The sequence below is a fragment of the Staurois parvus genome, unplaced genomic scaffold (assembly GCF_062004578.1).
Source record: "Staurois parvus isolate SC_StPar_1 unplaced genomic scaffold, SC_StPar_1.0 ptg001215l, whole genome shotgun sequence".
NCBI classification, from domain to species: Eukaryota; Metazoa; Chordata; class Amphibia; order Anura; family Ranidae; genus Staurois; species Staurois parvus.
The window spans coordinates 575,478-719,656 of NW_028319011.1; the positions used below are offsets into that span (position 1 = coordinate 575,478).

General features: G+C 45.1%; 1 protein-coding gene and 1 pseudogene across 1 annotated transcript; both read right to left on the reverse strand.

Moving 5' to 3' along the window:
- Nucleotides 1-63,627: 63,627 nt before the first annotated feature.
- On the reverse strand, nt 63,628-93,934 carry LOC149438125 (forkhead activin signal transducer 3-like). The gene is made up of 4 exons (XM_089660220.1): nt 93,858-93,934; nt 93,666-93,757; nt 93,145-93,272; nt 63,628-64,364 (listed from the first exon to the last, which is right to left on the reverse strand). Exons 1-4 carry the CDS (start codon nt 93,932-93,934, stop codon nt 63,717-63,719), a joined length of 945 nt encoding a protein of 314 aa, XP_089516346.1. The 3' UTR covers nt 63,628-63,716.
- Nucleotides 93,935-118,373: 24,439 nt separating this feature from the next.
- On the reverse strand, nt 118,374-118,489 carry LOC149438126 (U2 spliceosomal RNA; annotated as a pseudogene).
- Nucleotides 118,490-144,179: the final 25,690 nt, after the last annotated feature.

Genomic DNA, 144,179 nt, shown 5'->3' on the forward strand with positions numbered 1-144,179 from the left:
CGGACCCTGCATTCACTATATCCGCTCTCCCCGGACCCTGCACTTACTATATCCGCTCTCCCCAGACCCTGCATTCACTATATCTGGTCTCCCCGGACCCTGCATCCACTATATCCGGTCTCCCCGGACCCTGCAATCACTATATCCGCTCTCCCACAGTACACACAGCATGGAAATACAATTATTTTAGTAAATATAAACTGCTAAATACCTTTTCTCATCAGCAATATATAGCAGTCTTATGACTTCTCTCAGTGTCTAACCCAGCAGTGGTTAAAGCTTGTAGGAGGAGTTTTCATTCTCCTCTGACTGTCCTATGAGACTACAGGACCCCTGACCCTCTGTCTGGACAATGCTGATCACATGCACTCTCCTAACAAAAAAAAACAAAAAACCTCTCTATCAATACACACCAAACTGAGCATCGGCTGCTGGTCGCCACCATCTTGGATGTTGACTTCAAGCTGTAAATCAAGTGACACACTATAGTATTCCCTGTCTCCTCCATAAAAGGTTATATAGTGAGGGGAGGGGCAGAGGAGCTGGGCCAGCACACATAGCAATTAGACACTCGCAGTAGAGGGGAGGGCTATGGCATACAAGAAGGGAGGGGGCTGTGCTAATCACATTTTTTAGCTTCAAAGACACATTGCAGGTGAATAAAAACTAATTCACAGAAAGTAAAAACACCAGAAGTAGGCATATAAAATACTGTGTGTGCTCTGACCTGTCATTTGTTTAAGGTGGTGACAGGGTCTCTTTAACCGCTTCAATACGGATGCATGTATATATACACAGCCTGGTACTGAAGTGGTTATACCGGGACAATGGCTGAGGCGACAACCATGATCACGTATCATTTTTCAGTGCCAACGATTCTCTTTTATGTAAAAGTAATCTGAGCGACTATGCGCCGTTGGATTACTTTTCAGGTGGAAGAAGGGGGTCTCATCCCCTCCCCCCGCCACCTTTCCCGTGTATCTTGTGCAATCGGGAAGCCCGGCAAAGATGCGACCGGTGGCATCGGCTCCCCCACACACAATGGGAGGAACTGATGTTGTTCTTCCCACTATGTGAAATGAGAAACTGGAAGCAACAAGGATTCTGTCACTTCCAGCTCTGGGTTTACTCTCCGCCTGCCAGCCGGGGAAGCAGCCAATCAGACCAATCTGTGGAGAAATCTGGGGTCTGATAGAAGAGGACCTGTCATGGCCCATGTGATCATAAAGCAAGTTGTTCATCCCTTCTGATAGCAATGAAAGTGAAAAAAAGAAATAATAAAAATAAAACAACCCCCATCCCCCTCGTGCTTACATGCAAAGGTGAACACACGTGTCGGCCCTGCATGCACATGTACACAGCGATCGCACGACACATGCGAGGTATCACCGCCAACGTCACACCAATAATTCCAGCACCAAATCTCCTCTGGAACTCTCATTTGGTAACCTGTAAAGACTTGTAAACCGTTGGGTAGCTGGATGTAATCATTCACTTTTCCCTCAGGGGGTCTCTTAGGCTTGCTGATCCCTGTCTGTAATATGGATGGATGGATTTCTCCCTCTATCCTCCAGGGGGCTTTCCACTTCCTCCACCTCTCCTCTTTATTCCTCCATATTGTTGGTGACCATGAAAAAAAGAATACATATAGTGCCTTATCTTTCTGTAAAAGGTTTATTTATACTGCATAAGTACTTCACTCACATATCTATATATTAAATGTGTTTCTGAAATAGTAACCATCCTCTGTGTGTGCTCTGCACACTATCTGTACTCGCCGTGTGATTCCTAATAGCGTCGTGACGTCAGAGCCCCTCCTTTTAAACCGTTGCCTATGGATAAACTAAAGTACCGGTTTGCCGCCATTTCATTGGTGTGCGCAGTTTTAAAGCATGTCTTGTGTGGTATCTATTTACTCGGCATAACATCATCTTTTATATTTTACAAAGAAATTGGGTATTATATTGTGTTTGTGTTCACTAAAATTCATTAAAGTGTTTTTTTTTCCCCAAAAATATGCTTTTGAAAAACCACTGTGCAAATACCACGCGACATAAAATATTGTAACCCCCGTCATTTTATTCTCTAGGGCCTCTGCTTAAAAAAATATAATGTGTGGGGGTTCTAAGTAATTATCTAGCAAAAAAAGAGAATTTTTCCATGTAGGAGAGGAATGTCAGAATTGGCCCAGTAGGCAAGTGGATAAATAATAAACATGTCTATACTTACCTGCGGCTTGCACAGAGCAGCCCGGATCCTCCTCTTCTCGGGTCCCCCCGCAGGCTCTCCTGGCTCATCCTGTCGGGTGCCCTCACAGAAAACAGCTTGCTATGGGGGCACCCACTGCTCCGTGTGTCCATTCACACACGGAGCCACGGCTTAGCCCCACCCTCTCTATCTCCTCATTGGCTGACTGGCTGTGATTGATAGCAGTAGGAGTCAATGGCTCCTGCTTGCTGTCTCAGCCAATGCGGAGGCAGAGACCTGGGACAGCGAGGCTGTCATTCATATTGCTGGATCTCGATAGGGCTCAGCTAAGTATTGGGGGGATGGGGGCACTGCTGCACAAAGAAGGCTTTTTACATTCATCCATAGAATACATAAAGGTAAAAATCCTTCAGACTTTACAGCCACTTTAAGGAGAACTGCAGTGCCATCTGAAGAGCAATCCATATTTTAAGAGGACATTTGAAAGGCATTGAGGAGGCGAGATATCACCTCCTCACTGCCTGATATTACCCTGTAATGCTGCACTCCAGCCCTGCAATTGCATGCACTGAACTCAATGGGTGAGTTTGGCAGAAGTTACCGACTGTCAAAATCTGCTCCATACAGTAAAAATGCCAAAACATTGCAGCCATGCATGCGTACAGCCCCAGCTGGCTGTATTGTGCCATGCTGAGTGGACAGTAAAACTTCAGCTCAACTTTTTGTTTTTAACACCCCCAAACCACCCACCTGAAAGAGACAATAGAAGAAACATACCCAGGTTAATCCCACCCACTGCCATTTCCTTCACTTCTGTGCTGGGAAACAAAGGCAATACTAGGTAGCCCCAGGTATGAAGAAGCATGTGACTTACCCCATGTGACCGTGCTGGGCCAATCAGCAATGTGTCATCTACAATCCCCATGACTTGAAGCTTATACTGGACTTTCCTATCAGCAGCTGAACGGAGCGGCGGAGAGGTACAAGGAAAGTCAGTATGGAGTATGCTGCTGGGGAGAAGTGCATTAAAGGGAACTTGTTGTTGCTTTGCCCTGCATAGTCTGAGCACAGACATCCATGAAGGAAGTGGGCGGTAAAATAAGTACGCGGGAGAGTCAGTCTTCCTATAACCACCTAAAACTACAAGATCCGTTTAGGTGGGCTGACCCCCAGAAGTGTCTCCTATGTCTCGGGGACGGCGCTCTCTTTCCCGGCGTAGTGTGTGGCACTTATACCGTGGAGGTAATCATGGCTGCATTTGTAATGACCTCCACCTACTTATCACAGCAGAGACTCCGGAGAGGGAAGCAGCATGAGTTACATGAACATTGCTGAAATCTTCAGCTCCCTCTGTGCGGCCGGGTCGTTCTAATATTAAATCGCATCCGTCCCACTGAGGCCATTCTGATTGACTTCGCATTCTTTCTCCACTGATATTTTAATGCGAGTGGCTGGAACCGGCAGAAATGATGTTATAGGACAGAGGACGATGGCTGGGGGACCTCACGGCGGGAATATCACATTTGTGTATTTATAAAGGACATCAAATACAATCTATCAATGACGAGGGTTACATTAGATCCAAACCCAACCTCTAAAACCTGATAACCCCTCCCCCCCCCTCCTGGCAGCCCTTTAGCTGGGTCTTAACAGCGGGAGGTGATCACTAAAAATGTGATCACGGTGATTGGCTACCACTGTGGTCACATGATAGGGATCCCATCCCTCCGTCTCCTGAACATAAACAGAGATTGGGAGTTGTTTGTGACAACTGAGAGTTGCTGGGCTGGGAGTGAGCCGGCTCTCCGACCCCTCCGCTGTCACAATACAATACGGCAGCAGGGAGGATTCCCCAATCCACCTCCAATGTGTGGATGGGGGAAGCCCTTCTTTCTTTTCCGCTGCTCACCCACTACTTTTAACTGCCTCATACTCAGAATCTGAGTCTGATAGAGAGAGATCCCCGCTACTCTCGTCCGTCATACTAAGCATCTGGAAAGCCTCCTCGCTGGTGTATCATTGTTTACACAAGTTTATGCTGCATTGCTGATGTTCACTGGTGCAGATGTCTATCACTGGTACAGATGTCTATCACTGGTACAGATGTCTATCACTGGTACAGATGTCTAGCACTGGTACAGATGTGTAGCACTGGTACAGATGTGTAGCACTGGTACAGATGTTCATCACTGGTACAGATGTGTATCACTGGTACAGATGTCTATCACTGGTACAGATGTGTATCTCTGGTACAGATGTCTATCACTGGTACAGATGTATATCACTGGTACAGATGTATATCACTGGTACAGATGTCTATCTCTGGTACAGATGTGTATCTCTGGTTCAGATGTGGATTTAACACTGATAATCTGTGACAGATATTGATCACTGGTACAGATGTGGATTTTACACTAGTGCTGTGTGACAGATATTGAGCACTGCTAAACTGACAGATGTGGATTTGACACTGGTACGCTGTGACAGATGTGGATCACTGGTGCAGATGTGGATTTTACGCTGGTACACCGTGAAAGATGTTATTCACTGGTACTGACAGATGTGGATTTGACACTGGCAGGCCATGAGCGATGTTGATCACTGGTACAGAAATGGATGACCACTGGTACAGATGTGGCTTTTACGCTGGTAAGCTGTGACAGATGTGGATCACTGGTACAGATGTGTATGACCACTGGTACTGTGACAGATGTGGATCACTGGTGCACTGACAGCTGTGTGGGGGACACTATGGGGTGATGTGTGTGTTTTACACAGATCGACTTCGCTTCTCACTAGCGGGCTCTGTGTGAGGAGAGGCAGAGCAAATCAACAGACTGGTGGCTTTGTGGACATCACATGATGGCTGTGATTGGACACAGACATCATGTGATCAGAAGGGCCAATCAGAGAGCTTTTCTGACATGTGGCGTTGTGCTGTGTCCATTGGACACAGGCACACGGAGAGCGCACAGCTGCGTGGCCACGTTCTGAGTGACGTTCAGGAACGTCCAATCAGAAAAGCGATGATCCCACCTGGCCGATTATGTGCAGTGGTCGGGGGGGGGAAGCAGTTGAAGAATTTTGATGCACAAACACTATATAATACCCACATTTTTGGTAAAATATAAAATCTGGTGTTGCACCAAGTAAATAGATAAAAACCCGTCACGCTTTATAATTGCGCACGATTATGGAATGGCGCCAAACTACGTGATTTACAAATCTTTATAGGTGACACTTTATAAGCCGTTCCAGGTTACCAGTTTAGAGTTACAGAGGAGGTCAGGTGATAGAATTATTGCTCTCGCTCCGACATTCACGGCGATACCTCACATGTGTGATGTGATCACCGGTCATGTATGTGTATGACACCAATGCCTGCATTCACCTTTGCACTTCAGCGAGGGGGGATGGGGGCACTTTACATTGTTTTTAATTCTTTGTTTTGTGCCCTGTACACTGTGACAGGTGATGACACGTTTGTGGGACACTGACAGGTGATGACATGTTTGTGGGACACTGACAGGTGATGACATGTTTGTGAGACACTGACAGGTGATGACATGTTTGTGAGATACTGACAGGTGATGACATGTGTGTGGGACACTGACAGGTGATGACATGTATGTGGGACACTGACAGGTGATGACATGTTTGTGGGACACTGACAGGTGATGACATGTATGTGGGACACTGACAGACGCTGATATGTGGACAGGGACAGATGCTGCTTGGTGTCCTGGTGTGGGGGGGCTGCAGAGCTGTGTAATGGAGGAATAAAATCATCAGCTACACACATCAATTGTCACAATTTGCAGCATCCCCCCCTCCCCCCCTCACTGAGCTCTCACAGACCACAGCTGAGGGGAACAGCTACAGAGACACGTGTCTGCTGACATTCAGAGATGGCTGTGATTGGTCACTGCCATCACCATTGGAAGGTCCAATCAGAGAGCCCATATCCCAACCCGTAATGGGCTGAGTCCGACAGGCGCAGCCATCACAGATCCGTGCTGTTGCGTGGCCCCGGGGCCGCACACAAGCGCATGTTCTGAGGGGCGTACAGGAACGTCCAATCAAAACGGGGAAGCTCCCAGCCGGCCGTTTATGTACATTGGTCAGGTGGGAGGGGTTAAAGCCCCTTAAAGGTCATCAGTGTAGTATATGGAGGAGGTCTGGTGCTGGAATTATTGCCTCATCCTGGCGTGTGCGGTGATATGTAACGTGTATCGCAATCCACATCTTCATGTGTACGGGCCCCACTGTGTGCTTTGACGTTTCAACATGCATATATGTGGGGAGTCTCAATTTTTATTTTTTGGAGGGGGGAGGAGATGTGCTTGGGTGTAACTTTCATTTATTACTTTTATTTTTTTTTACTTTTTTCTGTGTGACAGGTTCTCTTTATTGAGACATCAAAAGTCTAAAATCCCCCGGGAGTGTCCCCTGTACTACACTGACAGGAATACAGTGCACTGCATTACATTCTATCCTGGCCTCCATGGTCAGGAGTCTGTCAATGGGGCCCCAGAAGTCATATCATCACGTCACTTCCGGGTCAGGACACCCAGGAGCCACACACAGCCCGATACCCAGGAGCAACACACAGCCCGATACACAGGAGCAACACACAGCCCGATACACAGGAGCAACACACAGCCCGATACACAGGAGCCACACACAGCCCGATACCCAGGAGCAACACACAGCCCGATACACAGGAGCCACACACAGCCCGATACCCAGGAGCCACACACACAGCCCGATACACAGGAGCAACACACAGCCCGATACACAGGAGCAACACACAGCCCGATACACAGGAGCCACACACAGCCCGATACCCAGGAGCCACACACACAGCCCGATACCCAGGAGCCACACACAGCCTGATACCAAGGAGCCACACACAGCCCCATACCCAGGAGCCACACACACAGCCTGATACCATGGAGCCACACACAGCCCGATACCCAGGAGCCACACACACAGCCCCATACCCAGGAGCCACACACACAGCCCCATACCCAGGAGCCACACACACAGCCCCATACCCAGGAGCCACACACACAGCCCCATACCCAGGAGCCACACACAGCCCGATACCCAGGAGCCACACACACAGCCCCATAACCGGGAGCCACACGGCACCATACCCGGCACCATACCCAGAACCACACAGCACCATACCCAGAACCACACGGCACCATACCCAGAACCACACGGCACCATACCCAGAACCACACAGCACCATACCCAGAACCAAACGGCACCATACCCAGAACCACACAGCCCCATACCCATAACCACACAGCCCCATACCCAGAACCACACAGCACCATACCCAGAACCACACAGCACCATACCCAGAACCACACAGCACCATACCCAGAACCACACAGAACCATACCCAGAACCACAGTGGTCATGAACAGTTTGCAACAAGAGAGACAACAGAGTTGATCCTGGCTGACCAGATGAACTGCAACACCCTGTGGTACAGACATAGAGGCACCTCTCTGGGATAAGACCTGGAAATGAACACATTATCATTTGTGAGTTTATTGCCTTCTTCACACCCGGCTATCACAGGCTATAACCTTTCATCAGTCACTGTTCAAACATCGCAGACCTGCCTGTTATCAGGGGCAGAGAGTGGAAGAGATGGAGTCCTTCATCTGTTTACTCACTACCTCCAGCAGAGGGCGCTGTAGCCGGGTACACACTACAAGGTTTGTTTTCATTCAACCCAGCGGACTTATTTTTGTAAAGAGTAGCGTGGATTGTCAGCTCCTGGGGCAAGGCGACTTTTGGGGGACAAGCTTCACACTATGTGACTTACCGCACGACAATCACGGCAAAACTGAAACGTTTTCAGGGCTCATGTACACTGCAGCTGCTACACTGACGTTCAGGAACTGTGGAGCAGATTTTTCAGCAGCCCCTGAACTCTCCTTTATGTCTTCCTGTGTCCATGTACACACAGGCGTTTACAGACGTTTACAGGCAGATCAGTTTAGTCGGCTTTTTTTATAACGCCCCAAAATTGCATTCAGGAGTAGATTTTACCGTCATTTCAAACGCCAAACGCTTATGAACGCTGTTAACCGCCTTTACAAGTGTTTGCGTTTAGACACTTTTTTTGACAGATCCATATCCAGATGCTGTCCAGAGCCGAATGCAAAGCATTTTCCATGTATTCCAATGGACCCGGTACACCAGCGCAGTCAGGTCCAGGTTTCGCGTGAAGGAAACAATGGTAAAACGCGCCGCATTATGATGGGATCCATAGTGACTACAACCAGAATAGACAGGTCATCTCCACACATACTGCTCTCTCTACTTCTGCTCTCTCTATTCCTCTCAAAATGTCTGAAATAGTTCATGATTTACTATTTTTCAGGGCATTCTGGGTATTTGGGAGGTCTCCTGATGCTATTGTTTAAAAACGCGTCTAAAAGCAAACACGCATAAACGCGGTATGCAAACGCGGCTAAACTGACATTTTATAACCTATGTTTTCTAGCAGTCAGTTTCCAGAGGTCAGAAGAGTTTTCCAAACACCCCGTGTACATGAGCCCTAATAATAAATAATGGCGCCTGAACCTGCGTTTTGCGATCACAGCGATTCTGCCGCAATCCCAAAATGCCCAAATGTGAAAGGAGCAGCCCTGGTTCACACATATGCCATTCTGGATGCATTTTCAAACTCACAGATTGACATGACAGGCTAGATATTATGTGCTCCTATTGAGGAGGTTCACACAGATGCCACCCACACGCATTGTGCTTTGAGTGCCATTATGGAAAGGGTTCTGTGCGAGTTTGTTGCGGTGCGTTCCAGAATCACAAGTGATAGAGCAGAGCCTCAAGAGAACATAAGTGTTCACATAGGATTGCTACTGAAAGGTGTTTTTGCATTAAAGTCTATGGGAGGTGTTTTCACATTGAAGTCTATGGGAGGGGATTTCGCATTAAAGTCTATGGGAGGCGTTTTCGCATTGAAAAAAAAAATTCCATCATTTAGGGAAATAACGATAAAAGACTAAAAAAAAAAAGCAAGACAGAAATGAAAATATTTGTTCGGCAGGAAATCTTTATATTCAGCGATAAGGCTCCAATCACAGAGTTCTCATAGGAATAAAGACCTTTATTTTAAGCCGTGGGACTGTAAGGTTGAAATATCAATCAAAATAACTCACTTAAATTAAAAAAAAAAAGAAAAAACCTCTTCTCCTGGTATATGAGATCTATATACTGAGGCTGCATTCACATAACTGCGGCCCCTTTAGGAAAAATCGTCAGTTGTGTTTGTCTGAGTACCAGGAGATTTGAAAAAAAAAAAAAAACAGTCACATAGAGTTCTTAAAGGGGCCATGTCCTTGTTTTTGAATTAAACCTGCAGGTGGCTGAATTTGAAAAGGACGTGGCCCCTTTAAGAAAACTTTGGAAAAAAAAAAAAAAAAGGCTCTCCAGCACCGTGATGTCATCGCCTGACCCCTCCCCCTTCCCCCCCCCCTTTCTCCCCCCTAAGCCAGCTCTGCCAGAGTCCCTTCAGTCGCTCCTTGTACCCGGTACAGAGCAGACGTGATTGTTCCTTCTCCTGAGTTTGGCTTGCAGTCTCATCGGTTCGGATTTGATCCGATTGGCTGCACTGCCTCTCTCACACAGGTTGAAGCGGGTTTCATTATTTTCCGTAATGAGACAATTAAAGATTAAAACGTTTATTTCTCAGAAAACCACCAAAGAGGAATCGAGGGAAGGAAAACCCCCTATGGAAGGAGGGATCACTGAGCAGTCTGCAGATCCCACCACCAAGAGGCCCACCACCATGAAGAGGACTCGGGCTTTTCTGCGCGGCTGCTTCAGAGCCGTTGCTGGATGTTTACGCGCCGGCAGTAAAGTCAATGGGCGCCACCACAAGGCAGAACACCAAAATGGTATGTATTGTGGATCTAGAGAGAGACGAGGGAACTCACCTCCTCTCACTGGACCCTTTTTTCCCCCTTTTTCCCGGCTGACATTCCCATATGGACACATGTACAGGGATCCCCATAGACACTGAGGAGAGCTGACATTCCAGCAGGGATGGGGAATTCATATGGCCGGGCATGTCCGGACACGTCCCGGGGGTGGGGCAGGTAGTTTCCTCTCCCCTTCATCCCTGCTGCGGGGCTCACCTGTCAGGTGGAAGCATTGGAGGGGCAGCGCAGCCGCTTCCACACAGTGCCGCCCCCCCCCGCCCCGTGTGACCCTCCCCTCGCCCACTATCTCCCTCACCTGCGGGCCCCGGGGCCAGCTCACCGCCCTCAGCAGGAGAGGAAGGAAGAGAGCGCCCGTCCCCGTCTGGTCCTGACCAGGAAGTGATGGTGTGATGTCACTTCCTGGTTACCGGTCAGAGATCCCCGCCCACTGAGGGCGGGACATATGGAATCCGATCCGATGTGCATTGCAGTCCATCCAGTGTAGTACAGGGGAGACATCCGGGGTCTATTACACCTCAGATGTCTCCATAAAGAGAACCTGTCACCAAAATACATCACAGACGGGACATTGTTCCCTATGTCATGAAAACAAATTGAGAAAAAAAAATATATATTTTTTTTTTAATTGAAAAAATTAAAATTCCACCCAATCACATAACCCCCCCTCCCCCCCAGACATATACACACGTACAAATGTAAAGGCACACGCTGGGGCGCCTACACATGAAAACGTCGGTTGCAATACACGTTACATATCGCCGCACACGCCAGAATGAGCGCAATAATTCTAGCAGCAGACCCCCTCCATACACTATACTGATCACCTAGAAGGGGCTGTAACAGTCCGACATTTTCTGTAGTTGACGCTTTTACAGCCCCTTCTAGGTGATCAGTATAGTGTATGGAGGGGGTCTGCTGCTAGAATTATTGCGCTCATTCTGGCGTGAGCGGCGATATGTAACGTGTATCGCAACCGACGTTTTCATGTGTAGGCGCCCCAGCGTGTGCTTTTACGTTTGTACGTGTGTATATGTCTGGGGGGGAGGGGGGGGGATTGGATGATATGTACTTGGGTGTACCTTTCATTTTTTACAACTAAAAAAATTAGCAATTTTTTTTTTAATTTTGCCCGCAGCAGGTGTAGGGAGATAGGAATTCATCATCCCTGGGCCTTAGACACTGATGACGGCTGACATTCCCATATGTATCCATGTACAGGGAACGCCATAGACACTGATGACGGCTGACATTCCCATATGTATCCATGTACAGGGATGGCCATAGACACTGATGACGGCTGACATTCCCATATGTATCCATGTATAGGGATGGTCATAGACACTGATGACGGCTAACATTCCCATATGCACACATGTATAGGGATGGCCATAGACACTGATGACGGCTGACATTCCCATATGCACACATGTATAGGGATCGCCATAGACACTGATGACGGCTGACATTCCCATATGCACACATGTATAGGGATGGTCATAGACACTGATGACGGCTGACATTCCCATATGCACACATGTATAGGGATGGTCATAGACACTGATGACGGCTAACATTCCCATATGCACACATGTATAGGGATGGTCATAGACACTAATGACGGCTGACATTCCCATATGCACACATGTATATGGATGTTCATGAATACATGTGACGCTCACATTGCAACTCCACCAGCAAAAGTATGAATATCCATATAACATTGATAAAAACATATGACTAGACATAAATATTCCTACTACATTAGTCACATGTTTACTCTCCGTGCCAATGCAAACAATCAGCTGTTGTCAGGCTGGTGTATGACCCCCCCATAGTGGGTGACCCGTATCCTGTCTGACCTCAGGGCTGATAAATGACACACTTTCTGGGTAAAACTGCTAGTAAAAAAAGGCTGTGCTTAGCTGGCTCAATGATTCACAAACCCCAGCCACAATGCAGAGCCAGGCAGGTGACACCACTACTACCTACTGCCACTTCCCTTGTGACCCGCCCACTCATTTAACTTCCCGGTTTCTTCAGTCATTTAATTGTAGAGGCTTGGCATAACTGCCACCCAACTAGCATTTTTATATGAAGGCCACTATAGTCATCCCTGTGTCCCTATCATGTCAGGTTTCCTTGCTGTCCCTGGCACAGGTGATTCTAACTTTATTCTCTGTAATTTAATTTTCTATAAAGAAAAATATATAAAATGTATATTAAAGGTGCTAAATTCAATTCTTTTTTATTGCAGATGTAAACAATATTTACTGCAAACACAGCTCACCCGGCAGGCTTGCCACAGTGAGCGAGAAGAGATATGATATCGACATGGAGACTCCGTCAGCATGTGCCGAGCACGTAAAGGCTCAGATAGCATGTGACATTCACGTGGAGGCTCCGACAGAATGTGCCCAGCACGTGGAGGCTCCGACAGCATGTGCCCAGCACGTGGAGGCTCCGACAGCATGTGCCCAGCACGTGGAGGCTCCGACAGCATGTGCCCAGCACGTGGAGGCTCCGACAGCATGTGCCCAGCACGTGGAGGCTCCGACAGCATGTGCCCAGCACGTGGAGGCTCCGACAGCATGTGCCCAGCACGTGGAGGCTCCGACAGCATGTGCCCAGCACGTGGAGGCTCCGACAGCATGTGCCCAGCACGTGGAGGCTCCGACAGAATGTGCCCAGCACGTGGAGGCTCCGACAGAATGTGCCCAGCACGTGGAGGCTCCGACAGAATGTGCCCAGCACGTGGAGGCTCCGACAGAATGTGCCCAGCACGTGGAGGCTCCGACAGCATGTGCCGAGCACGTGGAGGCTCCGACAGAATGTGCCCAGCACGTGGAGGCTCCGACAGAATGTGCCCAGCACGTGGAGGCTCCGACAGAATGTGCCGAGCACGTGGAGGCTCCGACAGCATGTGCCGAGCACGTGGAGGCTCCGACAGAATGTGCCGAGCACGTGGAGGCTCCGACAGAATGTGCCGAGCACGTGGAGGCTCCGACAGAATGTGCCGAGCACGTGGAGGCTAAGACAGAATGTGCCGAGCACGTGGAGGCTCCGACAGAATGTGCCGAGCACGTGGAGGCTCCGACAGAATGTGCCGAGCACGTGGAGGCTCCGACAGAATGTGCCGAGCACGTGGAGGCTCCGACAGAATGTGCCCAGCACGTGGAGGCTCCGACAGCATGTGCCCAGCACGTGGAGGCTCCGACAGCATGTGCCCAGCACGTGGAGACTCCGACAGAACGCGACGTTAATTTCAATACCCTACCAAAATGCCAGGGGAACATCTCCTCCAGTGAAGATGGGGGCAAGGATACAATTAAGGATAGACATATACTGGTGGTAGGGGACTCCATTCTTAGAGGTACAGAGAAAGCAATCTGTCACAAAGACCGTCATTGCCGAACAGTCTGTAGTTTACCAGGCGCTCGGGTTCGGGACATTGCAGATCGTATGGACAGATTGCTGAAAGGGGCTGGGGAGGACCCAGCTGTCATCGTACATGTCGGTACCAACGACAAAGTCAGAGGAAGATGGAACGCCCTACAAAAAGATTTCAGAGACTTGGGAGCTATATTGAAGAAAAGAACCTCCAAGGCAGTATTTTCAGAAATACTGCCTGTACCTCGAGCCACACCAGTGAGGCAGAATGAGATTAGAGAGCTTAACAAGTGGCTGAAGAACTGGTGCAGAGAGGAGGGGTTTGAGTTCATGGAGAACTGGGCAGACTTTTTGTTCAGTTACCAGCTCTACAGCAGGGACGGACTGCACTTAAATGGCCAGGGTGCGACTGTTCTGGGAGTTAAGATGGCCAAGAAGTTGGAAGAAATTTTACACTAGGAGGTGAAGAAGAGGAGGACCTTCATCATCAGAAAGTCCCCTATGTCATCGCTCTATTGAAGGATTGTCATCAGCACCTGCCTCCAAGAAAGCAATTACACCAGCTCTCTTCACCCACAAGAGAGCTACAATATTTTTTTATCCAGGTGTGTGTTGGACCGGCTATAAGGGGAGGTTGGAGGCCGGTAGCTAAATGGTTGGAGGCAGCACAGTGGCTAAATGGTTAGCACTTCCGCCTGGCAGGCTCCGACAGCAAGGGCCGAGCACGTGGAGGCTCCGACGGCTTGTGCCGAGCCCGTGGAGGCTCTGACGGCATGTGCCGAGCCCTTGGAGGGTCCGACGGCTTGTGCCGAGCCCGTGGAGACTCCGACGGCTTGTGCCGAGCACGAGGAGGCTCCGACGGCTTGTGCCGAGCACGTGGAGGCTCCGACGGCTTGTGCCGAGCACGTGGAGGCTCCGACGGCTTGTGCCGAGCACGTGGAGGCTCCGACGGCTTGTGCCGAGCACGTGGAGGCTCCGACGGCTTGTGCCGAGCTCGTGGAGGCTCCGACGGCTTGTGCCGAGCACGTGGAGGCTCCGACGGCTTGTGCCGAGCTCGTGGAGGCTCCGACGGCTTGTGCCGAGCCCGTGGAGGCTCCGACGGCTTGTGCCGAGCCCGTGGAAACTCCGACGGCTTGTGCCGAGCCCGTGGGGGCTCCGACGGCTTGTGCCGAGCACGTGGGGGCTCCGACGGCTTGTGCCGAGCACGTGGAGGCTCCGACGGCTTGTGCCGAGCACGTGGAGGCTCCGACGGCTTGTGCCGAGCCCGTGGAGGCTCCGACGGCTTGTGCCGAGCCCGTGGAGGCTCCGACGGCTTGTGCCGAGCACGTGGAGGCTCCGACGGCTTGTGCCGAGCCCGTGGAGGCTCCGACGGCTTGTGCCGAGCCCGTGGAGGCTCCGACGGCTTGTGCCGAGCCCGTGGAGGCTCCGACGGCTTGTGCCGAGCACGTGGAGGCTCCGACGGCTTGTGCCGAGCACGTGGAGGCTCCGACGGCTTGTGCCGAGCACGTGGAGGCTCCGACGGCTTGTGCCGAGCCCGTGGAGGCTCCGGCGGCTTGTGCCGAGCCCGTGGAGGCTCCGACGGCTTGTGCCGAGCCCGTGGAGGCTCCGACGGCTTGTGCCGAGCATGTGGAGGCTCCGACGGCTTGTGCCGAGCCCGTGGAGGCTCCGACGGCTTGTGCCAAGCCCGTGGAGGCTCCGACGGCTTGTGCCGAGCATGTGGGGGCTCAGACGGCTTGTGCCGAGCACCTGGGGGCTCCGACAGCATGTGCCGAGCACGTGGAGGCTCTGTCAGAATGTGCCAAGCACGTGGAGGCTCTGTCAGCATGTGACATTCACGTGGAGGCTCCGTCAGCATGTGACATTCACGTGGAGGCTCCGTCATCGCTCTATTGAAGGATTGTCATCAGCACCTGCCTCCAAGAAAGCAATTACACCAGCTCTCTTCACCCACAAGAGAGCTACAATATTTTTTTTCCAGGTGTGTGTTGGACCGGCTATAAGGGGAGGTTGGAGGCCGGTATTCTTTTTTAAAGGCGTGTGTTGGACTGGCTATAAGGGGAGGTTGGAGGCCAGCATTTTTTTTTCACTCATGTTTTAGACGTCTATAGATGGTAGTTTCGTATATGATTGCAAATATATGCAACCAAAACCTCTGTTTTTGATTTAATTTTTGTTGAACTAGTTTACATTCTGAATGTATTTCTTGCTCTGTATGTCACAATTTGGAAATGACATTAGAGTGGAGTTAGGGACCGCACTGTACAGAGGAGCCTTGACGTGGCAGTGCGGCTTTACATATATTTGCAAATGTATCCAACAAACTGAACACAAATTGCTGAAACATTTTAGGCTTTTTCCAATTTTGCTGGCTGGCTGGTAAGTATGCTGGAGGACTCTGTGTATTGTAACGTTCTGTGAATTGCCCTGCCTATGCGCACCTTACATGAAGCATCCAATCACACTTTTGTGTTGCGGTAAGATGCATTCCTGCAACATAGGTCGACACGTGGTCCATGCATTAGTGTGTTGCAGTGCCATCCATTGTCAATAGGAACCGAACGCACATCTGACAAACATGCATTGCAGCGCACCACACTGCACATCCAGTCAGAAGAAACGATGCGTGTCCGATATTTGGTCTATTCTGGCGTGTGTCGGCAGCCCGTTCAATGGAACACAATAAATTGATCAGAGGAGGGGCAACTTCAGGCAACAGAAAAACTTTAATGCACAACTTGGGCAGCACAGTGGCTAAATGGTTAGCACTTCCACCTGGCAGTACTTGGGTCGTTGGTTCAAATCCCAACCACGGCACCACATGCCTGGAGTTTGCATAATCTCCCTGTGCCTGTGTGGGTTTCCTCCCACACTCCAAAGACATGCTGGTAGGTGAATTGGCTCCTGTCTAAATTGTCCTAGTTTCATCCCTGGCCATGTGGGATCTCCTGCATGGTGGGGGTTGGAGAAAGACCTGGCAACCTACCCTGTAAATAACTTTTAAGAGAATTCATGGCAAAAGTCGCTTACGAGTGACGGTCCATAAAATCGCCAAGGGTCGGATACAACTGGATAGATAGATAGATAGATAGATAGATAGATAGATAGATAGATAGATAGATAGATAGATAGACAGACAGTGTATGTATGAATGTGAGTTAGGGACCTTAGACTGTACGCCCCTTGAGGGTTAGGGACTGAGGTGAATGTACAATATATATGTAAAGTGCTGTGTAAATTGACGGCGATATATAAGTACCTGAAATAAATAATAAATAAAATAAACTTCAATCTCAATAAACATGAGCTATTTTTGATCCTTCTGCTGCTATCCTTAGCAAATACACGGCTCAAAAAATAAAGGAACACTTTGAGAACACATCAGATCTCAATGGGGAAAAATCTCATGTTGGATCTCTATACTGACATGGACGGGGTAATGTGTTAGGAATGTAAGGACGCCCCATCATTTCATGAAAATTATCAACCAACAGAGGACTGAATTCAAAGACACCCCGAAAATCAAAGTGAAAAAAAAATGCAGCAGACGAGTCCATTTTGCTAAAATTGTATTGCAGCAACTCAGAATGGTCCTCAGTAGTTTGTATGGCCCCCACGTGATTGTATGTATGTCTGACAACGTCAGGGCATGCTTCTAATTAGACGACGGATGGTGTCCTGGGGGATCTCCTCCCAGATCTGGATCAGGTCACCACTGAGCTCCTGGACAGTCTGAGGTGCAACGTGGCAGCATCAGATGGACTGAAACATGGTATCCCAGAGGATGCTGGGATATCTTTTTAACCACTTCCCAAGTGCGCTATAGCCGAATAACAGCTAGAGCGCGGTTGTCCAGTTCTGGGAGGGCGTCATATGATACAAAACTAGTGAAAAACAGTCAGAAAAGATGAGTAGGGAAAAAAATGTCAGTGGCCTCCACCTGTAAAACCATTCCTGTGTTGGGGGTTGTCTCATTGTTGCCCATCTAATGCAACTGTTCATTTCATTAATACCAAAGCAGCTGAAACAGATTAACAACCCCCTCTGATTCTTAACTGACCAGATAAATATCCCAGAAGTTTAATTGACTTGACACTATACTCTGATTAAAAAGCGTTCCTTTAATTTTTTTGAGCAGTGTATTTAGGAACGTAGGTCATATCTACTTGTTTTAAACATATTCTTTTTTATTAACAATTCCTCAGTTACTTCCTGGTTTCTAGCCTAGGCAAATAAACTCATACATCCCAAGAGTATTCAGGAGTGGAGCAGGGGCTTTCTCACCAAAGCACACCCGCGTGCCTGAGCTAAGGGCAGATGGATTCCAGGAAGTAAATGCTACATCAGTCATCTGCCCTTACTCAAGGTGGCCACAGCCAGAAATGCTAGACAAGAGTTTTTCAAAGTGATTTCTCAGTAAAATAAAGCATGGAAACATGGATGGATGGGGGAGTTTTCTTTGATTACTACAAATGAATAAATTATCATTTTGGCTTTGTGGTGCTCAGATACAGTGTAATTCCAAGTCTGTGGTGACTGGCATTTCTATCATTCCGTGTGTCCCGTACTCCTTTCATTTGTGTACCACCACCATATCCTGTACAGTTAAAGGGTCAGTCCACCCAAAAGTGATATTTTAGTTACCAGTGGAGTCTACGGGGCTTAGTCACCCTCTGGCCTCTTCTGTCTCTCATAGTATCATCTGTTCCCACTAATTCTGCTGCATGGACCATCCAATAAAATGAATCCCACATCTAGAAGAGTTGAACCCTCTAGTCATGGCTGCACTGGATGTGAAGATCTGGGATCCCGATTCCAGACATCTCACCACAACATATAAGAGACTACTAGGTAGTAGAACTCTGTTCCATGAATTAACCAGCTGCCAACAGGCCCATGCAAATATACAGCAGCCTGGGGTCTCTTCTGCACCAGATCATGTACATGTATGTGATCTTTCATTTCTAGGTAGGGGGCATGTGTGCCCGTTACCCCCATCTGTGCTGCCATTCGCTACAGCCCAAGCCAATCAGCAGGTTCAGCCAAATGATTTATGGCTGAGATCTGCTGAACGGCTGAGCGAATGACTTAGCAGAGCTCTGTGTTGACAAGCAACACAGACCTCTGTACAAACAGCAGCAATGTGTCTTATTTTTTTCTCCCTGCAAAGCAGAGAGTAAAATCAGCCAAATGGATTAGTAAAAGCAGCCCATACTACACACAGTACACACCGCTAACCCTTTGATTGCCCCTAGATGTTACCCCTTCCCAGTCAGTTTAATTTATACAGTGACAGTGTATAGTATTAACACTGATCTCTGTATCATTGTCACTGGAGATGTCAGTGTCAGTTGCGACAAAGTGTCAGATCGCTCGGCGCACTATCACAGCCCCACTCATCATCAACATTAATAGTATGAACATAAATAAATAAATGAAAAAGATAAAGAAAACTTCCAGTATTTATTATTTATCCCATTGTTTGTAGACGCTACAACTTTCACACAAACCAATTAATACACATTTACTGATTTGCTTTTTTTTTTTTGACCTAAAACATGTAACGGAATATATGTTGGCCTAAATTTATGAAGAAATTTGATTTTTGTTTACATTTTTATTGGATATGTTTTATAACAAAAGTTAAAAATATTTTTTTTTTTGTTTCAAAATGTTCATTTATATAATAAATACCTAGTGGTGTTCATATATCACCTAAAGAAAGCTCTATTTTTGTGGGGAAAAAAAATGAAAAATATAATTCGTGTACAGCGTTGCATGACCGTGCTATTGCCAGATAAAGCGAAGTGACAGATAGCAAAAAAATGCCCAATGCACCCCATAGTCATTCACATGGATGGGGGGGGGGGGTTTGGGTTGGGAGGATCTGGGGGTCTCCCCCTTTACAGGCCAGCCCGGCCACATGCTCGGATAAGGGGTTTTTTTTTTGGCATGGGATTACCCTCAAAATCCATACCAAACCAGGACAAGAAGCCAGCTACCTGGCCCCCCCCCCCCCTTACCCTCTTCCCGTCCGCCCATTCTACATAGACGGCAGACGGGAAGCAGCGCCGATGCGGGCTAATGTTCCTGTACGTTAGGCTGCATCGTGTGCAGCTCACAGAGCGATCACCACGAAACCCGGTGATCGGGGTGTCGCCCAGACACAGTGGATCACATTACCGCTGTGTTAGGGCGATCACGTGGTGTATCACATGTGACTGCTGTGACCAATCGCTTCTCTCTGCTCTCAGTGTGAACGATCCTGCAGTGTGTGAGTTTACACTGAATGTCAGGCTGCTTGTACCCTCACACACTGCACTGCCAGCCTCCCCAGGGCCCCAGTTTAGTTTCCTTGTGTCCCTGATCACAACCACACCCCATACCAGCATCCTGATCACCGCCAAACCCCATACCAGCATCCTGATCGCAGCCACACCCCATACCAGCATCCTGATCGCAGCCACACCCTATACCAGCATCCTGATCGCAGCCACACCCTATACCAGCATCCTGATCGCAGCCATACCCCATACCAGCATCCTGATCATAGCCACACCCCATACCAGCATCCTGATCACAGTCATACCCCATACCAGCATCCTGATCACAGCCACACCCAATACCAGCATCCTGATCACAGCCATACCCCATACCAGCATCCTGATCACAGCCACACCCAATACCAGCATCCTGATCACAGCCATACCCCATACCAGCATCCTGATCACAGCCATACCCCATACCAGCATCCTGATCGCAGCCACACCCTATACCAGCATCCTGATCGCAGCCACACCCCATACCAGAATCCTGATCACAGCCACACCCCATACCAGAATCCTGATCACAGCCAAACCACATACCAGCATCCTGATCATAGCCACACCCCATACCAGCATCCTGATCACAGCCACACCCAATACCAGCATCCTGATCACAGCCACACCCCATACCAGCATCCTGATCACAGCCACACCCCATACCAGCATCCTGATCACAGCCAAACCCCATACCAGCATCCCGATCACAGCCACACCAAATACCAGCATCCCGATCACAGCCACACCCCATACCAGCATCCCGATCACAGCCACACCCCATACCAGCATCCCGATCACAGCCACACCCCATACCAGCATCCCGATCACAGCCATATGCCATATATTTCAAACATATATCCCATAGTTTATAGACTCTATAGCTTTCACACAGACTAAATATTATAAACTGTTTTGGGTTATTTTTATCCCAAAAATGTAGCAGAATACATTTTGGCCTAAATTTATGAAGAAAAATTATCTACTTGCAAAATTATATAACAAAAACTAAGCAAAAGATGTTTTGTTTTTTTCAAACTTTCCAATATTTTTTCGTTTATATAGCAAAAAATAAAAAAGCCTGTGGTGATCAAATACCACCAAAAGAAAGTTCTGTCACAATAAAAAGACAAAAATGTAATATGGGTATAGTGTTGCATGACTGAGTAATTGTCACTCAAAGTGTGATAGTGCTGAAAGCTGAAAATTGTCCTAGACTGGAAGGCGGTGCAAGTGTCTGGACCTGAAGTGGACCAGGTATTGTTAAAGACGCCAGTGGCAACCAGCGCCATAAATCTGCATCTGAACCATATTTGAAAACCGCAGCTGAACCGCTGAATAGCTGCATTGGAAATTGGCAGTGAAAATGACCAGGAAATTCACACCAGACATGTGTGAACTTTGCCTTAGGAAAATTATGCTGCCGCAAAGCCCCTGTGAGGGTGAGGTTTTAAGCGACCGCCTAATTAGCCGCTTCTTGAGTTTTGGGAATCCCTGCCCTTTCACAATTTCAAATGTGCGTTGAGCATGAGAAAGGGGTGGGAAGGCCAGAAACGGTCATTCCTTTGGCTATTAATATACATACATCCATACGCTATAGTGAATAACTTTTTAGAGAAAAAGCATAGAGAGGGTGTGAACCTAGCCTTGCATAGATGGAGAAAGGGGGAGGTGTTCTGTAGTCCCAAAACCCCACAATGTGCCGTTCTTCAATTCAAAAATAATATGTGTATCCAATCACTAATATTTCTAATGCATATCAAAATATATAAATGAATATAAATATATGTAATTGTGCATCCAGTTACTATTAGTTATATATCAAAATAAATGAAAAAGTGAATAAACCAATGATGATTTTCAACAACAGTGTCCATATGATTGTTATAAGCAGTCAAAAGAAAAATCCATATATGAGTTCCCTCAAACGTGCAAACTTTGCTTTACCGTATACTATCCCGTGCTTCTTAAAAAGTATTTGGTGCGAATAACTTGCATAAATGTGCCCCCCCACCGGTTGTGCTCTCACCTCAAATAATGAACAAACCGTTAAGTAAGGTCATATAGCGCTTGTGTCCCTTTAAATGGACCAAAGTGTGGATGGGACGGTATCCTGCTGTTTGGGGTCCTTCTCCACTCAAACGATAAACTCCCCTTCCACAATGGTTATAGAGGAATACATCAAATCATAGTGTATTACCCTTTAAAAATCATTTTCATTAATAAAAGTAATGCACTCACATTTACTCTATGTTAAAACTGCTTTGTGCACAAAATGTGTCCTCCAGAACTTTTTCCCAGGTGAAAATCCTAAAATTGCCAGCTGGTGTCAGTATGGTACCATCCAGCGTCCTGAGGGGCTTTGATGTCATGATGCTCGGTGGTACCATAGTGACACCAGTTGGCAATTTTTAGGCTTTTCACCTGGGAAAAATTTCTGAAAAATAGCCAGAACACTGATTATGCAGGTGGGTTCTGGGCTTTTTGTAGAGATAGAACCAGGGTTCTGGGCTCTATCCTCCTGAGGAATCCAGGTATGTGCAAGGGAGAATCCAGAGGAGTGCATATGTGCATTGGAAAGGACAGAGTCCAGAGCCTGAGGATCAGGGCAGCAAGGGGCTGCCAGCTGTGTGGACAGTGTTGGCGAGGAAGTGGTCTATGGGGGACTGACGAGGGTCTATAGTGGAAGGCCTGAGCAGAACTGCTGTACATAAGCCAGGAGGCTGAACAACTAGTTTGTTACAAGTGCAAGCCAGGAGGCTGGATTGGTTGTTTTCTGTTGATGTGGCAAACATACATTGTATGGACTTTTTTTTTTTCTTTAATAAAAATTGGGCCAAGAAACTCTAAAACAACAATTTCTGGTGTGGATTCTACTTGATGGTGAGCGCTACCCTGAGCTAAAAACCCCCCAAACATTACAATAGATATAGTACATTGAGTGTTGTCACCCTAGGACAGGAAGTGAACATGATTACCAGCTTAACATAAAAACTAGATAATCCTAATAAAAATGAAACAATGGCAGCCACCAAATCTAAAGATTGGTAAACTGGAAAAGATTTTGTTCTCGGGTTCAGATACGCTTCAACTTCTGTGGAAACATAACAAAAAAGGAGCAGAGAAATCGCTCAGGGACTGTTATAAATGGGCAAAACTTTTGGAAATTACGTGTTCATAAAAAGCAAATAAGAATAACTGTACAAAGTAAATACATAAACGATGTCTATCAACACCTAGACTGTCCATCTTCCATATTCACAGGAAGCATTCACTGGATGCATCTGTCTTTACAGACATCCAGCCAATCCAACCGCCAACGCTAGGAAGTGTGATGCTCATTAAATTTGCATTGGCTCAGCTGAACAAGTCGTCTCACCATCTACACTTACTACTGTACCTCCCCAGAGAACGATGTACACGGCGTGACCCAAATCAGAGCCCAGAGTACCTTTACCTTTACACGTGCTCCCAATATCGGAACGGACACCTTCTTGTAAGCACCGTGCATGGCCCCTTAAGACATTAACCCCTTGCCTACCGAGCACTTATACCCCCTTATTTACCAGGCCAATTTTCAGCTTTCAGTGCTGTCGCACTTTGATTGACGATTGCGCGGTAATGCAAGATTGTACCCATATGAAATTTTTATCATTTTTTTCTCACAAATAGAGCTTTCTTTTGGTGGTATTTAATCACCGCTGGGCACTTTACTTTTTGTGCTATAAGCAAAAAAAGTGCAAACAAATTTGAAGAAAAAAAAAAAAGTTTCTTTGTTTCTATTATAACAATTTTCAAACAGGTAATTTTTCTCCTTCACTGATGTGCGTTGATGAGGCAGCACCGATAGGCACTGATAGGCGGCACTGATGGGCAGCACTGAAGGGCACTGATAGGCAGCACTGATAGGCAGCACTAATGAGGTGTCACGGATAGGTGGCACTGATTGGTGGCACTGATAGGCGACACTGATAATGGGTACTGTTAGACAACACTGATAGGTGGCACTGACTGACATCACTGCTGGGCACTGACTGGCGGCACTGCTGGGCACTGACTGACAACCGCTGGCCACTGACTGGCAGCACTGCTGGGCTGCACTGATGGGCACTGGTGGGTGGCACTGGTGGGTGGCACAGGTGGGCGCACTGTTGGGCACAGGCGTGTGCATTGCTGGGCACAGGTGGGCGCACTGCTGGGCGGAACTTGTGTGTGGCACTGCTGAGCACCGATTATCAGGGCACTGATGATTAGTGACCCCCGATGATCGGTGCCGACCCCCGCTCTGACAAATGCCAGTTTTCGGCAGTACTTTCCTCACGATCTGACAGCGTGAGGAAAGTGCAGCCGAGAACCGGCATTTGCATTTCCCGGTGATCAGCGTGTCATTGGACACGGCTGATCACGTGGTAAAAGGCCGCTGTGATTGGCCTTTTACCACGTCACGTGATCAGCTGTGTCCACAGTGCAGCCGTCATTCGGCTATCTGCGGTCGGCAGGTAGTTAAAGGCCCGCTTTAGGGAAAAATATTGTATTTTGGAAAATGTAAGGTCAGTGACTGTAGAGATAGTATTCTCGGTACACAATAACCGACTAAAAAGTGTTTCCAGTGTTGGGCCTTAAAAAATTAACTCCTGAAGGAATTAAAAACATAAATACAGATCCATCCTTGCATGTCTAAATGCCTGTATTCACTTCTCCAATGAAACAGTATTGAAATGTGAAGTAAATCTCTTTTTGGTTCCTTAATTTCCAGCTTCTCTGCTCCTCCCCGACGAATGCCCAATTAGTGGGCGTCACTAACATTGATCTCAGACACAGCATAGCTGCCACAATCCCCTGTTCACGAAGTGTGACTGGCAAAGGGGGCTTGTCAGCTACAGTGGCCCTATCCTCAGCCTCCCCCGATTCCTAAGTGTAACAGTAAAACCCCAAATTCAAACAAACCGACTAATTACACTTCCCAGGAGACTGTGGCATATTTGATGTGTTCAGTGCTTGCTGTTAAGTGGCAACATTCAATGAAAGCTGCATACGGAGTCCCCTCTTTAATCGCATACATTGCACAGAAATGACAATTTCCAGTAGGTGGCAGAGAAAGGTCTCCGCTTAAGTAACTGATCATAGTTTAAAGTGGACCCAAATAACAAGCAGACAATCAGCACATTAAACAGATATAGAGCAAGAACACGATGAAGTCAAACTACTAAGATTTTAATACGAACCTTCAGTCCCAGTTACAGGGGTTGGACAAAATTATGGAAACACTAGGTAAAAGAACAAAATCATTAGCTCCTATAGTGTTGGACTGCCTTTAGCATCCAAGACGGTCTGAATTCTCCTGGGAATTGACAAATATAAGTCTTGGGTGGTGGATAATGGAATCTGATACTACTCTTCATACAAAAATCGTTCCAGTTCTCGCAGAGATGCAAGAGGAGGAAAACAAGCCCAAATCTCGTTGACCATAATGGCTCTATGATATGGAGGTCTGGCGACTGTGGCGCCCAGGAAAGGTGTGAAACCTTGTCTGCATCCTCGTCAAACCATGATTTGACAACGCCAGCTGTGTGAATTCAGAGCATTGTCAGCTTGGTAAATGGCGCGGTCTTCGGGAAACAATGTCTGCACCATGGGGTGCACATAGTCTGCCAAAATTTGTACATAGTCACTGGCAGTGACTCTATATTTCAAGGTGACAATGGGACCTGCAGAATACCAAGATATGGCTGCCCAGACATTGTTTTCCCACAAACTGTATATGCCGCCATAACCTTTGATATTGTACCTCGTGACACGGCAAATAAATTGGCAACTTCAGTCACAGAGGCACCAGCTAAATGGCACCAACAATTTGCCCTCTTTGAAGCTCAGTAAGCTCTGACATGACTCCATATTACTAGCTGCGCACGCAGTAAATGACAGACGTGAGGCTTTCCACCTGTTAGCTAGGTGTCTCATCACACAGCGGAAGCAAAAGAATGTTACGTCACTTCCGCTTTCAACGCAAACCATGTCGTTACTTTCACACCTGCAAATCATGTAGTGTTTCCATATTTTTATCCAACTCCTGTACTTCTTTCTTTTTTTTTTCAGGCAAACACACCCCATGCTTCTGCCTTCCTCGCTTAGGCAAGAATGACATCCTCCCCACCCCACCTGAAGCCCCCTAGGATACCAACATCATGTATCCCAGGTGGCTTTGAGGCTATGTACAATACGCTGCGCATGTGCAGTGGAGTGTAAAGTGAGGTGCAGCTCTAATAACTAAACTATATGTAAATCCCAATGTGAATAAGTGGAGATCAGTAAATAAATGAGTGAACAATACTATAATACCCAGTGACTATATTAACAGCATAAGTGACATCAACCCCAAACTAAACATCTACACCACCTCTCCTAAATGGGTGAAATCAACATAAAAAAATCTATAAATACAATAATTAAATACACATACATATAATGAATGCCGTGGTACTGGATATGAGCCTATTACACAACACCAGTAAATACATATCATGTGGTGACATAAACGCATGTATGCATTACATTCCCAAAACCAACTGATGTGAAAGAAATGGCAGTGATCCCACTAAGGGATAAGAAACAAAGTGAATCAGTGAAAACACTCCTTGTGGTAAACGTACAAAAAGGGAAGAGGAATCAGATTATAAACGCATGTATACCTACATGCTCAAGGATAACTGGTGAATAAGAACAATAGCAGTGATCCCACTAAGGGACAAACAAAGTGAATCCGTGAAACCACAAATTGTGGTACTTGTGAAAAAAGAAAGAAGTCAGGCTCACCGCCTGTAAATCACTAACAATCACTAAATGTACACAATTGTGACCCCCCTACTGGAGATAAGTGAACAGAAAACATAGGCTATAGTGCCTATAAATAATGAAGGGATTTGTAACCCCAAATGGGGGGTTCTGAATAAGCAGAGAAATAAGTGACGGCAAACAGTGCCTCACACTCTCCGTGTATCCACAAACATAAATAAACATGGATAATCCAGCAATCAACATGAACAGAAAAAAACAAAACACAAAATTATTAACGTGTCCTAAAAGGTGAAATAAATGTCCAATCTACAGAAGGTGTCCAAAACCATGCAAATGGTGGAGGTGTTCTGTAGTCCTGTGATCACCATAAATCTGCAACAGGATACTATAAATCCCACTCTAGGTGCAATGGCCCCTCACCTCCATGCGGTGACCCTGCAGGGTTAAAACACCTTATGATAATCAAACACCACCGGTCTGGAACCCGGACTCTCTCCAACGGATGTCAGGTACAACGCTGTGTCAGTTCCCTCTCTGGTGGGCAAGGTCCTGCATGCAGCCTCCTCTCAGTGGTCCTAGAAGTGATGGCTCAGTTGTGATGAGATAGCGATAACTTCAATCTTAGTTGGATACCAGTCAGTGACTCAATCGATAAGACATCTTGTAGATCTTGTGAAGTTTATTCAGTTGTGTTCAAAATATTAGCAGTCAGACATCACTAACCGGATCAATCACTGTTTTTGGTAGAAATGATATTTCTACATGGTTTTTGGTAGAAATGATATTTCTACATGGCAAATAATTTCCTAGCAGGTGTAGTAGAGTAATAGAAATCCAACAGACCTAACAGTCATGACATGCATGCTGCTGATTCTGTGTCATTGAATCACTCATTGAAAGGGGCATGTTCAAAATAATAGCCGTGTGGAGTTCTATTAGTGAGGTCATTCATTCTTTGAAAAACAGGTGGCAATTATTGCCCTTATTTAAGGAAGGAAGGCAGCAAATGTTGGACATGCTGGTTACAGTGCATTTCTCTCTGAAATTCTGAGGAAAATGGGTCGTTCCAGACATTGTTCAGAAGAACAGAGTACCTTGATTAAAAAGTTGATTGGAGAGGGGAAAACATATAAAGAAGTGCAGAAAATGATCGGCTGCTCAGCTAAAATGATCGCAAATGCTTTAAAATGGCAACCAAAACCTGAAAGACGTGGAAGAAAGCGAATAACTAGCATTCGAATGGATAGAAGAATAGCCAAAATGGCAAGGACTCAGCCAACAATCAGCTCCAGGAAGATGAAAGAAGGTGTGACGTTCCCTGTGAGGACAGTTACAATTAGAAGACGCCTATGTGAAGCCAAGCTATCTGCAAGAAGCCCCCGCAAAGTCCCACTGTTGGAACAAAGACATGTGCTGAAGAGGTTACATTTGGGGTTACAAATCCCTTCATTATTTATAGGTTTTCTGTTCACTTATCCCCAGTAGGGGGGTCACAATTGTGTACATTTAGTGATTGTTAGTGATTTACAGGCGGTGAGCCTGACTTCTTTCTTTTTTCACAAGTACCACAATTTGTGGTTTCACGGATTCACTTTCTTTGTCCCTTAGTGGGATCACTGCTATTGTTCTTATTCACCAGTTATCCTTGAGCATGTAGGTATACATGCGTTTATAATCTGATTCCTCTTCCCTTTTTCATACGTTTACCACAAGGAGTGGTTTCACTGATTCACTTTGTTTGTTATCCCTTAGTGGGATCACTGCCATTTCTTTCACATCAGTTGGTTTTGGGAATGTAATGCATACATGCGTTTATGTCACCACATGATATGTATTTACTGGTGTTGTGTAATAGGCGCATATCCAGTACCACGGCATTCATTATATGTATGTGTATTTAATTATTGTATTTATAGATTTTTTTATGTTGATTTCACCCATTTAGGAGAGGCGATGTAGATGTTTAGTTTGGGGTTGATGTCACTTATGCTGTTAATATAGTCACTGGGTATTATAGTATTGTTCACTCATTTATTTACTGTTCATCACTTATTCACATTTGGATTTACATATAGTTTAGTTATTAGAGCAGCACCTCACTTTACACTTTGGAATGACCATTTCTGGTATATGGTTAGGTACTAGCAGCTTTAGCCGCAGGTTCACCTAAGCCCAGGAGGACTACGAATATTGTCTATGCTCAGTGGAGTGTCATCGGGAGCTGCTTGCTAGGACTTGGAAGAGAAAGCTGGCTCCAATGATGGCGGCACAAGGCCCTGTGGGTTCCGCTTTCAGCAGATTACTGCAGGGCAATGCTGCAGTTGATGGCTGGGTATGTTATTTAAGTTCACCCCAGCACACAAGGTAGGAGGGGGTTTACAGTAAAATTAAACCTGGGGGGGTTAAGTTCCACTTTAACCTGTTGTCACCCAAATAACACATATTTGCAGCCGCAAGGGTGGGCTTTAACACCCACACATGTGCGTTGTTGGGCAGCCAATGTTTCTGTGCTGAGAACAAGCTCACTGCAAGCTCCCAGCACAGACACTGGGCTGTCAAAGACAGCTCTCGGCCCTCACTAATAATCCATAGCCAGTGGAACGACTCCTGATCATGTGACCACTATGACAGCCAAACACAGTAGTCACATGATCGAAAATCTTCCCGCCCCCCAGGCACTCAGAACTTTGTACAAGGACACCGGAGTAGGCGGAAAAGGGTTAAAGGGACTTCAGATGAGACATTTTTGTGGTCATTTAGCTCGTGAGATAAACAATATAAAGCCAAAGACACAACAAACTGACCTTTTCTGCTAGCCAGCCCATGTGCCGAATTTCATGACTTCCAGAGATTCCGTTTTTTCTCAGCTGAGTTTGGACTTCGGCCATCACCTTGGGAAGAAGTTCCGTCACCGCCCCATGAATTGCGTTGAACCAGGTCTGGGCCGCCGCAGGATCTTTTGCTCGCAGCACCGCAGTATGCTTGGCATCAGGTGAATGCAGTTCTAGATGTCTGCAATACAGAACACATGCGTTTACAGCGGGAAATCCCAGGATCTTCTTATAATCCCCTGTTCATAGCTCTGGATTTTTAGGATATTTTGCCACACACAGTTGAATAAAAACTGTACATCTTTGGACTAATCTCCAGACAGATATAATAGACACAAATGAATGCAACTCTGTATTCATTAACCCCTTCTTCCCAGCCTTTTAAGAGATAGTAACACCGGAGCATCGTCACCTGCTTGCTCAGCTTCCGCACCATGTGATCACTGTGATTGGATGTCAAAGTGATTAGATAATTGGAAGCCCATCCTACCAGCTTCCAATTGTCAGTGACGGTACTGTCAGAGTGCTGGGGGCATGCTGCCAACATAAAACAGGTATGCGTATACGAGGAGGCACAGAATACGGCCAATCTCTGTGCTGCCACATATATACATACATCCGACAGGAAGGGCTTAATAAATTTTGAAATGTGTGTTTTTTAATGCCACTAGTGGAAGTGCCTGAAATTGATTTGGTATCAGCCTCTTACTATGCAGCAGCACTGGAAGAAGGAGGGGCAGAACCGAGAGCCAATCAGGTGTGCTGCATGCACATGTACCAACATAGAACATACTGATAGGAGAAGAGAGTAAAGAGATGACCTAATCAGTCTGCTGCTGTTGTTTCACCATCCAATCAGACGGTTGGGGGTGAACAGAGGACACCACTGTATTTCCTAACTCTGGATCTTCTGGTAACCCGCTCTGGCATCCAAGACCTGGCTTCTGTTTTGAATACCTTCCCGATCTATTTTATTAATGGATTACTTTACAGATTCGCAGGACTCGCAGTAGGATTTCCATATACCTGGTGAGCTGACCTGTCCATCCCTTACAGGGACCCCGGTTACCTTTCCATCACACACCAGAGGCTACAAGATCCAGGCACACTCAGTGATGGATTCTACTCCATTCCTGATTAGACCTTGATAACATTCGGTGACATCAGGATATTTACATATAAATGCGCATTTTATCATGCGCTCTGGTGAGTGCGCATTCTTATCATTTTTGACTGCACAAGCACCAACTTCCAGTTGAATACAGGATTCACGTTTTATGACACCACCTATCATATGAACTATTTTATACAGTGATTGCATTTTATTGGTCATTTTTGTCTATATATTTTAGCGCTGCACTATAATATAATTTGTCTGTTTGAGGTTTTATTGGTTACCTGAGTGCTTAGCAGCTTTTAGTGCACTTGCAACTATATATTATTTATCGGCATGAAGCCTCCTCAAGTCCCATTGTTGGAAAAACGACTGGTGCTGAAGAGCTTACAATTTACCAAAGAACATATTGACTGGCAAAAGAGAAATGGAGCAACATTTTGTAGACTGATGAAAGCAAGATTGTTCTTTTTGGATCTGCTGCAGACAGTTTGTCAGACGACCCCCAAACACTGAATTCAAGCCACAGTACACTGTGAAGACAGTGAAGCATGGTGGTGCAAGCATCATGATATGGGGATATGTCTCATACTATGGTCTTGGGCTTATTTATCGCATACCAGGGATCATGGATCAGATTGAACACATCCAAATACTTCAACAAGTCATGTTTTACAGCCAAATATTCCTTTTTCTTCACTTTTTGGAAAGTAATAACAAATTTGAAACATTTTTCTTTTTGTTTTGATTTGGAATAGACTGTGCAGTACACTCGTGGAACATCTACAAACTACGGTACCTAAAAATCTCCACAGGTGACACTTTAAAAGCCTCTACAGGTTACTAGTTTAGAGTGATGCAGGAGGTCTGGTGCTGGAATTAATGTTCTTGTTCTGACGTTCGTGGTGATACCTCACATGTATGGTGTGATCACCATTTACATATGGCTGCTGGATTTACATATGTGTATGCATTTGCACATGAGCACGGGGGTAGGGCCACTTTAAAATGTGTTTTTAATTATTTATTTATTTTAAACTTTTTTTTAACTCTCCCTTTTTTTTTTATAAATTAACTTTATTGCTATCACAAGGGATGTACAACATCCCTTGTGACAGCATGGGCTATGACAGGTCCTCTTTATGGAGACATCTGGCTCTATCAGACCCCAGATCTCTCCTCTGGCCTCCAATGCAGCTGATCAGACACATATTGGTCTGCACAGTAGCTGGTCGGCAACTGCCCAGTAAACACAGAACCAGAACCAAAATTGACAAAATCCTTGTCGCTTCCATTTCATGATCCCACAGAGAGGGAGGAACTACATCAGCTCCTTTCTCTGTGTGTATTGAAGTCGGTGCTGCCAGTTGGAGCGGTCCCAGGATCCCCAATGGAATGAGAGAGCCCAGGAAAGGAATTGGTGGCGGGGGAGGGGGGCAGTCATCCCTCCTCCTGTAGAAGAGATCGCAGTCATAACTGAAGGCAATTTTTTTTTTATATATATATTTGGAAATGGTGGTCCAGGCATCCTGCGGCGACATGATAGCCAGCGTGGTGGGAAGAACCATTGTTTGAGATGAGGAAGAAGGCAGTCAACCCATCCAACCTGGTTGGCTGGAGAGCAGTAAAGCTGGCTATACACTAGTAGATTTTCAAACGTTCATCTGCAAATCCTTTGTACATGTGTTGACCGTGCGAACATCCGACTTCAAAATTTCTCTTCCTTTTAACACTCAGTTTTGGAATGAAATGTAATTTCCTGAACAAAATACACATTCTCTGTTAGAAGTTCATTTATTTAAAGCAATCTTCCATCCTGCTCCTTCGAATTTTCTCATCACTACATTTGAAAACAAACATTGATTTGAACCCACTACTCTTTGGAAATTCAAATCAACACCCAAAGAGAACATTTTCAAACGAACATCCTGGTGTATGGCCAGATGCATTCACCATCTCGTTTACGATGGTTTGCTTGGTGGTGAGCTCCACCAATAGCTATCGGTATTCCAAAGCAATGGATCATAGCACACATGGATGGAGCAATGTGCAATCCTACCAGACTGATTGCTGCTACAGGCTCCTTAAAGGGTTGGTTCACCTTTCCAGAAAAAATGAACAGAATGAGAAGGTGAACAAACACTTGAAGTAGTTACTCCATGCGGACCCATTTATTCCGGTGGTGGTCAACTTGCTTAATACGAAGAGCCTCAAGTGCAGTCCTTCACATTTTAAAAGGGTCGCACTTAAAGAAGAACTCCGGGATAGGCATAAAAATCACCCATTAGTACACCACCCTACACAAAACACTAAACAGATAATAAAATGTTGAGAAGCTTTACCATTTAGGAGAAAAGTCTAATTGAATTTTCATGACCTCATCTCTGTAATTCAAAAGATAACAGTATCTTCTGTACCAAGGAGGAGGAGTAACAGCCGGGATTACATCATATCCTCTCCTCTCTCTGCAGTAAAAGGAAACTACAGTTCCCATCAACCACAGGGAATTGTAGTGAATGTGGGCGGGTACACTAGGCCTGTACATGTTGAATGTATCTGAGAGTCTCGGTCTGCCCACCACTGCAAGTGGGGCTGAATTACATCACTGCTTCCTGGAGAAAGAACTACAGAAGGGATGTGCCAAGACCAGTGGCATAGCAGCCACCGCTCTTACAAACAGGAAACCAAGGAACATTAACGGTTTGAATTGAAAATGAAAAGATTATTTCACAGCAACTACTGAATGAACCAGAAGATGGAAGACATATTCAGTGAAGGTAGGAAATCAGCAAGGACATGTAATGAAGGTTTTGCCCAGAGTTCTTCTTTAAGTAAAAGTGGGCTATGGATTTTAGCTGTAAGCTCCAAGGTCCTGTCTCAGGAATAGGCAAGGCCGCCATTTATTAATATGTGACAGGACTATGGAGGTCAAGCTGGTAAAATGACAATAAAGATTTTGTAAAGACCTCTTGTTTTGTTGTCAGGGGGTGGCTGTGAGATGGTCAGAGTGTGCGGACATGATACAAAAGATGGTCAGAGACTGCAGACATGATGCAAGAGATGGTCAGAGACTGCGGACAGGATACAAGAGATGGTCAGAGACTGCGGACAGGATACAAGAGATGGTCAGAGACTGCGGACATGATACAAGAGATGATCAGAGACTGCGGACATGATACAAGAGATGATCAGAGACTGCGGACATGATACAAGAGATGATCAGAGACTGCGGACATGATACAAGAGATGATCAGAGACTGCGGACATGATACAAGAGATGGTCAGAGACTGCGGACATGATACAAGAGATGGTCAGAGACTGCGGACATGATGCAAGAGATGGTCAGAGACTGCAGACATGATGCAAGAGATGGTCAGAGACTGCGGACATGATACAAGAGATGATCAGAGACTGCGGACAGGATACAAGAGATGGTCAAAGACTGCGGACATGATACAAGAGATGCAGACTGCATTTTTACAAATAAAACTTTAGCCCAAAATTAAAGCGAAGCTAAACTCTCTCTCTTAATCAACATTACCTATTTTTAATCCTTTTACTGCTAGATAGATAGATAAAATATACCTTCCTATTTACTTGTTTTAAACTTTTTTGTTTACATTTCTTGAGTTGCTTCCGGTTTCTGGGCCATTGTGATGTCATAGATCCCAGGAGTCTTCATGGGCATTTTTTTCCTTTCATCTGGAGGCGAGGAGTGGGGACTTTCTCAGTCAAGCACATCCTCCTGTTTGCATGCCTGAGCTAATGGCAGATGGATTCCAGGAAGTAGAAGCTACATGAATCTTCTGCACTTACTCAAGATGGCCACAGCTGGAAATCTAAAAAGGTGTTTCTCAAAAGTGATTTCTCAACAAAATAAAGCACGGAGACATAGATGGATGGGTGGGCTTGCGGTGAATATTAAAAATGGATGAAATCGCGCTCTCAGTTTATGGTGCTCAGATACAGTTTAGTTCCACTTTGAACTTTTATGCAGATCAGGGATTCTAATTTTAGAGTACTGAAGACAACAGATCAGAACAATCAGGTGACTTGCAATTTTAGAGAAACTCCGTACAACTTTCCTTTAATTATCATGAAAGTGAAAAGGATCCAGTCTACAATAAATAGCGTATTTCTCCAAATCCAATAATAGACTATTTCTCACTAATTCCACGTCCCTCTGACCCCTCCCTCCTGCGATCTCTGAATTTCAGCGATATGACTTTCCTGCGTCTTCATATTAAAAAGAAATGGTCCAGGTAATCCCCGAGTTGTATGCATTCCCAGACCTCATCTGCCAGATGTCATTACAGTCTATGGGAGTTTTTACTGTGTCCCAGGTAATAGCTGTGATCCCAGATAGCTGCCGCCGAGCAGCTCCCATCACCAGCCTAGAGAACCGCAGAGAATTTCTCCCAATTGATTGCTAGAGAGCACGAATGGATCGGTATTTCGGGGCTTCAGACATAAGACCTACGGCGTTCTCTGATTAGTATGTTCGCTGCATCTGAGGACAGTTGTTGGTAACGGGGAGACACAAACGGACCGTCTCGTTCTCGGCGTGTCATGCACTTGGCCAGGCAGAAAAAAGCCTGAAATGTTTTCCAAATCCTTCACAGAGGCGCCTCCACATGAGGGCAAGTCAAGGTTGTCCATTTATTTGGGATCGGCGACATGCCTGCTTAACCACCAGGGGACCGCCCACAGTACATTTACTGCGGCAAAGTGGCCCCTGTAGGCACGATGACGTTTATAAACATCATCCTGTTTACATGGTAAGGAGCGTGTGCGACCGCCCTGCCCGCGGCACCGATCGCGGCCGCGGGTGTCAATTACTGGGTCCCGGCCGGTGATTAGCCACCGGATCCCGGCAATTACCGGCAAACACTGACACGAAGCACAGCTGCAGTGTTTTCAATGCAGCTCTGCTCCCTGTCAGTTTTCAGCACACTGTTCCGGAGAGCAGAGCTTAGCTTTCCAGGACAGTGTGTTCCTGTGAAGAACACCCCCCCCCCCCGCCCACTACTAAAACACTCCCTTCACACAGTTAACGCTTTGAATGCCTAAAAATGTTAACCCCTTCCTCCCCAGTGCCATTACTACAGTGTCAGTGCTTTTTTTTTGCACTGATCACTGTATTGGTGTCACTGGGGATGTCAGTGACCCCAAGTCATTTCCCCCCAGTGTCAGAATGTCCGCCGCAGTCCCGCCATAGGTCACTGATTGCCGCCATAAGTTACTGATTGCCACTATTATTAGTATACAAAAAAAAAATTCAGTTCTGTACCGCCATTTGTAAACGCTATAACTTTCACGTAAACCAATTAATTTACACGTATTGGAATTTTGTTTTAGCAAAGACATGTCGCAGAATACATTTTGGCATAAATGTATGATGAAATTTGATTTTAATTTTTTTACTAGACATGTTTTATAGCAAAGAGTCCAAAATATTGTTTTTTTTTCTCAAAATTGTTGTTTTTTTTTTATAACGCAAAACACAAAAAATGCACAGGCGATCAATACTACCGAAAGAAAGCCCAATTCATGGGGGGAAAAAGGATGTAAATTTCATTTTGGTGCAGCGTTGCATGACCGTGCAATTGTCAGTTAAAGTGATGTAGCACCATAACACAAACCGCTTATGTAGCCGCTTCCTGACCGCCCTATAGCAGAAATACTGCTACAGGGCGGCACAGGTGTGCAAAATCACATATATATACACACACGTGATTTGTACTCCTGTGGTTTTCACGCCCCTCCCAGATAGCATCAGATTGCCCATCAGTACACCAGTCATCACATTTAACCCCTTGATTGCCAGGAACACGCTCATACACAAACCTCCATTGTTAGTATAGTGTCTGAACGGATCAACATCTTTGATCAGATCAGCACTTAACCAGCATTCACATTAGTAAAGCATCCCCAAAAAATGCAGCGTTAACGGGATTAGCCCGGGATTTGCACACAGGCCCGTAGAGCCCCTAGTATCCTTCCAGACGTGCTTGCAAATCCAGATTGGCAGCCCACAAATTCTGCAGCACCCGTACTTCCCCCATTCCCTACCCAACCTGGAATTCAGGTGGAAATTGCAAATTTAACTACTCCCCTTTATTTTTTGCAGCTGTTTTTCACAGAAGATCTGTATGCATTGACTGTGGAACAAAGCATTTTATATGCACAAACATTTATCGCCGCCAACCCAAATTCAAACCTTGCCAGACCATTCGCAGGGAAACTCATTACGGTTTCCGAATTAAAATTTTTTTGGGACCTAACCCTCAACATGGGCATTACTAAAAAAAATGTTTCCAAAAACCTCTGTGTAAATACTGTGTGACATAAACAATTGCAACAACCACCATTTTATTCTCTAGGGCTTCGGTTTCAAAATATAGAAAATATCTGGTGATTCTAGTTATTTTTCTGGCAAACATTACAGATTTTTAGATGTTGGAGAGAAGTGTCAGAATAGGCTTGGTCTTCAGGTGGTTAAAGGAGAACTACAGCCAAAGCTCTTTTGGCTGCACTTCACCTATGGATCACAGGACTGCAGTTTGTTCTGCACTTTCTAGGTACACCTACGTACTGTAAGTATGATGTAAAAAAAAAGTTTCCAACACTTCTCTTTTAAATAGGATTCCAGGTATTGCTATTTTATACAAAGTTCCAGCTTGGATCAGTGTATCTATGCATACATTACCTGGACAATCCTCCTAGAAGGTGGAAATCACTGAAGTACACACCAGTACCCCACTTTCTTCTGGGTCCCATTCAGGGTATCCAGCCTTATGCATTGTGAACACAGGAGGTAAGTCACTTAGCATGGGCACCATTCAGAGAATGCTTTGCATTTTCTGAATGAATGCAATGTGTTCTATGATTGGACAACTGGAGGGGTGAGGTGGTGACGTCACGATGTACGGCTCTTGTACAGCCATATGTATGAAGCCAAAGTGAACATGTTGCTGTGTCCTGCATGGACAAACACAGGTTCACTTCAAAGAGGCCCAGGCGTACAAGAGCAAATAGCAGAAGTGCCAGGAGGGGGTCTGACGCATATACACTGCTCAAAAAAATGAAAGTTACACTTTGAAAACACGTCAGTTCTCAATGGAGAAAAATATCATGCTGGATATCTATATTGACATGGACTAGGTAATGTGTTAGGAACGTAAGGATGCCCCATCGTTTGATGGAAATGAAAATGATCGACCTACAGAGGACTGAATTCAAAGATACCCTGAAAATTAAAGTGAAAAAATGATGCAGCAGGCTAGTCCATTTTGCTAAAATTTCATTGCAGCAACTCGAAACGGTCCTCAGTAGTTTGTATGGCCCCCACGTGCTCGTATGTATGCCTGACAACGTCAGGGCATGCTTCTAATGAGCCGATGATGGTGTCCAGGTGTATTTCCTCCCAGATCTGGACCAGGGCATTACTGAGCTCCTGGACAGTCTGAGGTGCAACCTGGCGGCGTCAGATGGACCGAAACATGATAACCCAGAAGTTTTATATTGGATTTAGGTCAGGTGAGCATGGGGGCCATTCAATGCCATCAATTCCTTCATCCTCCAGGAACTGCCTGCATACCCTCACCACATGATGCCGGGCATTGTCGTGCACCAGGAGGAAGCCAGGACCCACTGCACCAGCGTAGGGTCTGACAATGGGTCCAAGGATTGCATGCCAATACCAAATGGCAGTCAGGGTGCCATTGTCTAACCTGTAGAGGTCTGTGCGTCCCTCCATGGATATGCTTCCCCAGACCATCACTGACACACCACCAAGATGGTCATGTTGAACGATGTTACAGGCAGCATAATGTTCTCCATGGCTTCTCCAGGCCCTTTCACATCTATCACAGGGTGAACCTGCTCTCATCTGTGAAAAGCACAGGGCGCCAGTGGCAGACCTGCCAATTCTGGTGTTCAATGGCAAATGCCAATCGAGCTCTATGGTGCCTCTATGCTCTTGAGACTGTGCTGGGAGACAAAGCAAACCTTCTGGCAATGGAACGTATTCATGTGCCATCCTGGAGGAACTGGACTGCCTGTGCAACCTCTGTAGGTTCCTGGTATCGCCTCATGCTACCAGTAGTGAAAAACAGTCAGAAAAGATGAGGAGGGAGATGGTGACAGTCTGACAAATTGTCTATTTGGACAGTGATATCAGTTAGCAATCTCAAAGGAGGACTCAGTACTATTTAAAAATATATATTGCTTCTTCATTTGTAAAGTAAAGATCTGGTATACCATTTTTCTTGTTTGGGGTTTGATTGTTTCACGAGTGAATACATCTTTACAGGCTTTTAAACCCATGTTGCCTATTTATGATATACTGTACCAGTGTTTGGCACCCAGGGTGCCATCTGGGCTCCCCAGGATGTCACAAACATTGGACCCACTTTGTCCTGGATCAGTGTCATAAGCTGTCATGGTGCAGATGAACTGGCCACCAGCCCAATAACAACCAATGGCACTCTAGGGCCAGGATGCACGGCACCATTCATTATTATGGTGGTGGCAGCCAGCCTGCCAGCAAACCATGACTCTGACCTATGGCAGGCACCATGCAGGGCCACCCCCAGCTTTCAGGAGAAGATGGAAGTCAGTCTCCTCCACTTTCTGCTCTCGGCTGTGCTACTGGAGCAAAAAGGTAGGGCTCTGAAGTGAAGAGGGGACTGTGTGACTGGGAGGGGTTCTCTGATTGGGAGGGCTGCGTGATGGGGTATTCATGTATAGGGGGTCTTTTATGCACAAGAGTGACAATGCTTTGATGGGGGCTCTTGTGAATAGGGGGCCTCTGATGTATGGGGGGCCCTGACATGACAGGGACCTCTAGCATTAAGGAAGGGGTGACTTTGATGTGATGAGGGGGCATTTGACATGATTGGGGAATTCTGATATATTGGGGGTCTCTGATGTGAAGGGGTGACTATGATGAGATGGGGAGGGGGTCTCAGATGTGAATAAGTGACTATGATGAGATGGAGAGGGTCTCTGATGAGATGGGGGGGGGGTCTCAGGTGTGAAGGGGTGACTTTGATGTGATGAGGGGGCATTTGACATGATTGGGGAATTCTGATATATTGGGATTCTCTGATGTGAAGGGGTGACTCTGATGAGATGAGGGCAGGGGTGTGATAGGGGGGGACATATGACATGATGGGGGCACTCTTATGTGATGGGGGTCTCTGATGAAAAGCGGTGACTCTGATGTGATAGGGGGACTTCTGACATGATGGGGGTCTCTGATGTGAAAAGGTGACTCTGATGTGATGGGATAACTTCTGACTTGATTTGGGAACCCTGATGTGATGGGGGTCTCTGATGTGATGGGGGTCTCTGATGTGATGGGGGAACTGTGAAGTTCATATCATCAAGGTGGTTGTCTGCATCATCCCAGGCATGGATGTCACATTGATAAATAACACTTACAGTACATTTTTACACTGAGATGCCGACATTCTGCATAGTTTTAAAGGGAGCCGCGACTGAAACAACGTCAAGAAATACTGGGATACGCCACTTATCAATGGGACTTTGAGTCTTGAAACCCCCCTACATAAAATTGCTCTCACGGTCCAAAAATAACCTTCAGTGCCCCCAAAAAACTTCTGCTTTTTCCTATTTTATTTCATTTCCTTTTTACTACTTTGAAACATGTTCTGAGAAAACACCCAAATTCATCAAATATTTGCATTATAAGAAAGGATATCAATCACAGCCTGGACAAGTCAGGAAAAGGTAACATTCAACCCAAGTGACTGACATAGACAAGCGGAGGAGGTTGTAGAACCCGGAATGGCCGCAGATGAACTACAGGAGCAAAAAATAACGGTGCCACAACGGGGGGGGGGGGGGGGGGGTTGAGTTTAGCACATACGGTTACAGGATAAAAATAAGTCATTGATCAAATCTTTCAGCAAAAATATATAAAGTTCTCAACCAAAAAAAAAATACAAAAATAACCCTTCAGTGCCCCTAAATAACTTCTGCTTTTTGCTAATTTGCTTAGTTTCTTTTTTTGTTTGAGAAATCGCTGAAATTCATAAAATGGTTCTACTGCCAGAAATGACCACTTCTGAGTTACTTCTGACAGGTGTTCCTGACACCACTACAAAAATGGTGATGGGGAGAGAGCTTCAGCACACAGCCTATGATTGACAGCCTCAGCTCTGTTCTTGTGTTCTGTGTGAAGGGGGGGGGGGGGTCCCTTCCCTTCCCTACAATCAGCTCTCACAGCTCTTCTCACTGAGCTCTGAAGAGTAACTTCAGCTCCATGCCCCCTGTTTTCTGAAATCTCAAACAAGCTTTATTAATTCTGCACTATGAACAGCTGTAGAGAAGAGGGAGCTGCAGATAAACAAATACAACGTATGTAGGAGGATTTGTTTCATCTCTGTGTATCACTGGGTATATGTAAGGGTTTACAACCACTTCAAAAACAGAATCTAAATATGGAATAAAAACAGGGAAGATTGGGTCAATGGTTTGCTTTTTCTTAATTGACCTAAAAAAGGAAAAATAACACACTTTGTTTATTTTACAAAATGAGACTTTCCAATGAACAGCTTATTATCAAACACAAAAGTTCAAACACTATTATGTAGAATTAATGATGTCATTTATCAAAATTGTATTACAATGAGCTTCAAGATGAATTAAAAGAACAGGAAACTAATTGTATAATTATCTGCAGGTGGCACTTACCCCCCCATGTCCCCTACACATACATGGAACCCCCTCATCCCATGCCACAGGTGGTACTTACCCCCCCATGCCCCCTACACATACATGACACCCCCCATCCCATGCCACAGGTCGTACTTATCCCCCCATGTCCCCTACACATACATGCCTCCCATCCAATCGGTGGTACTTACCCCCCCATGTCCCCTACACATACATGCCACCCATCCAATCGGTGGTACTTACCCCCCCCCCATGTCCCCTACACATACATGCCACCCATCCAATCGGTGGTACTTACCCCCCCATGTCCCCTACACATACATGACACCCCCATCCCATGCCACAGGTGGTAGTTACCCCCCCATGTCCCCTACACATACATGCCCCCATCCCATGCCACAGGTGGTACTTACCCCCCCATGTCCCCTACACATACATGCCCCCATCCCACGCCACAGGTGGTACTTACCCCCCATGTCCCCTACACATACATGCCCCCCATCCAATCGGTGGTACTTACCCCCCCATGCCCCCTACACATACATGCCCCCTCCATCCCATGCCACAGGTGGTACTTACCCTCCAGGGTGACCTCCCTGCCCGCCCTCTTCATGTGTGGCATCCCGGAGGTCGGTGCCAGTGACGGAGAGGATGGCGTCCCCGACATAGAGGGAGTGGGTGAGGTCGGCGGCCAGCCCGCGGAAGATCTTGGAGATGAGGACGGGCATCTTGTTCTCCCGGCCCCCCTTCATGGATCCCCAGCCCGGCTCCACCACCCGCACCGTCCGCTTCTGGTTGGCGATGGCCTCGGGCAGGGGGGGCTCGGAGGGGCCCCGGAACGATCCATTGGTCACCCCGTTGTCCCCGGCACCTTCCCCATCCCATGCCACAGGTGGTACTTACCCCCCCCCCCCCCATGTCCCCTACACATACATGGCACCTCTCCCATCCCTTGCCATAGGTGGTACTTACCCCATAAGTCCCCTACACATACATGGCACCTCTCCCATCCCTTGCCATAGGTGGCACTTACCCCCCCATATCCCCTACACATACATGGCACCTCTCCCATCCCATGCCACAGGTGGTACTTACCCCCCCATGCCCCCTACATATACATGCCACCTCCCCCATCCCATGCCACAGGTGGTACTTACCCCCCCATGTCCCCTACACATACATGGCACCTCTCCCATCCCTTGCCACAGGTGGTACTTACCCCCCATGTCCCCTACACATACAAGGAACCCCATCATCCCATGCCACAGGTGGTACTTACCCCCCCATGCCCCCTACACATACATAGCACCTTCCCCATCTAATGCCACAGGTGGTACTTACCCCCCATGTCCCCTACACATACATGCCCCCCATCCAATCGGTGGTACTTACCCCCCATGCCCCATACACATACATGCCCCCCATCCAATCGGTGGTACTTACCCCCCCATGTCCCCTACACATACATTACACCCCCCCATCCCATGCCACAGGTGGTACTTACCCCCCCATGTCCCCTACACATACATGCCCCCCATGCAATCGGTGGCACTTACCCCCCCATGTCCCCTACACATACATGACACCCCCCATCCAAATCGGTGGTACTTACCCCCCATGTCCCCTACACATACATGCCCCCCATCCAATCGGTGGTACTTACCCCCCCATGCCCCCTACACATACATGACACCCCCATCCCATGCCACAGGTGGTAGTTACCCCCCCATGTCCCCTACACATACATGCCACCCATCCAATCGGTGGTACTTACCCCCCCCCCATGTCCCCTACACATACATGCCACCCATCCAATCGGTGGTACTTACCCCCCCATGTCCCCTACACATACATGACACCCCCATCCCATGCCACAGGTGGTAGTTACCCCCCCATGTCCCCTACACATACATGCCCCCATCCCATGCCACAGGTGGTACTTACCCCCCCATGTCCCCTACACATACATGCCCCCATCCCACGCCACAGGTGGTACTTACCCCCCATGTCCCCTACACATACATGCCCCCATCCCACGCCACAGGTGGTACTTACCCCCCATGTCCCCTACACATACATGCCCCCCATCCAATCGGTGGTACTTACCCCCCCATGCCCCCTACACATACATGCCCCCTCCATCCCATGCCACAGGTGGTACTTACCCTCCAGGGTGACCTCCCTGCCCGCCCTCTTCATGTGTGGCATCCCGGAGGTCGGTGCCAGTGACGGAGAGGATGGCGTCCCCGACATAGAGGGAGTGGGTGAGGTCAGCGGCCAGCCCGCGGAAGATCTTGGAGATGAGGACGGGCATCTTGTTCTCCAGGCCCCCCTTCATGGATCCCCAGCCCGGCTCCACCACCCGCACCGTCCGCTTCTGGTTGGCGATGGCCTCGGGCAGGGGGGGCTCGGAGGGGCCCCGGAACGATCCATTGGTCACCCCGTTGTCCCCGGCACCTTCCCCATCCCATGCCACAGGTGGTACTTACCCCCCCCCCATGTCCCCTACACATACATGGCACCTCTCCCATCCCTTGCCATAGGTGGTACTTACCCCATAAGTCCCCTACACATACATGGCACCTCTCCCATCCCTTGCCATAGGTGGCACTTACCCCCCCATATCCCCTACACATACATGGCACCTCTCCCATCCCATGCCACAGGTGGTACTTACCCCCCCATGCCCCCTACATATACATGCCACCTCCCCCATCCCATGCCACAGGTGGTACTTACCCCCCCATGTCCCCTACACATACATGGCACCTCTCCCATCCCTTGCCACAGGTGGTACTTACCCCCCATGTCCCCTACACATACAAGGAACCCCATCATCCCATGCCACAGGTGGTACTTACCCCCCCATGCCCCCTACACATACATAGCACCTTCCCCATCTAATGCCACAGGTGGTACTTACCCCCCATGTCCCCTACACATACATGCCCCCCATCCAATCGGTGGTACTTACCCCCCATGCCCCATACACATACATGCCCCCCATCCAATCGGTGGTACTTACCCCCCCATGTCCCCTACACATACATTACACCCCCCCATCCCATGCCACAGGTGGTACTTACCCCCCCATGTCCCCTACACATACATGCCCCCCATGCAATCGGTGGCACTTACCCCCCCATGTCCCCTACACATACATGACACCCCCCATCCAAATCGGTGGTACTTACCCCCCATGTCCCCTACACATACATGCCCCCCATCCAATCGGTGGTAGTTACCCCCCCATGCCCCCTACACATACATGCCCCCTCCATCCCATGCCACAGGTGGTACTTACCCTCCAGGGTGACCTCCCTGCCCGCCCTCGTCATGTGTGGCATCCCGGAGGTCGGTGCCAGTGACCCCGGACCGGTCCGCGCTCAGCACCAGGGAGACCTCCGACAACTTCCCCGCAACTGTATACCAACCGTCCCGGAGCAGCACCTCCACCCCGCCTTCTACCGCCATCCCTCCATACTGAGCACACCGACGACCAGCACGGAGGAGGAGACACACCGGGGAGGAGGGACGGACACCGACACCCCACCGGCACCCCGCCCGCCTGCCGGACACACAGGGGTTAATGAGGACAGCCGGGGATGGAGAGCCGTCGGAGCGGGGCTGAGCGGGGGAGACCTCTAGTGTGAGAACATGGGTACTGCAGGCGTGCGCTGGAATTACAACTCCCCACTCACAGCACACACCTGTCCTCGTATGGAGGGGGAGGGGATTGTAGTCCTGACCTGCACCAATCCATACACAACACAGGCAACACGAAACTTTTTTTTTTACACTAAAACGTTTTTATTTGTATTTCTTTTAACACTAAAACTTTCTTTTTTACTTAACACTAAACTTTTTTTAAAATTTTTTTTTAACATAATAACGTTTTATTTTTTTTAACACTAAAACTTTTTGTAATTTTTTTTAACACTACAAGTTAAAAAAAAATAACATTAAAACATTTTGTATTTTTTAACACAAAAACATTTTTGTTTTTATTTAGTTTTTAACATTAAAATTGTTTATTTTTAACCCCAACACTTAAAAAAATTATTTTAACACTACACATTTTTTATTTTTTAACACTTTTTTTATTAACAAAAAATATTTTTTCTTTTTTAACAGTAATACATTTTTCATTTTTTAGCACATAAACCATTTTTTGTTTTATTTATTTTTTTAACACAAACTGTTTTGTGTAAAACTAAAACATTTTTAGCAGTAAAACTTTTTTTATTTTTGAAAACTTAACCTTTTTATTCTTTAAACACTAAACAAATTTAATTTTTTTAACAAAAAAAATTGTATTTATTAACATATTTGTTATTTTAATAACAATAAATATTTTTTTATTTTATCTTTTAACAGTAAAACTTTTTTTACACCAAAACAGGTTTTTTATTTTTTAGCACAAAATAATTTTTATCTTTATTTTTTTAGCACTAAAATTTTTCTTAACGATAAAATATTTTTATTTCTTTAATACTAAAACTTTTTTTTATTTTTTAACAAAAATAATTTTATCTAATAACACTAAAATAGTTGTTATTTTCATAACATTAAATATTTTTTATTTTGATCTTTTAACAGTAAAACCTTTTTTATTTTTATTTTTTAATACTAAAACATTATCAGCAGTACTTTCCTTATGCTGTCACAGTGTGAGGAAAGTACTGCCCATAACAGGCAACTGTCAAAGCAGACATCTGCACTGATAGTCAGGGCACTGATTATCAGTGCAGCCCCAAAAGTGCTCATCAGTGCCCAGCAGTGCTGCCAATCTGTGCCTGTCAGTGCCGCCTATCAGTGCCAATCAGTCAGTGCTACCTAATAGAACCCATAATTTCTGCCTATCAGTGCTGCCTATCAGTGCAGCCTATTAGTGCTCAACAATGCTCATCAGTTCCCAACAGTGCTGCCAATCTGTGCCCATCAGAGCCAATCAACCAGTGCTGCCAGTCGGTGCCTTTCAGTGCTACCTAATAGTGCCCAGCGTTACTTCCTAGCAGTGCTGCCTATCAGTGTAGCATCATCAGTGCCTCCTCATCAATGGCCACCAGTGCTGCCTTGTCAGTGCCACCTCATCAGTGCAGCCTATCAGTGCTGCATATCAGTGTAGCATCATCAGTGCCTCCTCATCAATGGCCACCAATGCTGCCTCATCAGTGCCGCCTATCAGTGCTGCCTATCAGTGCACATCAGTGAAGGAGAAAAATTACCTGTTTGCAAAATGTTTATCATAGAAACAAAGAAAACCTTTTTTTCCAGAATTTTCTCTCTTTTTTCGTTTATACTGCAATAAATAAACCCCCCAGTGGGGAATAAATACTTCCAGAAGAAAGCTCTGCTTGTGGGAAAACAATGATACAAATGTCACATGGGTACAGTGTTGCATGACCGCGCAATTGTCATTCAAAGCGCTGAAAGCTGACGATTGTCCTGGGCAGGAAGGAGGTAAAAGTGCCCCCTTCCTGCCCAGGCCAATGGGGGGAGGCAGGTGCTTAGAGGGGGTAAAGGTAGGCAAGTGGTTCAGCAATGGATAGAAAGTAAAGCATGTCTTTGGCCTGCACAGATCTAGATCCCAGATGCAAACACGAAGTGCCGGCAAGGAGGCTGCAGGAGACCAGCAATGATGATATGAAACAAGGAGGAAAAACGGTGCAAAATACATTTTATTTTTTTTAACCACTTGCCCTCCAGAGGATTTACCCCCCTTAAAGCGGAGTTCCATCCAAAAGGGGATGTCCCGCTTTATAGATTGGTCCCCCGCTCCCCATTAAGGATTGGCACCTTTGGGGAGGGGCGGGGGGAACGGGTATTCGAATTTGACAGGTACCCGCTGCCGCTTCCACTGCGATCGCCTAGGCCAGGGGTAGGCAACCTGCGGCCCTCCAACTGTTACAGGACTACAAGTTCCATCATGCCTCTGCAAGTCATAGCTGTAACTGTCAATTTTGCAATGTCTCATGGGAAATGTAGTTCCACAACAGCTAGAGAGCCGCAGGTTGCCTACCCCTAGCCTAGGCGATCGGAAACGGAAGTTGTCCTCCTACCCTCCCTCCCTGAAGTCTTGTGGGACACGTGACAGATCCCAGAAGACGACGGGGCCATTCAGGAAGTGCAGTGGTACTCGCGCATGCACAGTGGGCACGGCTGTGAAGCCGCAAGCTGTCACTGCCGGGTGCCCACACTGAAGATGCCGGCGCCTGGAATAACCGACGGCCGGTGAAACGGGGACAGGGGAGTGGCTGTTTTTGTAGCTGCTGACTTCTTTTTTTTACAGAGTGAGTGGAACTCCACTTTAATGACCACGCCTCTTTTTGCTATTCGGAGCTGCACTATTTCAACTGAGAATTGCGCGGTCATGCAGTGCTGCACCCAAACAAAATTTATGTCCTTTTTTTCACACACACTTTTGGTGGTATTTTATCACCTGTGCAATTTTTATTTTTCGCACTATAGTATAGTATAAACAAAAAAGACCAGAAATTTTGAAGAAAAACAATATTTTTTTACGTTCAGCTAAAAAAATATATAGTAAGCTCAAAGTTAGCCATAAATTTAGGCCAAAATATTTTGTGCTCCATGTTTTTGGTAGAAAAATCCCAATCTGTGTATATTGATTGCTTTGTGTGACAGTAATTGGTGTCAGTAGCTGCAATAATAACCCCCAGCATATGTGTCAGTCGATGCAATAATAAACGCCAACATTGGTGCCAGTAATTGCAATAACAACCCCCAACATTAGTGTCACTGGATGCAATAATAACCCCCAACATTGGTGTCAGTGAGTGCACTAATAACCCCCAACACTGGTGTCAGTAGATGCAGTAATAACTCCCAACACTGGTGTCAGTAGATGCAGTAATAACCCCCAACATTGGTGTCAGTGAGTGCAGTAACAACCCTCAATGTAGGTGCCCATGAGTGTAAAAATAACCCCCATCACTGGTCTCAGTGCGTGCAATGTAGGGGCCTTTGGTAAAACTGGTTCTTCCCTAACAGTACACAGACTGCCCACCACCAAGCACCAGTCCATTGACAGCGGCGCCAATACCACAGTCTAGGGCAGGGGGATTGAATTAAATTCAAGGAGATCTGGTCACTAAAATTATCTTCTGGCCAAGGTCTGAATAGTGTGTGCCCATCAGTGTGCCCCCTTATATTAGGGGTCACCATCAGAGTGCAACTTTACATCATGTATTCCCATCACATCAGGTGTGCCCATCAGAGTGCTCTTTTACATCAGTTGTTCCCATCAGAGTGCCCCTTTACATCAGTTCCCATCAGAGTGCCCCTTTACATCAGGCATCCCCATCACATTGCCACCTTACATAAGGTATTTCCGTCAGAGTGCCCCATTACAAAGTACCCCTTTCTATCATATTTCCCCATCAGAGTGCCCCTTTACATCGTATTCCCCATCAGAGTGCCCCTTTACATCATATTCCCCATCAGAGTGCCCCTTTACATCAGGTATCCCCATCACATTGCCACCTTACATCAGGTATTCCCGTCAGAGTGCCCCTTTACACTCAAAGTACCCCTTCATATCATATTTCCCCATCAGAGTGCTCCTTTACATCACATGTGCCCATCAGAGTTCCCCTTTCCACTGTATGTGCCCATTTGTGCCCCCTTATCATAAAATAAGGGGCACTCTGATGGATACATGTTATGTAGAGGGGCACTCTGATGGGTACATGTTATGTAGAGGGGCACTCTGATGGGTACATGTTATGTAAAGGGGCACTCTGATGGGTACATGTTATGTAAAGGGGCACTCTGATGGGTACATGTTATGTAGAGGGGCACTCTGATGGGTACATGTTATGTAAAGGGGCACTCTGATGGGTACATGTTATGTAAAGGGAAACTCTGATGGGTACATGTTATGTAAAGGGGCACTCTGATGGGTACATGTTATATTAAGGGGCACTCTGCTGGGTAATGAAAAATAAGGGGTAGAGGTTCATATAGATATTTATTGTATCACCCAATAGATGGCTTCTGTTCAGTAGCCAAAAAATATGCATACAAAAGGAGAAGTTGTGAAAAGAGATTCACAAGAAAGCGGCTACATTTTGGACAGAATACGATACTCAGAATAATTTTCAAAAATGATGCTTTATTAAACATTAATAGCAGACAATAGGGTAATTACCCCAGTTCACCATCACCTCAGTATGAGATATTACTCAGACCTAAAACCACATTAAAACCACATCAAGACCGGTCTAAATATGGATGTGCTGCATAGACAATGACAAATACCTGTCTAATGCATTTGCAGCACTGTCACATTGGTTACACTACCAGTAGGAGGTATTTCAAAAAATTGTACCATCAGGGATTATGATAACACGCTAAGCAAAATGGCTAATATAGTCACCATATGGAAGAGATATAACCCTTAGCCCATGAAAGGCAATGTGGGTAAAAAATTATTATTATTATTATTAGATATAGGGAGGATTAGAGCCCCAATGATATCTATATAGACTCATACAATACAACCCCTCTTAGGCACATGTGAGTGGTACACATCCACACTAGGCAAATGCAAATCTGCAAATTATATATGAAGGAGTCCCTGTAGATGTCCTTGATGAAGTAAATGATGTAGGTAGCAAGGCCCTGCTTTACATGGTTTCTTCACTACAACGTGTGGACTATGAACCACTGTAATAGACGTGATGAAGTAAGGCCTGGTGAATTTTCCATTGGTTGTAATATATAATGGATGCCTTGCACCTAGATGATACATCATAATGTCCCCGTCCTGGAATAAAACAAATAATAAATGGACAGTCAATCTGGGTACTCCTGCTTAAATATATGAAGAGAGTAACAAGAAACCTTCTTGGTTAACCTTGTAACAGTCCACTGACCACCTGTGCCATGGGTGATGTATAGTGGAGATATCCTCCGTAATTGCTGCAACGTGTTGATCCAGGGGACACCTGCTTACATCAGCCGATATCTCGCGGGCTCTGCTCTCTCCCTGGCGCCAATACAGCCTTGCATAGCTCGTGGCATGTAGAAATGGCCGCCTCCTTGCTGGTCGGCGTGTGTAACGTCAATGCGCATGACCGGAAGTGACGTATCTGACGTATGACGTCAACACGTTTCGCCTATGGGCGGATCTCACTCAGCTTCGTCAGGACCATATGGTGACTATATTAGCCATTTTGCTTAGCGTGTTATCATAATACCTGATGGTACAATTTTTTTAAATACCTCCTACTGGTAGTGTAACCAATGTGACAGTGCTGCAAATGCATTAGACAGGTATTTGTCATTGTCTTTGCAGCACATCCATATTTATACTGGTCTTGATGTGGTTTTAGGTCTGAGAGTAATATCTCATACTGAGGTGATGGTGAACCGGGGTAATTACCCTATTGTCTACTATTAATGTTTAATAAAGCATCATTTTTGGAAATTATTCTGAGTATCGTATTCTGTCCAAAATGTAGCCGCTTTCTTGTGAATCTCTTTTCACAACTTCTCCTTTTGTATGCACTCTGATGGATAGATGTTATGTAAAGGGGCACTCTGATGGGCACATGTTATGTAAAGGGCCACTCTGATGGGCACATGTTATGTAAAGGGGAACTCTGATGGGCACGTTATGTTAAGGGACACTGATGGGCACATGTTATGTAAAGGGGCACTCTGATGGGCACATGTTATGTAAAGGGGCACTCTGATGGGCACATGCTATGTAAAGGGGCACTCTGATGGGCACATGTTATGTAAAGGGGCACTCTGATGGGCACATGTTATGTAAAGGGGCACTCTGATGGGCACATTATGTTAAGGGGCACTCTGATGGGTACGTGTTATGTAAAGGGGCACTGATGGGCACATGTTATGTAAAGGGAAACTGCTGGGCACATGTTATGTTAAGGGGCACTCTGATGGACATATTCTATGTTGTGCCCATCAGAGTGCCCTTGTAAGACTACACCCTACCTTGAGGGCAGCCAGGGGCTGTACCGGGATCCTTGCTGGACTCTTGTGTACAGGCAGGGAGAGGGAGCCGTAGAGACAGTGTGATGAAAGGTGCGGGGCGCACACGTGATGTCATGTTGCCATGATGACCGCCCTGCTCAGTGGCGGATCTCTCATTGAGGGCTGGTGGTCCGGGGGGCAGCACTGCTGGCGCTGTTCGCAGCTCACCATTTAGTGACCCCTGGTCTAGGGGACGGCTTTTTAAGATTTACTGGGTGAAGAAACTTTAACAGGAGAGGGTTCGGGGGTGGGGGGACTGCAACACGAATGGCGCACAGCAATTACAGGACAGGCTTGGGAGTATTGAACAGTCTAAAGCCTCACAGCTGGGGAACATGCGGCAAGTTTCTTTGGCTTCTGGCTACCTTGTGCCTACATACAACTACTTGTAGCCAATGTGTCATCCAGAACACAGCACAGTCACAGGGATCAATTTTGGGTCTTTACTCATAAGTCCCCAGGACAGCTGCCACCTTCCAGCTAACTCTAAACACAGTCCAGTGAGTGAGACAGTCCTTCTCCAGAGCAGATCCCTTGTGGTGAGGTCCTACAATCACTTCCTAAGAAAATCCAACCAGACCCTCAGCAGCTACACAGTCCATGAACTGGCTGAGGGCAGCAGCCCCTCCGGCTCTAGAATTCACCTGAGAGAGAGACCCAGCTCTCTGGCGCTTCAGACTACTTATCACCTTTCCAGCCCCCTACTGGACACTCCTCTCCAGGGATTGGTTGGAGTATGATAAATATCCAAGCTGGCTATTTGCACCTCCTTCCCTAAGCTCTGGAAGCTTCTTCTAGAGGCAGGGAAAGCGAACCAGCCTGTGAAACCACTAAAGAGACCAAGAGAAATGATCACTGCTATCTTGATAACAGGAGGAGCCAAAAGCTAAATTTACCCAGCATCCTACACTAGGAGGGGCCACATTTGTGACCCTCTATGAATTCCAGGGATGGAGTTCCTGTTGGTGGTGATGTCACCATACCTCCCAAAGCAGGTAAAGAGCTCCACCCCTGCCACGCCCCTAGTCATGCAGACACACTCCTCTCCTGCACATACTTCCCCCTGTCATACCCTCCACACTCCTCTCCTGCACATACTTCCCCCTGTCATACCCTCCACACTCCTCTCCTGCACATACTTCCCCCTGTCATACCCTCCACACTCCTCTCCTGCACATACTTCCCCCTGTCATACCATCCACACTCCTCTCCTGCACATACCGCCCCGTCAAACCCTCCACACTCCTCTCCTGCACATACAGTCCCCTGTCATACCCTCCACACTCCTCTCCTGCACATACAGTCCCCTATTATACCCTCCACACTCCTCTCCTGCACATACTTCCCCCTGTCATACCCTCCACACTCCTCTCCTGCACATACTTCTCCCTGTCAAACCCTACACACTCCTCTCCTGCACATACTGCCCCTGTCAAACCCTCCACACTCCTCTCCTGCACATACTGCCCCCTATCATACCCTCCACGCTCCTCTCCTGCACATACTGCTCAATCATACCCTCCACACTCCTCTTCTGCACAAACTACCCTGTCAAACCCTCCACACTCCTCTCCTGCACATACTGCCCCGTCATACCCTCCATACTCCTCTCCTGCACATACTGCCCAATCATACCCTCCACACTCCTCTTCTGCACAAACTACCCTGTCAAATCCTCCACACTCCTCTCCTGCACCTACTTCCCCCTGTCAAACCCTCCACACTCCTCTCCTGCACATACCGCCCCCTGTCAAACCCTCCACACTCCTCTCCTGCACATACGGTCCCCTGTCATACCCTCCACACTCCTCTCCTGCACATACTTCTCCCTGTCAAACCCTCCACACTCCTCTCCTGCACATACTGCCCCCTGTCAAACCCTCCACACTCCTCTCCTGTACATACTGCCCCATCATACCCTCCACACTCCTCTCCTGTACATACTGCCCCGTCATACCCTCCACACTCCTTTCCTGTACATACTGCCCCGGCATACCCACCACACTCCTCTCCTGTACATACTGCCCCGGCATACCCTCCACACTCACCTCCTGTACATACTGCCCCGGCATACCCTCCACACTCACCTCCTGTACATACTGCCCCGGCATACCCTCCACACTCCTCTCCTGTACATACTGCCCCCTGTCATACCCTCCCCACTCCTCTCCTGCACATACTGCCCCTGTCATACCCTCCACACTCCTCTCCTGCACATACAGTCCCCTGTCAAACCCTCCACACTCCTCTCCTGCACATACTGCCCCCTGTCAAACCCTCCACACTCCTCTCCTGCACATACAGTCCCCTGTCATACCCTCCACACTCCTCTCCTGCACATACTTCTCCTTGTCAAACCCTCCACACTTCTCTCCTGCACATACTTCTCCCTGTCAAACCCTCCACACTCCTCTCCTGCACATACTGCCCCATCATACCCTCCACACTCGCCTCCTGTACATACTGCCCACTGTCAAACCCTCCACACTCCTCTCCTGCACATACTGCCCCGTCATACCCTCCACACTCCTCTCCTGCACATACTGCCCCGTCATACCCTCCACACTCCTCTCCTGCACATACTGCCCCGTCATACCCTCCACACTCCTCTCCTGCACATACTGCCCCGTCATACCCTCCACACTCCTCTCCTGCACATACTGCCTCCTGTCATACCCTCCACACTCCTCTCCTGCACATACTGCCTCCTGTCATACCCTCCACACTCCTCTCCTGCACATACTTCCCCCTGTCAAACCCTCCACACTCCTCTCCTGCACATACTGCCCCCTGTCATACCCTCCACACTCCTCTCCTGCACATACTGCCCCCTGTCATACCCTCCACACTCCTCTCCTGTACATACTGCCCCGTCATACCCTCCACACTCCTCTCCTGCACATACTTCCCCCTCTCATACCCTCCACACTCCTCTCCTGCACATACTTCCCCCTGTCAAACCCTCCACAATTCTCTCCCGCACATACTGCCCCCTGTCATACCCTCCACACTCCTCTCCTGCACATACTGCCCCCTGTCATACCCTCCACACTCCTCTCCTGCACATACTTCCCCCTGTCATACCCTCCACACTCCTCTCCTGCACATACTGCCCTGTCATACCCTCCACACTCCTCTCCTGCACATACTTCCCCCTGTCATACCATCCACACTCCTCTCCTGCACATACTTCCCCCTGTCATACCCTCCACACTCCTCTCCTGCACATAGTTCACCCAACAAACTCTCAGTACGTCTCTCTACTCTCATTTACCCTTGTGTTGCCCTCTGAAAAAGCAATCTGTGGTAGATCACTTTTCAGAGGACTATTGAAAGGCAGTGAGTTGACATTACATCACCTCCCTATTGCCTATTTGAACTCCTAAAATCCCTCACCGCAGCTGCCTTACAAACTCAACAGAGACAATTACTTCCGGCATGCATTTTTGCTAAGCTACCTTTGCAGCTTGGGGAGGTCAGTAAATACAGGTCGACCACCTTTTTTTATCACTCCCCCAACCACGTGTCCCGACTCTTGTGTAAAAAAAATCCCCGGCATTACTGCAATCATATATTTATCTTGACCTCGGAGTACAGGCTTGCTTATAGACTGTCAGAGCCTGGGATCAAACCTGGGCCTTCTGCGGTGAGAGGCAATGTCGCTATTTGCTGAGCAACCTGGAATGCTGGACAGCTCCCTTGACAACTGTTTGGATGATCCTTCCTTGGCCCTGTCTGTCTTGAACCCTTTTCTCCTCCCATGAACTTCCTGATAAAAGCCATGTCTCTGCATTTCCTCTTTGCCAGATTATTGTGCCTTCACCAGCTAATATCCTGCTTGTCTCTCCTACTGCCATCTATACCTTCGCTACCGACCTTTGGCTTGTTCCTGGACTACGATTCTGCCTCATCTACTACCGTTTGTGACCGACCCTTGGCTTGTTGACTGACTCTGCTTCTGCTCGATCCCTAACTTGTTCGATCTGCTACTGGATTCCGGCTTACTCATTCCCTGGTGGGGTGATCCTGAGATCTGTGACCTGGTACCAACACGCAGCCAAATCCATCTCCACCATTAGGAGCTCTGGTGAACACCGGTTGGTACTTAGACTCCACACCTCGGGTGATCCCACTCCTCTGCCACAGTGACCTGCCTGTGTACCTATCCTGCTGGTTTCAGGTAAGCCTTTCCACTGCTATAGCAACTGGTCTCTGAACCTGACCCCTGATCGTGACACATTGCTTACAAAAGAGGATAAATGGTAACAAGCTGATCTGTAATAAATCCATATTAATGCATTCCATACATCATTGGATATACAATTGACGGTATACAATCCAGATGTCAATACAGAATGACATTAAAATTGCATCCAAAAACTCGCCGTGTTTCGTGACTTAGTTCACTTCTTCAGGAGTAGATGCAGATATAATATCTGCACGGTAAATCATCAAGTATATAACAACCTAGTGGGATCTTGTAACATTTGAAGTCGTTCTGATCTCAAGAGTCACAAGAGGGACCCTAATACTTACAGATCAGCTAAAAATATATGACCGTATTTCCAAATGGTGATGGCCAAATCAAGATGAGTGATAAACGACAAAAACAACATGTAATGCTGGCTGCAGTGCAGAAGTGAGTAGGGAGACATAGTGAGCGATTATATGAAAGGTGCAAGACTGCACCTAGTGGTAAAAAAATGGAAAGACATCTAGGTCCCAGTCTAGTTCACAGAAAGGTGTGCCAACACACATGGAAGAAAAATATTCTTCCCAAATATATTGGCATATATTTGAAATACTACAGTTTTGGCCATATTCAATATATTTAAATTAAAAAAAAGGATATTTTACACACACATACCGTATGTTGAAATGTGTTTTTTATATATTACAAAATATATGAAAAATATTTTAAAATATATCCTTCAGATTTTGCTTTACAGAACTCATTTTAGCATATATTTGTAAATGCACTCTAAAAATGTAGATTCAATTTATTTTTAAAGACACAGTATATTTGAAAATGTATTTTTTAAAAAAATGTTCATATATTTGGAAATATATAAAAAGACATATTTCAACATACAGTATATATTATATGTTTTTTATTTATTTTAAATATAGCCAAAGTTATAGTATTTCAAATATGTCAATATATATATGGGAAGAATATTTTTAGAATAAATTTAGCTGAGCCCCATCAAGATCCAGCAATATGAATGACAGCCTCACTGTCCCAGGTCTCTGCCTCCTCATTGGCAGAGACAGCAAGCAGGAGCCATTGACTCCTACTGCTATCAATCACAGCCAGTCAGCCAATGAGGAGATAGAGGAGGTGGGGCCAAGCCATGGCACCATGTGTGAATGGACACTCGTAGCAGTGGGTGCCCCCATAGCAAGCTGTTTTCCGTGAGGGCACCCGACAGACAGGATGAGCCAGGAGAACCTGCGGGGGACCCGAGAAGAGGGTGATCCGGGCCGCTCTGTGCAAAACCACTGCACACCGCAGGTAAGTATAGACATGTTTATTATTTAACCACTTGCATACTGGGCCAATTCTGACATTCCTCTCCTACATGGAAAAATTATATATTTTTTGCTAGATAATTACTTAGAACCCCCAAACATTATATTTTTTAAGCAGAGGCCCTAGAGAATAAAATGATGGGAGTTACAATATTTTATGTCACGTGGTATTTGCGCAGTGGTTTTTCAAAAGCATATTTCTGGGTAAAAAAACACTTTAATGAATTTTAGTGAACAAAAAGACAATATAATCCACTGTGTCCGGGTGACACACCGATCACCGGGTTTCATGGTGAGCGCTCTGTGAGCCGCACACGAGCCATCGATGCAGCCTAACGTACAGGAACATTAGCCCGCATCGGCGCTGCTTCCCGTCTGCCGTCTATGTAGAATGGGCGGACGGGAAGAGGGTAAGGAGGGGGCCATGTAGCTGGCTGCTTGTCCTGGTTTGGTATGGATTTTGAGAGTAACCCCATGCCAAAAAAAACCCTTATCCGAGCATGTGGCCAGGCTGGCCAGTAAAGGGGGGAGACCCCCAGATCCTGCCAACCTAAACCCCCCCCCATCCATGTGAATGAGTATGGGGTACATTGGTCATTTTTTTGCTATTCGCCACTTCTCTTTAACTGGCAATAGCATGGTCATGCAACGCTGTACACAAATGACATTTTTCATTTTTTTTCCCACAAAAATAAAATGTGGGAATAAAGAAAGAAAGACCACCAAGTACCCAGAGCCGAACGAAAACAAAATGTAGGCAGACAAAAGCATAAACCACCATGGATCAGAAGCGGTCATTGTAATACTGGATATTTGAGTAACAATACAACAAAAATGGAATGCAGCCCTGGCTGTAATTTAGCAATAATAAAAGGAAACAAGATCAGTTTATGAAATGTACTGCACCTGGTGGTATGAAAAAAAGAAAAGAGGACCCAAATCACAGAATCCAGTTCAAAGATAAAAGAATATGCCAATGAAAAATAGACCACCAAGGCCATATGCAAAAACATACATAAAAGCAGCCAAACCATGACTCAAGCACTATACATCAAAGTGTTGCTTCTCAGTATCCTCATGGGGCAAACCACCCCCATAAGCTACAACTATTTATCCCGGGGGGATGGGCTAATCAGTTGTCCCTCCCAACATTGCGTGTGCAATCAAAGAGGGGAGGCACTCAACAACAAGTGTGGCTTCTCAGTGTCCTCAAAGGAAAAAAAAAAAAAATCTTCATCTGCTTCCACCATTTGTCCCCAGGGGCTAGGCGCTGGTCCCTCCCAACAGTCTAAAAGGGGAAGCGTTCAACAACGAGGCATCCACCGCCACACAGGCACAACGGCGACGTGAGTACCATACCCCTCAAGGCTGCAGCAAGATGAAACAAAGCGCATTGGTGTGATGATGCCGCAATGACGCTGACATCACACATCAAGCACAGACATGGTGCCGATGCGGCCCAGACCCCACCTGTATAAGCAGGCTTGGGCGGAAAAAAAAAGTCAAAAGTCTCCTCAATGCATCACATCTGGAGGATGAGGCAGACCCTGGCCATCAATCCCAACCAGAAATGTCATACTGGGAAGTTTACATAATCTGTGTAGTAATACAATAAATTCTGGTCAGTATCTCGCAATGTCATTATTGTACATCTGCATGGTGCAAGAGGCCACTATGGACTGGGGTGTCCACCCAAATTAATATAACAAAAATAGAATGTGACCTGATGCACCCAGTGATGTGCCTCCATCCCTTAATATATCCAAACAACCAATATATTTGTCCTGGGACTTTAAAAGAGGCACAACACACACGACCAACGAGCAAACTTCTCATCGCTCACAAAAGGATAAAATGGTAACAAGCTGATTTATAATAAATCCATATTAATGCATCCATACATCATTGGATATACAATTGACTGTATACAATCCAGATGTCAATACAGAATGACATTAAAATTGCATCCAAAAACTCGCCGTGTTTCGTGACTCTTAGTTCACTTCTTCAGGAGTAGATGCAGATATAATATGTGCAAGGTAAATCATCAAGTATATAACAACCTAATAATATCTTGTAATATTTGAAGTAGTTCCAATCTCAAGGGTCACCAGAGGGTCCCTAATACTAACAAATCAGCTAAAAATATATGACCGTATTTCCAAATGGTGATGGCCAGGGGAGTCTCACCTGGGAGCTGTGGAAGGATGACTCCGTGAGAACCCAAGGGGACAAACCAGAAGCGGATTGGGTGCTATCAGAATTGCACACCCATTTTCAAAGTAGTTACTATGGAAAGAAATTTGGATATACATTATATAAATTATCCTCCTTTTGTAAGCAATGAGAAGTTTATTCATTTATTAGATATTTATGTTGGAAACAAGTTATTTGTTAGACGTGTGTTGTGCCTCATTTAAAGTCCCAGGACAAATAAATTGGTTGTATGGTATACTCTGTTGGGGAAGCATACAAAGCTGTTCCATTACCTCATCTTGGCCACTCAGATTATTCCTCTCTCATTCCACTGTACAGCCCAATCAGGCAGAGAATTGTTCCAGAAAGCAAGGAGACAAGGATTTGGTCAGGTGGCTCTCGAGCAGTTACAGGACTGCTTTGAGAGGACCAAATGGGAAATTTTTAAACATGGCCTAAATAGTGTTGGGCTGTATGTTCTAGTTGAACCTAAGTTCGACTTCAACACGGGCCATTTGTGTGTTGGCTGAGCACACAAACAGTACAGGTGTTCGGTAGGCTGTTCGCCTGCCATGCCCCACGATGCACTGCGCCCTGACAGTGCATTGTGATTGGTCAAAGCAATGCACCTGACCATACCAACAGTACCATGTACCACATACTCATTCACATGGGGGGGGAGGGATCTGGGGGCCCCCTTTTTAAAGGGGGTTCAAGATTCTAATAAGCCCCCCACAACCACAGCTAAGAGTTGTGGGAAGGAAATCCTTTTCCCCATCAACATGGGGACAAGGTATTTTGGGGAAGGGGAGCCCCCCCATGCCCCAAAGTACCTCCCCCATGTTGAGGGCATGTATCTGGTATGGTTCAGGCGGGGGTGCTTGCTCGTACACGCCTTTCCTGACCTGCATGTTCATATAAGGGTCTGGTATGGATTTTAGGGGGGACCCCCCATGCCATTTTTTTTTGTTTTTATTTTGGTGTGGGGGTTGCCTTCAAAATCCATAGCAGCACCGAAGGGCTTGGTATGGATGGGAGGGGGAACCCCACGCCGTTTAAAAAAGAAAAAAAGTTTAATTGTTGGGCAATGCCAACAATTCTTTTTACATTCAGCTGTCAGAATCCCACTGACAGCGGAGACATTAATGAATGTCTCACTACTATAATACCGTGTGACTTAATATGACTCATGCCGGATATTTGTAACTGAGCGGGATCCTCCCACATACTCAGGTGGTAAGATACCGCTCAGTAAATTGTGTTTGAAGTTTGCGGTTGAACATTCTGTAGGTTTGGATGTTCAACCACGAACCGAACAGGGGGGTGTTCGGCCCATCACTAGACCTAAATACGTACACTGATACAATACTGAGTTACATCAGCACTTGTGTAGACTTTGTTACAGTTAGGAGCAGTGGTGTATTTAGGTTTAATGCTGCCCTAGGCAACACAAACATTGTCTGCCCCCAGGGACACCGACCAACAGAACCTGTCCCCCTTCCCCCTCCTGCAGAGAGAGCCTGACAACATTGACCAACAACACCTCTGCCCTCAACCCGGAAGAGCCTTCCACTACCCCCCCCCCCCAGTGGTAGAGACACTCATCTTCACAGTTCTGGACATCCCTGCGAACAAAAGTTAGGCTCTACATACACCATCAGTCTATCGGATCCCATCTGGTTCCCACAGTGCGCGTCTCCCTCTCTTTCATCCTTTCTTCAGGGGGAGGGGGTGTAAGAGGAGCTGCCCCCTTGAAAAATGCCACCCTAGGCAAGTGCCTTGTGGTAAATAGGCCCCTGGTTAGGAAGCATATCAAGGTTTTTCCTAATCAGAAGCCCTGGATGACCAAGAGAGTACGTTGTCTTGAAAGAACGGGATGGTGCCTTTAGGGATGGGGATACGGTTAAGTATAGTGTTGCTAGAGCAAACCTAAAATTGAATACTGCAGAGAGATTGATGTACGGGAAGGTTGGAAAGGGATACAGGATATCCTAAACCACAGAGAGAACACTCACCAGGGTGCACATTTTATTATCCAATTGTCAAGGTCCTACCTTTTCCCTGAGGTTATGTTACTCCATGTGCTGGCGTCCATCTTGGATTCTGCTGTGCATGATGGGAATCCTTTTATGCCTTCAGGTCTCTGTGGTCCATCCCCCAGAGGGGTGTGGCTGATGACATATAAGCCTGTGGCCCGCACATGCTCTTTGCACTTGTGTCTTTGTGTTGCTATTACTCTGTTCTGACTCTCCTGGTATCTGATTCGGCTTGTGACTTGACTATTCTTTGTATTCTCCTTTGATCTGACCCTCTGTTGCTGAACCCGGCTCGTGACCTGTGATTCTCGTCTGCTGTCCTGTACTGTTTTGTCCTGTTGCTGAACCCGGCTTGTCTGACTACTCTTTTGCCTCTTCCACCAGCTACACGCCATTGGCGGCGGCCATTACCGCAGCTGAGGTGCCTCAGGGGCCGCGACCTGGTTCCTGGCTGCATCAAGTCCATCCCCACCATCGGGGCCCTGGTGAAGGGCAGCCTGGGACTTAGACTCCGCGCCCTGAGGGACTTCGGTCTGTGGGTGGTGGTTGTCGTCAGCCAGTGCGTTACATTGTTAGGCCTGCCTGTCCGTTCCTCGGCCCCTGCCCTGACACCAACGGGCTGAAGAATTCAACAGCTTTTTCTCACAAGAGGATGCAGTACCCCGGCAAACAATTTCTTGAGCTCGCACATGGGTGATGCCGCACCTGTGATACAGGAACACGAGGTGAGTCAGGCATTTAAATCTGTCAATTTGTGGGTCCAGATGGGGTCCAAGGGAGGGCTGTTAAGACCTGAGCCAACCACCTTGCAGGGGTCTTTACTAATATATTTAACTGATCATTATCATTGGCTGTGGTTCCAACTTGCCTAAAATCTACTATTACTCCCATACCAAAAGTAGCAAACATAGATAGTTTGAAGGATTGTGCTCACCCCGATAATGAAGTGCTTTGAGGGATTAGTGTTAAAACGTATCAAAACAGCCTCACCAGGTAGTTTTGTGACCAGGTGACCATTGTGGTGTGAGGCAAACAATTTGTCTCTAAACATTGGGGAGATCAAGGAGTTAACGGTTTTTAGGAAGACCAAAACTGACATGGTTCTATTCTACACCAGAGGAGACATGGTAGAGCCGGTATATGATTTTAAGTGTTTAGCTATTAAAGTTTTACTAAACCCTGCATTCACTATATCTGGTCCCCCCATTCCCTATATCCGCTCTGCCCGGACCCTGCATTTCCCTATATCCAGTCCCCCCAGACCCTGCATTCCCTATATGCGCTCTCCCCGGACCCTGCATTCCCTATATCCGCTCTCCCCGGACCCTGCATTCACTATATGCGCTCTCCCCGGACCCTGCATTCACTATATGCGCTCTCCCCGGACCCTGCATTCACTATATGCACTCTCCCCGGACCCTGCAACTCTCCCCAGACCCTGCATTCACTATATGCACTCTCCCCAGACCCTGCATTGACTATATGCACTCTCCCCAGACCCTGCATTGACTATATGCACTCTCCCCAGACCCTGCATTGACTATATGCACTCTCCCCAGACCCTGCATTGACTATATGCACTCTCCCCAGACCCTGCATTGACTATATGCACTCTCCCCAGACCCTGCATTCACTATATGCACTCTCCCCAGACCCTGCATTGACTATATGCACTCTCCCCAGACCCTGCATTGACTATATGCACTCTCCCCAGACCCTGCATTGACTATATGCACTCTCCCCAGACCCTGCATTCACTATATGCACTCTCCCCAGACCCTGCATTGACTATATGCACTCTCCCCAGACCCTGCATTGACTATATGCACTCTCCCCAGACCCTGCATTGACTATATGCACTCTCCCCAGACCCTGCATTCACTATATGCACTCTCCCCAGACCCTGCATTCACTATATGCACTCTCCCCAGACCCTGCATTCACTATATGCACTCTCCCCAGACCCTGCATTCACTATATCAGCTCTCCCATAGTACACAACATGGAAATGCAATTATTTTAGTAAATACTAAACCTGGAAACCATCTGGCAGGAGGTTCAGAAAAGAAAAAGGTGAGGACAAAATGACTCAGAGCGGGACTGAGCAGCTGCTCTGTGTCTTATGAATGCACAGAGTGCGGCTCAGGAGTTAGCACGCACCAGTGCCCCCATAGCAAGAGGCTTACTATTGGGGGAACTGGTCAAGAGGGGAGGAGCCATGAGCACCGGCAGGGGACCTGAGAAGAAGAGGATCCGGGTTGCTCTGTGCAAAACCACTGCACAGAGAAGGTAAGTATGACATGTTTTTTTTTTTTTTTCAAATAACAAAGCTTTTACATCACTTGAGATTAAAAAACAAATTCAATTTTATTTGAAGTAAAAAGAAACAGACATGATAGAAAATGACTGATATATACATCTTTGACTAATGCCTTTGGACTGTAGGTCATGTTTGGTGCCACCTCCGCTGGACCATGTGCCACATTGGGTGCCAACATCATTGGGTAAGACTTGAAGTTCAGCTAGTCCTTGAGGCAAAAGTGACTAGCCCAAAACCAGCCTTGTCTCAACAACTGGCCAATCAGTAACCATTGGGTCTGTACCCTGGGTACACCCCACCCTGAGAAAATTTTGGCCCATAGATGTTTTGAGTATGTAGCCCCCCCCCGTGGTGTGGATACACTGGGATGTCAAAGACCGTATTATTGGGAGGGAAATCTGAAGAGGATATTCTGGTTCTGGCTTCAGAGGGTCTGGGCAGGGGAGGCATCAGACTGGGAGTGTAAATATCCCTCCGCTCAGGTGGAGCTTGAGTATGGGGTAGGCATGTAGTCACAGAGGAAGAGGGGAAGTTGGAGTAAAGGAGAGGGTGAATGCTGGGAGGGGACACCACATTAGGGGCCATGCATTTTGAATATGACTTTGGAAGGTTCCATAAGATGTTTGGGAAGGTTGCGGCAGGATCTATATTTGGGGGTTGGGTTTGTACTGAGGGACCAGCCTCTGCATCTGATCCGACCACAGTATTGTCTTTTGAAAGATGGGGGTGGTGAAAGTCTACAGATCTGTAGGGCTGTCCATGCAGGATACAAGGAGCCAGGTCAGGAGGGTAGCCTTCTTGCCGGGTGCCTCCCGTTTTCTGCAGCTTCATGGCATCCTCAGGAATTTGGCTCACATCCACCATCCAGTAGTTGCCCTTAGCCTGCGGCTTTAGTGGATCTTTTAGGACCTGCAAAGAGTGAGAAGACATTGGAGGCGTAGGCCGGCACAGCAAATTCACACAAATCTATTACGGGTCAGGTAACCAATCCTTATGGCCTATTTATAATACAGACAAATAATTTCCCCGGATCTGCCCCTATTATCATAAATGGTTATACTTTACATGGATAATATATGTACAAAATTAAAAAGGTTTGCTTTCTATAGAGTGGAAAACCGTAGGATCCCCCATCAGGTGTGCTAAGATTTTAGCTGGAGTTCTTTTTTTTTTAATCAAAATTGTATATAAATCTAAGTATGCACAAATATACAAAATACAAAAATCAACCTATTGCAGTGTTGTCTCTGCCCCTCCTGTGATGTTTCTGGCAATTTGAAAATTCTGGGAGAATGGTAAGGAATGGTTGCTGCAGGAGGGGCAATTCCCTCCACTGGAAGATAGAGCAATGCCCTGCGCTGGGGGGGGGGGGGGGGACAATACTCTGTGCTGAAAGGAAGAAGAGGGTCAAACCTGCAGTAGAGGTGGTGGCAATGCCCTGGGGTGGTCATATGAAGAATATAATGATGCAATAGGTAGAATCAGTGTGGGGTAATGGGAGGATGAGGGAGGGTAAAAACACAAGGTAGAGTAATGAAGCAGAGTGGACATCTACACATACCGGGGTGTATTTACTAAAGCTAGAGAGTGCAAAATCAAGTTCACTTCTGCATAAATACCTAATCAGTTTCCAGGTTTTACTGACAAATCCTAATTGAGCAAGCAGAGGTAAGAAGCTGATTGACTACCATGCACAGCTGCACCAGATTCTGAGTGCACCAGCATTAGGCTGGCCATACATTATACAATTTTCTTGAGCCAACCACCTTGCAGGGGTCTTAACTAATCATCATCATTGGTTGTGATTCCAACCTGCTTAAAAATCTACTATTACTCCCAAACCAAAAGTAGCAAACAGATAGTTTGAAGGACCATAGGCCAATTGTGCTCACCCCGGTAATAATGAAGTTCTTTGAGGGATTGGTGTTAAAAATGCATCAAAACAGCTTCACCAGGTAGTTTAGATGCTTGTTGTGTGGGGCAAACAATGTGTCCCTAAACATTGGGGAGACCAAGGAGTTAATGGTTTTTAGGAAGACCAAGACTGACATGGTTCCAGTCTACACCAGAGAAGTGGTAGAGTGGGTATCTGCTTTTAAGTTTTTTTGGGGTATTAAAGTGTTACTAAACACTGGACTCCACATTCACTATATCTGGTCTCCCACAGTACACAGAATATGGAAATGCAATTATTTTAGTAAATATAAACTGCTAAATACCTTCTCATCAGCAGTATATAGCAGTCTTGACTTCTATCAGTGTCCAGTAGAGCACTGGCTTAAGCTTGTAGGAGCTTACTTTCTTCTTTAGTGGCATGCAGAACCCCTGACCTCTGGACAATGCTGATTGGCCCTGTGCTAATTTCATGTACTGTCCCAAGAAAAAACCTCTAGCAATACACACCAAACTGAGCATGTGCAGAGTGTCTTCACACGATATGTCTTATCAGGATGTAACAGGGGGAACACTAAGGGGAGAATCAGAAGACAGGATCAAACAGCATTTTTACACACCGCAGAGGATTAACCCCTTAGGTTCCACGGTGAGTATAACAAGCATTCTTTACTGCATATAGTTAGTTAGGCTGAAAAAAAAAGTAATAATCCTATACCCACAGTTGATCCAGAGGAAGGCAAAAAACCCCAGCAAAGCATGATCTAATTTGCACCTGCTGGGGAAAAAATAAATCCTTCCTGATTCCCGAGAGGCAATCGGATATTCCCTGGATCAACTTTACCTATAAATGTTATATCCAGTTATATTCTGTGTATCCAAGAAAGAATCCAGGACTTTCCTACAGCAATCCACTGAGCTGGTCAGAACCAACTCTTGAGGGAGTCTATTCCACATTTTCACAGCTCTCACTGAAGAAACCTTTGTGTTTTGGAGATTAAATTTCTTTTCCTCCAGACATAAAGAGTGCCCCCTTGTCCTCTGATGACCTCAGGGTGAATAACTCTACACCAAGTTCACTATATGAACCACTGATGTATTTATACATTGTGATCATATCCCCCCCCCTTATGTATTATACATGGTGATCATATCCCCCCCTTATTATACATGGTGATCATATCCCCCCCTTATTATACATGATGATCATATCCCCCCCTTGTGTATTATACATGGTGATCATATCCCCCCCTTGTGTATTATACATGGAGATCATATCCCCCCTTATGTATTATACATGGTGATCATATCCCCCCCTTGTGTATTATACATGGTGATCATATCCCCCCCTTGTGTATTATACATGGTGATCATATCCCCCCTTAATCTCCTCTTCAAGAGAATAAACTCAGTTCCTCTAATCTTTCCTCATAGCCGATCTCCTCCATGCCTCATATCAGTTTGGTTGCCCTTCTCTGTACTTTCTCCAGTTCCCCAATGTTCTTTTTGTGAATTGGTGCCCAAAACTGAACTGCATATTCCAAATAAGGTCTTACTAATTATTTGCTCCGGGGTAATATGATCTCTCTGGAGTCTATACCTCTTAATACAAGAGGATTTTGCTAGCTATAGAAGCCTCAGCTTGGCATGGCATGCCATTATTAGGATTGTGATCTACCAGAACCCCCAGATCCTTCACCATTGATTCCCCAGTTGTACTCCCCCTAGTAAAAAAGGGTTCCAACACTGAACCCTGGGGTACACCACTGATGACCCCAGACCATTCATTAACTACTCTGAACACGATCTTTTAGCCAGTTTTCTATCCATTTACATATGGATTTTTCCAAGCCCGTAGACTTTACCTTACAAGTTAGCCGTGTGTGGGGAACTGTGTCAAACACTTTTCCAAAATCCAAGTATACCACGTCCACCGCCACCCCTGTCCAAGGTTTTGCTCACCCCCTCAAAAAGAAATCAGATTTGTTTGACAACTTCTGTTTTTCATGAATCCATGCTGTCTGTTGCTTAAAATATTTGTTTCCAGCAAGAACTCATCTATGTGGTCTTTTATTAAACTCTCCAGTATCTTCCCAACTATAGAAGTTAAACTAACAGGTCTGTAATTACTTGGTAAAGATTTTGACCTTTTTATATATAGGCACCACATTGGCCTTACAGCAATCCAGTGGTACTATGCCAGTCATTAAAGAGCCCCTACAAATTAGAAACAATGGCTTTGAAAAGACAGAGCTCAATTCTTTAAGGACCTGTGGGTGTATGCCATCTGGTCCAGGGGCTTTAGTCACCTTTATTCTGTATAAATATTTTTAGATCATATCAATTGTGAGCCAATGTGGATCATCTGGAGCTGTATCAGTACCATGCCCATTATGAACAAGAGCTCCCACATGCTCCTTTGTATATACAGAGCTGAAGAAGGCAATAAATTTGCCTTCTCTTTGTCCCCAGTCACCCCCTCTAGATTATTTAGTAAAGGGCCTACATGCTCGGACCGGACCTTCTTACTATTAATATATTTGAAGAATTTTTTGGGGTTGGTCCTGCTATCTTTTGCAATCTGTTGTTAGTTTTCAATTTTTGCGGCCTTTATTTCCTTTTTCCATATTCTGTTATATTCTTTGTAATGTTTAAACGATAATAGTGATCCTTCATTTTTTTATTTATTAAAAGTTCTTCTCTTATTATCTATAGCCTTTTTAACTTTGGCTATCAGCCACATAGGTTTGATTTTTAGCCTTTTAAACTTGTTGCCCATGGGATTATATTTTGCAGTGTGAACTCCCATTTCTGTGTTGTGTTCATCAATGCCAATATTCCCTCCCAGTCTAAGTCTTGGAAAATTACCTCTTGAACTTAAGCGGTTTTTATTTTTCCTGTATGTGCTCGCCGTTTACAGTTAATAAATGAAGTCATGTTATGGTCACTGCTGGCCAGATGTTCTTTTATATGCACATTCGTAAAAAGCTCTGCATGGTTTGAGATTACCAGGTCCAGCAGAGCATCATTCCTAGTTGGGGCCTCTATGAATTGTACCATAAAATTGTCCTGTAGTAGGTTTAAAAAGGTTTGCCCTTTAACTGTTCCTGCAGTACCATTACTCCAGTCAATTTCCAGGTAGTTAAAATCTCCCATTATTATCACTGTCCCAGACCTTTAGATCTGTGTAAGGAGCCGAGTCTCCATCTCCTCATTAACACTGGGAGGCCTATAACAAACTTCAATGACTACCTTAGTATGCACCCCCATGTGCAGTTCCACCCATAATACTTCAGCCTCATCACACTCCCCATCAACTAGGTCCTCTTTTACACTCGCTCTGAGATCACTTCTCATATAGAGACAGACACCACCACCTTTCCTATTACTCTGTCTCTCCGAAAGAGAACATAGCCAGGAATATTAATGGTCCAGTCAAGCGAAGAATGAAGCCAAGATTCAGCAATACCAATTAAATCATAGCTCTCCATGCAAAAAAGATTCCAACTCACCTATTTTGCTTGACAGACTTCTGGCATTGTTGAACAAACACTGACACCTTGTTCACACGTATTTTGCATATTTATTGTCATACAAATGGTACCGATTCCACTGGTTGTTTGCATCATGGGAACGGTCTTATCAGCCATAGCCTTCCCCCCATCTTCCCCCATTCCACCCACCAATAAGTACTGACCCGTCTGATCTGTCTACCCAGTTATAATCTAATTCTCCCTCCCCCCTTGATCCTAATTTAAATACTCCTCCAGCCTTCCCTTAAACCTCTCCCCCAGCACAGCAGACCATCTCTAACATATAGGTTGCACCCCAATGAAAAGTCAGCCCAGTGCTTTAGGAACCCAAATCCTTCCCTCTTACACCAGGTCTTCAGCCATGCATTGAGTTCTCTAATCTCCCCATCTTTCCCGAGTTGCGCATGGCACAGGTAATATTTCATAGAATATCACCTTGGAGGTTCTTTCCTGCAACTTGCAGCCTAATTCTTTAAATTGATTTTTAAGCAGCCTCCATCTTCCATGTATTCTGTCATTGGTTCCAACATGAACCAAGACCGCTGGGTCATGCCCAGCCCCTCCCAGTAATTTATTAACCCGGTCCACCACATGCCGAACCCTGGCACCAGGGAGACAGCAAACCATTCGGTTGAGGTGATCCTGGCGACAAATTCTATCAGTCCTTCTGGTCATAGAATCCTACTACTACTACCACCAGCTGTCTAAGCCTTCCTGCACTACCCTCACCACCCCTCCCAGATGGTCTGCCATCCCGGCTGTTAGGGATAGCAGTGACATCCAGGGGTGCCACCCCCACATCTTCAACCAACTTGCCCAGCCTGTTTGGGTGCTCAAACCCAGGGCCAGCCTTCCTTCTCTATGAGCCCCTACCACTCCCTCATTACAGTAACCCATCTTCCTACCTGATAATCCTAATTATCCCCTCTGCCCTCCACATCAGTCCCATTAGCTACCTGCTCAGAGAGCAGAAGACCCCTTTCAAGGTTGATAGCTCTGCCCAGCATTGCAACTTTCTCCTCCAGAACTCTAACACGAGATTCTAGAAAGGCAAGCCGCTCACATCTGTCACAGCGGTATCCATCCCGGAGCTGTTGCTCCATTGTTGCATACATGCGGCACACTGTGCACTGCACAAACCTTCCACCCCGCTAGCACTCATATCCCATCACAATACTAACAGGAAAGATCACTTGTCACTTACAGGTTAGTAGACTCCTCTTATAATCTCCTGTTTCCAACTCCATTTTTTATTTAACTCCACTTATTAAATGTCCACTTAGTTCAGTGGTTCTCAACCTTTCTAACGCCGCGACCCCTTAATACAGTTCCTCATGTTGTGGTGACCCCCAACCATAAAATTATTTTCGTTGCTACTTCATAACTGTAATTTTGCAGTAGGAGGAATAGTGCCACGTCATTGGTGTCAGTGGGAGGAATAGTGCCCCATCATTGGTGTCAGTGGGAGGAATAGTGCCCCGTCATTGGTATCAGTGGGAGGAATAGTGCCCCATCATTGGTATCAGTGGGAGGAATAGTGCCCCATCATTGGTGTCAGTGGGAGGAATAGTGCCCCATCATTGGTATCAGTGGGAGGAATAGTGCCCCGTCATTGGTGTCAGTGGGAGGAATAGTGCCCCCTTCATTGGTGTCAGTGGGAGGAATAGTGCCCCGTCATTGGTGTCAGTGGGAGGAATAGTGCTCCGTCATTGGTGTCAGTGGGAGGAATAGTGCCCCGTCATTGGTGTCAGTGGGAGGAATAGTGCCCCGTCATTGGTGTCAGTGGGAGGAATAGTGCCCCGTCATTGGTGTCAGTGGGAGGAATAGTGTCCCGTCATTGGTGTCAGTGGGAGGAATAGTGTCCCGTCATTGGTGTCAGTGGGAGGAATAGTGCCCCGTCATTGGTATCAGTGGGAGGAATAGTGCCCCATCATTGGTATCAGTGGGAGGAACAGTGCCTCATCATTGGTATCAGTGGGAGGAATAGTGCCCCATCATTGGTATCAGTGGGAGGAATAGTGCCCCATCATTGGTATCAGTGGGAGGAATAGTGCCCCATCATTGGTATCAGTGGGAGGAACAGTGCCCCATCATTGGTATCAGTGGGAGGAATAGTGTCCCATCATTGGTATCAGTGGGAGGAATAGTGTCCCATCATCGGTATCAGTGGGAGGAATAGTGTCCCATCATCGGTATCAGTGGGAGGAATAGTGCCCCATCATCGGTATCAGTGGGAGGAATAGTGTCCCATCATTGGTATCAGTGGGAGGAATAGTGCCCCATCCTTGGTGTCAGTGGGGGGAGGAATACTGCCCCATCCTTGGTGTCAGTGGGGGGAGGAATTCTGCCCCATCCTTGGTGTCAGTGGGGGGAGGAATTGTGCCCCATCGTTGGTGTCAGTGGGGGGAGGAATCGTGCCCCATCCTTGGTGTCAGTGGGGGAGGAATAGTGCCCCATTGTTGGTGTCATTTGGGGGAGGAATCGTGTCTCATCGTTGGTGTCAGTGGGGGGAGGAATAGTGCCCCATCGTTGGTGTCAGTGGGAGGAATAGTGTCCCATCGTTGGTGTCAGTGGGAGGAATAGTGCCCCATCATTGGTATTAGTGACACCAATGATGGGGCACTATTCCCACTGACACCAATGATACTTACCTTGCAGACTCCTGCTCCAGCCTGGGCTCGCTCGCTCCCTCCCTCTCCCATGGTACCGACACTTACCTGTCAGATGTCTTCCTTCTCCGGCCGCTGTCCTCCTCTTCACTCGCTCGATCTTCGCGGTGCCGCTCGGCTCCTCCTCTCCAAGCTCCACCTCCTTGCCGGTGATTGGCCGCCTGTGTGCCTCTCCTGAGCTACAGTACCGGCGGCCAATCACAGGCGAGGATTGATCTCGAGGTGTGTCCAGATGACAGGGGCGGCATGTCATCCCGCCCACACCTGGAGACGGCGGTGGCAGCGGCGGTGGCGAGGAGCGGTGTCTCAGTTCCTAAGACCATCGGAAATATGTGTTTTCCGATGGTCTTAGGCGACCCCTGTGGAAGCGTCGTTCGACCCCCAAAGGGGTCGCGACTCCCAGGTTGAGAACCGCTGACTTAGTTAAAGGTCCAGCAAGCAAAATACAGGCAAGCTCAGAGTGAGCTCCACAGCAAGTTATATAGGACCTGTATCACCTGGGACCAATTAACCCCGCCCCTTAATTAGAAGAGTGAAGGAAGACAAGGAAAGGAAGAAAAAAAAGTGACAGAAAAAGGGATTTAAAAAAGTAAAATCTTTTAGCAAGACCCAAAGAAGAAAATAAAACAACTACAAGCACCAGCAGTCAGCAGCAGTCAGAAGTAAAATGTTTTCACATTTCCCAGTCTTCAGTGATCAGCCAGCATACAATGCCAGACTGATTGTACTGTTGTGGGTTTAGTAACACTTTATGTCACCTGGAACACTCCAGCAACTATGGAAGAATGTTGTTCATTGATTAGAGTTCGGCTTTTAATACCGTTATCCCAGATCTATTGGTGGGGAAGATGCTGAAGCTGAATATGCCCCCATCCCTTTGCTCTTGGACAGTGGTCTCCAAACTACAGCCCTGGGGCCAGATGTGGCCCTCTGATTGCCTTTATCTGGCCTTTGAGGCATTATTCCTGCCAGTCACACCAACAATGGGGCACTATTCTTCCCACTGACACCAACAATGAATCACTATTCCTTCCACTGACACCAACAATGAGGCACTATTCCTTCCACTGACACCAACAATGAGGCACTATTCCTTCCACTGACACCGACAATAAGGCACTATTCCTCCCACTGACACCAACAACGAGGCACTATTCCTTCAACTGACACCAACAACGAGGCACTATTCCTTCCACTGACACCAACAATGAGGCACTATTCCTTCCACTGACACCAACAACGAGGCACTATTCCTTCCACTGACACCGACAATAAGGCACTATTCCTCCCACTGACACCAACAACGAGGCACTATTCCTTCAACTGACACCAACAACGAGGCACTATTCCTTCCACTGACACCGACAACGAGGCACTATTCCTTCCACTGACACCGACAACGAGGCACTATTCCTTCCACTGATACCGACAATGAGGCACTATTCCTCCCACTGACAACGACAATGAGGCACTATTCCTCCCACTGACACCGACAATGAGGCACTATTCCTTCCACTGACACCGACAACGAGGCACTATTCCTTCCACTGACACCGACAACGAGGCACTATTCCTTCCACTGACACCGACAACGAGGCACTATTCCTTCCACTGACACCGACAACGAGGCACTATTCCTTCCACTGACACCGACAACGAGGCACTATTCCTTCCACTGACACCAACAACGAGGCACTATTCCTTCCACTGACACCAACAACGAGGCACTATTCCTTCCACTGACACCAACAACGGGGCACTATTCCTTCCACTGACACCAACAGTGGGGCACTATTCCTTCCACTGACACCAACAAGGGGGGCACTATTCCTTCCACTGGCACCAAGGGGGCACTATTCCTTCCACTGACACCAACAATGGGGCACTATTCCTTTCACTGGCACCAACAATGGGGCACTATTCCTTTCACTGACACCAACAAAGAGGCACTATTCCTGCCACTGACACCAACAATGAGGCACTATTCCTGCCACTGACGCCAACAATGGGGCACTATTCCTTCCACTGACACCAACAGTGGGGCACGATTCCTTCCACTGACACTAACAATGGGGCACTATTCCTGCCACTGACACCAACAATAGGGCACTATTCCTGCCACTGACACCAACAATAGGGCACTATTCCTGCCACTGACACCAACAATAGGGCACTATTCCTTCAACTAACACCAACTATTTCTCCCCATAAAACCAAAGATCGGGCATTGTTTACTCCCATGGCCCCCCTACAGTCTAAAGGACACTAAACTGGCCCTTTCTTTAGAAGGTTTGGAGACCCCTACTCTTGGATAAAGGATTTCCTGGTAGAGCACCCACAGGGGGTCACACTGAGTAAGCATGTGTCATCCCAGGGTGTGGTCAGCATAGGAGTACCACATGGTTGTGTATTGAGTCCCCTTCTCTACTCTCTATACCCTTGTGATTGCACTCCTTGCTTTTCTACAAAACGTAACATCAAAGTTTCAGATGACACCACCATAGTAGGTTGCATCACAAGAGGGGATGAGAAGCATTACAGGGAAGAAGTGGCCAATTCAGTAGAGTGGTGTGAGGGAAACAATTTGTCCCTAAACACTGGGGAGACCAAGGAGTTAAAAGCTGATTTTAGGAAGACCAAGACTGACATGGTTCCATTCTACACCAGAGGAGACGTAGTAGAGCCGGTATCTGCTTTTAAGTTTTTAGGTATTAAAGTGTTACTAAACCACAGACCCTGCATTCACTATATCTGGTCTCCCCGGACCCTGCATTCACTATATTCGGTCTCCCCGGACCTTGTATTCACTATATCTGCTCTCCCTGGACCCTGCATTTACTATATCTGGTCTCCCAGGACCCTGCATTCACTATATCTGGTCTCCCTGGACCCTACATTCACTATATCTGGTCTCCCAGGACCCTGCATTCACTATATCTGGTCTCCCTGGACCCTGCATTCACTATATCTGGTCTCCATGGACCCTGCATTCACTATATCTGGTCTCCATGGACCCTGCATTCACTATATCTGGTCTCCATGGACCCTGCATTCACTATATCTGGTCTCCCTGGACCCTGCATTCACTATATCTGGTCTCCCCGGACCCTGCGTTCACTATATCTGGTCTCCCCAGACCCTGCATTCACTATATCTAGTGTCCCCGGACCCTACATTCACTAAATCTGCTCTCCCCGGACCCTGCATTCACTATATCTGCTCTCCCCGGACCCCGCATTCACTATATCTGCTCTACCCGGACCCTGCATTCACTATATCTGGTCTCCCAGGACCCAGCATTCACTATATCCGCTCTCCCCGGACCCTGAATTCACTATATCCGGTCTCCCCGGACCCTGCATTCACTGTATCTGGTCTCCCCGGACCCTGTATTCACTATATCTGGTCTCCCCGGACCTTGCATTCACTATATCCGGTCTCCCTGGACCCTGCATGCACTATATCTTGTCTCCCTGGACCCTGTATTCACTATATCTGATCTCCCCAGACCCTGCATTCACTATATCTGGTCTCCCCGGACCCTGAATTCACTATATCTGGTCTCCCCGGACCCTGCATTCACTATATCTGGTCTCCCTTTACCCTGCATTCACTATATCTGGTCTCCCCAGACCCTGCATACACTATATCCAGTCTCCCCGGACCCTACATTCACTATATCTGATCTCCCCGGACCCTGCATTCACTATATCCGCTCTCCCCAGACCCTGCATTCACTATATCTGGTCTCCCACAGTACACAGAACATGGAAATGCAATTATTTTAGTAAATATAAATTACTAAACCTGGAAACCATCTGGCAGGAGGTTGGAAAAAGAAAAAAGGTGAGGACAAAACGACTCGAGGAAGGTTTCTTTCTTTCCAATAGCTATCAAGGCCCTAAATGGTCATTTTGAGTATTATTATCTCGCTCCAAGTGACTTGGCTTGATGTTGTGGTCGTCGTTTCTTTTAGGCTTTTATATGGGGGGATGGGGACAATGTTCACATGTGTGCATGTTGAGAATGTTATATGTTCATGTGTGTGTGGAGTTTTTTTTTTTATAGAATTTCATTGTGATTTACGTTGCAATGACAATAAAGTACCTATCTTTTTTTATTTCATAAAAGTTTATTGGTGAATTACAGAATTACAAAGGAACTTGTAAAATACAAGAGGATAAGGCAGTCATCAATAGGTACAACATGAGAAAACAGAGATCATATGCAAGAACATAGACAGCGACAAATAACTAGGCCACAACCGGGTTATGCATGTAATACTCAGGCAGCATGAAAAGGCATAATAGAGGCTGATAACAGAGAACCTCATGTAGATATACCTCAAGGCATAGGCCCGCAATGGGGGGGCGAATGTAGTGCACATACAAAAAATGTGGCGACAGTCGTTATGTAGCAAAGGTATCTGAATACAAATGAAAACTGTCGTAGAGACTCTAATAAGTATAAGATAATATTGATGTAGTTATGCCCAATGATCTCTTGAAGACTACATAAAGTGCAGAAGAGTGTGTGAGAAGAAAAGGAAAAGAGTGTGGGAGATGGGAGAGATGAAAGAGAAGAGAAAGAAAAAGAGAAAAAAAAAAAAAAAAAGGGGGGGAGGGGGTAGAGGAAAGGGGGAGGAAGGACAAAGGGAGAGGGTGGAATAAGGGGAGGAGTAACGTGCGAATTAAGTGTCATCGTCTATACGTTAGGATATAAACAGAAGTAGACAGAACCTGAACCGCCACAGGGGACATGCAAATGGAGGCAGATACACTTAAGGAAACACATTGCCAGCCATTCGGAAAAAGAGAAAGGGGTGTCATAGGAGGGTGAGCTGAATTAGATCAAGTAGATTGGTCCATGAGGGACTGATATGCAGGGGTGGTCTGAAAGTGAGTCCAACAGGCCCAAGTGTGGGAAAATTTGGTCAGGGTATCAAGTGCAGTCGCAATCAGTTTTTCCATCTCCGCCACTTTGCCCAAGCGGATAAGCCAATCTTGTATGGAGGGACGGCGAGTGGAGCCCCAAAATACAGGTAAGCAGAGTCTGGCTGCGTTGACATATGCATAGCTAAGGATTTAAAATACTGTCCCCACGGAAGGGAGGAATAGTGGAGGAGGAACTGAGTCAGAGAAAGAATCAATGGTAAGGTAGTTACAGACACCACAATCCGATAGACCTCTTGCCAGAATGGTTGAATGATTGGGCAAGACCACCAGATGTGGAGAAATGACCCATCTGACGTCCAGCATCTCCAACAGCTGTTGGGCAAGGATTCTCTCTTGTCAGGTATCACTAACACCATTGATCCTGCAGGTTTGTCGGCCACCAACGCCCCCTTGACGTTGGAGGAGCTGCACTCTGCGGCTAAATCCTTCAGGCGGGGCAGGACCCCGGGCTGCGATGGTCTCCCAGCAGAGCTCTATGTAGCGCTGTGGGACCTCGTGGGCCCGGACCTGCTCAAGCTGTACGAGGAGATGGTGGTGGAGGGCAGGATGCCTCCTTCGTTGAGGGAGGGAATGATCACGATCTTGTACAAGCGTAAGGGGGAGAGATGTGACTTGAAAAACTGGCGTCCCATCTCTCTCCTGAACGTGGACTACAAGATCCTCGCCAAAGTCCTGGCTAACAGGCTGAAGGCCGTCATCGGACAGATCATCCACCCGGATCAGACTTGCGGCATTCCTGGCCGCAGGATTGCAGACAGCCTAGCGCTCGTCCGGGACACGGTCCAATACATCAAGGACCGCCGTGTGCACGCGGCCCTGGTCAGTCTTGATCAGGAAAAGGCCTTTGACCGTGTCTCCCATGGGTGTATGTGCAGAGCCCTGCGCAGGTTTGGTCTTGGGGAAATGTTTTGTCGGTATGTTGACCTGATGTATAACGACATTTGTAGTACTGTGCAGGTGAACGGCTGGAAAACTGACCCCTTCCCGGTCCTCTCCGGGGTCAGACAAGGCTGCCTTCTTTCACCTCTGCTTTTTGTTTGCTGTATAGAGCTCTTTGCCGAATGCATCAGACGGAATCCAGAGATCGGGGGAATCACCGCGCCGGGACCAGACAGAAGGGAAGTGAAGTGCTCGCTCTACATGGACGACGTGACGGTGTTCTGTGCCAACCAGCGCTCCATCGACCTGCTCGTCCAGACCTGCGAGGACTTCGGCCAAGCTTCGGGGGCAAAAGTCAACTGCGGGAAGTCAGAAGTCATGCTGTTCGGAAAGTGGTTCCTGCCTTCTTCTGCATCCATGCCCTTTGGCATCAAGACAGACTTCATGAAAATCCTGGGAGTTTGGTTTGGTGCCGAGGGTGCAGCCCTGAAGTCTTGGGAGGAGAGACTGTCAAAGATGCGACAAAAGTTTGGACTTTGGAGCCTCAGAGACCTCACCATCGAAGGGAAGACACTGGTACTCCGCAGCGAGATTCTCCCTGTGTTGCAGTACCTCACCCAGGCCTGGCCCCCACGGGTCAACACCTGTAAGGCCATCACCAGGGTGGTGTTTCACTTCATCTGGGGCTCCAAGATGGACAGAGTGAAGAGGGCAGTCATGTTCAAGGAACCCCTCAAGGGCGGTAAGGGCGTGCCCGACATCGCCACCCAACTGAGGGTGTTCTTTGCCTGCAACTGCATCCGCAGAACTTTGCCAAAAAGGATTATGGACTCTGGCAGGAACGTAATGTCACGCTTCTTCCTGTTGCCTCTCTGGAGGTCCCTCGGATGGGACAATTGGGACAGTTCCATCCCCTACAACTGGGACACTCCTTGGTACTACCTGGATACCTTCAAGTTTATCAAGGAGCAGGGGCTACAGGGAGTCAAGCCTGACTTGTGGAAGCCAAAGATCATTTACAAGCTCATCAGAGCAAGTGACATTTTGGAGTCGGTTCCAGGCCTGCCTTCAGACACCTGCAAGGTGGTCTGGAGGAATGTTTCTTCAAACATCCTCACCAACAGGCACAAGGACCTGGCATGGATGGCAATCCAAGGGGGGTTGCCTCTCAGGACATTTATGCATGCCAGGAACCTGAGCAGATACAGACACTGCCCCTTCTGCATCATCCACGAGGAAACGGTTCATCACGTTTTCTGGGAGTGCTCTTTTGCTCAGGACCTGTTGAGGGCCCTGGAACCTGAACTCAAGCACTTTGTGCCACAGACAACCATCACACACTTTGGAGTGTTGAATGGACTTTTCTGTGGAACGTTTTCTCTGGAGGACATTGACAGCGCCTGGCGGGTGCTGTGTTGTTTTAAGGACGCTTTATGGTGCGCCAGGAAGCACCTCATCCACCAGCGGGAGAGGATGTACATTGAGGACTGCCGCAGACTGATCCTCAGTCTGCTCAGGGACTATACCTTGATGGACTTTAAGGCGGAAGAGGACGTCTGAAGATCTCCCCTTCCCCCTACTCCCCCTTGCGTGTCTTTGTCCCTTCAATAAAGCTTCGGGCCTGTGACCCTTCCCCCCCCCCCCCCACACCCGATGCTTATTGTATATTGTAACTAATCGTATCTTGCATGACTTTGTAATGGTAGGAAATGTTCTTTGTCTTAGGATGCTATGGTCTCGGGGTAAGCGGCGTTATGCATGACGTGTTGGTCTGGGGATTCGTCCGCCACGCACATCACGTCAGGCATCATACCGCTGAGTGAATGTATTATCGAATGTATTTATCGTATGCCTGGAACTATATTGCAATGTGGTGCGCTGCGTCGCAGTATAGGGTGAGCTGTACCCCGATAACGAGTATCATGTTTTTTTATACTTATGTAAAGTATCCTAAAAAAAAAAGCTGTTGGGCAAGGAAGGGTTGTAGCGATGAATTCTTGAAGGAGTTCGGTACCATCTGGAGGCCAGTTTGTAGCTGTTTTCTTGCGTCGAAACATTGAGGGAGCATTTGTGGGAGTAACTAAAAATTAGGTCCAAATCTGAATCCGACAGGTTGGTATCCAGCTCTCTGTTCCATGCACGGCATGAAGGAAGAGAATTGTAGGTCCTACTCCCAACAAGGAGGGGGTACACCTCTGAGATCAAATGCTTTTGGGGTTCGGCTTTAGAGCATGCGGATTCGAAAGGGTAAGAGGACGGGCCCAGTTGTGACGGTCTTTATGCGAAAGCAAGAAGTGTCTCATCTGGAGATAAGCCCAGACAGGGAAATCACAGATACCCAGGCTGTCTAGTAATTCAGCAAATGTTTTTATCCTGCCTTTATGAAGAAAGTGTTTTACTATAATCTGAGGGTGCGGCCAGTGTTTGGACAGGAAGGCTTCATGCATGCCAGGAGGGAAGTCTGGGTTAAGGAGTTGGGCATATCAGAAATGGATACAGACTTACAAGCCAAGCGGAAAATTTTTAAGGTGGGCCCCAGCAGAGGGTGTGTGAGAAGGACTTGAGGGGTATGCCTTGGTAGGAGCCATGGGATCGACGCCAAGGGTGAGGGTGAAAAGGCATTCTCCAAATGGACCCAATCTTTGGTAGCCGAGCGGACGTGCCAATCGATTATGCGGGAAAGGTGACAAGCCCAATAATAGCGGTGAAGGTCAGGGAGCCCAATTCCTCCTCTAAGTTTAGGAAGGATCAGTTGGGAGAATGCAATGCGTGGCCGCTTATGGTCCCAAAGGAATAGGGAGCACAATTTTTTACAGAAGGCAAAAAAAGCGAGTGGCAGAAGAATCGGCAATGTTTGAAAAAGAGAGAGTAGATGGGGGAGTATGTTCATTTTTAGTATCGCCGCCCTTCCGAACCAAGAGAAGCAAGGGCGATGCCATTTAGTGAGATCCTCCTGTATAGAACGAAGGGCGAGAAGGAAATTTTTGGTGTAGAGGTCGTCAAGATTACAGGTAAGTTGCACACTGTTGTGGGCTTTTGAATCATGTCTCAAAAATATGACTTTTATCAAGACATAATATTATATGGCAAACAGCTCAGCATAGCCGAATGCTAAGAGTTAATTTTGTCTTGGTTGAACCATCTAGCTAGAGAAATGTAATGGGTGAAGAGATTGTTTTTCTTTCCTCCTAGAGACAATACTATTTTAAAGTTCTACAGGTGATCAAACACCATTATTCAGACTTCAATAAGCAGGTAAACATATACAAGGTCTGGACATGACAATAGAGGAACCAAACTGATTGTCTGAGAGCTTACCCAAACCTTGTAGAGTGTGATGAACCAACAGACCTCTGAAACTATTACCATATACTATTGTTCACCAAGGGTGAAAGCATTAACAATTGTTTACCATGAGTCCAATACAAGGGCCATGCAAACAGAGAGTTTTTTTTCCCTACACAGAGAAAATGTTGATTCTGAAACAAAGGGGTGAAATTCAGGACATTTAAGTTTAAAAGTTCACTGTATATCATGACAAAAATGTACTACAAAAACAGATTATAAATAAGATGTCATAGACTTTAAACACCACTAAATACTCAGCAATGGGAACTATATATCACTAACTTGAGTATTGAGATGATGGGAAGTAAGATGTATTATAAACTAGCATTAGTTACATGTCTTATCAGGAAACAAACAGGATGATATTTCAAGTAGGAATAACTGAATATACACCTATATTCCATGGTCCCTATTTAGAATATCATAGGTATGATCACTGCTATATCTGGAAAGAGCCGTATATTTTATTCCTGAAATTACCTGAAGATTCCACCCAAGGTATGAGTCATCTCAAATACTCACATTGTTCTGTGATACATGACCGCCACCTGGCGGGCAGGTGAGAAATAGCTTATGTACATACATTTCTCAACTAGCCAATCAGGAAGCCTGGTGGGAAGGTATCTTAGAACAATGGACTAGTGGATATAAAAGCCCATGTGCTTTAAAAAAAAAAGAACCCTCATAAAGACCTCATGGAAAGACCTGACATCTGAAGAAGATCTCTGCTGAAATAATTACTCTTCCATCTTTTCAAACTTCTTAAAACTTTAAACCTCTAATCTTATAACCTCCTACATTCTCCCCTACTGAGAATCTTTCACTTGCCCTATATATCAGTCTAAAGGCGTTCCACTGCCAGCTAAATCCACGGGAGAGTTGCATAGTCTGACGTCCGGGTGTGGTGAGATGTTTATTTGATTTTGTATTAATTACTTTCTCTGTTGTGTAGAATCATAAAATTACCTTAGTGTATTACAACAATATTGGGTAGTTAGATATCTGTAGTCAGATACTGTGTTACTGTTAAAAAAATTGTTTATTGCCATATTATAAATTTTTCCATATTTCATAATTTATTGAATATTAATAACCAGAGTATCACATATCAAGGGCTTACTTCTTGCAATCCTATGGCCACGGCGTGCGAGAATATAACCTTTGAGATATTCGAAATTATTAATTATTAATAAATTTAATAAATAATCATATCATTTAAAATTTGTGATTGATGAAATTAGTTAGAGACCTTATTAGTGTGTCTTACATTGGTAGGTTATATCTTTGATTGTGTGTACCAATATTCATTTATCACCAGTCTTTTGCGTTTTGTGTTAATGTATATATAATTTTTGTACATAAATAAATTTTTATATTTATCTATTATAAGGCAAATTTTGTGTGTATGGTACGAAATCATATTGGCTAAAAGAATTCAAGGTATAATAATAAGTGGTGATCAAGTTATCAAAGTGTCCAAATTATTGGTTTACTAAATATTTGCCGTATTTTAACGGCTGGAGGCACTGTAATATTTCATCTAAGGGAAAGGGACACGCCCTTTATAAATAATATATATCCTTACATAAACCACCACAACATAAATTTGGAGGCACTGCTGAGATCCATAGAAATCGTACCATAACACAAAACGCACTGGTGATTGTATATTTGTACACTTTATCAAACATATATTTTGTATCAAAATGGCATCCAGTAATCACGGATCCACCTCTTCCAAGCATAACGAGGAAAATATGGCGGCTCAAGGCATTGAGCAGGAAGTAATGAAGCCAGCTCGGAAAGCTGCCGGTGCTTGGCAGAAGTATGTTGAAAATGAAGTAATAAATTATCTCCGCAAGAGATTGAATTTGGGGGATAGTAATAATGAATTTGTGGATGAAGAGAAAGAGCAGGCCATGAGTACCTTTGAGGACCTGTTCAACCAAAAGGGCCAGGTTGTTGGGTTTTTAATAGCATTTGCTGGAGCAGAAAGTGATAGAAGCCGTGACAGACTTCTCCTAGAAGCTTGGCCCATGTTATGGTTCATGACCGCTGGAGCTGCCCAGCAGACCATGACTCTAAGGGAAGAGTTGTCAGAGGCCCGCCTCTTGTTAGAAAGCAAAAATCAGGACATTGAGTCTTTGAAAGGGAAGCTTGGTCATGCCGGTGTTCGTTTAGACGAATCCGAGAAACATTATGATAGATTGGTCGGAGACTTTCGAAGTGCTCAGGACCTGTATGAGAGAAACTTTCAGGAATTAAAACAACTTCAAAAGAAGTATCAGGACTTAAAAGATGAGGTGGAGTACTTCAGATCAGAGAGGTTATCTCCTGTCAAAATTAAAGTTCACCCAGGGGATAAGCATGACCAGTCAGAACTTACCTTGATAAAATCTGAGCAGAAAACTCTGGAGGAGCAGATTATAAGGTTGACGGCCCAAATAAATTCTGGGGTCCAAAGACGGACCAACCCAGTCAAGCCAGAGGCTGATGAGCGGAGATACCCGCATCACAGCGAAGTATCTGATAGTGAGTCAGGGTCAGAATATAGGTCACCTCCTAAGCTTTCAAGATACACTCCAGAGCGCTCTGAAGAAAAATATGAGGTTTCATATAGGCAGGAAGGGAAATCCCAGGGGTCATTCAGGAGATATGACACCCCAAAGGTTATTAAGTTCCTGAAGGACACTGTTCCTATGTTTTCTAAGAAAGGGTCCCTTGAGATCACCGAACACATGAGAACATATGAACAGACGTTAGAGATTCTGGGCATTAGAGATGACCACACCAAAATAGAATTGCTGCCATGGGTGTTTGAAGAGAAATACCGGCAATTCTTTGAGACCTTGAGGGCCTATTCCAATCAGTCCTGGAGAGAGGTTAAACATAAGTGCCACATGGAATTTGGGCCTTATAAAACTGTAACCTCTGCCAAGGCTGCGGCCTACAATTTAAAGTGTGGTCCTCACCAAAGCCCTGCAGAATTTCTGGCTGTCCTCAGAAATGCCTATTTCCTGGCTGAAAAGGATCCCAATCCTAACCAGCCAGAATTCAAGACACTATTCTATGAAGCATTACCTGCTTACATAAAATTGGGACTTGCAAAGGATTACAGAAAGGGATGCTCTCTTGATTGGTTGGTGAGAGAGAGTGACTATTTATTCTCGATCCAACAGTCCAGTGAGGGCGGGATAAAAAGAGAACCCAAAAATAGCCCCAAGATAGTAGCAGCCACTACCGTTTCCCCTCCAAATCCAAATTTGCAGGCAGAGAAGAAATCATATGCGGAAGTAGTCCGTGGGGGTAAAACCAATGGTTCCCCTAGATTTGTACCTCAAACCCAGCAAGTGAAGGAGGTCCATAACTTTGCACCCCAAAACCAGTGGGTGAGAAAGGATAGACAAAAGCCAGGGAACTACGGTAGTGGAAGTGAGAAGAATAAAAAGTATGGTAAGGGCCAGTATAGTGATGAGAATCAAAGGAGGCAATGGTATCCTCAGAGGTTCTATTATCCTCGCCAAAACCAACATGGGAATTTTTATGGGAACCCCAATTTCAACAGGCCCCATAATTACAATAAGAATCCCAATTTTAATAAAAACTCCGACTTCCAAAGATTTCCTCCACGCCAAGAACACCCTCAAGCTCAAAGGGGGGATACAGTACCCCAGGCTCCCTTTAATAACAGGGAGACCCCAAAACCTCAGAGAGAACAATGGCGTCGGGATCAGAGCAGTAGTTCTGACTCTGAGTCTCATTACCAGTCTCGTCCAAAATACAAGCGCAAGTATAGGAAAAGGGAGAATCAACAGAATGACTCCTCTGAGCGTATTGGACAAATAGAGGCACAGGTCAGCAAAATGGCTGAACAAATGGACAGGCTTGTCACTCAATTTCCATCCAATCCTTTTTTAGGAGCAGCTCCTGTGACCAACCAAGGGTCACAGAATTAACAGGCAACCAAGCCTTAAACCAACAGGGGAGGACACTGAGTCAAATGACAGGAGATGTGTGCCCCGTCCCTGACACGCCTACTAATGGAGAAGTTAGTCCTCAGGCAAAGGGGGACCATTTGTTGGTTATTAATGATTCTCCTGCTTTTCAGTGTCCATCTATTGCCCCTAATATAGTCGCGGCATCGGAAGTCATCAGGATTGACAAGCCAGACGGAGCACCAACTTCTAGTTGTGCTTCTGTCTTGAGACAGTCCAAGAATCCCACCAGGGAGGATAAGGGTGATGTGTCCACCACATGCGGTGAGATAAGAGCTAGTCATAGGTTATTGAAGGGCCCACAGATCTTCAACCACACTAATTTCATGTGTGAGCTGACTGAATCTGATGGGAGATATTATGCCACGGTGCAGGTGCAGGATGCCAGTGATCTTTCGATTGTCGGCTTAATAGACACTGGATCCCAAGCAACCATCATGTCACAGGAACATTTTGACAAAGTGGCGAATGTCATGCCCACCAAGCCGAGACTTAAAAGTTTTGACAGCTCATTGATTGGTGTAGGTGGAGACCCGTTACAAGTCATGGGTACCGCCTGGCTTAAACTGAAACTGGGTAATAAGGAACTGAGACACCCCATCATCATTGCCAGTATCTCCCAGCACCACATGATAATTGGGATGGACTTCCTAAAAAGGCTGAACACCATAGTTGACTGTGTGAACCAAGTCCTGTGGTCACAGGTAAATACCCCAATTAAATATGGGAAACTTAAAACTCCCCATTCCCGACAACACTGCCACCTGGTGGAAGAAAGGCCTGGATCATTAGAAATCCATTTCAGGAACAGCCAACTTCCTGATGTAACGGTTATCAAACCTGATGACCATAACCCTATCAGAAGAGATGAGGAACACATTTTTAGAATTCCCCAAGATAAAATAAAAGATATCTCCCTCCAAGATGACATCCTTACGATATCTTTTCATCAGGAGGATAAACCAAGAAAAGGGGGAGATCATACCCAATTCTTGACAGGTATTGAAAGGGTTAACAGCGACTTGTTTATCCCCATCCGGATAAATGGTCTTAATAGGTCAAAATATGCCAAACTAGATTTGAGACAGGAACACAGCTTTGTAAGCCATGGGTTGATAAAACACCTGACCGAAATGGAAATGATCCGTTTCTCCACACCTCAACGTCATTGGATTTCAGACTCCCTTGATGACTCTGATGATCACAATTCAATGGCTCGGTGTCTCTTAAACGTCACTGTAGGAAACAAAACAGCCACCCATGTGTTCCTAGTCTTGGATAATCCCCAAACTAAAATTTATTTTGGCAACGATGTATTACATCGCTTTGCAATGCAAGTCGACCTAATTAATGACTGTTTATGGAGTCGACTAAAGGGGGACCCCGAAAAATACCAAAATCTGGACTTAGCTTTAAAATCCCAGCAACAGATGCCTTATGCTGTTGAAGTCCAGGTAGCCCAGAAGATTACAATTCCTAAGGGCATAAATAACTTCATACTCCCCATCCAAGTTAAAAAGGGACATAGACTGAAGGGGTCAGATGCATTGGTATGCCTCTCCCATAAAATGCAGGGGGAGGGACTGAACATTACACACACGCCCCTAGTCAACACACATCAATCCCCGATGTACATTTACATACATAATCTGTCCAATCAGGACATCGTCTTACCCAAAGAGACCCTTATTGGTCTAGCGGTAGAGACTGAATATTATACCTTTGGGGTTACTAACCAGGTGATTGGACTCATCCCCGATGAATATTTGTCGGAGGAACAATTAATTGAACAAACATTCCATTCATTACCAGAGGGTATTTTCACCATAGAGTCCATTTATCCATTCGATTCTAAAGATGGCACCTGTCGAGTCGAAGAGACATCAATTGTCTTTGATCACCCAATCAAAGAACAAGAGTACCCCAAAGAACCTGGATGGCAGGAGAACACACACACACATCACATACCCAATGACCTCACCACGAAACTTGAAGAGGCATATGAGATAGGTCAGCCGGAAAGCTTTCCTGGATTCAAGGAGTTAGTGGAAGAGATGGTGGCCCTCGCCGACGCGTGTGCCAGTGATCTCGACCGACAATTGCTCCGAGAGCTTCTCCTTGAATTCCAGGAGATCTTTGCCAAGGATTCTTACGATTGTGGGACTACTGACCTACACATCGCTAGGATCCAAACAGATCCAGATGCCCCACCAGTATTCGTAAGACAGTATAGGTTACCATTAGCTTCCTATGAATCTCTAGCTGAGATTATCAGGAAGTTACATGAAAGGGGTATAATTAGGCCCATCCACAGCTCCTACAACCACCCGATCCTGGGTATTTTAAAACCCAATGGACAATGGCGTTTGTGCGCTGACCTCCGTCAGCTAAACAAACGTGTGTACATGTCAGGATGGCCTGTCCCATACATAGACCAATGTCTCGCCCAGCTCCAAGGATCCCAGGTTTTTACAGCCTTGGATTGTGCACAAGGGTATTGGACCATAAAGGTGAGTGAGGAAGACCAATACAAACTGGCTTTCAGTTTTGGGAATCGACAATATTGTTGGGTGAGAATGCCTTTCGGATTCATAAATTCCGGACATGAATTTGCTGTGTTCATGCACAAGGCCATGCCAGACGCCTTCGAAAGGGGGACGTTGGCATATGTGGACGATATCCTGATCAAAAGTACAGATATGGCCAAACACATTACAGAACTTCGGCATGTCCTGGGCCAATTAAAAGCAGCAGGAGTTAAACTGTCCTTACAAAAAGCCCAGTGGTGCCGCACAAAGGTAAACTTCCTAGGCCATGAAGTTACTGCTGAAGGTTTGAACCCACAAAAGAAGAAAGTTGAGGCGGTTCTGAACTGTAAAGTCCCTACTAACCTTAAAGAATTGAGATCATTCCTAGGTATGGTAAACTACTCGCGTAAGTTTATTGATAATTACGCCGAGATAAGCAAGCCGTTGCTTCACCTACTGAAGAAGGATGTCGGATGGTCGTGGGGTAAGAAACAGGAGGACGCCATGAAGGAATTAAAGGAACGTCTCACACAAGCCCCGTGTCTCGGATATCCCGAAGGGGGTAAAAATTTCTATCTAGAGACAGGGTTTACGCAGGTAAGTATGAGTTCTGTTCTTTACCAGAAACGTGCTGATGTCAGTAAGGTGATTGCCTATGCCAGTAAAACTTTGTCCCCGGTTGAAGTAAAGTTCAGTGACTGTGAAAAAGCTCTATTGTCCACCGTGTGGGCATTACAGAATTTTCGCAGTTACATTCAGGGAGAGAGAATCATTGTTGAAACGGCACACCAGCCTTTACAGTATTTAAAGAGTGAACGTATCAAGGGAGGAAATGTGTCTAATAGCCGCATCACTGCTTGGACTTTGTCTTTGCAAGGGTGGCCTCTTGAAATTCGGTACAAACAGAACAAGGAAAGTCCAGTAGCCCAGGGCCTAGCCGAGCTCCATGATTGTTCCGCAACTACGCCTACTATGGAGGGCCCGGACACTGACTTTCTGGAAGAACAACTGTTCTCTCCCTACAAGGTTTACGATGAAGAATACTGTAAACAGCTGCCGTGTGTATATGTGGATGGTTGTGCTTTTCATCACAAGGATGGGGAACAGCTCCAACTAGTGGCAGGTATTGGAATCGTTTGGACCCAAGGTGTCACCCCAATTTCTGTGGGATACAAACTTGGACCAAAAAGCAGTCAGGTTGCTGAACTTACTGCAATCCTTAGAGCAGTTGAGATGGCTATAGAGTTCAACATCAAAGAGTGTGCCATCATAACCGATTCCAATTATGTCAGGAATAGTTTTGTAGAGTATTTCCCTAGGTGGAAGCGAAACAACATGAACAAGAGTAATCACAAACCCGTGAAACATGGTAAGCTCTTTTGTCACATCGATGAACTGGTAAGGTCCAATGATCTCACCCTGCACTTCAAGAAGACCAAAGGCCACTCCAAGGTTCTAGGTGCCGAGAAAGAAGGGAACGATCTGGCCGATTCTCTAGCCAAGGAAGGGGCAATCACCGGTGAACTGTTAGACATTGACCAATTTTTAGGTACCGTACAGGTTGAAGCTGTCACCAGGCAACAGGCCAGAACAGCTGGTGATCCAAATGCATTACAGTGGAGTCACGATTCTCCTAGTGAGGATTTAATTACTGCCCAAAAAGAAGACCCAATAATTGGCTTGTTTTATAGTCATATAGAAGATCCCAACCAAAATCCCATAAATAAGGAAGTATGTAGTGGGAAGGAGGATTTACGTATCTTAATGAAATCCAAATCCCAATTCTCTTTATATCAGGGATTGTTGATACGAACCTCAAAGGGTGGCGTACAACAATGGGTCGTCCCACTTAAATTTAGAGGTTTGATGCTACAGCATGCCCATGATGCTCCCACTTCCGGTCATCGTGGAGAGAAGATCACGTATGAGATCCTGCGGGATTATGCCTACTGGCCTCATATGTTACGTGATGTGAAGGAATACTGCCAAGGTTGCCTAATATGTCCCCAATTTCAACCTACCAAGCCAACTCACAGAGCACCTCTCCAGAAGAGGGGGATATGTATGCCTTGGTCAGACCTTCAGATGGATTTTATTGGGCCAGTAACAAAATCTTCACGAGGAAATCGGTATATGTTAACAGTTACATGTTTATTCACCAAGTATGTCGAATGTATACCAGCACCAAATAACAGCTCCGAGACATGTGCTGCATTGCTAATAAATCATGTATTTTCACGTTTTGGTTTACCTCAGAGGATAGAGTCTGATAGAGGATCGCACTTCACTAGCGAAGTGATGGCCAAATTGTGGAAAATTTTGGGGGTTAAAAGGAAATTGCATATCGCCTATCGGCCAGCCTCTAGTGGTGGTGTAGAACGATACAATCAGACCATCGTTAATGTCCTTAAGAAATTTGTTAAGGAAACAGGCAAAGATTGGGATGTCAAGCTCCCGCTGGTCCTGATGGCGTTGAGGGCTACTCCGAATACAGTTACAAAAATGTCATCTTTTGAACTGATGACAGGTAGACGGATGGTACTGCCCCAGCACTTATTGTATCGCACTACAGATCAAAATTTGATCAATGCTACCACCACACACCAGTACATAGAGGATTTACGTAAACATCTGCAATATGCTTTTGCCTTTGCCCAGCGAAATTTGGAAAGAGCTGCAACTAGTGCTAAGACATACTATGATCTCAAAACCTCCAAGAAGGAATATGAGATTGGTGACAAGGTCTATCTATACAACTTTGCAAGAGACCAGATCAAGGAACGGAAATTCCTTCCATCTTGGAAAGGTCCGTTCTCTATCATTGATAAAATCTCTCCGGTCGCATATAAATTGCAGGTCACCCGGTATGGTGAAATCAGTGATAGATGGGTGCACATCAACCAATTACGTGCTTGCCATCCGAAGTCTCAATTGCAGTTGTTGGAAGACTGAACCCACCAATTCCTATCTGGAGATATTGAGATCATTATTAAATTTCCTTTAAACATATAATTCATCTTTTGCCTCACAGGATCCAGTAACATAATTTTATGTATATCCCATACTTAAACTGTTCATTTTAATAATTTAGAAAGGAAGGCCCAGACTATGACCAGACCGGCGATCGGAGGTGTCAATGACCGGACCCTAGAAGGAAGCTGTAATGTCCTGTGGGAAAGACCAGATGCCAGAGATCGATCCGGAGACGATAACCTGATGTCCCAGGCCACCAAGGGCCAGTCCAGAGGAAAAGACCCGCCTAGGAGACCGTCTAAGAGACCTGTCGTGCGGAGGACCCATGGACCCCAAGGTGGATGTGCCAGGCCAGGCCGGCCTCATCACAAGACCAGGATCGTCATCGGAAGTGTCCATCTAAAGACGCCGAGTCAAGTTGAGGACCAACCAGCATCACTGCTGCCATTTTATTATAAAAAAAAAAAAAAAAAATTTTTTTTTTTATTATTTCATTCACTTCACCGGAGAAGACGAACGATCACTCTAACCAAAAGTCCCACTCATGTTTTTCGATACAGACACCCCTCTACGCGTGCCTATACCCCAAAAACAAAGGGGGATTTGTTGTGGGCTTTTGAATCATGTCTCAAAAATATGACTTTTATCAAGACATAATATTATATGGCAAACAGCTCAGCATAGCCGAATGCTAAGAGTTAATTTTGTCTTGGTTGAACCATCTAGCTAGAGAAATGTAATGGGTGAAGAGATTGTTTTTCTTTCCTCCTAGAGACAATACTATTTTAAAGTTCTACAGGTGATCAAACACCATTATTCAGACTTCAATAAGCAGGTAAACATATACAAGGTCTGGACATGACAATAGAGGAACCAAACTGATTGTCTGAGAGCTTACCCAAACCTTGTAGAGTGTGATGAACCAACAGACCTCTGAAACTATTACCATATACTATTGTTCACCAAGGGTGAAAGCATTAACAATTGTTTACCATGAGTCCAATACAAGGGCCATGCAAACAGAGAGTTTTTTTTCCCTACACAGAGAAAATGTTGATTCTGAAACAAAGGGGTGAAATTCAGGACATTTAAGTTTAAAAGTTCACTGTATATCATGACAAAAATGTACTACAAAAACAGATTATAAATAAGATGTCATAGACTTTAAACACCACTAAATACTCAGCAATGGGAACTATATATCACTAACTTGAGTATTGAGATGATGGGAAGTAAGATGTATTATAAACTAGCATTAGTTACATGTCTTATCAGGAAACAAACAGGATGATATTTCAAGTAGGAATAACTGAATATACACCTATATTCCATGGTCCCTATTTAGAATATCATAGGTATGATCACTGCTATATCTGGAAAGAGCCGTATATTTTATTCCTGAAATTACCTGAAGATTCCACCCAAGGTATGAGTCATCTCAAATACTCACATTGTTCTGTGATACATGACCGCCACCTGGCGGGCAGGTGAGAAATAGCTTATGTACATACATTTCTCAACTAGCCAATCAGGAAGCCTGGTGGGAAGGTATCTTAGAACAATGGACTAGTGGATATAAAAGCCCATGTGCTTTAAAAAAAAAAGAACCCTCATAAAGACCTCATGGAAAGACCTGACATCTGAAGAAGATCTCTGCTGAAATAATTACTCTTCCATCTTTTCAAACTTCTTAAAACTTTAAACCTCTAATCTTATAACCTCCTACATTCTCCCCTACTGAGAATCTTTCACTTGCCCTATATATCAGTCTAAAGGCGTTCCACTGCCAGCTAAATCCACGGGAGAGTTGCATAGTCTGACGTCCGGGTGTGGTGAGATGTTTATTTGATTTTGTATTAATTACTTTCTCTGTTGTGTAGAATCATAAAATTACCTTAGTGTATTACAACAATATTGGGTAGTTAGATATCTGTAGTCAGATACTGTGTTACTGTTAAAAAAATTGTTTATTGCCATATTATAAATTTTTCCATATTTCATAATTTATTGAATATTAATAACCAGAGTATCACATATCAAGGGCTTACTTCTTGCAATCCTATGGCCACGGCGTGCGAGAATATAACCTTTGAGATATTCGAAATTATTAATTATTAATAAATTTAATAAATAATCATATCATTTAAAATTTGTGATTGATGAAATTAGTTAGAGACCTTATTAGTGTGTCTTACATTGGTAGGTTATATCTTTGATTGTGTGTACCAATATTCATTTATCACCAGTCTTTTGCGTTTTGTGTTAATGTATATATAATTTTTGTACATAAATAAATTTTTATATTTATCTATTATAAGGCAAATTTTGTGTGTATGGTACGAAATCATATTGGCTAAAAGAATTCAAGGTATAATAATAAGTGGTGATCAAGTTATCAAAGTGTCCAAATTATTGGTTTACTAAATATTTGCCGTATTTTAACGGCTGGAGGCACTGTAATATTTCATCTAAGGGAAAGGGACACGCCCTTTATAAATAATATATATCCTTACATAAACCACCACAACAACACCAAGATAAGAGAGGGCATTCCTTTCCCACTGAAACGGAAAGTGAGACTGACAAAATGAAACCAGGTCAGGGGAAAGAGAGATGTTAAGAGCATAGGACTTAGAGAAGTTGATTTTAAGATTCGACAGAAATTGAAAGAAAGCGAAGTCTTTCAATAGATTCGGCAATGTGGTATGGGGGTCGACAAGAAACAGGAGGATGTCATCCGCATAAGCAGCAAGCTTACAGTATATTCTTTGCTGCCTTGATCCCTTTGATATCAGGATTTGAGCAAATTTTCCTTAACAAAGGCTCAAGGGATAAGACGAACAGGAGCGGGGAGAGGGGGCAACCCTGGCGTGTTCCATTTCTTAGGTGGAAGGGGTTTGATAAGTGTCTCTTTACCCGGACTCGAGCTGTTGGATCAGCATATAGGGCCATTATGAAGTTTAGCATTCTCTCCCCCAAACCCAACGCCATCAAAGACGCCTTCAAGTAGTCCCATGCAATCCTATCAAAGGCCTTTTCAGCATCTAAAGAAAGAAAAAATCCAGGAGTGTTAGATTTACAAAGCCAATGTTGGAGATTAAGGGCCTTAATGGTGTTGTCCCTTGCTTCTCTACCAGGGATAAAACCCACCTGATCTAAATTGATCAGGGCGGGAAGCAAGGGGAGGAGCCGTTTAGCAACAATTTTCACGAACAATTTGATGTCAACATTCAGCAGGGAAATAGGTCTGTAATTGGGAACCAGAGTATCGTCCTTACCGCTTTTGGGGATAACCATAATGTAAGCCTCTAAAAGTCGGGAATGTGACTGGGGAGACTGAGAGAGAGTATTGAAAGCGGAAAGAAAAGGGGCACCTAGGATGTCTAGGAAGGATTTATAATATGCTACTGAAAAACCATCAGGACCCGGGCTCTTACCAGGTTTCATCTGCTTTACAGCGCACTGTTGCTCAATCAGGGTCAGATCTTTTTCCAGAGAGTGAGCCTGTTCCTCAAAGAGAGCAGCTGGGCTATAAAGATGAAGGAATTCAGAGATCAGGGAAGCTCTGGATTTTGTCGGTCTGCAGAGGGGGATGTTCAGGAGGGAGATTATATAAGGATTTATAAAACTGTTCGAAATGGGAGGCAATGTCGGGGTTGGATGTAGCCACCGTGCCATTGGAGCCTCTGATTTTATGTACCGTCATGCTGGACCGTTTCTCGTGAAGAGCACTAGCTAGAAACTTCCTGCTCTTATTTTCGACTTCATAGTACAATTTTTGTGAAAGAATGTATCTTTTTTTGACCACCGTACCCAATTCTGTGAGAAGTTGTATGCGGGTGTTCGTAAGTTCTGACAAGGTCAACGCAGCTAGAGTCTGCTTATGGGCTTTTTCCAAAGATTGAATCCTGTCCGTAAAGAGTTTCAAACGCTTGTCTGTCTCTTTTACGTCTTGTCGCTATAGCTATGAGTGTACCGCGAATGACACACTTATGGGCTTCCCACTGCGTGAGGGGAGAGGTGTCTGAAGAGCAATTCAAGGAGAAATACTCAGTCAGGTTGTAACGGATCTCTTGTTCAATAGCAATGTCAGTAAGAAGGGAAGCGTCCAGGCGCCGGTACTTCGAGCATATGTGTTTTTCGGGAAACCGCAACGTCATGGTTATGGGATGGTGATCGGAGAGGACCATCGGTTCTATGGAGGCAGCATGAAGGAGTGGGAAATCTGACTGTGACAAGAAGAAGTAATCTATCCTAGAGTATTTGTTATGTGGTGTGGAACAGAAAGTGTAGTCCTTAACAGTAGGGTAGAGAGTTCGCCAGGAATCGTGTAGTTGCAAGTGTTGTAATTGTAAGCGTATCTGCTTAAGAGCTTTGTAAGGCAAAAAGGAGCTGCCCGAAGAGGAGTCCAACAATGGGCTTAAAGGGACATTCAGATCTCCCCTCAATATCAGCACACCCGTTTGGAAAGCGGCTAGGGCAGAGCTGAGCGAGCATGTGAACGAAACCTGTTTGGCATTGGGAGCATAAACGTTAGCAAACGTGTTGGGTCGATTGGCGAAGGAGCTCTTTATAAACAGATATCTACCTTTGGGATCCAGAAGAGTATCTGTCATATTAAAGGGGAGATGTCTGGCGAGCAGGATGGCGACCCCTTTCGATTTAGCTAAGGGATTAGTGGCGTGGAAAACTGTAGGAAAGCGGAAGTTAAAAAGCTTGGGAATAGAATCTTGACGGAAGTGCTTCTCCTGGATAAAGACTACATCCGCTTTTTGTTTATGCAAGTAGGAAAGCAGCATGGAGCGCTTTTCTGGCGTGTTCAGGCCCTTAACATTAAGTGAGAGAACTTTCAAGGACAGTTGTCCTGGCAAAGAGTTGGGGGAGGGCATATCTACAGTTCAATGTCGTATAAATCTGATGATGCAACACATGGGGGTCAGGGGAATGAAGAGGGAATGAGAGAAGGAAAGAAAAACAAACAAAAAAAAAAAAAAAAGGGGGGGGGGAGAGGGAAGGAGCAGTCCCAGGGAAGAGAAATAGACAGAGAAGAAAAAGTATTAGAGATAATCGCTCATATCAAATAAATGCATACAATGTGACTCTTCACTGCAAAATACTAAGAGAATAATGAAATTAAAATAAAAGAATGAAAATCGTATAATGTGACTCATCACTCCAATAGTGCAAAAACATGTATAGTGTCAGACCTAAAATAAATATCTGTGCCCCTCACTTCAAACCGTGCTCACACACTAAATTAATACAATATCTAAAATTGTACCTTCCACTTGAAAACAAACGTGCTCATACACTTCATATATTAAATATTAGATCATGTATCAACACACCCCCTAACAAACATGGGGCTAAACATAAAGTGCTGAAGTGCAAGAAACGTGTCCACTCTTCAAAATGATCAAAAAAATGTCCAATCAGTGATGAATAAAATCATGCAATGTGTAATGGTGTTCAACAATTCCGTGATTGTGCCAAAACTTTTCTTCTGTATGTGGCTAGATTGCCTCCTCACCTCCTCCCTGTGACCCCTAGGGGCCAACACGCTTGCAGGATCACCCTGGATCCTTAAATCATATGGTTCAGCAGCCTTCTTCCTCCAGTGGATCTCCTTGTGGGGCTCCTATTGCCCCTAATCAGCCCAGATGTCTCTAGAGAACAGTGGCTCACCCGCCCAGTGAGCCAAAAAAAGAGACCCTCTAAGTGTAGTATTAGTGCAAATATGACTCCTTTATTGCAAAAGAAGGAATAACACTCACATAGTTCGCAGTTCTCCCTCCTCACCGATGTGTGGGTATACTGCATGTGTGTGGGACTTCCTGGGTATACCAAGATGGCGTCGCACGCCGGAGGTGCGTCACCGCGCACCGGAAACTGCGTACTCGCGTACCTACGCGTTACGTCACTGTCTGCTCGTGACTTCCTTGGGGTATCGCATTATGAATGCAGCTCCTCCCTTTATACTGGACCTATTAATTAACGGCAATCACGGCATACCTTGCATGTATTCAGCGGTGACCGCGGCCATTTTCTCGGAGACATACCCCTATTCTAACCGCGGCCACTTTCTTGGTGACCTTCTTTATTTGAAATGCCACATATTACACCTTAGACTATGTGGGGAAAAAAACGTAATCTTTAATCCACATACCCACGCTGATTTCATTATTTACCGGAGTCCCGGAATCCCGGTAAACTAAATAATTAAAATATACATTATTTCAATAATATTAAAATTAATAAGACTTATACAAATTGGACATATATATAAAAATAATACCCATCAATATAAAGATATTGAGGAGCTAAATTGCAACCTACCACTAGGGGATGGATGGAGAGGATGACCTTATGTTCTACCTGACACTCAGAATATAATTAAAATATATAAATATATATATATAAAAATAGAAACATTCTAAAAATCTATCCCTTCATCATGCAATCTACCCACACATTAACATGATTGAATACAACCCTAATAAATACAGTTGATGCATAGAGAATCAATATTTCATACTAAATAATTATAACAGCCATAAAATTAAAAGTAAAAAAATAAAATTAAAATTAAATGAAATTTATAAAAAGAGAAATTGATTATAATAGTAAAACCACATATAAGTACCAATTAGAATATCTATACTAAAATTAGAGAAATATTGGTAACGCAATTTATATCTAATTCAAAAGTCACTGATAAAGCAATTTAAGTCGAATTCGACATTTAACCCTTTGGGAACTAGTGTGTTCATGCAATACATCCACCTGGACTCAGCCTGACTCAGCGATTTTATTTTATTAGTCCCCCTCCAATGCTTCTTAAATTTCTCAATCCCCCAAAATTTCATTTTGCTGGGGTCCTTATTATGATATATGGCAAAGTGTCTCGAGACACTATGTTTTGTAAATCCTTTATTAATATTTTGAACATGCTCCCTGAGCCTTTTCCACAGTGGCCTCTTTGTTCTGCCTATATATTGGAGTCCACAATCACACTCCAAACAATACACAACTCCCTCAGTTTTACAGGATATAAAATCATTAATCAAATATTCATGACAAGTGTTAGGGGGTGTGTTGATACATGATCTAATATTTAATATATGAAGTGTATGAGCACGTTTGTTTTCAAGTGGAAGGCACATTTTTAGATATTGTATTAATTTAGTGTGTGAGCACGGTTTGAAGTGAGGGGCACAGATATTTATTTTAGGTCTGACACTATACATGTTTTTGCACTATTGGAGTGATGAGTCACATTATATGATTTTCATTATTTTATTTTAATTTCATTATTCTCTTAGTATTTTGCAGTGAAGAGTCACACTGTATGCATTTATTTGATATGAGCGCTACACTATTTATATATACAGTTGCAAGAAAAAGTATGTGAACCCCTTGGGATTACGTGGAGTTTTGCATGAATTGGGCATAAAATGTGCTCTGAACGTCATCTAAGTCACAACAATAGAAGAACACAGTCTGCTGAACATAATACTACACAAACATTAGATGTTGCCATGGTTTAATTGCACATAATATGTAAACATTCACAGCGCAGGGAGGAAAAAGTATGTGAACCTTTGGACTTAATAACTGGTTGACCCTCCTTTGGCAGCAATAACCTCAACCAAACGTTTCCTGTAGTTGCAGATCAGACCTGCACAATGATCTGGAGTAATTTTGGACCACTCCTCTTCACAAACCTGTTTCAGTGTAGCAATATTCTTGGGATGTCTGGTGTGAATCGCTCACTTAAGGTCATGCCACAGCATTTCAATCGGGTTGAGGTCAGGACTCTGACTGGGCCACTCCAGAAGGCGTATTCTGTGCTGTTGCAGCCATTGTTTTGTTGAATTACTTGTATGCTTTGGGTCATTGTCCTGTTGCATCACCCATCCTCTGCGGAGCTTCAGTTGGCGGACAGGTGGTCGTACGTTTTCCTGCAAAATGTCTTGATAAACTCTGGAATTCATTTTCCCATCAATGACAACAATCTGTCCAGGCCCTGAGGCAGCAAAGCAGCCCTAAACCATGATGCTCCCTCCGCCATGTTTTACAGTGGGGATGAGGTTTTGATGTTGGTGTGCTGTGCCTTTTTTTCTCCACACATAGTGTTGTGTGTTCTTCCCAAACAACTCAATCTTGGTTTCATCTGTCCACAGTATATTTTGCCAGTAGTCCTGTGGAATATCCAGGTGCTCTTTTGCAAACTTCAAACGTGCTGCAATATTCTTTTTGGACAGCAATGGCTTCCTCTGTGGTGTCCTCCCATGTACTCCATTCTTATTTAATGTTTTCCTTATTATAGATGTGTCAACAAAAATGTTAGCATGTGCCAGAGATTTCTGTAGGTCTTTAGCTGACACTCTGGGGTTCTTCTTTACCTCATGCAGCATTCTGCGCTGTGCTCTTGCAGTCATTTTTACAGGACAACCAAGCCTAGGGAGAGTAGCAACAGTGCTAAACTTTCTCCATTTGTAGACAGTCTGTCTTACTGTGGACACATGAACATCAAGGCTTTTGGAGATACTTTTGTAACCCTTTCCAGCTTCATGCAAGTCAACAATTCTTGATCGTAGGTCTTCTGAGAGCTCTTTTCTGTGAGGCATGGTTCACATCAGACAGTGCTTCTTGAAACCAGTAAACCCAAAACAGGTGTGTGTTTTTTAAGGGCAGGACAGCTGTCAGCAACACATCGATATCATCACACTGAGTGGAGTCAAGGTTGGCTCACTCCTGGCTCCAATTAGCTCTGGGAGAAGTCATTAAGCTAGGGCCTCACATACTTTTTCCTCCCTGCACTGAAAATGTTTACATGTTATGTGCAATTAAACCATGGCAATATCTAATGTTTGTGTAGTATTATGTTCAGCAGACTGTGTTCTTCTTTTGTTGTGACTTAGATGACGTTCAGAGCACATTTTATGCCCAATTCATGCAAAACTCCACGTAATCCCAAGGGGTTCACATACTTTTTCTTGCAACTGTATATGATTAACACTGTTTTTGGTATCAGTTTTTGAGTGTTGGCAGCTTTAGGTTAAATATACTTCCTTTTATAGCGCAGGAGGACTTCCGACCCTTTGATTAGAGATAATCGGCTTGAGGAGAAGACCCGCTTCTCCACGTAAGAGAAGAAGAATCAAGAAGAGAATAAAAGGATCAGAAAGGAAAAAAAAGGAAGACAAAGGGGAAAAGGAGTATGGAAGAAGGATAGTAATAATAATAGTAGCCGAAAAAAAAAGGTTTCAGTAAAAACAGAGCCTACTGTGTGGGGAACGAAGTAGGCGTTGAACCAGGAAGAGAACAACCGCCGGCCGGTGGCTTCTTACAAAGAGTAAAGAAAAAAAATGTAGGGTTCTGTGGGGAAGGGTTTGAGAGGGGAAAATGTAACAATGGGCCCTCGGCGCCAAATATGTAGGGTAAAGTCACGGACAGGGGCGGACTGACAACTCATGGGCCCCCGGGCAATAGGGGATCATGGGGCCCATGTGTCCTTGCCCAAACTCAAAATAGCCTATGAAAAAGGTACCAGGGACATCTCATGGAACCCCCTACTGACCCCGGGCCCTCGGGCAGTGCCCGAGTTTCCAAATGGTCAGTCCGCCCCTGTTTACGGACCGTCTCTGGAAAAACGGCATGTCTTAGAGCATATAGGGATTGCACACGAGGAGGGTGGAAAAAGGGTGCCACAAGGGGGGTAGGGAACCAGCAAAGAAGCACCGCTGCTTGTTGCAAAGGAAAAAATACCATGGTGCAGGTGAAGCAGGTACATAAGTGAAAGTCAAGTGTGCCTAGAAGAGATCAGGTCTGGTATAAGAAATATGTCTATAATGGGTGTTGATAGGGGCCATAGTGAGTAGTACAGGCATACCTGAAAGAGAGGCAAAAGTATAACAATGCAACATATGCAATGCATGTGAAAAACAGTGCAATAACAGGAAAAAATAACATAAGGCCCCACGTCTACATACACTGACCAACTATGCTCCATAGGATCAAAACCTGACAATGTCCATATGCAATTGGGAAAAACTGAGCAGTATATAAGAAAAAGTGGATTGGTTAAGGCCCCTATTGTGGCAGAGGAATCGAGCATCACCTCTCGCATGTCTGAGAAAAGGGAGCAAGGATGCAGGGGATAATTACATGAAAAGTTCAGAAAGGCATGGAAGGCCCCAGGCCACTCTCCCACACAGGATCAGATAATGGTTGCAGGCTGGACGGAGAGGAAAAAAGAAAAAAAAATTCTAAAAGGAGTTATCAGGCGGTGGGCGGAGAGAGGTGATGCTCGTTCACAAAGCCAAAATCATGTTAACTTATTAGCTGCAGCAATCCCCTCGGAGCATCTCTCTGTGCCTTACATACAGTATTCCCGCCTCCCAATCCCTCAATCAGGAAAAGCAAAAGACCTCCATTACATTCACATATGTTATTATACTATACGGAATAGGTAGGGATAGCTTCCAGCCGAACAGGATAGGCAGAGTGACACGAAGCCAGAGCAGGATGGGCCGAGTGCGCCCGGGCGTTCCCATGGATGCAGCAGGGTGCCTTCGGATGCGGCGGAATGACGTTCTAGAGTCTCAGGGAAGATAAGGCAGAGGATGATGGTCATCCAGGAAGCTTTCGTGATGTTGAAATGTGGATGAGCTTAAATAGGGATGCGTAGCGGAAACCAGATGGATGCAAAAGGTCCCGTAGTGGGACCAGGACTGCTCCGGTACTAGCTGCGGAGGTAGAGTTTGGGATTGGTTCTCCGAGGCGGGAGGCAGAGCTTACTGCAGCGTGGTTAATACTTTTCCCCGTGGAAGGGAAAGAAGGAGGAGAAAGGCCCATAGAGTATACAAGGGTCAGTGACTGCGAGTGGACCTTCTGGAGTGTTGGTTACATACTGTGCAAGTGTATAGGATATTTAAGAAATGGAAGTCCAGTGAGCATTGTAAGGGAGGTAGAGAGACAGCAAAAACTCTTGGAGCAAGGCAGTAATGAGACGTGAGAATTAATAGTAAGTGTCTGTCACCTGTTGGAGAGTGCGCAGGAGGATCAGGAGTATGGGCGGATGTAGGGTTGCTAGACTTCATGTTGCGGCTTCCTAAGCGCCGGTGAAGCCATCGGGCTGGAGGTGGCTGCGGAGCCCCCTCCAGGGAGTTTCGGAGGAGTTGATGGGACTGAGCGGCGTCTGCGGGGGAGTTGGCTTTGCCAGTCCATTGCACTAGCTTCATGACTCGTGTCTTGAGCAGACGGCAACCTCATGGACCTATACCAGTCAGGCAGGTCGATCAGTGGGATATCCAAGAAAGTGCAGAAGGTGGGCAAATCTTCGGGGACTCTAAGTTGGAGGTGCGCCCGCTGGCTTGTGCACAGAGGCAGAAGGGAAACCGCCATCTGTAAGGAATATTGCGTGAGCAGAGGGTATCCAGTAAGGGGTGCAATTCTCACCTTTGGCGCAAGGTCATACTGGATAAGTCCTGAAATAGATTTATTTCTGCCCCCTCATAAAAGAGATGTCTTCTGTCCCTGGCACTAAGGATATCCTCTGTGAGAGGAAAACTGACAAGGCAGAAGATGATATCTCTGGGTGGGTCTGTGTCTCCCCACCAGGACGGATCGCCCTGTGCACACGCTCAAGGTCAATCGGGGTTGCTGGGGGGCGACCGAGGAGGTCATTAAAAATGGCTACTACCGCCCTAGGAATATCATTTGATTCCACTGATTCTGGTAGGCCGTGGAGTCTAATATTATGTCTGCGTCCACAGTTGACCAGATCATCAATATGCCTGTAAAATTCACGGATAGTAGAAGTGTGTAGCGCTGACTGTTGCTGTATATCAGCTATGGCGGACGTATTATGTCTGGAAGAGAACTCCACCTGATCCAATCTTGAGCCCAATGACTGGATATCTTGACGTAAGTCATTCAGGGCGATAGTGAAAGTGACCTTTATGTCCGCGGCCACAGTGTGAAGATCCCTTAGTGATAGGGATTGAGTAGCGGAGGAGAGATCGTGCTGGGGAACTGTGTCTGGTGCTGAGTGCGTGGCAGAGCAGAGAGAGCTGGCCATGTCTGCGGCTGCAGGGGGAGCGGAGGAGGGGGATAGAGAGGGAGAGGGAGAAGGCTGCGGCCCTTCCTTCTGTTGGGAGCGGAAGAGCTCCTTTATATGTCTTCCCTGGTGATTTGGTCCCCGTGGGGACCATGACCGGGCATCGGAGGTCATCCGGTCTGATTTCCCCATAGCTGGGAGAGCCTGTCTCACCCGTCCCCGCAGTGCAAGGCTAAAGCACGTTCCGGCCGGCGGGAGTTCCGGGACTAAGCGGCCATCACAGCTTGCGGCAAACCACGCCCCCTAAAGTACCTATCTTATCTTCCAGTACTTTTTACAGAGTATATAACTAGAGAATTACAACACTGATGATAAAGTTAAACTGGTTGTGAAGGCTGAAGGATTTGTACCTTTATGCATTCTATGCTTGAAGGTAAAAAGCCTTCTGTGTGTTGCTCCCCCCTCAGCCCCCCCCCCCCAATACTCACCTGAGCCCCCTCTTGATCCAGCGATGTACACGGGTCCCATGTCTTTCTTCTCATTGACTGAAACACAGCAGCTGGAGCCATTGGCTCCCATTGCTGTCAATCACAGCCAGTGAGCCAATGAGGAGAGAGTGGGGGTGGGACCAAGTCGCAGCTCTATGTATCTTATGAATGCACAGAGTGGGGCTCAGGAGTGAGCACGCACCAGTGCCCCCCTAGCAAAAGGCTTACTATTGGGGGCACTGGTCAAGGGGGAGAAGCCATGAGCACCAGTGGGGGACCTGAGCAGAGGATCCGGGCTGCTCTGTGCAACACCACTGCACAGAGAAGGTAAGTATGACATGTTTGTTATTTAAAAAAAACGAAACAAAGCTTTGATATCACTTGAGATTAAAAAACAAATTCAAATTTATTTTAAGTAAAAATAGACAGACATGATAGAAAATGACTATGATATATACATCTTTGACTAATGCCTTTGGACTGTAGGTCATGTTTGATGCCACCTCCGCTGGGCCATGTGCCATGTTGGGTGCCAACATCATTGGGTAAGACTTGAAGTGCAGCTAGTCCTTGAGGCAAAAGTGACTAGCCCAAGACCAGCCTTGTCTCAGCAACTGGCCAATCAGTAATAATTAGGTCTGTACCCTGGGTACACCCCACCCTGAGAAAATTGTGGCCCATAGACATTTTGAGTATGCATGTAGCCCCCATGTTGTGGGGGATGTCAAAGACTGTATTATGGGGAGGGAAATCTGAAGAGGAAGTTCTGGGCGGGGGAGGCATTGGGGGCATCAGACTGGGAGTGTAAACATCCCTCCGCTCCGCATAGGTGGAGCTTGAGTATGGGGTAGGCATGTAGTTATATCGAGAGGAAAAGGGGAAGTTGGGGTAAAGCAGGAGAGGGAGTATGCTGGGAGGGGCCACCACATTAGGGGGCACATATTGTGAATATAATGTTGGAAGGTTCCAGAAGATGTTTGGGAAGGTTGCGGCGGGATCTATATTTGGGGGTTGGGTTTGTACTGAGGGATCAGCCTCTGCATCTGATCTGACCACAGTATTTCCGTTTGAAAGATGGGGGTGGTGAAAGTTTAACAATCTGTAGGGCTGTCCATGCAGGATATAAGGAGCCAGGTCAGGAGGGTAGGCTTCTTGCCGGGTGCCACTCGTATGCTGCAGCTTCATGGCATCCTCAGGAATTCGGCTCACATCCACCGTCCAGTAGTTGCCCTTAGCCTGCGGCTTTAGTGGATCTTTTAGGACCTGCAAAGAGTGAGAAGACATTAGAGGCGTAGGCCGGCACAGCAAATTCACACAAATCTATTACGGGTCAGGGTAACCGATCCTTACGGCCTATTTATAATACAGACAAATAATTTCCCCGGATCTGCCCCTATTATCATAAATGGTTATATTTTACATGGATAATATATGTACAAAATTAAAAATGTTTGCTTTATATAGAGTGAGAAACGGTAGGATCCCCTATCAGGTGTGCTAAGATTTTAGCTGGAGTTCTTTTTTTATCAAAATTGTGTATAAGTCTAAGTATACATGAATATACAAAATACAAAAATCAACCTATTGGAGTGTTGTCTCTGCCCCTCCTGTGATGTTCTGACAATTTGCAAATTGGTAATTACTTTTATTTTTTAAACTTGGAAAGGTAACTTTCTTGGAGGATCTTTTAATTTAGGGAGTACATTCATTAAATTAGAATTGGCCTTTTTACACAAATTTGCAATTGTTTTCTGTTTGTTTGATTTATTATTTTATAATATTTTAGACTTTTAAACATGGGAGGTGTATTAATAATAACCAAATTAACACGGAATGGGTAACTATGACTAAATAGTTTTTGTTTTTTTTTAATGGTTGAACTGGATGGACTTTTGTCTTTTTTCAACAAGACTAACTATGTAACTATGTACATAATAATTGATTAATAATTCTTATTTAACTACCTGCCGACCGCAGATAGCTGAATGACGGCTGCACTGCGGCCGGCCAGTTCTGGGTGGACGTCATATGACGTCCCCCCAGAACGCTCTCTCCTGCCAGGGGGCGCGCACCCGGCGATCTCCGTGATCGCTGTGTCCTACGGACACAGCTGATCACGAGATGTAGTAAAAGGCCGATCATACCGGCCTTTTACCACGTGATCAGCGGTGTCCAATGACACGCTGATCACAGGGAAATGCAAGTGCCGGTTCTCGGCTGCACTTTCCTCACGCTGTCAGATCGTGAGGAAAGTACTGCCGAGAACCGGCAGTTGTCAGAGCGGGGATCGGCACCGACCATCAGGGCACTGATGATCAGTGCCCTGATGATCGGTGCCCAGCAGTGAGACCCGCAGGTTCCGCCCAGCAGTGCGCCCACTAGCTCCGCCCACCCGTGCCCAGCAGTGCCCCCACCTGTGCCCAGCAGTGCACCCACCTGTGCCACTCTGCAGTGCCACCTACCTGTGCCCAGAAGTGCCACCTACCTGTGCCCAGCAGTGCCACCCACCTGTGCCCACCCTCCTGTGCCCACCAGTGCCACCCACCTGTGCCCACCCACCAGTGCAGCCCAGCAGTGCTGCCAGTCAGTGCCACCAGTCAGTGCCCAGGGATTGTGCCAGTCAGTGCCGCCAGTCAGTGCCCAGCAGTGATGCCAGTCAGTGCCGTCTATCAGTACCCATAATCAGTGTCACCTATCAGTGCCGCCTATCAGTGCTGCATATCAGTGCCGCCTATCCGTGACCCCTAATTAGTGCTGTCTATCAGTGCCGCCTATCCGTGCCACCTCATTAGTACTGCCTATCAGTGCCCTTTAGTGCTGCCTATCAGTGCCCATCAGTGCCGCCTATCAGTGCCCATCAGTGCTGCCTCATCAACGCACATCAGTGAAGGAGAAAAAATACCTGTTTGAAAAATTTTATAAAAGAAACAAATAAACTTTTTTTTTTCAAATTTTTTGCACTTTTTTTTTTATAGCGCAAAAAGTAAAGCGCCCAGTGGCGATTAAATACCACCAAAAGAAAGCTCTATTTGTGAGAAAAAAATGATCAAAATTTCATATGGGTACAATGTTGCATGACCGCGCAATTGTCAATCAAAGTGCGGCAGCGCTGAAAGCTGAAAATTGGCCTGGTAAGGAAGGGGGTATAAGTGCCTGGTAGGCAAGGGGTTAATGGGCATTACATATGTATTATTAATGAGAGTTAAATAAGCTATATTACTTATTGGTTTAGGGGTAATGGGGATCAGTTTTGAAGCTACTTTATTTCTCTTGCTTGTAGCAGAAATGTTTTTAAAACATTTGACACCCCAGTAATAAAATCTCCATTTTAAATCTATGATAGACATACCTTGAATTTACTATCTTATATGTTATAAATAAGGACATGTATTGCAGCTCAATATTTCCCGGAACAATCTGCAATTGGTGAACACAGTGGAGAAAGAACGCGGAGGAGGAGAAAACATCTAGGGAATTATATACCCAGCAATGATAAATATACTGTATCAAGCAAAATGTATATTAAAATACTTTTGTCAGTTTATAAATACGGGGAAATTAATTTTGGAGCTGCTGGCATGGCACAATTGTTACCATTAGGTGCCACATTTCAGATAATATAATCTATTATTAATGGATAGATTCCAAGTGGAGCTCAGCTCCTGAAAATTTACATTTTTTTCAGTAATGCAGCCTTTCTGAACCTTTTCAATGCAGAGGATCCCTTGAGAAAATGCTGTGGTCTCAGGGAACCCTTGCTAATAATTGCTATATATACAACTCATGACACATTGGGGTTTATTTACTAAAGCTGGAGAGTCCAAAATCAGACTCCCTTCTGCATAGAAACCAATCAGCTTCTAACCTCAGCTTGTTCAATGAAGCTTTGGCAATGAAACCTGGAAGCTGATTGGTTTCTATGCAGAAGGGAGTCTGATTTTAGTAAATAAACCCCATTAGGTCAGTCGGAACAATTTTCTCCAAGCTATGGCCCTCCAGCTGTTGAAGTACTACAAGTCCCATCATGCCTCTGCCTCTGGGAGTCTTGCCTGTGGCTGTCAGGGTCTTGCAAGGCCTCATGGGACTCACAGTTCCCATACACCTGGAGGGCCATAGTTTGGAGACCCCCGCTCTATATGCTATCTATGATCATTGGGAAGAATTCCCCCCCTTTACAGATAAATAGATCATTGGTGTCAGAGTGAACTTATCTGAGAGGCAGAAATTGCTCATCGCTCAAGGAACCCTTAGTAACCTCTGGGGGAACCATGGTTGAGGAACCCTGGTGTAATGTGTTGTTTGCTATTATATAAATTAAGGAAAATAACAAAGGCCACATATTAAACTGAATTATATAAAACTGACCATTATTAGGCTATAGTGACTGTGGGGTTGATCTACTAAAGATGGTTCAGCTGGTTGGTGCATCTGTGCATGGCAGCCAATCAGATTCTAACCTCAGCTTGTTCAATTAGGCTTTAGAAATAAAACCTGGAAGCTGATTGGTTTCTATGCAGAAGTGCTGGAGATTCTGAGCGTACCAGCTTTAGTCAATAAACCCCACTGATCCTACTTATTACAAGTTGAAAGGGTAGAAACAAAGGAATGGTGAAAGACAAAGCAACCTAGCAAGTGTGCACCTTTCTATGTTTTGTTTTGGGGTTTTTTTGAGTTTTTGTTTTCCTTTTTTCAAATTGTATAGATCTCTACCTTCGCTGGATGTCTGTTCTGTATTTTTTTTGTACAATAATACTTTCTAAGGTTTACGCGAAACTTTCCTCCTCTAGTTTCAGTCCGTGTCCTCGTGTTCTTGATCTTGCCTTCATATTGAAATTCCTGCCCTCCTGAACCTTATTCACCACCTTCATGGATTTAAAGGTTTCAGTCATGTCCAACCTTTCCATTATTTCCTCCAGGCAGGACATATTAAGTTCCTGAAGTCTCTCCTGATATGCTTGGTCCTTCAGATCTTTCACCATTTTTGTTTCCCATCTCTGGACTCGAACTGTCTTATCTGTATCTTTTTGTAAGTGAGGTCTCCAGAACTGGGTGCAATGGGGGTTGACTTGCTAAAGGCAAACAGGTGGTCACTTTGCAAAGGAATTTTCCTTTAACTTCGTGAATATGGTAAAAATTCACTTTGCAAAAAAAACCCAACCATGTGTAAGAATAATATTTTTTAAAAACTGTATTTTCGCATACACATGATTGAATGATGGAAGTCCAGAGATTCATAGTTACATAGATAGGCTGGCCATACATTATATAATTTTCTGTCCAATTTCTGCCCAATTTTCTTTAGTATTTTTTTCAACTGTGTAGTGCAAGGGCCCACCTACTTGGATACAATTGAAAGTGTTGTTAAGTTTGACCTTCTATTATATTTATTATTTTTGGTAAATCTAAACCAAAAATCTCAAGAAAATTGTAAAATGTATGGCCAGCCTAATATTGTATAGACTTACAATTTCCTTACAATTTCTGCTCAATTTTCTTTAGATTTATCATCAACTATGTGGTGCAAGGGCCTGCCTAATTGGATACAATTGAAAGTGTTTAAGTTTTCTGGTAAATCTAAACCCAAATCCTGAAGAAAATTGTATGATATATGGCCAGCCAAAGGTTGGCCATACATTATACAATTTTCTTGAGAATTTTGCTTCAGACTTACCAAACACTATATAATATGAGGTCAAACCTAAACAACACTTTCAATTGTATCCAATTAAGCAAGCCCTTGCACTACATAGTTGAAGGTAAATATAAAGGAAATTGGGCAGAAATTGAACAGAAAATTGTATAATGTATGGCCAGCCTTAGTCTGGCTGAAAAAGACAAAAGTCCATCCAGTTCACCTCACTCATCACACTTGGAGTATATTATCCTGCAAAGTGAACAGCCTATTTGCCTTTAATAAAGTCAAGTAACTCCGGCCAAAACTGTTTATTGTAAAAGTGGAAAATGAATTTAGTCTGAAGAGGAAGCAGAGTTTTGGATGGAGTGGGATCGGGGTAAAACCTTTTGTCCAGATGTCTTACTGTCTGCCTTCATTAATGGAAGATCTTCCACACTTTGTCCAAAACCTAATATAAAAATGTATAAAAAGTAAAACCTTTTTTAAAAAATTTGGATAGAGTAGAAAATGGTGAAAAGATTTCTTTTCACTTCCTATACTATAGACCAAGGGTCTCCAAACTATGGCCCTCCAGGTGTTGAAGTACTACAAGTTCCATCATGCTTCTGACTCTGGAGGTCTTGGCTGTGGCTGTCAAAGATTTGCAAGGCCTCATGGAACTTGCAGTTCCTCAACACCTGGAGGGTCATAGTCTGGAGACCCCTGATCTAGACAACACAGGACATCTTTCCAAAAGAATGGAAATCTACTCTTAAGCTGGCCATACACTTGTAGAACCTGACCAGAATATTGGGGGTTGTTTACTAAATGTAAAATCTGGTGCAACTCTGCATCATAACCAGTCAGCATCTGGTGCAACTCTGCATCATAACCAGTCAGCATCTGGTGCAACTCTGCATCATAACCAGTCAGCATCTGGTGCAACTCTGCTTCGTAACCAATCCGCTTTCAGGTTTTATTGCCTAAGCTTAAGGCTGCATTCACACTTGAGCATTTTGTAGCTTGAAACTCTAAGCTCCAAAGAAGCTCAAACTTTTCAAAAATCAATTGTTCTCTATGGTGCCTGTTCACACCTGATTGAGCAGACAGGCACCATAGAGAACAATTGATTTTTTTAAGTTTGAGCTTTTTTGGAGCTTGGAACTACAAAACACTCAAGTGTGAATGCAGCCTAATTGAACAAGCTGAAGTTAGAAGCCGATTGGCTACCATGCACAGCTGCACCATATTCGGAGTGCTCCAGTTTTAGCAAATATCCCCCCCCCCCCCATGTGTCCATTTCTGGAGACCTCACTTACAAAAAGATATTGATAAGATAGAACCAGTCCAGAGATGGGTAAAACAAATTGTGAAAGGTCTGGGAGATAAAACATATCAAGAGCAGCTTCAGAAACTTAATATGTACAGTCTGTCTGGAGGAAAGAAGGGAAAGGGGAGACATGATTGAAACCTTTAAACACATGAAAGGGGTGAATAAGGCTCAGGAGGGCAGGATTTTCATTATGAAGCCAAGATCAGGAACACGGGACATGACCTTCAACTGGAGGAGGAAAGTTCAAAACTAACCTTAGACAGTATTATTTTACTGAAAGGGTAGTTGATGTTTGAAAGAAACTCCCAAAAGAGACAGTGAGCAAGTCAACAGTAAATGGCTTAAAAACATGCTTGGGGCAAAAACAAAACAACCCCCCCCTCCCAAAAAACAAACAAAAAAAAACTGGTCAGACCTGATGGACCACTCAGTCCTTTTCTGCCCTCACTTTTCTAGGTAGTGAGTTCCTCTAAAGTAAATGGCTTCAAACATGCTTGGGACAAGCATAGATCTATACTCAGACAAAGAAAGTTAAAAAAAAAAAAGAAAGAAAGAAAGAAGAGGGAAAAAAATACACAACACAAATAAAAAAACAAGTTTAAATAAAAACAAAAAAAACAGGCAGACTCAATGGACCGCTCAGACTTATTTCTGCTGTCATTTTTCTATGTTTCTATGTAGAACCTAATTCGAAAATGTTTGTGTTCTGAATGTTTTTTAGGCTGACCATAAATGAATAGAATTCTGAACAAAAATTTTTAGGCAACTTTTTTATTACTATTATTATTATAATACAGGATTTATATAGCGCCAACAGTTTGCTCAGCACTTTACAATAGAAGGGAGACAATACAATTACAATACATTTCAGTACAGAAGGAATAGGAAGGCTAGGAATAGGAACTTTGTACGAAAATTCTCAGAAAATGTGTTTGTCATTTGAAAGATTTAGTTTGCTTGATTTTATTTTTTTTTCAAATTCTATTTTTACTTAAAACAACGGAACAGCAGAAGACACGTATCATGTATCCATATAAACATACACAAAATACAGAAGAACGGTATCAAAAGCGATACAAGCATGTATAAATTCCAAAGTAGTACAGGGAAAATGCAATCCCAAGGCAGTGTACAGGGCAACTCAGTGCACACACAAATGTCAAAACCCCCCTGTAGTTTAACCCCCCTGGCGGTATTCCCGAGTGTAGCTCGGGGTAAAATTTCAGTACCAAAAGCGGTAACGCCGAGCTACACTCGGGCTTACCATGCGGCGCTGCATAGGGATTCCCTGCAGAGCTTACCTTGTCCTACGCTCCCGCAATGTGTCCCCTGCAGCGTCCCCAGCCATCTCCTCCTGCCGATGCCGGCATCCGGCTTCTGTGTTCCGGTCCCTGTGACGTCGGGAAGTACGGGTGCCGGAACCCGCGGGAAATTTGAAAATTTAAAAAAAAGTCATTTTTTTCCAAACAAATTTTACATAGTAAAACATTGCTGTTTCAACCCATTTCACATACATTTTGTCCCGAGTGCTTTGTCCTGTGCCCTGCCTGTATTTTGTCTGTTCTTTCCGCCTGTAAACTTAGAAAAGTCCATGGCGTCCAAAAAGCGTCCCTTTAGGTCAAAAGCAGGTTTAGATCAGCTAGAGAACAGTGATAGTAAATCAGAACCACTTGCAGAATTGAGTGATAATGATTCGTGGGGGAAATTCGTCATCAGACACTGAAAACGATTTTGCGACTTTGCTCAGCGATGTGCGAACTTGGCGCTCTATTTCAAATATCAGTGTTTTTGGTTTGATTATATTATTGAATTAAATGTATTATTATTATATTATTATTTTTTATGATTATTTATTAAATTATAATTTATGATTTCGTGTTTCAAATTTTATCCTACCCGGGATGTTTAATAGACTCTTGTTCGGACAGATTTCAGTGAGTTATTCCTAAAAATTACAGCCTGCAATAAAAAAACTACATATTTCCATGCAAAATAATGGTACCGCTTTCAGCACCAAAAATCTGAAATCATCATACCGCTAGGGGGGTTAAACAAAAAGAGAGACAAAGAGATAGGAAAGAGCAATAAGTCAGAAAGCACAGGAGAGAAAGAGGAGGAGAGAGAAAGTGAAAGAGAGAAAAAAAAGGCTGGAGCAAATTAGTCTGCTTGATTTTAACCCCTCGCCCTTCAGAGGATTCCCCCCCCCCCCCCCTTCCTGACCAGGCCATTTTTTGCAATACAGCGCTGCGTTACTTTAACTGACAATTGCACGGTCATGCAATGCTGCAACCACATGAAATGTATGTCTTTTTTTTCCCACACAAATGAAGCTTTCTTTTGGGGGTATTTGTTGGGCTCTGCGGGTTTTATTTTTTTGCACTGTAATCAAAAAAAGACTGACAATTTTAAGAAAAAAACAATATTTTTTACTTTTTGCTATTAAACATGTCCAGTAGAAATTTTTTTAAAAAAAATCACATTTCGTCATAAATTTCGTCATAAATTTCGGCCAAAATGTATTCTGCGACATGGCTTTGCTAAAAAAAAAAATCCCAATACGTGTAAATTAATTGGTTTACATGAAAGTTATAGCATTTACAATGGCGGTATGGATACTGATATTTATTTTTTTTCTTCTAGTAATAGCGGGACTGCAACAGGCATTCCGACACTGGGGGGGACTGACTAACTGCCACTGACATCCCCAGTAACACCAATACAGTGATCAGTGTTAATAAAAAGCACTGACACTGTACTAATAGCACTGGGCAGGAAGGGGTTAACATCTGGGGCGATCAAAGGGTTAACTGTGCACCTTGTGTGTGCGCTTGTGTCAGCACATTGCTTTGTATGGCTCTGCTCTTGCAATACAAAGCAGTGTGCAGGAGCTGACAGGGGAGAGATCTATATTTTTTGCATACAGACCTCTCCCATCAGCGATACTTGGTGATCTCTGGGTGATGGTGGGGGAATCACCGGCCTGGACTCGGTGGTCAACAGCTAAGGCCTGCAATGGTGGTGTGGTTAAGGCGTGCGTGCCCCCTACCCGGAATTGCAAATTCACGTAAGTCCTCAACCAGGCAGATCCATAGAGAGGGAGAAAAGCAGTTATGAGTTATCCCATCAACAACATTTATTACGTCCTGCCAGTATTGCATGACAGCCAGGCAGGACTAGAAGACGTGTGAAAATCTCCCAGTGAGTAGTTGTAGAGCACCCCGGCCAAGAGATTGAGGAAAGCCTCACGTGGAGCGTGTATAAGGTGTCATCAGCTCTAAGTATCTTTTTAAATGCAATAAGTTTATCCTTTATGGAGACTAAATGCATGGAAGGAAGGTCCCACATGTCCCTCCTATCATCAGTGTCTAGGTCTAGAATGTCCATCAGCCACTTTTGCATGATTGAGGACAGGTAAGGAATGGCTAGCAGGGTGAGATGGCTGTAGATAGTCCAGGTGGGTTTCTCAAAGCATGTCGTCCTAAGTGTTCAAGATCGGATGGGATTTGTGTGGAAACTGAGAGCCAAGAGCATGGGGCAACTACAGGAATCAAGAGACATGAAGCTGGGAGGTTAAAATGTGAGGAGAGGTTAAAAAAGAATAAAAGGGTTTGGTTTTTGACAATATGTGACAAGGTTTTAATTTTACACTTGTAGGTTTGTTTGTCCGATTTTCTCATCATATATACTAGGCGTTAGGAATTTGTTTGTTCAAGAAACATTTCCATCCTACTCCTTCGAATTTTCTCATCACTGCGGTCAAAAATGAACAGCAATTTGTCCGCACTAATGATTAGAAAAACAAATGACCTTTAGAACCTTCTTTTCCCAAGAATTGTCATTTAAATTCTACCCATCTATGGCTAGATTTAGTGGAGTGAATCAACATTTGTTTTGACTGCAGTGACTACAAAATTGAAAGGAGCAGGATAGAAAATGTTTAAAATAAAACAAAAACTAATCTCTAACAGTGTATGTGATTTTTTTGTTCAGGAAAATGTATTCATTCCAAAATCAACTGTTAAAAGCAAAAGAAATTTTGAAGTATCTTTGTATGAACATTTGTTTGTTACATTCAATATGTTGAAGAATGCCATTCAAACATTAGTTTGAAAATCTACTAGAGTACGGCCAGCTTTAGACAGTTGTCATTAGAACAGCTTGTCCCACTGGATGATGATTTCCCCTCTGTACCTCTCCAGGTGACAATTTAACATTTTGGATTTTTTTTACCTTCATTCTTGTTTAGAAAGTATTATGACCACATATCTAAAATGAAAATATATAAAAAGAAAAAAAAAATCTTTATTTTGTATTGCAAAAAAGATCATCTTCAATTAAAATCACTTAAGCTTTAAAGAGTTGCATTTAAAACAACCCTTTTTGAAAGCCATGGTAGGCCACAGGTATAGAATATTGTATCAAAAATCTTTTTGAAATAAGGATGTCCCTGGACAGTCACAAGCAGAGAAGTATGATAGAAAAAAAAAAACTTCCTTAGAGAATTTTCGAAAAGCTTTGAACAGTTCCTAATTGTAATATCAAAAGATGTAAGGATACCGTTAATGGAGTTTCGGTGTTATATTTCACACCACATGGTAAGATAATAGTCCACATCCCTTAGATGTAGTATCTCTAAAGCAGTGGTTCTCAACCTTTCTAACGCCGCGACCCCTTAATACAGTTCCTCATGTTGTGGTGACCCCCAACCATAAAATAATTTTCGTTGCTACTTCATAACTGTAATTTTGCAGTAGGAGGAATAGTGCCACGTCATTGGTGTCAGTGGGAGGAATAGTGCCCCGTCATTGGTATCAGTGGGAGGAATAGTGCCCCGTCATTGGTGTCAGTGGGAGGAATAGTGCCACGTCATTGGTGTCAGTGGGAGGAATAGTGCCCCATCATTGGTATCAGTGGGAGGAATAGTGCCCCGTCATTGGTGTCAGTGGGAGGAATAGTGCCCCCTTCATTGGTGTCAGTGGGAGGAATAGTGCCCCGTCATTGGTGTCAGTGGGAGGAATAGTGCCCCGTCATTGGTGTCAGTGGGAGGAATAGTGCCCCGTCATTGGTGTCAGTGGGAGAAATAGTGCCCCGTCATTGGTATCAGTGGGAGGAATAGTGCCCCGTCATTGGTATCAGTGGTAGGAATAGTGCCCCGTCATTGGTGTCAGTGGGAGGAATAGTGCCTCGTCATTGGTGTCAGTGGGAGGAATAGTGCCCCATCATTGGTATCAGTGGGAGGAATAGTGTCCCATCATTGGTGTCAGTGGGAGGAATAGTGCCCCATCATTGGTATCAGTGGGAGGAATAGTGCCCCATCATTGGTATCAGTGGGAGGAATAGTGCCCCATCATTGGTATCAGTGGGAGGAATAGTGCCCCATCATTGGTGTCAGTGGGAGGAATAGTACCCCATCATTGGTGTAAGTGGGAGGAATAGTGCCCCGTCATTGGTATCAGTGGGGGGGAATAGTGTCCCGTCATTGGTGTCAGTGGGAGGAATAGTGCCCCGTCATTGGTGTAAGTAGGAGGAATAGTGCCCCGTCATCGGTATCAGTGGGGGGAATAGTGCCCCGTCATCGGTGTCAGTGGGAGGAATAGTGCCCCGTCATCGGTGTCAGTGGGAGGAATAGTGCCCCGTCATCGGTGTCAGTGGGAGGAATAGTGCCCCATCATCGGTGTCAGTGGGAGGAATAGTGCCTCATCATCGGTATCAGTGGGAGGAATAGTGCCCCATCATCGGTATCAGTGGGAGGAATAGTGCCCCATCATAGGTGTCAGTGGGAGGAGGAATAGTGCCCCATCATAGGTGTCAGTGGGGGGAGGAATAGTGCCCCATCATAGGTGTAAGTGGGGGGAGGAATAGTGCCCCATCATAGGTGTCAGTGGGGGGAGGAATAGTGCCCCATAATAGGTGTCAGTGGGGGGAGGAATACTGCCCCATCCTTGGTGTCAGTGGGGGGAGGAATACTACCCCATCCTTGGTGTCAGTGGGGGGAGGAATACTGCCCCATCCTTGGTGTCAGTGGGGGGAGGAATACTGCCCCATCCTTGGTGTCAGTGGGGGGAGGAATACTGCCCCATCCTTGGTGTCAGTGGGGGGAGGAATAGTGCCCCATCCTTGGTGTAAGTGGGAGGAATAGTGCCCCGTCATTGGTATCAGTGGGGGGGAATAGTGTCCCGTCATTGGTGTCAGTGGGAGGAATAGTGCCCCGTCATTGGTGTCATTTGGGGGAGGAATCGTGCCTCATCGTTGGTGTCATTTGGGGGAGGAATCGTGCCTCATCGTTGGTGTCAGTGGGGGGAGGAATAGTGCCCCATCGTTGGTGTCAGTGGGGGGAGGAATAGTGCCCCATCGTTGGTGTCAGTGGGAGGAATAGTGTCCCATCGTTGGTGTCAGTGGGAGGAATAGTGTCCCATCGTTGGTGTCAGTGGGAGGAATAGTGCCCCATCATTGGTATTAGTGACACCAATGATGGGGCACTATTCCCACTGACACCAATGATACTTACCTTGCAGACCCCTGCTCCAGCCTGGGCTCGCTCGCTCCCTCCCTCTCCCATGGTACCGACACTTACCTGTCAGATGTCTTCCTTCTCCGGCCGCTCTCCTCCTCTTCACTCGCTCGATCTTCGCGGTGCCGCTCGGCTCCTCTTCTCCAAGCTCCACCTCCTTGCCGGTGATTGGCCGCCTGTGTGCCTCTCCTGAGCTACAGTGCCGGTGGCCAATCACAGGCGAGGATTGATCTCGAGGTGTGTCCAGATGACAGGGGCTGCATGTCATCCCGCCCACACCTGGAGGTGGCGGCGGCGGCGAGGAGCGGTGTCTCGGTTCCTAAGACCATCGGAAATATGTGTTTTCCGATGGTCTTAGGCGACCCCTGTGGAAGCGTCGTTCGACCCCCAAAGAGGTCGCGACCCCCAGGTTGAGAACCGCTGCTCTAAAGGATCCTGTCTTGTCTTAGGAGAGTTTTCCTAACCTCTTCGTTTTTCATATGGAGGCTAGAATGCAAAAAAAAACAGACAATCATTCGTCCAATTTTCTCATTGTGTGTTCGGGGCTTTGGAGGTGCTGGGGTCTACAGGGAACAACAGGTTTTTTTTTTTGTTTTTTTTTTTAAGTCCGCAAACGTGCAAACTACAACGAAAAACCCGTAAGCGATCACAAAAAATGTGCAAGTGCGAACACCACACGAAAAAGTGCACTTAGGGGTGTGTTTGTCCTACCCCCGGAGGAGTTGGACCGTTACCCTGATCCCCCGGGGCACGAAGCTCCTGACAGGGACAAGGTTCCCATTTGGTCCTCCTAGCCAAAAGGCCTGGTGGACCACCGTTCCTTATGTCCAGCCGAAGCCGGACATCCAGTACTAGGCCAGGGGGCTCTCCCGGAGAGAAAACCCCCTAGGGATCAGGGGAGGAAGGAACCAAAAGGCCACACATCCTCCCCCTAGACTTCAGGATAGGCCCGAGGACCCACACCCTCCATCCGTGAAAACACACACATAAGCGAAAGAAAAAAGTGACAAACGTGGGAGGTGAAATAAATTAAATAAATAGAAAATAAAAAAGTGGTACCGTGCCAAATTGTGCACAGACCAGGCCCTGAGGCCTGTAGCAAAAATTGCCCTGGTCCTAGCCAAAAGGCCTGGTCCTTAGGGCGCTGTGCAAAAAGAGTGTAAAAACAGTGACCATGTGCCAACTTCACACTGTGGGGTCCCACACCCAGGTGTTACTAATGGCACCCCTGAGAGCGTCTTCCTCAGGGGACACTGAGTTTGCGGACTTTCTGCAAAAGGTTTTTTTTTTTTGTTTTTTTAAGTCCGGAAACGTGCAAACTACAACGAAAAAACCCGTAAGTGATCACAAAAAATGTGCAAGTGCGAACACCACACGAAAAAGTGCACTTAGGGGTGTGTTTGTCCTACCCCCGAAAGGGTTGGACCGTTCACCTTATCCCCCGGGGCACGAAGCTCCTGACGGGGACAAGGTTCCCATTTGGTCCTCCTGGCCAAAAGGCCTGGTGGACCACCGTTCCTTATATCCAGCCGAAGCCGGACATCCAGTACTAGGCAAGGGGGTTCTCCCGAAGAGAAAACCCCCTAGGGATCAGGGGAGGAAGGAACCAAAAGGCCACACATCCTCCCCCTAGACTTCAGGATAGGCCCGAGGACCCACACCCTCCATCCGTGAAAAACACACACATAAGCGAAAGAAAAAAGTGACAAACGTGGGAGGTGAAATAAATTAAATAAATAGAAAATAAAAAAGTGGTACCGTGCCAAATCGTGCACAGACCAGGCCCTGAGGCCCATAGCAAAAATTGCCCTGGACTTGGCCAAAAGGCCTGGTCCTTAGGGCGCTGTGCAAAAAGAAGTGAAAAACAGTGGCCATGTGTCATCTTCACACCGTGGGGTCCCACACCCAAGTGTTACTAGTGACACTCCTGAGAGCGTCTTCCCCAGGGGGCACTGAGTTTGCGGACTTTTTGCGTCCCCAGCCCCTGGCCAGACCAAGGTAGATCCGTCCGAATCAGGAGGTACTGGGTCTTTCCAGCTTTCCCAGAGGAATTACTCCCAAGGCCCCAGAACGAATCATGGCGCTCCCTGGTTTCTGTCCCTCCGGTCCAGCCTTCCGGACCCCCATCATACCAGTGAGGGTACTATACAACAGCCATCCCCGCAAAGCTAGAATGGCCGGGAGCACCCCCACTGGACACTGATAAGAACAGATACTACACTTGATCTTAGCCAAAAGGCCGAGAAGCATCCAATCAGGCAAGCCCCTTGCACTACATGGTTGTTAGTAGATCTAAAGGAGATCCATTACATCTCAACACATTTGTATCTGATTGTAGGAAGTATTCTCAGTTTACCATTTACACAAGAACATGGAATATTTATGGCTAATTTGACAATTCTGACACCATTCCTGTGATCAGTTCCATTACTTTTATGAAAGTGACTTTCCATAATGTGCCTTGAGGAGTCTCACTTCTCAGCCTGAATCTTGATCACAGTAAATAGTACATGTCAGAAGTCTAAAGTAATTCATAAAAACCCCAATGTTCTCCTGATGTATCCCATCAGGGGGGAAACACACACTCCTCCCCCTCCATGAATGATCTCCACTCCCTGTGTGCCTCCAACCTTCATTTATAACTCAACAACCCCAACCATGGTGAGGGAGGCCTGGAGCCTTGTTCATAAACAGTGCCTGTTATGCAGATTGCCATGTATCTCAATGTGTGCAACCATCACAACATCCCATTGTCAGGAGAGGAGATCCCATGAATTCAAAATACAAATAATTCACCAGCAGGAATTATTATAAAGGTGGAAATTGACTGATGGACATAAGAATTCTATGCTGAGCCCCCCAGAAAGGAGTTATTATCTCTAGATGAACATAGAAGGCCCATAAGTTAGTATGGAATTCAGGCTAGATCAGTCCCCACCCCACCTGAACAAGACAAACCATCCTCTCCCCTTCCACTCCCCCTTACTCCCCTCCCCCCCTTTTTTTTTCTTCTTTCCTCTCCCACTAGGTATACCTCTACTAAATGTGTACAATCATCACAACATCTCATTGTCAGGAAAGTAGATCCCAGGTATTCAAAATACAAATAATACACCTGCAGGAATCTTTATAAATGTGGAAATTGATGTTATATTTCATTATTTATTCATTCATTTTTTATTATTTTATGACAAATCTCATGAATTTAAAATGTGCTTTCCCCTTATAGATTGTGAGCATCATAGACTTCAATGTGTGAAGACAACTCGGTAGTATATATACCATACAGGAGAATAATAGTTCATCTCACCGCTAACCAATAGAAATGTCAGGAAATCGTTACTAAGCTATCAATGTCCAAATCATATAAAGGGATCTCTGAACTTTTCAGTACGAGGGCCAATATCTGCGGGCTAAAAAAATATATGAGTTACAAGAGAATGGATCCATTTTCCTTTGAGTTTTTTTTGTAATTGGCACAATATGATTCACAACAGAGAAAGAACTTCACTAAAGCAAAGCAAAGACATTTCAACTAAACCTGAGCCATTAATAAAGGTCAAACAAAAATACACCCATTCTGCACTATTCTCATCAAAGTCCCCTTTGTATCAGGGTCCCCATAAGAGTTTCTTTTAAACCAGAGTCCCAATCATTTTCCTGCAAAATGTCTTGATAAACTCTGGAATTCATTTTCTCATCAATGACAATGGTCTTTAGCTGACACTCTGGGATTCTTCTTTACCTCATGCAGCATTCTGCGCTGTGCTCTTGCAGTCATTTTTACAGGACGACCACGCCTAGGGAGAGTAGCAACAGTGCTAAACTTTCTCCATTTGTAGAGTCTGTCTTACTGTGGACACATGAACATCAAGGCTTTAGGAGATACTTTTGTAACCCTTTCCAGGCTTCACGCAAGTCAACAATTCTTGATCGTAGGTCTTCTGAGAGCTCTTTTCTGCGAGGCATGGTTCACATCAGACATTGCTTCTTGAAACCAGTAAACCCAAAACAGGTGTGTGTTTTTTAAGGGCAGGACAGCTGTCAGCAACACATCCAATATCATCACACTGATTGGAGTCAAGGTTGGCCCACTCCTGTCTCCAATTAGCTCTGGGAGAAGTCATTAAGCTAGGGCCTCACATACTTTTTCCTCCCTGCACTGTGAATGTTTACATATTATGTGCAATTAAACCATGCCAACATCTAATGTTTGTGTAGTATTATGTTCAGCAGACTGTGTTCTTCTATTTTTGTGACTTAGATGACGTTCAGAGCACATTTTATGCCCAATTCATGCAAAACTCCATGTAATCCCAAGGGGTTCACATACTTTTTCTTGCAAATGTACATCAGGGACCTCATCAGAATCCCATCTCACTTCAGGGTCCCTATCAGAGTCCCATCTTACATCAGGGTCCCCATCAGAGTTTTCCCTTACATCAGGGTTCCCATCAGAGCCCCTTCTTACATCACATTTCCAATCAGAGTCCCCCTTACATCAGGGTCTTCATCAGAGTCCCCTCTCACTTTAGGGTTCCCATCAGAGCCCCCTTACATCAAATGTCCCATCAAAGCCCCCTCTTACATCAAATTTCCCATCAGAGTCCCCCCTTACATCAGGGTCCCCATCAGAGCCCCATTATATCAAAGTCCCTATTAGAGCCCCCATCAGATTCCCTCTTAGTCCCCATCAGTGTCCCCTCTTACATCAAAGTCCCCTCTTACATTAGGGCCCCCATCATAGCCACTCTTACATCAGAGCGTCCATCAGAATGGCCCCTCACAGAGCAGTCCCCCCTTACATCAGGGACCCCATCAGAGCAGAGACTGTGCACATCAGCTGTGGGTCAGATAACATCTTGTAGCCAGCAGCATGTGGCCCGCGGGCTGTGGTTTGGAGACCCCTGATATAAAGTAATACCGTGAAGTACATTTTATATCGCTGCAGAATACACTATGTATCCACTACATTAACTTCAATATATAATTAGTAACAATAATCCCAAGAAATAATGTATTATATATGTACAAATAAACTCAAAATTAAGCATAAAATTGCCAACCTATAAAAATTGTGTTTAATTTGCAGAAAATGTAGAAAACTGTTGTAATTCCTACACCGTTCACCTGATTTGGATGTAAAAACCCTCAAATTAAAGCTGCCAGTGTGCATTTAAAGCACATCTTGTTTGTTTCATTTCAAATCCATTGTGGTGGTGTATAGAGCCAAAAATGTTAGAATTGTGTCGATGTCCCAATATTTATTGACCTGACTGTATGTAACATATCTGGAAAGAATTACCTTCCCAGAAGTGTGTGTATTCATGTACAACTCGTGATTGTCAAGGGAAGTCTGGAGCTTCAGCTAGTCACCAAACTAAAGAGATCAGATTTCTCCAGATATCACAGATTATATGAGGTGACTCTATAACCCGGCCTTGTATATTTGATAGCTCTGGAGACTCGTCTCTGTCATCTCACTAATGAGATTGCTTAATGCAATATCCTTCTTCTGGCAGTCTCAACAATGACTTATCTTTTTCTGGGGTGAAGGTAAAAAATTGTATCTCTAGATATGAAACCACCAATGACTGGTGTGTCTCACACTTTGAATGGGAGTGGTAAGCTTGCAAGCTATATACTTGGAGACCTGGTTACCAGTCCATGCACTTGAACAAGATTTCCGTACGATGATGTACTTTTAATGTATTTTAGGCTTGTTATTTACCCGTGTAAGTCTTCATTGTGTCTCTCAAAAGCCCCAAGACTGTTCCTGGGCACCGCCATCTTGTGATGTCAGCAGCTCCAGCAGACCCAGAGCTGTCACTCTAGTGACACTCTATAGCAGCCTTTCTCAACATTTCCAACACAGGGGAACCATTGAAAAAAAAACTTTCCAGTATCAGGGAACCCCTGGTAAAAATGAATGTATGTACAATTCATGATACATTAGTGTGATGGTCAGTGAGAAGAATGCTTCTCAAGCCAGCCATACATGGAAAGAAATTTAGCCGGTTCAGCAGAGACCAGCCGAATTTCAATCCATGTATTCACTAGCTGGTTGTACTCAAGTCGATCTATCGATCGAATTGTGTACAACCAACCTGTTGAGATTTTCCTGAATGATCAGTGCCACTATAGCCAGCAACACTGATCATTGTTTTCTGTTGCCAGTGAAGGCTCCCCACTATCAGAATACAATAGGACGGTGGGAGGATTCCCCCACCCACATTGAATGGGGGAATTAACTCTTTTTTTTTTCCAATTATACATGGCCCTTACACATTGGGAAGAATTACTTCTTTACAGATAGCTAAAAAGATCATTGGTGTCAGTGGGAACTTACAGTTGTGCTCAAAAGTTTACATCCCCTGGCAGAAATTGTGAAATTTTGGCATTGATATTGAAAATAAGACTGATCATGCCAAAAAATGCTCTTTTATTGAAGGATGATGATCATATGAAGCCATTTATTATCAAATAGTTGTTTGGCTCCTTTTTAAATCATAATAACAGAAATCACCCAAATGGCCAGCATCAAACGTTTCCATCCCCTGGAATGTTTGGCCTTGGTACACACACAGTGACACACACACACAGTGACACACACACACACACACACACACACACAGTGACACACACACAGTGACACACACACAGTGACACACACACGGGTTAAAATGCCAGTTAGAGGTTAATGTCCCACATATGTGGCTTTTTAAATTGCAATTAGTGTCAATGTATAAATAGTCAATGAGTTTGTTAGCTCTTACGTGGAAGTACTGACTAGGCTAGATACTAAGCCATGGGGATCAGAAAAGAGCTGTCAAAAGTCCTGCGTAACAAGGTAATGGAACTTTATAAAGATGGAAAAGGACATATAAGGATGTCCAAAGCCTTGAATATGCCAATCAGTTCTGTTAAATCACCTATTAAGAAGTGGAAAGTTCAGGGATCTCGATACCAAGCTATGGTCAGGTAGACCAAGAAAGATTGCAGCCATAACTGACAGAAGAATTGTCTGGGATTCAAAGAAAAACCCACAGACAACCTCAAAAGAAAACCAGGCTGCTCTGGAAAAAGATGGTGTGGTTGTTTTTCAGGAGTACAATACGGTGATACTTGAACAAAAGGAGCTGTTTGGTCGAGGTGCCAGAAATAAGCTTTTACTGCACCAATGCCACACAAAAGCCCGGTTACAATATGGCCGACAACACTTTGACATGCCTAACCGGGCCTTTTTGTGTTATTGATGCAGTAAAGGCTTCTTTCTGGCACCTCGACCATGCAGGTTATTTTTGTTCAAGTGTCATCATATTGTGCTCCCTCAAAACAACCACACTGTCTTTTTCCAGAACAGCCTGTATTTTTCTTGTGGTTACCTATAGGTTTCCCTTTGTATCCTGAACAATTCTTCTAGAAGTTGTGGCTGCAAGCTTCTTGGTCTACCTGACCTTGGCTTGGTGTCAAGAGATCCCCGAACTTTCCACTTCTTAAAAGGTGATTTAACAGTACTGATTGGCATATTGTATTAGGTACACATTGCTAGTGCCAAGAAAATATCCCCCACACCATTACACCACCAGCCTGAACCATTGATACAAGGCAGGATGGATCCATGCTTTCATGTTGTTTACACCAAATTCTAACCCTACCATCTGAATGTAGCAGCAACCTTCCCATTCTCCTCTGATCTCTGACATCAACAAGGCATTTTCGTCCACACAACTTCCACTCACTGGATATTTTCTCTTTTTTGGACCATTCTCTATAAACCCTAGAGATGTTTGTGAGTGAAAATCCCAGTAAGATCAGCAGTTTTTGAAATACTCAGACCAGCCTGTTTGGCACCAACAACCATGCCTCATTCAAAGCTACTGAAATCCTCTTTCTTCCCCATTCTGATACTCAGTTTAAACTTCAGTAAGTTGTCTTCACCATGTCTAGATGCCTAAATGCATTGAGTCGCTGCCATGTGATTGGCTGATCAGAATTTTGTGTTACCAAGCAATTGAACAGGTGTACATAATAAAGTGGTCGGTCAGTGTATACAGTATATGGACAGATAAGAACACAACAGAACAGCCAAAAGAAAATCATACTGTACTATACATATTTTATCAGATTTATTTATATAAAACAACACATCACAAATGTACACGTTAGCTACAACTAGACAGAACATCAAGTTTATTTCTCCACTTTAATTCTAGGTTCACAAATGCAGAAAATCATGTTGCAATTTAAAAAAACTATGATGAGATCTAACCTCAAAGGCATGTCATCTTTTATGTCTGAAGATTAGTTACATCATTTCTATATGAGCAATGACAATGATTTCTTTTATCTGTACATTTACCAACTGCTGCATAGTTGACATCACATGACCACCTGAGGACTGTCACCTGCCCACAGCGGAGCTATCTTCCATTGTGTGGTAGCACGGATTACTAATTTGGCAGTGAAATTTACTGACCTGTAAAAAAAAAGAAAGCCTTTATGGATTTCTGAACATTTATATATAAAAATAAAATGAAATTCACATGAACCGCAATGCCTTCCCATCAATAAAAGTAGTAGATTCGGTCGGAGTAAAAACTGTATTGAGAAATGTATTATCTGCCACTTAATGAACATTGAGGTAAATGTGGTTCACCAAAGAATGCAATAAAGTACAATTTTCAAACAATGGTGGAGTCATAACACAGTCGCTCCGCTAAATCACTGCTGGCACCGGAGTTTCAAGAGACACAGCTGGCCTTGACACAGAGTATCCATATCATTCCAAAGAGAAGACAGTTATGTTCTTAGAGCAGATTTTGTCCAGCCAAAGTGACTTGGCAGACTGGTGCTGGATTTCACTTTCTCAGCCTATACTGAGGATATTCTGCGTGATAAGATGCAGTCATGGCGCCTGTGACATACAGAAAATACCTTTTATCTATATTGACTTCACATAAGGTAAACCTGCCATAGCAAGAATGTAGACAGGTGACAGGGCCTCTTTATGTGGATGTGCCTGACAGGTTTGGAGAGTTTCATTATTCTACAGAAGGGGCTCATGGGATGAGCCTTTGGATGTCAAACCAAATGGGAAACAAGGAATACTTCTGTTATGTAGAAGGGGAGCTGTCCACTCTTCAACCAGTCCCAGGGTAGGGACCTGCCAGAACAGTATTCTATAGAACCCCACAGAAACCATACTACCCTTCCTGCATGTGGCGGCATCTGTAGGGTGACCCGTCCTGGCTTTACCGGTACCTGTTGACAGTCACCTGTACACCTGCTTCAGGCCTTATACCACCAGTTACCAAAGAGATACAGGGAGGGTTAGTGTTAGGGTTACAGGGAGGGTTAGTGGAAGGGTGTGTTGGGGTTACAGGAGGGCTAATGTTAGGGTGTGTTGGGGTTACAGGAGGGTTAGTGTAAGGGTGTGTTGGGGTTACAGGAGGGTTAGTGTAAGGGTGTGTTGGGGTTACAGGAGGGCTAATGTTAGGGTGTGTTGGGGTTACAGGAGGGTTAGTGGAAGGGTGTGTTGGGGTTACAGAGAGGGTTAGTGTTAGGGTTACAGGGAGGGTTAGTGGAAGGGTGTGTTGGGGTTACAGGAGGGCTAATGTTAGGGTGTGTTGGGGTTACAGGAGGGTTAGTGGAAGGGTGTGTTGGGGTTACAGAGAGGGTTAGTGTTAGGGTTATAGGGAGGGTTAGTGTTAAGGTGTGTTGGGGTTACAGGGGGGTTAGTGTTGATCTTAGTGTTACAGGGAGGGTTAGTGTTAGGGTTACAGGGGGGGGGGGTTAGTGTTAGGGTGTGCTTGGGTTACAGGAGGGTTAGTGTTAGGGTGTGGTGGGGTTACAGGGCGGTGTTAGGGTGTGTTGTGGTTACAGAGGGGTTAGGGTGAGGGTGTGTTGGGGTTACAGGGGGGGTTAGTGTTAGGGTGTGTTGGGGTTACAGGGGGGTTAGTATTGATCTTAGTATTACGGGGAGGGTTAGTGTTAGGGTTATAGGGAGGATTAGTGTTAGGGTTATAGGGAGGGTTAGTGTAAGGATGTGTTGGGGTTACAGGAGGGGTAGTGTTGGGGTTACAGGGGGATTAGTGTTGATCTTAGTGTTACAGGGAGGGTTAGTGTTAGGGTGTGCTGGGGTTACAGGAGGGTATTGGGGTGTGTTGTGGTTACAGGGGGGTTAGTGTTAGGGTCTGTTGGGGTTACAAGGGGGTTAGTGTTAGGGTCTGTTGGGGTTACAGGGGGGTTAGTGTTAGGGTGTGTTGGGGTTACAGGAGGGTTAGTGAGTCACATGCCTGATGAAGGGGTCCTGCGAGACTCCGAAACGTTGCCTTGCTGTAACTATGTGATGGTTTATTAAAACCTTTGGACTCACATTGGTGATCCTCGGTGTGCTGGTGACATTTTTTCCTTGTTCACACAGACCGTCTCCAAGTCCAAAATCACAGAGATTTACTCTCATCACAGTATTGTTTGGTTGCTCCCCAGTCTGTCCTGCACAGCAAACTGGTTCCAGGTTGGAGCATTCTCCCTAAGCAGCCTGGGAGTTTTATAGAGCCCAGAGCTCCTAACCTGCTACAGCTGAGCTCATTAAATCATCAGTGAGCTAAACAGGCTCACTACACAGCACAAAGGAGAGACAGTCAGTGTAGAGCATGAATCTGGGACAAATATACCTCCCATCCTGGACACATCCCCTAGTTCTTCCTGGCTTTCTGTCACAAGTATATGTTGTCTTTTTTTCTTCAATTATTAAAGTGTATGTTATTCCAAAAAAAATTGTTAAAAACTGTCCATTTTGGTTTTGGTTTTTGGCCAAGTGCATCCTGAATTTTCGTTTTCGTCACGAGAATTTTCATTTTGGTGCACCACTACATAAATCCCTTTGAAAGTCTGAACTAGCAATTTATTTTCAGACCTTTATTAATCTGCCGTATTGCTATTTACGACAAAGGGAAGTTGCAGGCAGAGTGGAGTGAGTTATGAAGCTTAATAACCTTCTCGGAGCTTTTTGTTTCCCTCATTAACGTATAAGAATAGTTGGAAAACTTCCTGAGTGGAATACTGAGTGGAGAGGCATTAAAAAAATGAAAACTTATTTCCTTGAATTCTGATTAGTGGGAAGATACAGCAAGCTCTTCATCTAACAACTATAACACTGCAAACAATGCTGGTTTTTACATTTATATTTTTTACATTTATATTGCTTATTTAAAAGGGTTAGTCCTTCCAAAATTGATATATTTTTTATTCTTTTACATAAAACCAGAAACCACCAAACTCTGCGCTTTTGGTTTCACCTCCGATATCAATTTATCTGATGAGTACCCTCCAATTACCTTTTGGGGCGATAGTGCAGAAAATCTAACCAAATCCAATGCAATGATCCCCTGAAGACATCATAACAGACAAAGCGTGCTGGGTGGAGCCTCGCTAACTACGGCTGTTTATGTCACCTCTGGTGATGCAGGTTCCAGTGTCATGGAATGCACGGAGCCAATGGAACCCTAAGCTGAATTCTTATTATTTGCATGCTGGTGCGTTGGACTGTTTTTTAAATCTAATAAAAGCGGTATTACACTATTGGGAGTCCTCTTTTTATGATGGAGCTGCCGGGAGCTGGTGGAGAGTCGGGGGAGAGCTAGAAGGAGAAAGCTGTGGAGGCATGACACAAGCGCAAAAGACCTTCTTATGTATGTATGGGGTTCCATGAGATCTGGTGAGTGGCGCCCACTAAGGGGTGCTGGAAGGTGATACACGAGCACTAGAGTGACTGGGGAACAAGTCCCTGGTTCAAGAGGACTTTATTGCAGTCACCATTATATGCATTTCAAGAGCACTTTATTTTAAGAACACTGTATTGCAGTTATGGTTATATGCATTATTTAATGAACTACAACATCTCTGAAAGATACACAAGAGAAGAATTATACCGACATTTTAGTATTGCACTTTATGAGTAATCTACCTCATTACTGTACTTTAGGATAATGCACTTTGTTTTTTTGCATGTTTGTAAAGAATTATATATGTGGAGTATTTTTTGGAGTACATTTATTGTATAAGGTTTGGGGTATTTAATCTAAATGTGCTGCACCATTTTTGGTTATGATATATTTTTTAGATGTTGGGAAGTTATACCTTTCAACAATTTTCTTGTATCTCTTTGGAGACTCTTTAGGTGAGATATCTGCCTTGTGTTCCCAGGTCTGCACAACTGCTGTAGCCATTAAAAGGCTTCCCACCCAGACCAGGATGAGTTAGAACCTGCCAACATGATTAGGAACATTCAAAACTCCAAAATGTGAAGGAACAGAGCCAGGAACTACAAAAGAGACATCCCATGGCTGGAGTCATCAAGAGATATAGGAAGTCAGTGGGCCAGTCCAACCAAAACTGGTATTTATGTTTTTGGTAAATGTTGGGGAGTTATATCCTCCAACATGTTCCTTCTATTTATTTGGATATTCTATTGGTGGACCTTCTGTCTTGTTTTCTCAGGTCTGCATAACTGCTGTAGTGGCTATAAAGCTTCCCACTCAAAACAGGATGAGCTTCATCCTGGTCAGGAACACTCTAAACTCCGAAATGTGAAGGGACAGAATTTGGAAATACACAAGACACCCCATGGGGCAGCACACTGCCTAAATAGTTAGCACTCCCGCCTGGCTGTACTAGGGTTGTTGGTTCAAATCCCAACCATGGCACCACTTGCCTGGAGTTTGCATGTTCTCCCTTGCCTGCGTAGGCTTCCTCCGGGTACTCCGGTATCTTCCCACACTCCAAAGACATGCTGGTAGGTTAGTTGGAATATGTCTAAATTAGCCCTAGTATGTATGAGTGTGAGTTAGGGACCTTAGATTGTACAACCCTTGAAAGTTAGGGATTGATGTGAATGTACAATATATATGTAAAGCGCTGCGTAAATTGACGGCGTTATATAAGTACCTGAAATAAATAAATGTCTTGAGTCATCAAGAGATATGGGAAGCCAATGGTTGAACCCCAGCCTGGAAGATTTCATCCATAATTGAAATATCATTTTTTCCCAAGCTCAGACCAGTTTTGAAAGGGCATACTGTATGCTGGCGACAAGGAGGCGACAATGTGGGAGATTGGGTAACTTACATTGTATGTGAGTGTATAAGTGTATGTAGCTTTTGGAATACAGTGTTTTCTCTTGGATCCAAAGTAGCTGCTATTCTTTCTACCCCATCCTCACACTTCGCTCTACTCACTTTGTCTATGGACACTTGCCCGGTTCAATCTAGAACTGTAGTTTCCCATATTCTGATGTTGGCTTGTCTAACTATGACTTATAACTAGAAATCAATGAACTCCTAATATATTAACTCCTAATAGATCCATAGAGTTCATTTCCATTTTACCTATGAGATGTTCCTTGTGTTTAGTAACCAAGGCCTTAAGGCTTTTAATGCTAAGTGGTCAATTTGGGACCATATGTTTAATGTTATAGGAAAGTAGAGAAAATTGTGGACTCGCTAAAGCTCCTTTATCGGATGTTTCATGACCAATGGTGCTTGTTGAAAGGGTTTTCCTTATTCTTTTCTTTAGGTTGTTTGTGTAAACTGCGCAATTTACTTTTGATATGCTATACTGTACAACTGAGATAGCTGTACATCCCTTAGATAACCTAGTTTACCACAGATATGAGTATTGTCTACAATTTTTGTATCATTCCTTTGGTTTTGAAGATTTTGATGGATAATGCTGTCTGTACCTATGATTTAATAATAAAAACTACTTAAAAGTGTGTGTTGTGTTGGTGGTGCCGAGTGAAGGTTCTTCACCATTCAGACATTGATCATATCATCAATCAGACCCCAGTCAGTGACCCATACTGTATAACCAGTTGCTTCCTGCACAGACCTGCGAACACAGCGTTTGGCAGAGGCAAGTCTTCCAGAACCAACTTTCTTGCAGATCCGAGACCTCCTAGGACCGTATGCCTACAGCCTCAATGGCAGCTGATGCTGGCACACTCACCTTTTACCGTCTCCTGCTTGTAACTATTGGTACTTAACAATATAGTAAAAAATGAAATTTATACAACTGGGACCTAGATTAATCTAAATTCTTAAACCATTGACAACCGCTTGTGGTCCAAAAACACCAGGCTGGCACATCCATCAGGTTTCCGTTATTTTGTCCACCCCGTCTATATGTACACATATTACAGCTGACAATCTCTTATCTGTTGATAATAATAGTGTTCCTGAACACTCAGGCACCATATTTCTTTCTATCTCACTTAAATACTCAGATATCTAATTCTGCCTATACAGAGCCTTGAAAACATACAGATAAACCAAAATTATAGGGAAATGTGTGCCTGGCTCCCTCAGGCTTTTACCTCATTTTCCCATTAGGAAATGTGATCTTGTTAATGCAGCTTTCTATCAGCATTTTCGTGGCACGGGGAAGATGAGTGAGACATCGGCCTCAAGAGCTGGAGAAACATACAATGGATAGGAAGACTCTGCTTCTCCAGCATTATCGCTTCAATTTATCAACCAGAACAGCTCTATTTTCATAAAACTGTATGCAACGGGGAGACCAGAAATCCCAACAAACAAAAGATTGGGTATATAATACTGTGTTGCGTCTAACTCAGCCTTTCCTAAACCAGGGTTTCGGGGGAATCCAGAGGTTCCTTTAGAGCAGTAGTCTCCAAACTGTGGCCCGGAGTGAATGTAGCCCTTTGCTTGCTTTCATCCCGCCCTTGGGGCACTACTCCATCCAGTAACTCAACAATGGGACATCATTTCTGCCACTGACACCAACAATAGGGCGCAATTCCTCTCACTGACACAAATGATAGTCTACAATTCCACCCAATCACACCAATGATGGGGCACTATTCTTCCTAATGACATGAACGACGGGGCGCTATTCCTTCCACTGCAACCTACAGTGGGGCACAAATCCTCCTAAACACACAAAGGATGGGGCACAATTTCTCCCACTGACACCAACAATGGGGCACAATTCCTCCCAAAGACACCAACAGTGGGGCACTATTCCTTCCACTGACACCTACAGTGAGGCACAATTTCTCTCACTGACACCAATGTTAGATACAATTCCTTCCAATGACACCAACCATGAGGCACTATTTCTCCAATTAACATCAATGATGGGGCACTGTTCCTCCCAATGAGACCAACGGCAGGCCACTAGTCCTCCCACTGACACCAATGATGGGGCAAAATTCCTCCTACTGACACCAACATTAGGGCACAATTCCTCCCACTGACACAAATGTTGGGGCACAAGCCGTTCCACTGACACCAATTATGTGGCACTGTTCCTCCCGCTGACACTACTGATGAGACACTATTCCTCCCACTGACACCAAAGATGGGGCATTATTCCTCCCACTGACACCAAAGATGGGTCACTGTTCCTCCCACTGACACCAATGATGGGGTACTATTCCTCCCACCAACACCAATGATGTGGCTTTATTGCTCCCAATGACACCAATGATAGGGCACTATTCCTCCCCTAGTTCCAAAGATTTAGCATTATTTACTCCCAGTGAAGCCAGGACATTTTCTTCTTTGACTTCCTACAGTCTGCCCCCCTTAAGTCTGAAGGACAGTAAACTGGCCCTTTGTTTAGAGAGTTTGGAGACCCCTGCTTTAGAGGTTACTAGGGGGTTCCTTGAGAAGAGAGTAGTGGCAGATTGCGTACACTGACCACCAACGTAAGAAGTGACTTTTACACCGACCACCACCGACAATTACTATTTTTGCTTTAATTTCCTAATTAACCCCTTGCTGACCATGTAATGCGGAGCAAAGAAAGGGGCTCAGCATCCATAGAGGTCTGAGGAGAGCATGCTAACTGCACTTCAAGCACCCTGACCAAGCTGTCAGTGACAGCTCTTGATCAAGGCTGCTAACTAATAGCCATCGGTCTCCCAATCATGTGATCACTGTGGGAGCCAATCACAACATGCCGCCTCCTGGGCATTGAAGCCCAGTTAAAGGGTCACCAGCACAGCTTCTGTATCAGATGACTGCTGTGATTGGCTCCCACACTGGTCACGAGATCAGAAGCCTGTCCTGCTGGCTCCCAGTCAGCAGCTTTGAGTCAGTATGATCAAAGAATGCTGTCAACCTCAGACCGGCGTGGATGCATATGTAAGAGGTATAGAAAATAGGCAGCCCCATAAAATTAAAATCCAAAGCCTAATACCTAATATAACAGTAATCTATCTTTGTCAATAGAAGATACTAGTGATTGCATTTTTATTGTACCATCACAAGAGGGCAGAACTACTTCCTGTGATAATAGGAAGACACAGAAGTAGGAACTAAAAAGCTAACACTTTGTTTCCTGACAAGACAGTGATTACAGTGAACATATCCAGTCACATGTAATTAAGGGTTTTCTGTGTTTGTTACAGGTAAGCAGGAGGCTGTTTAACATGATAAATAGGACAAAATGACTTAACATGTACCCTGGTGATCAGTGAATGCCTCTGTTACTATTATGCAATCAGATTACTTGTAGCATAAATGTGAATATATATTGCAGCTATGTGATTTGGCGCTAAGATACAGGGAATGTGATTTCTCTATTGTAATACGCTATTGTTATGCAGAATAGGTCACTAGCATATCTGCAGAGGTCTAGATATTCAATATTGCGATTAAAGGTGTTTATTAATGTATATGAAAATACTTATTAATGTATATGGAAATATTTAGTAATGTATATGGAAATATTTAGTAATGTATAGAGGACAGTGATTACAGTGAACATATCCAGTCACATGTAATTAAGGATTTTCTGTGTTTGTTACAGCCATTCCTAATAAAACACTTCTGGTTTCACCCGACCCATCCTTCGCACAGTTGAATTATTTACCGTATGTGCAACAAAATTGGCGCCCAACGTGGGGCCGGGTGAAAGGCACGCCGAAAGGTCACGGAAGTGAAAAGGAGTGACTACGCTGTCCGTGGTGAAGTTACAGAAAAACATTAGGAGTATGGATATCGAAAAGTTGCAAGACGAAATCAGTGGACACCTGATTCACATGACAGTCGATGATCTCATGGAGACTTGCCAGTTTATAAAGGCCTCCGAAGCAAGTATGGCAAAAGGAAAAACCCGGCGCCATTACATGCGGATAGTGAATGAGGTGTTAGATGAACTGGTAGAGACTGAAAGTGAAGAAGTGGTGACACAATTTCTGCAGGCAACCAAGAAATTCATTGGTGAGTTAGAGAAGAGAGATAACATGGAAGCACCAAGCGATAGTGGCAAAGACCTTCAGGCAGAACAACAGTTAAAGGATTTAAAACAGCAATACTACAGTATACAGGAAAAACTTCAAGAAACGGCCAAGATGATAGAGGGACAGATGAAAGAACTTAGCACTAAAGACAAAGACTCAAAAGGAAGTTCTGCAAATCAAGACCCTAATCTAGTTGCTCAGAGACTTTCCCATACTAACTTGCCAGAAGTTACAATCAGAAAGGACTTTAAAATTGCTGGTCAGATAGGTGAAAAGGAACAGAAAGATAAGCTGTCCTATACTAACCTCATGTACCAGATTGACATGGGACTGCAAAAGGGGTATCCCGAGTCAGAGCTTGTGGAAGCTGTGGTGAAAGCCATTAGTCCTGGGTCAAGTCTCAGAGGCATGCTAGAGCTGAAGAGTGGACTGACCCTAGTGCCACTCAAGAGAATCCTAAAAAGCCATTCTAAAGAGGAAAATGCTTCCGAACTATACCAACAATTGATCAATATATCACAGAATAGTAAAGAGACTCCCCAGAACTTCCTATTTAGGGCCATTGCATTGAAGGACCGTTTGCTGTTCGTTTCACAAGGGGAAGGTTCAGATGAACACTTTGGCACTGAATTTATACAAAAGAAATTCTTAAGGTCAGTGGGCACTGGACTGAGAAGTGACCATATCAAGTTTCAACTAAAACAACACTTGGACGATCCTACAGTCTCAGATGAGTTGCTCATAGAGAAGATGAATGAGGCTACAAACATGGAGATGGAAAGGGAGCAGAAACAAAAGAAATCTGAGCACAGTAACCTGACGAAGGGAAGAGAGTGCCAGGCCAACATCCTCCATTGTTCTCAGGTACCAGGCACCATCCCTTTGCTTCCATCACAAACAAGTAGTCTGGCAATCCAACAGCCTTCAAAGAGTAACTCTGACCTTGAAAAGATTGTAATACAGTTGCAACAAGAAATATTCGATATGAAAACACTTCTCCAAGATTCGAGAACTCGACAAGAACATGGCTTTGGAGGACCTAGAACAACTGTTGGACGAGGGACAGGGACTTGTCAATCTTGTGAAAAGACTGATCAGAGAACTGCATGTGACCATTGCTTTAACTGTGGTCGAGCTGGACATAGGGCGAGACAATGTAGAGCGGCCAAACAAAATCAGTTAAACGGGAGAAGGTTGCTGTTAAGGGACCGACAGTAACCTGTGCCAGAACCAAACCTGCGTCCCAAAGTGCAAATCATGTCAGTAGTAAAGAAACCAGTCCCCAACCTACCATCAGAGCTCTGGCTGGAAAGTTAAACGCAGGCTACTGGAGGAAAACGTCAACCTGCCCTGCTCAAAGTCTATCCCCGACAGCTGAAAAATTGCCAACCAATGTGAATGGCATCACTTTGAAAAAGCACAACAAGCTACTGGGTCTTATTGGAAAGAGATGCCTTGTGAACTGTGAAATGGACAACACTCCTGTCCAGGCCTTATGGGATACTGGCTCTCAGGTTAGCATTATCAATGAGGGCTGGAGACAGCGAGTACTGCCACACACTGTGCTCCGATCGTTTGAAGAACTGCTGGGACCAGGGGTACTCCAAGGGAAAGCAAATGAGACAGAGATTCCGTTCTCAGGTTGGATTGAGGTAACCTTTCAGCTTACATCGAGCAGTAATACTACCAAACAGTTATTAGTACCACTAGTAGTCTCTGAGGATGAGAAAGTGGCTGAGAAGCCAATTATCGGCTATAATATAATTGAAGAAACATTCAAAGAGACAGTTGCTGATGGGAAGAAAGTTATCCCAGGTTTTGTGGACATATTAAGAACAGCTTTGGAACTGCCAACCCCCAAAGCAGAAGTCCTTGTAAGCTTACTACAAGCCAACTGTAGGGAAACCAGTGGTGCTATCGTAAAGACTGGTACTGAGAACCAAAGAATCCCTGCAAATACTGTAACATACATCCGGTGTAGTGCTCACACCAAACCGTCCTTGCAGGCTCAGACAGTTTTGTTTACACCGAGTGAGGCTTATCACCTGCCGGATGGACTGCATATTGGTGAGACACTAGTCTCATTTCAAAGAGGACAATTCTCCAAACTGACCATTCCAGTTTGGAATACAACTAAACGGGACATTGTGTTACCAGGTCAAACAAAGATTGGAGGTGTAGAGCCCATAAAAACAACATATCTGGCTCAAGTACAATTGAAACAATCAGCAAATGTGTTTACTAATTCGGTGACCTCTGAACCACAGACACTCAAGGTAGGACCAAAAGGGAAAATTGGAAATCCAAATGAGACTTATCCGCGGGTGGGGGATGATAATCATGAGTGCTGGGACCCGCCAGTGCCTTTGAAACACCTCCCTCCTGAAGATCAACAAATCGTCAAAGAAATGCTAAGGGAAGAATGCAATGCTTTTGCCAAAGATGACTCTGATGTAGGATGTATTCCTTCTTTACAGTTACAGATTCGTCTCAAAGACAGTACACCAGTCACGAGAACTTACATGTCTGTGCCGAAACCACTGCACCAAGAAGTTAAGGAATATCTGCAGGATCTGATAAATCGAGGATGGATTGCAGAATCAAAATCATCATATTCCTCACCCATTGTGTGCGTAAGAAAGAAAGATGGCAGTTTAAGACTGTGTTGCGATTATAGAGAGTTGAACCAGAAGTCCATTCCTGACCGTCATCCAATTCCTAGAATCCAAGACATGCTGGACAGTCTAGGAGGAAGTTCATGGTTTTCTGTGCTAGACCAGGGGAAAGCATACCATCAAGGATTTATGGAAGAAGCCAGTCGACCATTGACAGCATTCATTACACCTTGGGGTTTGTATGAATGGATCCGAATACCCTTTGGTCTGAGCTCTGCACCAGCCGAATTCCAACGCAGTATGGAGACATGTTTAATAGGACTGAGAGATGAGATTTGCCTGCCATACTTAGATGACAACCTTGTTCATAGTAAATCATTCCAGGAGCATGTGGAGCATGTCCGGTCAGTACTCCAACGTTACCAACAACACAGAATCAAGTTAACAGCCAGGAAGTGTGAACTTTTTCAAAATAAAGTCAGATTCCTGGGCAAGATTGTGTCAAAAGAAGGCCACTCTATGGACCCGGCTGACACGGCACCTGTTCTTGCCTTAAGAAACAACCAACCAAAGACTGTCGGAGAACTCAGGAAACTATTAGGATTTATTTCCTACTATCGCCCTTATGTTCAAAACTTCTCCAGAATTGCCAAACCTCTCTATGAACTATTGTCAGCAGGTTTGACACCTACCACAACCTCAACACCAGATAACCAGACAAAGAAGAGGAGGAAACCAATCCCAAAGTCAAAAGGTCAACTTCCATCCTATCAGTCTATAGCCTGGACTGACCATCATCAGATAGTACTGAACCAGCTCATTGAAGTGTTAACTCATCCTCCAGTTATGGGTTACCCCGATTATTCCAAACCCTTTGTTCTTCACTGTGATGCCTCACAAGAAGGACTAGGAGCCGTATTATACCAAGAGCAAGAGGAGAAACTAAAGGTGATTGCTTATGGGTCTAGAACTCTCACACCTGCTGAGAAAAACTACCACATGCATTCAGGGAAGCTCGAGTTCTAGCAATGAAGTGGGCAATATGTGATAGATTCCGAGATTACCTATATTACTGTCCATCATTTGTTGTATATACTGACAACAATCCACTAACCTATGTCCTCACTACAGCAAAATCGATGGGTTGCAGAACTAGCTGACTTCAACTTCACTATTAAATATCGTCCTGGGAGAAGGAATGCTGATGCAGATGTACTTTCTCGTATGCCATTGAGTCCTGAACAATACATGCAACAATGTTCACAAGCAGTAGACCCCAAAGTCATCACTTGCATAACCCAAGCAATTCAAGCACATCAAAAAGAAAGGATACCTTGGCTATGTCCAATGACGATTGCCAATACAACTGATGCAGCACCAAAGAAGGTAACTCAAATACCAAAAGAGACAATAAGAACCGCACAGAAGGAAGACTCTGTGATTGGAAAAGTATGGGAGTATAAAAGCCAAAACAAGTTTCCATCCAAACAGGAACGACAAGGTGAACCTGTTGATCTTTTCATACTTATGAAACAGTGGACCAAACTCTACCTCGACGACAATAACATTTTGAGACGGAAAACATCATCTGGTTCTCAACTAGTGTTGCCCAAGTTGTACCATCACTTAGTATGGAAGGAGTTACATGAAGAGATGGGACACTTAGGAGTAGAAAGGACTGTAAATTTAATCAGAGAAAGATTCTTTTGGCCACATATGCAAAGGGACACTGAGCATTACATCACACGTCAATGTACTTGTCTGAAAGACAAACGGCCAAATAAGCTTGTTCGGGCCCCGTTGAACAATATTGTGACAACTTATCCTTTTGAGATGGTCTCCATTGACTTTCTTCATCTTGAGAAATGTAAAGGTGGATATGAGTATATCTTAGTGGTAATAGATCATTTTACAAGATTTGCTCAGGCATATGCAACCAAGAACAAGTCCGCAATAAAAATGTTGCTGACAAAATACCAGTATTCACCATGATATGGGTAGAGAGTTTGAAAATCACTTGTTTTTGACATTAGGGAAGCACTGCCACATCAAAAATTCTCACACAACGCCATATCACCCAGAAGGTAATGGGCAAGTTGAAAGATTTAATCGTACCCTGCTATCCATGCTTCGTACCCTGTCACCAGATTCCAAAAAGGACTGGAAAAATTCACTAGCAAAGGTAGTCCATGCATATAATTGTACTCGAAGTGAAGCTACAGGACAATCTCCATTCTTTCTACTGTTTGGAAGGTCTCCAAGACTACCCATTGATAGTATGTTTGACACTCCAGTAACTGAAAAATACAAGACCTACTCTGAATATGTGAACATATGGACAGATAGAATGTCTGAGGCCTATAAGGTTGCTTCAAAAATAGCTACTCAAGCTGCACAGAGAGGAAAAGAACACTATGACAAGAAAATTCATGGAGCTGAACTTCTACCAGGTAGCAAAGTTCTAGTCAGAAATCTTACCGAAAGAGGAGGTCCAGGAAAATTGATATCATTTTGGGAAGATACCATACATGTTGTTCTTAAAAAGAAGTGTGCAGACAGTCCAGTGTATGAAATCAAACCAGAAACTGGAAAAGGCCGAACAAGGATTTTACATCGCAACTTACTATTGCCATGTGATTATCTACCTAGCGACCAAGGTCAACAAATACCCAAAAGAACCAGTGCAAGAAAGCAAGGGAAGGATCGAAATACAACTCAACAACCTACACAGACATCTGAGGGAGAATCAGAAAATGAATCAGATCACGAACAAAGACACTGGAGATCTTTCATACCAGTCACCCAGCATGACCACCCAGAGGAAAGTACAGAGCTAAATCCAGAAGCTATTGAGTTCTACCCACGTCAGCTGGAAGTGAGTATGATATAGAAGGAGTCAGAGAGACTGAGCCTACAGATCAAATTGAACAAACTGAGTATGCATTTGGAGGTATAGAAGAAGAATGCCCAGCAACAGAGAACACAGAACAACTTGTTGAAAGTGATGTAGAGGAGAATGAGGACCTTTCAGATTCACTTCCTCAATGTAGAATACAACCCTACAAGAACAGGAGACAACCAAAGATTTTGACATATGACACTTTAGGTCAACCCAGTAGTGTTACCAGAGTTTCATCTATACAGGTTATAGACAGTATTCCTACATTACCTGTTGACTCTAGCTGGTATTTCAGTTCAGAATGTTTTGCTGAAGACTATAGAAGTTGGTAGAAGTGATTATGTTTATTGATCCATTGTTTACTATTTGGGACACTATACCAAAGTTAATTACCAAAACCAGAATAATTATATGTTGCTTTTCTGTTGGTTCAAGTAAGGAAAAATATAATTGCATTTGTACTGCAGATATTGTAGGTCAGGCAGAAACAGTTTTAGGTGAGGGAACTAGATGTTACAAAGATACAAAGTCGGCCGATAAAAGTACAGAGCAGTTGATGTCAACGTTATGCTGCATTGTTGATGTACAATGGGTATTCTGCCATTATGATAATAAGGTATAAAAGTAATAAGATGTTCCCTAGTTTCTCATCACCTTTGTCTAAACTTAGTAACCTATACAGATATGTATAGAAAGGGGTTTTACTAAATAGTTGGTTACACGCAACTATATCTTGCCAGGTACTATAGCGCTGTGGGCCTGGTGGGAAGCTGTGATGTAATAGGGAGTAGATGTCACAGGGAGGATGTTTCCTCAAGTAACTTGGTTACTACTTACCATTGGCTTCCTATGGTTACTACTAGACAAGTAAAAGAATGTTTTCTTAAAAAAGTTCTGCGTATGTCAGGGACGACATAACAATTTGTGGGGGAGAGTGTAAGAGGTATAGAAAATAGGCAGCCCCATAAAATTAAAATACCTAATATAACAGTAATCTATCTTTGTCAATAGAAAATACTAGTGATTGCATTTTTATTGTACCATCACAAGAGGGCAGAACTACATCCTGTGATAATAGGAAGACACAGAAGTAGGAACTAAAAAGCTAACACTTTGTTTCCTACAAGACAGTGATTACAGTGAACATATCCAGTCACATGTAATTAAGGGTTTTCTGTGTTTGTTACAGGTAAGCAGGAGGCTGTTTAACATGATAAATAGGACAAAATGACTTAACATGTACCCTGGTGATCAGATGCCGCTGTTACTATTATGCAATCAGATTACTTGTAGCATAAATGTGAATATATATTGCAGCTATGTGATTTGGCGCTAAGATACAGGGAATGTGATTTCTCTATTGTAATACGCTATTGTTATGCAGAATAGGTCACTAGCATATCTGCAGAGGTCTAGATATTCAATATTGCGATTAAAGATGTTTATTAATGTATATGGAAATATTTAGTAATGTATATGGAAATATTTAGTAATGTATAGAGGACAGTGATTACAGTGAACATATCCAGTCACATGTAATTAAGGGTTTTCTGTGTTTGTTACAGCCATTCCTAATAAAACACTTCTGGTTTCACCCGACCCGTCCTTCGCACAGTTGAATTATTTACCGTATGTGCAACACATACAGTATGTGCGGTGGCCGGACATTACAGCCCACCTTTCTTGCTGCTGCATATATGCATTGCACTGCTGGCAAGAGCTTAAGTGCACCCCATTCTGTAGTCTGTTATTAAACTCTCTGCAATCTACTGATCAGACTAATGTGCTATGAACTGCTGGTCTAATCATTTTACTGGAGGGCTCCTGACACCTGAAAACCTTTCTGTTTCAGGGGTCCCTTCATGGTACAAAAGGTTGAGAAAGGCTGGTCTAACTATTTCCTTAAAGCATAAGTGCACTTTAAACATTTGTCCTTAATTACTTGGCCTGAAGAATGCCCTAATAAGTCCAATTCCTGTTTAGGTGATAACCAGGCATTTCAGACACAGAAATCTCCAGCCTGTGAGCAGTATGCACACTTTTTCTCTTCTTGCAGCAGCTGTTCTTGGCCACCAGTAGAGGGAAGCAGCGAGACGGACTTCACAGTCATCGGAAATACAAAATCCATCTCTTTTCTTGCTTTTGGCGCCTCTGGGCACATATGCAGAGAAGATGTAAAAACACTGCAGATAGACTGAAGGCCGTGTTTGTCTGGTTGCCATTGGAGAGTTCTCCCCACTTCCTGTTTAGTAAAACATTGATATTTGCATAGGAATTGAGGAGAAATATCTCTGTTGAAGACCCCCTGACATGACAAGGGTCCAATCCCTTCCCCAGTATATCCAAAACTAAGAAAAAAACTTCTGGATGGACATATGCTTTACGGCAGTTTTCCAATAGAAAATCTTGAAAGTGATATTAAGCGCTCAGTCTTTTTAAGCACTTTCAGCAGCTGATTTAATCGCTCACAGAGTATGCAACTTCTTTATGTTTTAATCTTTTTTTATGTTCCAGTGTAAGCTAGTGCCCCAGGTTTCCTGTTTCAGAGTGGCTCTTTTCTCTTTCAGCATCCTATGGAGCCACTCTTGCATTGAGTTGAGTCTCTCTACACTGTGTGCATCAATAGAAACACACAGCCCTGTAGCCTAGGATGACAAGGCACTCCCCTGATCCACCTTCCTCCTCCCCACTCTCTTATTCAAGCTAACAGGCTGGAGACTCCACTGTCCACTGTTAAAAATGCTCCTTTCCCCCCCATCTATTCTGACTAACCCATGTAGGAAAGATATGTATACTTAGCTATTTCCAGGCCACTTTGATCTGGTCATGTGATCTTCCCTGGATCAGCCAGCAGAGGCTGCAGGGGAGAGAGAGCGCTCCAACAACAGCTAGTGATGCCTTGGAGTGGTGACATCACCCACAGGCTTCAAAAGCCCATCCATTGTCGGTGCTCCCTCCTCTCCTCTGCAGCTGTGCTGAGTCCATGTGACAATTAAGTATTCAAATCTTTCTTATACAGCTTAGTCAGAATAGGTGTTAGGAGGGAGCATTTTTAAGAGTAGGTTTTGCCTGGAATTCCACTTTAATTCTTTCCTGTGAAAACTGGAAGTTCAGGGAAGCAGCACTGAGAGAGCAGGAGCCAGACGCATTGAAAGTTGTAAACTGCAAGTGCTGGGTTATGAATTCTAACGAACGGTTTACTAGGGAAAGATTTCTTCATTGTGCCCAATGTGTTAAGCAAAAAAAAAGCTAAGGGTTGATTATTACTTTAACCTCCCTAGCGATATGATTATTTCAATATTTCTGTGCTCAAAGCTAGAACTTCAGTAGAAAATTTTAATTTCAGAAACATAAGTTTGATTTTCTAATCTTCAGTAATGTTCTTTCAATCGTAGTGATGCGAAAATTCTTCTATTCTTGTTTCTGCAGGTAGGGCAGACCAGTGAAATGAATGGGCTGCCTACACGCAGAACACAGGTCGCCATCATGGGAGCCAGTGCTTAAAGTGGACCTCCAGGCTCCCCTCCAAAAAATGAAAGTCAGCAGCTACAAATACTATTACCTGTCCAGGTATCCAGCGTTGTCCTCCCTTGAGCCGATTCTTCATTTGGCTTTGGGTGCAGGTGCCAGCATCTTCAGTAATCCGGACACCTGGGACACCAGACAGGTCCTACAAAACTACGGGGCCATTCACAAAGTACAGCGCTCCTCACGCATGCGCAGTGGGCACCCGGCTGTGAAGACACAAGCTGTCACAGCTGGGTGCCCACACTGAAGATGCCAGCGCCAGGGAGAAGACAGCCGGTGAAAGCAGGACACCGCTGGACCGAGGAGCAGGATCTTCTGCACAGTAGAGCCGAGCGGCCAGCCCGGTATTCTAACACGGCAGCGGCGACGACAGGGGGAACACCGGGCCAGCCGCTCCATAAGACTCACAGACATTTTCCCCCATTTTTTTGGGGGAAAAAGTGCGTCTTATGGAGCGAAAAATACTGTACATATGGGAATGTCGACGACATATTATTTTGAAAGGAAAAGTTCACCTTTTGACAAAAAATTATACTTTTTTTGCAAGTAAAAAAATGTGCATTTATTATACTTTGAACTAGGACCTTGGAAAGCATTACACCAGCGATCAACAGATCACAGGAGCCATGTAGGTCTCCTGCAGACTACCAGTGTGATCGCACATCCAGCCTGGCAGGAAGACCCAATGTACCACCACAACGCTAACAGCACTGTGGTAGTTCATTGAGGACCAAAAGCTGACAGCCACTAAGACTGTTGGGACTTGTAGTACATGCTGGAAAAAGGGTGGTGAATTGCCCCAAAGAGGGAGAGAAGAGATCCTCCACCAACACCATACACAGCCTCTTACCAAAGAATAAGACCATAGGTCATGTGGTCCTACACAGCATATACAGACGGTCAATGGAAAGCAAGGACCATATATCTTCTCCTACAGGCCTTCTTTGAAGCTCAGTAAGCTCTGACATGACTCCATATTATTAGCTGCGCACGCAGTAAATGATGGAAGTGAAGTTTTCCACCTGTTAGCTAGGTGTCTCATCACACAGCTGAAGCAAAAGAATGTTACGTCACTTCCGCTTTCAAGGCAAACCATGTCGTCACTTTCACACCTGCAAATCATGTAGTGTTTCCATATTTTTGTCCAACTCCTGTAGTTCTGTATTTAATTTTTTTTAGGAGAACACACCCCATGCTTCCGCGTTCCTCGCTTAGGCACGAATGACATCCTCCCCACCCCACCTGAAGCCCCCTAGGATACCAACATCATGTGTCCCAAGTGGCTTTGGGGCAATGTACAATACGCTGTGCATGTGCAGTGGCGTGTCATCGGGAGCTGCTTGCTAGGACCTGGAAGAGAAAGCTGTCTCCAATGATGGCGGCACAAGGCCCTGTGGGTTCAGCTTTCAGCAGATTACTGCAGGGCAATGCTGCAGTTGATGGCTGGGTATGTTATTTAAGTTCACCCCAGCACACAAGGTAGGAGGGGGTTTACAGTAAAATTAAACCTGGGGGGGTTAAGTTCCACTTTAACCTGTTGTCACCCAAATAACACATATTTGCAGCCGCAAGGGCAGGCTTTAACACCCACACATGTGCGTTGTTGGGCAGCCAATGTTTCTGTGCT

What these genes read in the sequence shown, in the direction of transcription:
- LOC149438125 (XM_089660220.1), bottom strand. Translation starts at nt 93,934, where the DNA reads ATGACGGTACATAAAATCAGAGGCTCCAATGGCACGGTGGCTACATCC. An exon ending in TGTAAAGCAGATGAAACCTG is followed by an intron (nt 93,273 to 93,665) that starts GTAAGAGCCCGG and finishes TTCTTTCTTTAG; the next exon opens with ATGCTGAAAAGGCCTTTGAT. An exon ending in ATCCAACAGCTCGAGTCCGG is followed by an intron (nt 64,365 to 93,144) that starts GTAAAGAGACAC and finishes CACTCTTTGCAG; the next exon opens with GTCCTAAAAGATCCACTAAA.